Source organism: Felis catus, chromosome D1, assembly GCF_018350175.1.
Source record: "Felis catus isolate Fca126 chromosome D1, F.catus_Fca126_mat1.0, whole genome shotgun sequence".
NCBI lineage: Eukaryota > Metazoa > Chordata > Mammalia > Carnivora > Felidae > Felis > Felis catus.
The window spans coordinates 24514368-24658546 of NC_058377.1; the positions used below are offsets into that span (position 1 = coordinate 24514368).

At 37.6% G+C, this 144179-nt stretch overlaps 1 long non-coding RNA gene across 1 annotated transcript; it reads right to left on the bottom strand.

Annotated features, from left to right (window-relative positions):
* Positions 1 to 30096: 30096 nt before the first annotated feature.
* LOC123380403 lies at positions 30097 to 94284 on the bottom strand. The gene is made up of 2 exons (XR_006586109.1): positions 94081 to 94284; positions 30097 to 30378 (listed from the first exon to the last, which is right to left on the bottom strand). It is a non-coding gene; the product is annotated as an uncharacterized LOC123380403 (long non-coding RNA).
* Between the last annotated feature and the right edge of the window lie 49895 nt (positions 94285 to 144179).

The window sequence follows — 144179 nt, forward strand, 5'->3', positions numbered from 1 at the left end:
ACAACTTCTATTTCAACATAGTACTGGAAGTTCTAGCCAAAGCAGTTTGGCAGGAAAAAGAAATAAAAGGCATCCAAATTTGAAAGGAGGAAGTAAAATTACCTCTGTTTGCAAGTGGTATGACCTTATATGGAGTAAACCAAAATGCCTGGTAGAACTAATAAATAAATTCAGCAAAATAGCAACAAGGTCAACATGTAGAAATAAGTTGTATTTCATGGCAGAAACAATAAACAATCTGAAAAGGAAATTACAAAAACAATTCAGTTTCTACTAACATTGAAAAAGAATAAAATGCTTAGGCATTAACAAAGGAGATAAAAGACCTGTACAGTGAAAATGATAAGACACTGATAAAAGAAATTGAAGAAACAAGTGGAAAAATATTCTATGTTCATGGATGGGAAGAATAAGTTGTTAACATTTCAATACTACCCAAAGCTATCTACAGATTCAATGCAATTCCTATTAAAATTCCAACAACATGCTTTGGAGAAATAGAAAACCCATCTAAAATTCAAGTGGAATTTCAAAGAACCTGAATAATCAAAATAATCTTGAAAAAGAACAAACGTGGAAGGCTCTCACTTTTGGATTTCAAAATTTACTACAAAGCTAGAGTGATAAAAACAGGGTGAAATTGGTGTAAAGATGGGCATGAAAACCAATGGAAAAGAATAGAGAACCCAGATATAAACACCTACATGTGTGATCATGTAGTTTTGACAAGACTTACAAGGCCATTCAATGTGAAAAGGACAGTCTTTCCAACAAATGGTCCTGAGAAAAACTATCCGTATGTGGAAGAATGTTGTTAGATGCTTACCTAACACCTTCTACAAAAACTAACTCACAATGGAGTAAGGGCCAAAATGTAAGACTTAAGACAGCAAAACTCTTAGAAGAAAACATAAGATAAAACCTTATGTCCTTGTTATTTGCCATGATTTCTTGGATATGACACCAATGGCACAGATAAAAAGAAAAACAACAACAAAAAAAGACAAATTGGACTTCATCAAAATAGTTTTTAAATTTTGTGCACCAAAAAACAGTACCAACAAAGTAAAAAGGCAACCCAAAGAATAGGAGAAAAAATTGATAAAACCTATATCTGATACTCAACATTCAGAATATATAGAGAACTCCTAAAATATAACCACAAAAACAACCTGATTCATAAATGGTAAAGGGCTTTTCTAAAGAAGATACACAAATGGCCAATAAACACGTGTACAGATGCTCAGATTCACTAATCATTAGGGAAATTCAAATCAAAACTAGTGAAATGCCACCTCACACCCACTGCGATGGCTACTATGAAAACAAAAACATAAACAAAAATAACAGAAAACAGAAAACAAGTGCTGGGAAGGATGTTGAGAAACTGAAACTCTTGTGCACTACTGATGGGAATGTGAAACGGTACACCTGCTCTAGAAAATGTTTTGGTAAGTCCGCAAAAAATTAGAAGTAGAATCACAGTATAATCCAGAAATTCCACTTCTGGGTATATATCCAAAAGAATTTAAAGCAAGGTCTCCTAGAGATACTAGTAAATCCATGTTTTCGAGCTGAAACATGAAACAAACCAACGGTCTATCAACAGAGAAATGGATAAGCAAAATGTGGTATATACATACAGTGGAATATTACTCAGCCTTAAAAGGAAATTCTGCAGCATGCTACAAATGGATGAAACTTGAGGACATTATGCTAAGTGAATTAAGTCAGTAACAAAAAGACACATACTGTATGATTCCACCTATATGAAGTACTTAGAGTAGTTGAAATCGTAAAGGCAGTATAATGGTGGTTGCCACAGGGGTGGGGGACAGAAGAGGGGGGAATTAATTGTTTAATGGGTATAGAGTTTTAGTTTTACAAGATGAAAAGTGTTATGGTGGTGATAGTTGTACAACAATGTGAATATATTTATGATTGATTCATTTCCATTGTATGAGGGGTGGTCTATGGCCATACCATTCCTTGTGGGTCATAAACTTAAAAATGGTTAAGGTGATAAATTGTGTGTTACATGTATTTATCACACACACACACACACACACACACACACACACACACACAAACTGGCTGCTTAATGTGATAGCAAAAACAATGTATTTGGTGATTATAGCATATGGATAAATGAAATAAATGAAGCAATGTCACAAGAGATGAGCGGAAGAAATTAGGGATACTTTGTGATAAGGAATCTACACCATACATGTGTAGCATAATGTTATTTAAAGGTAAACTTATATTAGTTAAAAATGTATGTTGTAAATTCTAAGGCAACTCCTAGTTTTGTTTAAAAAGTAGTTAATTGATATGCCAACAGAGGATATAGAATCACATACAAATAAGAAACAGTTGTAACAATGGCAGATACTAATCAGACTATATCAATAGTTACTTTAAATGTGAATGGTCTAAATATTCCAATTAAAGGCAGATGTTTCCAGAGTGGATAAAAATACAACATGTAACTGCATGTTTTCTATAAGAAATTCACTTTGAATATAAAAACTCTAATAGGTTAAAAGTGAAAATATAAATATACCATGCTAACATTCATCAAAAGGAAGCTGGAAATTACTCTAGTAATTTCATAGAATTCAGACTTCAGTATAAAGATCATCAGGGATAAAGAGGTGAATCACATAATGATACAGAGGTGATTTCTCCAAGAATACAATGATAATCCTGAACATTAACATACCTAACAACAGAACATAAAAATATATGAGGCAAAATCTGACAGAAATGAAAGGGGATATAGATTTACCGTTGCAGGATTCTTTACTTCAAAACCTGGGATTCGTGGTCTCACCGCTTCGAAGATTGAAGAGGGGGACACAAAATGAGCAGCAGACAAATGTTTGTGAAAGTATAGATTAGAAAGCAAGAATAGTATGAAAGCTGTCTTTACAGAGAGGGGACATTTGCAAGTGACTGCCTGTGGACTGTAGGCAAGGGTCTTTGTTTTATAAGGTGTTGGTCACCCCCCACCCTTCACTTCCCTCTTGTTCCTTCGAAGGTTTTAGCCTTATTGGCTTGATTAACTCTAGGTGCTGGGTTGTCCATTCCTGATTGACTCATTTCCATTGTATGACAGGTAGTCTACGGCCATACCATTTCTTATGGGTCATAAGTTTTATGGTCTAATTATTTTTAGGTCTTTTGTCAAATTCCTGAGGGGAACTTGATGGGGAGGGGGTGGTATCTGTTACATTCTTAAGAAGAATCTTATGCCTGAGGGAGTTTGCTGTGGTTAGACCCTCCCAGCATTGTTCCAAAATATATGTTTTTCCCCATCCAGGAACCTCAGGTCCTAATCTTTCCCTCTCTGCCTATTATATCCTATCTTTTCCCTACCATCACTATTCTATTTGGAGACCTTAATATTCCTCCATCAGGTATTGATCAAGCAGGCAGAGTATCAGTAAGGATAGAGATGATCTAACTAGCATTATAAATCAACTGGACTTAAGTGACATTTATAGAGTATTTCATCCAACAATAACAGAATTAACATTCTTCTTAAGTTCCAATGGAACATTCACCAAAATAGACCATACTCTGGACTGTAATCCATATCTTAACAACTTTAAGTGACTAGATGTCACACACAGTATACTCTAAGATCACAATGGAATTAATCAGAAATCAATAAGGGACAGCTGGAAAATTATCAAATATTTAGAAATTCAACTTTATAAATGTATTCAACTCCATATAAGTGTATGTGTATGTATGTGTGTGTATATGTGTGTGTGTGTGTGTGTGTGTGTATAGAGAGAGAGCGTGAGAGAGAGTGAAAGAAACATATAGATCAAAGAAGTCTCATGGGAGATTTAAAAATACTTGGAACTAAATGAAAATGAAATATAACATCAAAGTTTGTGGGATGCAGTGAAAATGACGGAGGGAAGTTTATGCCATTAAAAGCACATATTTACAAAAAATAAAGAACTAAAATCAATAACCTGAGTTTGTGGGAAACTAGAAAAAAAGTGAAATTTAAATCTAAAGCACAAAATGAAAATTAGAGAAGAGATCAATTAAATTATAATCAAGAAAATAATAGAGAAAATCAATAAAACCAAAGTTCGGTCCTTTGAAAAGATGAATTCAATTTGTAAAACTCTAGCCAGGCTACACAAGGGAAGAAGAGAGAAGACACAGATTCACAACAGTAGAAAAGAAAGAGGGTAATCATTAATGATCTTATGGGTGTGGGTTTGGCTCCTGGCTTTGTCCAGCAAAGCCGAGGAAGGCAGAGGAGATTATTCAAGACTCCATGCAAGTCAAGAGAGGTGAGAGGGAGGCCAAGGGAAGTCTCTCTGAGCTGCTCCCAAGCTCCCATATTTATTAAGCATACATTTAGAGTAACATTATGCAATATGTCAATGGGCTACATGCCAGCAAGAATGAATTGAAAACGTGCGGAAAAAAAAATTAAGACAGGATAAAATATTCCATGCGATAACATGGTCTAAGTAATTTATGAGTACAGGTAAGACCTAACCCCTAGATATACATTAACTAGATAAGCGAAGCATGGCCTGCTATTTTCAGCAAGACCAGAAAGCAGTGTCTACTTTGCAATGTGTTATCTCTTAACCCAGGATATAGCTATTTGATTTCCCCCACATGGGCATTAGAATGAAATAAAGGAATGCTATCAACAATTCTATGCCTATGAATTTGGTAACTTAGCTGAAATGGGTATCTGCGTGGCTCAGTCAGTTGAGTGTCTGACTCTTGATTTCGGCTCAGGTCATGATCTCATGGTCATGGGATGGAGTCCAAGCATGGAGCATGCTTGGGATTCTCTCTCTCCCTCTCTCTCTGCTCCTCTTCCACTCATGCTCTCTCTCAAAAAAAAAGAAACATTAAAAAAAAAGACCAATTCTTTGAACTATAAAAACACTATCACAACTGTCACAAGAAATGGGTAAAGTGAATAGCCCTGCGTTTATAAAAAATTAAAAAATGAATTATTTAGAAATAGCTTTCCAAAATAGTCATCAAATCCAAAGGATTCATGGATAAATTCAAACACTTAAGGAAGAAATTATACCAATTCTCCACAATTTTGTCCTGAGAGAATATTTCCTAACTTTCTGTTAATGTATGAATCCCATCTTTCCCATCTAATGACATTAGAAGAAACAAAAATTTCAGAACATATCACTTATGAACATAGATCTAAAATGCTTCGACAAAATAGTCAACATCGTTCAGGAAGTCCTAGCTAGAACAATAAGAATAGCGAAAGAAATAAAATGTATACAGGTTGAGAATCAAAGAATATATAATTCTTTATTCACAGATAATATCATTGTCTATATAGAATTCTTCCTCCCCAAGCCCCAAAACTAATAAGCTACTATAGAAAAGTCACAGGACACAAGGTTAATACACAAAAGTCAATTGCTTTTATATATATCAAGATGATCAATTGGACTTAGAATTGAAAAATACTATTTACAATAGCATAAAAATGAAATACTTAGGGATCATAAATATGTACAGAGTATTATTCAGCCAACTGCAAAACACTGGTGAAAGAAACCAAAGATCTAAAACATACAGGAAGATGTTTCATGTTCACTAATTCAAAAAAATATTAAGTTGTCAATTCTGCCCGATTTAATGTATGGGTTCACCGAAATTAGTCAAAATTCTTGCAAGCCATTTTGTAGGCATTAGCAGGTTCTAGAATTTACATGCAAAGCTAAAAGACCTAGAATAGGTAACACAAGAAGAGCAAAATTAGAGCCTCACTGCCCGATTTCAAAGCTTACTATAAAATTAAAGTAATCATGACAGTGTCATATTGGTGATAAATTTAGATACACAGATTAGGAAGCCCAGAAATTGACTTGCACACATACCGTCAACTAATTTTTGATAAAAGTACAATGGCAATCCAATGAAGAAAGGATAGTCTTCTCAGCAAATGCTTCTGTAATGATCTAATGTTTATATGCCAAAAAAGAAAAGCACCCAATCATGGACCTTACACCTTGCACAAAAAAATTAAAACAAAATTGATTATAGACCTAAAGGCAAAATGTGCAACTATAGAAGCCCTAAAAAAAAAAAATAGAGAAAATCCATGTAGACTTTGGGTTTGATGATGGGTCTTTTTTTTTTTTTTCTTTTTAAGTCTTTTTTACATTGATTTATTTTTGAGAAACAGAGAGACAAAGCGTGAGCGGGGGAGGGGCAGAGAGAGAAGGAGACACAGAATCTGAATCAGGCTCCAGGCTCTGAGCAAGCGGTCAGCACAGAGCCTGATGCGGGGCTGGAACTCACAAACTGTGAGATCATGACCTGAGCTGAAGTCGGACGCTCAAACGACTGAGCCACCCAGGCGCGCCCCAATGATGGGTCTTTTATATACCACACCAAAAGCAGGAAAAAGAAATTAAGTTGATCTTTATTAAAATTTAAAGCTTTTCCTCTGTGAAAGGCACTGCTAAGGGAATAAAAAGACAAGCCATAGAGTGGGTGAAATGTTTCCAAAGCAGGCTTAACACTCGATAAGAAATCAAACCTAAACAGAAAATGGGCAGAGGATCTGAACAGACACCTCATCAAAGATCTGCAAATGGGGCGCCTGAGTGGCTCAGTCGGTTAAGCGTCCGTCTTTGGCTCAGGTCATGATCTTGCAGTTTGTGGGTTCGAGCCCCACGTCAGGCTCTGTGCTAACAGCTCAGAGCCTGGAGCCTGCTTCGGATTCTGTGTCTCCCTATCTCTCTACCCCTCCCCTGCTCATGCTCTGTCTCTCTCTCTCTCTCTCAAAAATAAAGATTGAAAAAAAAGATCTGCAAATGGCAAATACGTATATAAAAAAATGCTCTATATCATTTGTCATTAGCAAAGTGCAAACTAAAACCACAATGAGATATTACTAAAAATAAAAATAAATAAAAACCTGACAATGCAAATTGCTGCCAAGAATGTCGAGCACAGGAACTTTCATTCTTTTTCTTTTTTTAATGTTTATATACTTTTGACAGAGAGAGAGACAGAATGCAAGTGGGTTAGGGGCAGAGAGAGGGGGAGACACAGATCCGAAGCAGACTCCAGGCTCCGAGCTGAGCTGTCAGCACAGAGCCCAACGCTGGGCTCGAACTCACGAGCTGTGAGATCATGACCTGAGCCGAAGTCAGCCGTTCAACCGACTGAGCCACCCAGGCATCCCAGGAACTTTCATTCTTTGCTGAAGGAAATACAAAATGATATAGAAGTATGGAAAACTGGAAATATTTCATAAAGCTAAATATAATCTTACTATATAATCCATGAATTGATCTAGTTACTTACCCAACTGTTTTGAAAATGTATATACATATGGGGCACCTGGGTGGTTCAGTCGGTTAAGTATCCGACTCTTGATTTCTTCTCAGGTCATAATCTCACAGTTCATGGGTTCCAGCCCCAGGTCAAGCTCAGCGCTGACAGTGTGGAGCCTGTTTGGGATTCTCTCTCTCTCCCTCTCTCTGTCCCTCTTTTGTTTGAACTCTCTGTCTCAAAAATAAATAAATAAATAAGCTTAAAAAATGTTTAAAAAAGAAAAGTATACACATATGAAAACCTGCGGATTCATGTTTATAGCAGCTCTATCCATTATTTCCCCAAATTGGAAGAAGCCAAGATGTTCTTTTTTTTAAAGCGGATTTGGGAGTCCAACCTAAGAAATCTGGTTCCTTTTTTCTTCAAGTTTATTTATTTATTTTTGAGAGAGAGAGAGAGAGAGAGAGAGAGAGAGAGAGAGCACACAAGTGGGAGAGAGACTCATGCACAGAGGGAGACACAGAATCTGAAGCAGGCTCCAGGCTCTGAGCTGTCAGCAAGAGCCCAACACTGGGATCAAACCCATGGACCATGAGATCATGACTTGAGCAGAAGTCAGACACTTAACTGATTGAGCCACCCAGGTGCCCCAACCAAGATGTTCTTGACTAGGTGCATGTATAAACAAATTGTGATACATTTTCCAATGGAATACTATTCAGTGATAAAAAGAAATGGACTAACAAGCCAGGTAAAGTATGTAAAGACACGAATGAATCTTAAATGCAGATTGTGAAGTGAAATGTCAGTTTGAAAAGTCTACATACTGCATGATTCCATTTATATGATAATATGTAACAGGCAAAAATATTGAAATGGTAAAATAGTGGTTGCCACGTATTTAGAGTATGGGTAGGGTTGAGTAGATGAAGCATAGGAGATTTTTTTAGGGTGGTACAACTATTCCGTACAATACTCTAATGGTGGATACATGACTATATGTGTTTGTTCAAGCCTACGGAACCTCATACTACAAGGGGTAAACCTCAATGTGTGCAAATAAAAAGATCACTTAGAAGAATAGAGGATCCCAGGATATGATGCAGACTATGATAAAAGAGTCAAACTATATTACAAATGTATGAAACGACTGTACTGAATGGAGTGGTGGGGAAGGAAACTGACTTAAGTAACTTTGAAAATGAGTGGAGTCTCTAAGACCATCGACCAAAAGGACGATATAGCAATGTCTTCTAGTTAATAAAGTTTTCCCTCCATGAGGGTGCAGCTTACCATTACCGAACAGTATGCTTTAATTGAATACTTAATTAAATGGATCCAGATTGGTGGGATCTAGTTTTCTCACTCTTGGAAGTTACAGATAAATAAAGGGAGAAGTCTGGAATAATCCTTGTGATAACGGATTACAGTTACAGACATCAATGTCAAATAATGTTTAACTTATTAAAGATACAGATGGATACAGGTGAAAATACATATAAAAATATTTATAATTATGTATATATGGAGGGCTTAGTATACATATATACACATATATATACATATATGTATATGTATATATGTATATATATACGTGTATATATGTATATATATGTATATATGTATATATGTATATACATATGTATATGTATATATATATATATGTATATATACGTATATACGTAAATACATATATATATTTCCCTGCTCTGTCAGCAGAGCCTAAAACTATGATGTCCCAGTGTCTAGATCTTGTTTTCTAATACCAGTCTTCAACAACAGGAACAGGGCTTTTGGGTAAATGAGTGATTGTAGACTGGGCAGGAAATATTCAAGATTAGCCTGGAGCATGTGCCAGTGCCAGTAAGCAAGTGTTCCAAACAAATAAGCAAACAACAGTAACAATGAAACACAATGATAAGGAAGGTCACAGGGTCACAGGGGCCAAACAAAAGAGAGCTGCCAATGGCCAGAGCAGGAACAGGTTTAGCAACAAAACAAATAATGTACTATTGGATTATAACCTATATAAAATAATCCCTGTGTCTACACTGATATAAATAAATGACTGAATAAAAATTACATGGGGAGAGACAGTGACATCAGCATCATGGTGGTGTAAGATGTTCCTCCTTTTTTGCCCCCACTCTTTCTAACAAGAAATTAGACATCCATCTAAGAACAGAAGTGACTCTGTGGGGGTTATGGGATCCAATGGCATACATGAAAGGAGCCAGTAGGAGTTTTGCCCATGTATATATCTGATAATAGGCAGACAGACCTAAATATTAGCTGTGGAACCAACAGCAACAACTGGCCTGCCCTAACTACTCTTGCCATGGTCAGAAAAAAAAACCCAGAGAGTGCTGACCTGGGCAGATGTCCAGACAAAAAGTAAATTGCTGAAGTCCAGCCTTCTCCAAGGGAGATTCCAGAACAATGACACTGGAGCAAGAGACAGAGAGAGAGAGAGAGAGAGAGAGAGAGAGAGAGAGAGAGAAAGAGGGAATTTGGGTGCCGTGGGAATAAAAAGAACTTTACCAGTACTATCCTGTCCCCACCACCAAGGCAACATTGTATGGGGCTGAACTATCAGGCTTGGTGACCTCTCCCCCAGGGGAAAAGGAAAGCGATGAGTGAGCATCCAGCTACTTCACTGGCATGGAAAGCAGCTGGAGAAACTCTTCTTCCTCCAGCATCACATGGAGTACTGAGAAGGTACCTCTATGACAGGGAGGAAGGAAGAGATTGGGAAAGAGGCAGGTAAGAATATCAAAGAGCACTGTGTTCAGCTAGAAGTCCATTCATGAGTCTCTGTAAGTACTACACCCTGGGGATCTCCCTACCAGGTCTACAGGCATCCCCAACACCCCAAGAGCTAAACCCACACCTCCCCCATTCTGCAGCCAGCTCCTTGTGCATGTTGCCAAGAACAGAGGTGAGAGCAAGTTCTGGTAGACACGGAGTGTGCTCAGAAAACAAACCTGGGTCTGTGGGCAAAGAAGAAACCACAAACTTGAGCTGTAGCGCCACCTTCTGTAACAAAAGAAAGGTTTCTAATAGCCAGCCTACTGAATTGTAAGCGTGGGAGAAGACGTTAAAGCTTAAGAAATCAGCCACAAGAAGAAACGAGAAAAATGGAACAGGTGTACCCATACAAAGGCAGAGAGAGCCCTAGATAATAACAGCACCAACAAACAGAATATCCAATCTGAAGACAATAAGAAAAGATATAAGGAGATGTCTGCACCTTCAAATGCAAAAGCAGCAATGCAAAACTACAAGGATTGTGGGAAAAAATTGAAATGTAATCACCAAAAGATAATAATAATTATCCAATAACTGAGCTCAAAGGCATGGAATTGTATAATCTAGCTGATAAAGAATTCAAAATATCTTTTATGAAGGAGCTCAACAAACTATAAGAAAACTCAAAAAAGACAATTCAGTAAAATCATGCAAGAAATGTATGTTCAGAGTGAGGCTTTTTCAAAAGAGATAGAAAACATAAAAAAAAAAAGAACTGAACAGAAATTCTGGACCTGAAGAACTCAATAAATAAAACGAAAAATGTAACAGAGCATCAGCATTAGAGTAAAGCAAATGGAAGACCACATAATTTAGAGGATAAAAACTTTGGAATAACCCTGTTTGAGGATAAGTAAGAAAAAGCATGGAAAAGAATGAAGAAAGCACATGTGATATAGGAGATTCCGTCAAAAGGGAAAAAAATATTAGGATTATCTGGATTCCTAGATAGGAGAAAGGGGAGAAAGAGAGAAGGGAGCAGGAAGTTTATTTAAATAAATAATAACTAAAGATTTTTCAAACTTGAGGAGAGATTTGGACATCCAAATTCATGAAGCTAATAAGTCATTGTATTATCTCAATGCAAAAAACAACTTTCCCAAAACACATTATAATGAAGCTGTCAAAAATTAAAGATAAAGAGAGAATCCTGTAACCATCCAAGGCAACGATGATAACCTACAAAGGAACCTTCATTAGTCTATCAGCAGATTTCTCAGCAGAAACCCTATAGGCTAGGCAAGAGTGGAAGGACAGTGAAATTGATGAAAGAAAAAACATTGCCAGCCAGATATTCAGTTTGGCAAAGTTATCCTTCAGATATGAAGGAGAAGTCAAGATTTTCCCGGACAAAGAGAAGCTGAGTGAGTTTGTCACTGCTACACCTGCCTTGCAAGAAATGATGAAAGGAGTCCTTCGAGCTGAAATGAAAAGACACTAATCAGCGACGTGAAATCATACAAAAGTTAACAACACACTGGTAAAGGTAAATATACAGTCAGACTTGGAAAATTCTAATTCTGTAATAGAATGGCATATGAGAGACACTTAACTTTAATATAAAAGTCAAAAGAAAAGAGTATTAAAATATTATAGCTGCTATAATTTCAACTAAAAGGTGAAGCTTTTGTAGGTGGTTGAAGTTAAGCTCCTATCAACTCAAAATAGACTGTTTTAACTTATTCTGGTAATCATTTTGCAATATATACATACTCCAAATCATCATGTTATATACTTAAAACCAGTACAATGTTATGTGTCAATTATATCTTAAGAGATAATAAATAAAATCTGAAATCAATACGAAACTATATGTCTGAAGTACTTGTATTTTTGCAAAGTAAAAAGTAATTATAAGTATATAGAATGAAATGCATCATAATATGAGTAATGATTTTGCATGGTAGGGTAATGGTTGTTTTTCTTAGTCATGTTACTTTTCCTTTCCCCCCAATTTTGTAGTTAAAAATAATTTTTTTATTAAAAAATGTTTATTTTTGATGGGGGGAGGGGCAGAGAGAGAATCCCAAGCAGGCTCCACACTGCAGTGCAGAGCCCAGACATGGGGCTCAAACACACAAATCTTGAGCACATGACCTGAGTTGAAATACAGAGTCAGATACTTAAGTGACTGAGTCACCCAGGTTCCCCTCCCCAAATTTTCTTTAGTGAACGTATTTTATTTCTACAGGCAAAAAGAAAGCAATAAAACAACCTTACACCTCAAGGAGCTAGAAAAAGAAAAAAAATCACAGTCCAAATTTAGCATAAGGAAAGACATAGCAAAGATCAGAGTAGAAATAAGTGAAATGGAGAACAGAAAAACAATAGAAAAAATCAACAAAACTGAGCGGTTTTGTTTTTAAGATAGATGAAATGACAAACCTTTACGTGGACTACTAAGAAAAAAGAGAAGACTCAAATAACATCAGAAATGAAAGCACAGACATTACAGCTGATGCCACAGAAATACAAAGGTTCATAAAAGACTGCTATGAACAATTACATGCCAACAAACTGGATAACCTAGAAGAAATAGATACCTTCCTAGAAACATACAACCTACCAAACATGAATTAGGAAGAAATAGAAATTTTGGACAGACCTATAATAAGTAAAAGATTGAATCAGTAATTTAATAACTCCCAACACAGAAAAGTATGGGACCAGAGGGCTTCACTCTTGAAATCTATCAAACAATTCTTTCTCCCTAAAAGCCGTAATACAAGCCATATCAGAAGATCCTCAGTAACATCCAAATTGAGGGATATTCTGCAAAATACCTGACTAGTACTCAAAACTGTCAAGTTCATTACAATGAAAAACTGAGAAACTGTTACAGCCATACAGAGCCTATACATACCTGATGACTAATAGAAATGTGGTATCCTAGACTGGAAAAAAAATAGGTAGAAACTAAGGAAATCAGAATAAAGTGTGAACATTAATAATAATTTGTTGATATTGGTTCATTAATTATGGCAAATGTACCATACAGGTATGTTAATAACCAAGGAAATTAGTGGTGGGGTACAAGAAAACTCATTTTGTCCTATGAAAACAGTATTCTGTCTTTTCTTCATTACTTTCAAATATAGCCTTTATAATTCTCTAAAACCCCTGTGTATTTGTGTCTGTGTGGATTTTCTGTTCCATTTATCTGTTTGTCTCAGTAATAAACTATTCGCTGTACTTTTATAATAATATTAGTATCTTAAAGTGAGCACCTCGTAAGTATTCTTGTTTTCAAGAAATTCCTTGGTTATTCTCACTTGTTTCTTTCTCTATTTGAATTTTAATTTTAATCAACTTGACTAGTTTTGCAAATATATAACCCATCAGTATTTTTAATGAAATCCATTAAAATTGTGTATTAACCTAGAAAGAAACGAAATCCCCTGAATATTGATTCTTCCTATGCAGTAAGAGGATATATATGTCCATTTATACAAGTCCTGATTTGTAATCTTCAGTAGAGTTTTAAAGTTTTAATCATATAGATTCTGTGTATTTACTGGGTATTTTGCTAAGTGTTTTATCTATTTTGACTGACATTGTCCACAGTATCTAATCTTGCATTTATTTCTGACAGAAGTTTTTTTTGACCTTAAGAAAGCTATTTGTACTTTGTATTATAAAATTGTAGCCAATCACCTTTTGTATCTTGTTAAAATTTCTAACAGTGTTCTGGTTGGCTTTCTTGAGATTTTTGGGTGTATAGATATCATATACAGTAAAACCTTGGTTTGCAAGCGTAATTCATTCCAGAAACATTCTTGTAATCCAAAGCACTTGTATATCAAAGCAAATTTCCCCACAAGAAATAATGGAAACTCAGATGATTTGTTCCACCATCCAAAAATATTCCTATAAAAATGATTACAATACTGTAATATAATACAAAATAATAAAGAAAATACAAAATATAAAGACAAATAAACAAATTAACCTGCACTTACCTTTGAACACCTTCATGGCTAGCGCGAGGGAGATAAGAGAGAGGAGGGTTATTGTCTAGGAAGGCTTTCACTATCAGTAACAGAATAACCGCTATCTATTGGCTCAATGGAATCTTTTTCTTTTCGTACAACTTTAACTAGGAACCTATCCCATGACACTTGCTTTTGCCTCCTTTTGAGGATTGCACAGAAATGTGACATTGCATTGATGATCACCCATAATCCCACAGTGAGAGAGAGAGAGAGAGAGAGAACCATTGGCTCAGTTGTGATCATGTGATGTTTGATGTCACATACTACTCATATTGCAAGACATCACTCATTTATCAAGTTAAAATTTATTAAAAATGTTTGCTCATCTTGCAGAACACTCGCAGAACAAGTTACTCAGAATCCAAGGTTTTACTGTCCCCTGAAAATGGTAAGAAATTTCTCTCCTCTTTTCCATTTGTCCTTCATAATCCAGACTGGTTGCTAGACAACTGTCATTTTAGGATCTCCCTCCCCCCTCACCTTTAGCAGCTCATTTCTTGATCCCTACATGATTTATCCCCTTGTTATGCTTTTTTCTTAATGTTTATGGATTTATCTCGAGGGAGAGAGAGCACGTGCACACATAGGGTGGAGCAGAGAGAGATCGAGAATCCAAGCAGGATTCACACTGTCAGTGCAGAGCCCCACATGAGGCTCGATCCCACAAACTGTGAGATCATGACCTGAGTCGAAATCAGGAGTTAGATGCTTAACCAACTGAGCCACTCTACCCCCTAGTTTTAATCGGACACACAAACTCGAGTAATTTTCTGCTAAGGAACATTTAATTTATAAATGTTAAGGATTTTACATGTCTAACGCTGTCTTCAGTTTCCTTAAACTGATAGTTTGGGTGGAATAGAGTTCCCTTTGAATTTTGAGGGCACTTCTCCATTCTTTCATTTCCATTTTTGCGAATGACAAGTCCAGTACTTAATTCTTTTTCTGTATGTGATAAACTTTTTGTTATCTCTGAAAAGTTCTAATATTTTAATTTTTCTCCCTTTTCTTGATATAGCTGGATGATGTGACTTGGAGCGGCACATTAAAAAAAAAAAATCAGTGCTGAGCTAAATAACTCAGTGGGTCCTTTCAAACCAGAATCATGTCCTTCAGGACTTGCAATTTTCAAAAGTTGCTTTGCTAATTTCCTCCCTGCTCTGTTTTTAAGACTTCTTTAAATTGTACATATGACCCACTTCATTGATTCCGGACTTCCATGTCTTTTCTTACTCGTTTTCCTTTGTCTGTTTGTTTTTTGATAGGGCCTCCCAATTAGCCGGCCCTCCTGTTAAATATTTCCTTCCTGAAACAATTTTTAGAAACTTACTTTCTGTGTTTCTCTTTTCATAGCATTCTCTTCTTCTTTTATAGTTGCCATAAATTACCTGATTGCCCTAATGAGCAGATTTTCTTTGATTTATTTTCTTCGGCTCCAAGATGTGTCTCTGTCTTCAAAGTTTGTTTGTTTGTTTGTTTGTTTGTTTTCCCCTCTGTTATTTTGGTTTCTGTTTTTCCTGTTAGTGGTTTCCTTCAAATGTGCTAAAATACAGGTTACATTTTCTTAAGAGTAAGCCATTAAAAAGTTAATTGGCGAAAGCCTACAAGTCCCGCCGATGGTGGGAGTGAGGATTGTACCTGGCTAGAATTTGTCCAGGGATTAAAGGAAAGGGACAAGCAGTGGCTGGTTTGGAGGGGAGTCTCCTGACTTGTTATATAGATATCTACTTAATCCTTTCCGTTAGGGAGTCTACATCCTGTGCTATGCCTGCTGTCACTGACCCTTCTTGTTTCTCTAGAGACAAAATCTTGTGTCTGCTGCAAGATGGGGATCATTACTGGCAGCTCAGGAAATGAAAGGCATCTAGAAGTCTACCTCTGTCCTCTAAAGATGTAAAACCGACACTTGTTTATTCAGACGTATATTTTATCCTTATTTTTAGAGGTGCATAATGCCTTCAATTTCTGAGACTTTCTGCTGTTGTGCAGGGTGGGTTCAGAATATACCTTGGTGTGCTTCGCTCAAAAGAGAAAAACGTGTAAGAAAAGTGGGCTATTTGTATACAACCTGAGAAGGGATCATTTGAGGAGATAAACCTGAGGAGATACGGAGCCGTGCACACAAGGAACTTGACAAAGGAATTCCAAACCCGGAGCTTGGAAAGCGGGGATTCTTATAACCAAAGAGCGGCTGCTACTTGAACGCACCAGCAGCTCATTACATTAAGTGCTGGGAGGAAAGATTTTAGAAACTTGAAGATCTGTTTCACTGAATTCTATAATCCAATGAGGCCAGAGGAACAGTTGTTTAGGATCTTTTAAAAAGAACGTACCACACATGGAAAGAGAACATTCTCCCTACTTGGGAACAGAGTCCAACATGAAATTGTGGTGTCCTGAGTCTCCAGGGAGCTGTTATGTTTTAGGAATGGGGGTGACTGCAGTACACAGACTAGGAGACTTCAGGGACAGCAGGAGGCGGTGTGGTAGTAAGCTGGTAGCAGCCATGCCTAGTGGGGATTGCGTGACTTGGTGACATAGTGGCAAACACCAATGGACACACTGATTCGGACAGAATAGCCCAGGGAAACTGAGATGCCCCGAAATGTCATCCACAGCAGAAGCAACACCTGCAAAAGTGGTATAGATGCCACAGAGGGAGGTTTTACCTACTAACTTCTAGAAATATTTGCAAGGGACTCAGCCAGTAGCCGAGACCAGAGACAGTTTGTGCTATGTGACAGTGGCGTATTTGGACTGCAGAGTAGCCATGGTCTGTGTCCCGGTAGCCCCACCCATAATCCATGCAGTAATAAGCCTCAGGAAGGTAGTAAGCACAGGATGCTTTTTAAATTTTTTTAATGGTTATTTATTTCTGAGAGAGAGAGAGAGGCAGTGCACGAGCAGGAGAAGGGCAGAGAGAGAGAGAGACAGAGAGAGACAGCATGCAAGCAGGAGAGGGGCAGAGAGAGAGAGGGGTGGGTGTGGGGAGACACAGAATCTGAAAACAGGCTCCAGGCTCTGAGCTGTCAGCACAGAGCCCAACGTGGGGCTCGAACCCACTAACCGGGAGATTATGACCTGAGCCGAAGTCTGACGCTCAACCAACTGGAGCCACCCAGGCACCCCCTTGTGGCTCCTTGACCTGTTGGTAAGCTGCTTACTATAGACAAAGGTCCTACTCATGCTTGTCCCACTTGGTGAACGCGCATGCTTGGCAGAGAGGGAGGGCACACGTTTGCCTTCATAAAAAGTTTGACCGCCATTAACAAGGGAAAGAGAATTTCTTCCTAAAACTGATTTGCAGAAGCCAGGCACGCTCTGCGGGTCACAGTGGGCCCACAGCACCAGCTTCCAAGTCTCATCTCCGTCTGCTTCAGGATCGCAGTCCTGGTAGATACAGGAAGCGAGGGAGTCTCAGCCTACATGGAGAGTTAAATTATGTACCTCTGAAGACATGATGGGGTTTTTAAATAGGAGGCAAATAAGGATCAGAGGGAAATAAATAGAAATAACGACAGTCATTCATACAAACTTTGATGATGAAGCAAGCTATCTGCAATAGATTTGTGGGGAGGAACACATACTCACTTAACATGTGGTGAATGAAATCTGAATCCTGCTATTCAGACTGGAACACTGACCCTTCACCCCGTGAGAGAAAGACCGAACCATTAACCATTTTAGTTACTGTACTGGTGCACCTTCCTCTGCACGTGAATGATACCATCTCCCGCAATGACAATAGATGCTCATAATTTAGCTCATGGGCGTTTCAGATAAAACCTTAGAGGCTAGGGATATTAAGAAGATACACTAGTCACATCCTACCTCTCAGAGCTCTTAAAGGTATGCAGATAAAATGAACTGTCAGAGATTATTTATTAAAATGTCAAGATAGGTTTTCTTAGTGCGTATTATTCTTGTAGAAATATGAGGTGATGCATAGAATTAAAATTTGGCTCACAAAGTTTGAAGGCCCTTACGTTTCAGTGTCCTAAAATAATCTTAAATTACCGCCTACCATTTAAAAATCAGCATCATGTCGGGGCACCTGGTGGCTCAGTCGGTTAAGTGTCCAACTTCGGCTCACGATCTCGCGGTTCCTGGGTTCGAGCCCCATGATGGGCTGTGTGCTGACAGCTCAGAGCCTGGAGCCTCCTTCGGATTCTGTGTCTCCCTCTCTTTCTGCCCCTTCCCCCGCTTGCACTCTGTCTCTCTGTCTCCAAAATAAACATGAAAAAAATTTTAAAAAATCATCATATTTATGAAACATCTAGAATATCTCTAGATAATTGGACTATCTGTCAAAACTGCACTCCTGTTCCAACATGATAATGTATCACTATATATTAGAGATGGAAAGTATTTAGAAATGACACAAATTAATTTATACAATCTACAAACATTGGCAGAAGATGGGTAGGTTGAGATCCAAACACTTAATGATGTTAAAATCTATAATATAAGACTGTTAGCTTTAAGCGCCTTAAGAAAGTTCTGGTTCCTGAAGTGTCAGTACAGACGACTACCCACCTTAGCCCACCCAGATAATTGTTGCCTATGGAGCATCTCTCCGGCATTAGGGTTTCTTAATGTTAGAAAATGGTCTCTGTCTTCCACACTGTGTGGCTGATGCTGTCATTATAATTCAGTATGATTGCCAACACATTTGAAATATTTCATTTTGTCTTTTCAATTCCTATGCTATCATAAGCATACTTGTTAATTGGATACTGTTTTTATCCTCCTCATATTTGGAGATTTTTTTTTTCCGAACGTCAAGAATGGTTCACCTAAAAAGCTTCTTGCACACATAAGTTTTTTTTTCTAAGGTTGTCATTTTGCATACTGGTTGTTTAAGGATCACCCGGGGATTTTGTTCAAAATGCAATTGTAACCATTTCCCAGGCGAGAGTGAACTACTAGAAAATGCCAAATGAAGCTGTTTTAAGGAAGTTTCTCTAGTGATTCTCAAGTGTGCACCTTTTGTTTTACAAGTAGATAATCCAGAGGGGAGAGGTAATTTGTTTAATATTTCATTGCTAGCTTGTGCACAGACCAGGACTCGAACGCAGGTCTTGCCATTCATTGACTAGTGTTCTTTATCCCCCAATACTTGAGCGAAGACAGCTGGTTATTTCTCCTAGAGAAAGTCGCAGAGGTGGTGAGAATACACTGGTTCTTTCTGCCTTTAAGCTCTGCTCCTTCGATCTCAGCCTAGTTGTGCTAGCCTCTTGTTTTGTCTGTTAAGTCGTAACTTCCAGGCCCCCGTGCTGGGTTCTTCTGTTTGACCATTCATCAGGCGTTTTCTGCGGAGAGCCAGTGACTTGGCTCCCTTCTCTGCCCTGCACCCGAGAGCTTCATTTGGGCTGATTACCCTGCATTTCACATAAAAGTCATTAAGAATTCTGTTTCAGTGAATAAAAGAATGTAAATGAGGTAATTATGAGCTTCACTTACCTTACTAACTCCGTGCATTGTGTAATCATTAATGCTTTCACATGATCTGTTCACTGGAAAAATCAGAAAGATGGAAAGTAATCTTGGTGGGAAAGAAAACAGTAGTGAGGTTATTCTGTGGTGGATTTTTTTTTATTTGTGGGGTGGGGAGCGAGGGAGGGTCTTTTAATGTAAGCTGTGAAAAAGACAGCTTGAGAAATGGCTATGTATTGCTGCTTTTAACCCCCACCTACCCTTTGCATAAATTAGCTGTGAATTGCAGAGGTTTTCTTATAACAACATTTCACACTTGGAAAGCAGCATTCATCTGCAAAACTCTTTAAAATACATCCATATGATTGTTTTCACTTACTGGGCAAATGCATCTTCCCACATAACATAAATTTGCTGTTGAATGTGAGCGAGTAGGATGACGGTCGGGTGCTTAAATGATACCATGGATGGGGGATAATGCAGCAGCCCAACCTGGCCTTGACCAAGCTCCCTTCTTTCCTACCTGTACTGAGAACATTGCTTTTTTTTTTTTTTTTTTTTTTTGTCCCAGTGCTTCTGCCTTATGAACCTACTACCAACCTCCGTGTGATATTGATGTGTCTGTCAAGGTGTCCCCACCACCCTTGCTTGCCATATGGTACCCAAAATGACCCAAATGATCTAATCATGTGTATCCTTCCCTTTGATCAACACTAGTTGTCCAGGTGGAGTCACATGACCCCAGCGAATTCAGTAGAATGGAGATTTGGATAGATTTGATATATGGATATGGAAGACAGATGGTCTCTCTTCCTGTTGGATTGCAAATCCTAAAAATGTAGACTTGGGGCTGCCAGAAACCATCTTTCCTGACACAGGGAAAGAACCTGACTGAGAATGATTCCATCATGTGGAGAGGAACAGAGCCAAGAGATAGAGAAAGTTAGCATCCCGGTGATAGCCTTTGCATCCTCCTATCCAACTGTGCCCAAAGTCTGAACAATCCTTAGGCATCTGGTCAAATAGGAGAATAAACTTTGATTTTTGGAAAACCAGTTTTGATAAGCTTTTAAAAACTACAACTAAAGAGTTCTCGTTCATATAGAAATTGGTACTTCCACGTAAGATGTTGCAAATGACAGAGCCTAAAATAGGAACTAGGTTGAGATCAGATGAAGGTCAGTGTGATGTCCCGGATTCTTAGCTGGAAAAGAGACGTTCTTTTTGACGTGGGAGTGGAGCAATTTGTTACATTTCTGACTATTTTATCTTACTTGTACTAAGTGCTACTTGGGCTTGATCACCGAGTTATTTGTTTAAAAAGTATTGCAATGTTAAAACCTGTCATGGCCTTTGGTAGGGTGCAGAAAAAAAAAAGAATTATTGGTTTCAATTGCCTGCTTGAAAAGGAATAGAATGTATCAGAATGGCCTTTTCTCTTTGTAACTAATGAAACATTACTTAGCTGGATCATAATTGGAAAGCACCAAAATTTGTGTCCTACACTGTAGTTGATATAAGCAAAGGTGGGAAGATGGAAAACAAGCCAGGGGATGAGCTTTTGAACCAGAAGATAAATGAGAGATCAATGAAAGCCAAATACACACTACCTTCCTCAAACTTTCTGTGTGCATGAACTCATAGTCTGCAGGATTCCCCTGCAGAGCATTCTCCTCTGTAATCCAATCAGCTGAGACGAGGAAAAATAATCTCTGCTTTAAACACTGAGGTGGTTCCAAGATGGAAACCATTAATGGAAGCCCAAAGACTTCTTGCCAAAAGGTTGGGATTAGACATACTTCCGCAGAACTCTGGTGAAGTATTTACCTGTACAGTTTCCAAGCAGGCATACTGCAAGATTTCTCCCCACGTCTGATAAACAAGGATGTACGACTGCAATCTGAAAACCCACAAATCACCAGCTCATCACCAGGTTTTGTTATGAAGAACAATAAACTCCGGAGAGCCTCTTAAAGCGTAGGACTAAGGTCAGCCAGATTGACTAACTGGCTGACACTCTAGATTGTGTATCAGACATCCAATCCACTCCCCCATCGTCTTCGTAGGAAAATCTTGAGTGTGTTCAAGTATTCCTGCTTTCTTCACATAGTACATACATCAGAAGATACTGAACACCCCTCCAGCTTTAGTGGTCTGAAACAACCATAGTGATTAATATCACTGACTGCGACTTAGTTGGGTATATGCATACAACCAATTATTGGAAACTGAATTTAAGAAATGGGGGAAGAGTAAAAGTTGGGCTGGAAAATTTGGGGGAAAATTTTTATTAAGAGGTGAAATTTTTATTAAAATTTTTATTAAAATTTTTATTAAAATTTTTATTAAGAGGTGAAATTTTTATTAAGACATGAAAAGAGGTGACTCCTCTGGAGTTTCAAACACATAAAATCTCAACATATACCTGAATGTGACACCTGGGATCACAGGAACCATCTTTCTACACACCTGAGGATGAAGACATCGCGCTGAGGAGGGCAATGACAAGACAATGGCTTCTGGATCCCTGAGATACTGCGACAACTTACAGTTCTCTTTATTTTTATTAAAAAATAAATCCCTTATTGTTTCAACTGGTTTCAGTAGGGCTTTCTTTTATTTATTGCTGAATTCTTCCTAGCTGATAGATTGCCAAGGAATCCACTGCACTTCCAAGGGAAAGAATCTTCATTTTCCCTCTCTACTAAGAGGCAATACATTCTACATACTGTTGCCATTTGCCTAGGTGATAGGTTAACCATAATTATTTTCTCTCCATCATTATTTATTGTGAGTTGTGGAACAAGTAATGTTTCCATTTATCCATCCATCCATAGCTAGATGCTAAGGAACTACCTCTAGGCTTCAGAAGTACAGTGCATCACACTCTGGGAGTCTATATATGAACTTGAATAGAATAAAAGAGTATGTCTTTCATTTCTGTTTGGGAATGGAAAGGGAGCAATTTTTTTTTTTTTTTTTTTTTTGTATGGTGGTGGTTGTTTATGCTCTGAAAGATAGTCAGAAGAGGAACTATTTGGAATTGGGTTTTATGCAGATGACATTAAAGTCTGCCAAACTCCAATCCTAGGGCAAACAACCATTCCCCACCCTGCAGGACTGTCTGTCTCAGCCCCACTCCTCTCTCCCACCATCACTAACGACAGGCATGTAGCCTAAGCCAGACCAACCATGGTACCTAGAGGAAGTGTGCAACACATTGTTCTGTGAATAGAGGTGAGGAAATATCCAAAGGAGGTCCAGTCATAGTCCTTATTTGAGAAGATACAGGCATTTGAAGACAGAGGGTCTATTTGTTTCAACTGGCAGGCAATATGGATATAGGCTTGTAGTTTTTAACGGCCATGTTTTCTACCATATGGAGAGAACCAGCCTGAGAATAAATCCAACATTATAGAAAGAAGCACAGCCAAGAGAGAGAAAGAGAAATAAACATCATGACATTGTTTGAGCTTCTGTATCCATCCATGCCTAATGGTCTCTAACTGTATGAGACAACAAGTCCATTGTTGGCCTAAACTATTCTTGGTGGATTTTTCTAACTTAAAAAACAAAAACAGGCTTGACTAATACCACATCTGAATAAAATATGGCGGGAAATGTCAAAATAATGGTAGAATGATAAATGGAAGACCAAATAATATTTTATTGGCTGAAATTTTATCTTTTAAACTCAAGTCAACAACTTTAGTGAACTGGAGTATATTAAATGGAGGATCATGTTTCCTATGATAATTAGGTAAAAAGGGAATTTCTGGCACCTGGGTGGCTTGGTTGGTTAGGTGTCTGACTCTCGATTTTGTCTCAGGTCAAGATCTCACAGTTCATGAGTTTGAACCCTGTATCAGGCTCCGCACTGATAGTGCAGAGCCTTCCTAGGATTCTCTGTCTCTTCCTCTCTCTGTCTCTACCCCACCCCCAAATAAATAAATAAATAAATAAATAAATAAATAAATAAATACTTTTTAGAAAAGGGAGTTTATGTCTCTTACCTTCCGCTGTCAAATATAGGCACCCGATCTTGGCACTCTGATTTCCAGAAAGACCAAATTCAATGAATATCCATCAAACAAAGTTAAATAAACGTGAAGAGAAGGGTTTTCCTCTCTGTAAGCTATTTATAACCCCAAATTCATCCATTAGTAAACTTGAACAATTAATATCTTTAAATATGGCTCTTTGTGGATATGTAAAAGAGGTGGGTCAGAGAAAGCTGCTTTCTCCAGAATCTACTATAGATACGGAAAGCAGATGAGCAATCTGATCTCTCAAAAAAAAAAAAAAACCTTTATAGATCAAAGACTGGATCAAATATCTTCTCAGAAATCACAGAAAATGCTTATAAAGACAATGCATTTGTTATGCCAAGTATTTTCCTGTCTTTGTTATGTATGTCTATGAACTGGAATCTGGATTCATCAAAGAGGAATCTTTCAAAATCCTTGATGCATTATCTGAGTTAGGGAAGAGAATCTCTAAAATCTTGTCTTTCCAACTTTGATGTTAAGCCTTTGAAATCCTCTATGATATATGGGTACATGATTTGGTTGGAAGGCATGGGAATTTTCTCAAGTGTTTCCCCCTTACCTCTAGTCCAGAATGGGTCTCTATGTCCCCAGCTGCTGATCCCTGACACTCCAGAACTCTCTGCAGACCTTGTTGCCAGGGCGCTTGGTGTTGAGGTACAAAAGCAGGATGCTGTGCTGGGATTTATGGCAGTGACTCCTTCAGATGATTAGCAGCATTACCATTTACATAATGCTCCAAACTAGAAAATTCCAGTGCCTTTTCAATGGCACTTTTCTGTTTAATAACCTCTGTTAGCTTCCCACTGCTTACTGCATTCAATTTGTCGTACAAAGTCTGTTAACTATGCCCCAACATATAATTGCAGTCTCATTTCCAGCCACCCACAAACGTTATATCCCTGCCAAACACTTTTTGTTTTTTTGCCACATCAGTCTCTCTCACATTCTATTCTCACTACCTAAAATTCTCTTGGCCTCGTTTCTCTACCAAGAAAATTTCTAGTTATCGTTCAGAAGACAACTTAAATGGCACCTCTCGAGTGAAGTCATCCTTCCCTTTCCAGTTAGTATTAGGTCCTGATTTAGAACACTACTTATATCTTCTGTGGCCCAGTCCACATTACATTGCAAATTATTTATTTACCTATTTACTTAGTTTATTTATTTACATATCTGTCAACCCCTAAGCTGTGATTTCCTCAATGTCTGCAGGATTTTTGGTCTTTGCATCCTACTGTGATATCTGACCCTTAAGAGACGCTTGATAAGGATCTGCTGAATGAATGAATTTAAGAATTTGTAGAGAACATAGCATTTTGGAAAGGAGTCAAGGGGTATGGCGAGCCACACAGAAGCTGAGATGAAACTAAAATAGAGGGAGACAATGGAGGACAAAGAGAACAAAGAACAAGCTTAAATATTCCAGAAACTCCTGTCATCAAACGAATCCAAAACAGTAGTTATTGAGAACCTGCTGTGTGCAAGGCATTTTTATTTTTCCTGAAGTATTCATTCTTTGATCACTTTTAAATTTCATCATGGTGACGTGATTTAAATATAACTATTAAATGGCAGTATAATGGAAAACAGACGGTAATTGTTCAAAATAGATCAGCGAGACTGAGCATAGTCAGAATAAGTTTTCATATAGGAGATAGAACTTGAGTTCTGCATGGTGGGACAAGTGGGATTTACATAAAATCATTAAGCAGATAATATTAAAGTGACAAAGATCTTCAGTGATTCTCTGAAATGTGAGCCCCAGAAACTGTATTGTTTGCTATTTTATTCCCATTTTTAAGAACTGTACCTGGATGTGTGAGGTGCCTAATAAATACTTGCTGAGGGAAAGAATTAATGCAACCGACCTAATGCCCCCATTTCTTTGTGTGTATGCTAATGTTCTAACATAAGGGAGATTATGGGAGATGAGAGCATAATGGTTAATTCATGAACTCTTGACTTCGAATGCCCAAGTTCAAATTGTGAAGTTACCACCATTTAACCTCTTGGAGACTCCGCTTTTCAATCTGCAAAATGAATATAGTAATAGTATCTATTTTGCAAAATAGTACGAGCACTTGTTCAATGCCTAGAATATAATAAACACTCATTAAATGTTATCTGTTGCTCTTACATCACAATGATAATCAGTGTCAGGAATTGAACTAGATTTCAGGTCTTCTCATTCTCATTCCATACACATTTCAAATAGCTTTTAAAAACAGTATTTCTTTATGAGAAGAAAAAAGGTTTTCAGTTGGGTTGAGCGGGTATTTACTGAGATGGATTGAAACAAGTCCTCTCTGATAACCAGGGAATGGGATCATTGATTGAACAGAGATTCTACCGTCTATAGATGCCTGTGGTGACCCTGGATCATTTTAATTTCAATTCACCTCATCTCATTTCTGTCCTTTCTTACTTGCCTCATCAATGACACAGTGTTTCAGACCTGGTGATGCCGAGAGAGCAGTCATCTTGCCAGGGGCCAGGAGAGGAACCCTGGCTGGGGTAAAGAATGAAAAGAAGGCAGGCTGAATGAGGCTAAGTGATGTGATCTAGAAAACGTGAAGGTCATAGGCAACCTTACTCAAATGTCAACTCCATGTTTGAAGGAACCGTGACATTTTGTATTTGATGTGGAAACTATGGAGATATCTGACATGACCCATAAGGGTGAGTTCCATATTTGTCAGGATGCCAGAAGGAGGCTAGATGAAAACCATGAGGGGAAACATAACAGCAAATGCTTTAAAAATTTGAAGGGATAGATTTCATAGGGAAAAAAAAGGCATTGAATATGATTTAAAACCATTACTCTAGGCTTGAACCATGCTTACTTTGCATAATAAATGAGACGGTAAGCACTCTGCGAGTTTCTTTTTTTAAGGAAAACATATTTTAAAAGCTCATTAAAAGGTAACCCAGTCTAGCTGGACATTGGAACACTCCCAGAAGCCAAAATGTTGATGATTTAAGCATAAATGAGTCAGAAATGTGTGGTTGCAATTTTCTTTCAAATGCATAAGAAAAAGTGCTCCTGGCAAAACCCATTTTGCAATTCTACTGGACCAGAACCCTTGAAATACACTCTGAGGCACAAATCACCTGGAGCGATGTTGAAGGAGAAGGCAAGGTGCTGGCAGAGGAGAGAGGGAGGTGGAAGAGATTTACTTGGCTATGTGTCTTTTATTCAATTCTCTGACCGAGAGGCTTATTCAGGAGATAGCGATTCTTTTTTGGCTGGCAGGAATGTGACAAAATAGAATTGTTAGTTATATTGCAATCTTGTGGGAAACATGTTTTGAACAGAGCTATGGAAATTACAAGCTTTTAGTAATGGCATTATTGTAATAAAATATGAGGGGGGCCCAGTCTTCATTTCAGCCTCCTGAAGATCCAGAGAATTAGTAACAGTTCAGTTAATTTCAAATTGGTGTCTTAGACACTTTCGAAATTATTTCTACAGCCAGCATAGGAGACTTACTTAGAGACACTGCAATTTTGTCACTCGTTTTCCAGACGGGAATGGAGTTTGAAATCAATGTTTTTATTTTGTTTCCTAAGTTGATTCGAGTTTTTGCTTGCGAGTGAAAGATATTACCCTCATGAGGTTGTGAAGCTTTATCTAATTGGATTTGAATATGACTCTGATCAAGAAACATATATTTTCCCATTTCAAAGGCAGGACTGCAGAGAATTTGAGGAGATTGAGAGTACACATTGGTGATTTTCAACTCAGACATAGAGATTAGTATTGAGGTTAAACCTATTCTCTATACAGTATTTAAATGACTTATGTGATGAAATCAGATCCCAAAGGGCATCTTAATTTGCTAATAATGGAAAACCACATGGAGGATAAACCCCATCCCATTGACATTGAAAGGATTTAGCAGGATTTGTGCAGATTAGAAATGGTAAGTATCAAGGAACAGATGTCATTACCTTCGAGTCTTATAAAATGGCAAAATTAGTTTCTGATATAAGAAGGTGTGGGAAATGTCATTTCAGCAGTAGAAGGGTAGCAAGAGGGAAGTAGAGGTAAGGGTGGAATTTGAGAAATAGAAAAAATAAATATTGTAGTATGAGCTTTACTTTCTCTTGATTCCTTAAAATATATATGTGTTATTAGGACCATAATCTGATCTGGCGTTTAAAAAGTTTTTTTTAATGTTTATTTATTTTTGAGAGAGAAAGAGAGAGACAGAGCATGAGTGGGGGAGGGGCAGAGAGAAGAAGACACAGAATCCGAAGCCGGCTCCAGGCTTCTGAGCCGTCAGCACAGAGCCCATCAAGGGGCTCAAACTCACGAACCACGAGATCATGACCTGAGCCAAAGTCAGATGCTTAACCGACTGAGCCACTCAGGCGCCCCTGATCTGGCATATTAAATCTTATTTTCCTATGGAAAATTGATATTTTCATAATCTGCCACGTAATTAGCACTCAATAAATCCTTGCTGCTTGAATGAAATTTATAGAATATTTTTACCTTACTTAGTGTTAGAAGACACTACAGAAGATATTCAGAATGAATTTTCTAAGGTAAATGGTGTGATGTATTAGTTAAGGTAATATTTGCTGCTATAGACAGCAAACCTCCAAATTTGAGGTGGTTAAACTCATAAAACTTTTTAAAAAATATTTTAGTTAATAGATCGGCAATATTGGTTTTAGGAGTATATTCAGTGCTTCATCACTTACATAAAACTTTAGTTGGGTCTAAAACAGGTGTTTCTTATTGGTGAGCAGCTTTCTTCATGGTTGTTACTCACGGACCCAGTCTTCTTTGACTATTTAGTTTTGACGTCTTTTATACCTTGGGTTCTCTGCTGAGTCTTTCTCTCCAGGTGACAAATGGGAGAAGAGAGAGTGGAGAAGTCACACCTGCTTGGTCACCTCAACCTGTCATTGGCATCTTTCACTTTTGCTCATGTTTTGTCAGAAAGAACTAGTTTCATGGCCCGATTTATGCAAACAAGGCTGGGAGATATATTCCCTGGGTGGGCAGACACGTCCCAGCAATAAAAAAATATATATACTTTTTAAAAGCATGACTCTTTGGTTGACCGCTCTTTGTCTCTACCACAGTTCATTTCTTTGGCCACCAAGTGTACATGTATACCTTCTCCCCTCACACATAGAATATATAATTCACAGAGGGGACCAACCCAAAATCAAACCCAAATTTCTTCATCCTGTTCAAAGTCCAGCACCGCTCAATCAGGTACATATATGATTTATCTTATCAACCAAAGTACATTATCTGCCCCCTAAATAGCTCCTAATATAAAAACACAGACTAGGACTAATAAAATGAAATAAGATTTTCCTTTTTTAGAGGAAGGAATAGGAGACACAGAGCAGTCACCGAACCATAGCAGTGATGAATTCCTTCAGGGCAGACATTTTAGAAGTAGAGGACTTTTTTAAAAATTTAATATCATACTACTTATAATTTGATGTCAGAGTAAAAAATCTGGGTATTTTGACATTTGAAATGTGACTATAACCAGGAAACCAATAGATTCCCAGACCACAATGAGGAATACTCCATTAGGACAAGTCACTTTTTAAATTTATATTAAACACCACACCCCAGGGGCGCCTGGGTGGCTCAGTCGGTTAGGCGTCCAACTTAGGCTCAGGTTATGATCTCGCGCTCCGTGAGTTCGAACCCCGTGTTGGGCTCTGTGCTGACAGCTTGGTGCCTGGAGCCTGCTTCTGATTCTGTGTCTCCCTCTCTCTCTGACCCTCCCCCGTTCATGCTCTGTCTCTCTCTGTCTCAAGATTAAATAAACGTTAAAAAAAACAAAAACAAAAACACCACACCCACACATATGCAGACATACACAGAAACACCTTGACAACATTGAAAAATCACGATGTAGTGCACCTAACCACGTCAATGGTTATTGGTACAAATTCTAAATCAGTCACTAAAATGATAATAATAATAAGTATGATGGAAAGGAATGGGCAATTTATAATGACACCAGGATTCTAAATATGGTTTAACATGCTAATCTTTGCTCTTTGCCCTGCTAGGTTCTTTCACAGGGGTGACTGGAAACCCTCTTGTTAGTTTTGTAACAGACGTTTCATTCAGAAGGATTTGTACCATAGGTATTTCTCGTTCTGTGACACTGAATTGGATAAGAAACTCTAGAAATGCAAATATATTTTTATATCATTTCCAAGCTTTCCCTGAAATTGGTGCAGATATTTGATTATCTGCCCTAACAGAAGGGAATAGGGATGCAGAGAGATCCCAAAGTCATTTATGTTTGGCTTTCGAGTATAATGATAACTTCTCAATCCTCTCCCCCCGCCTTTTTTATGTGGTTGTATTTAACATAATATTAAAATGAGTTTGTGTTCCCAGGAACACATAACTGATTGGGTGTCAAGAAAAAAAAAGTAGTTCAGTATTAAAATTTTGTGATAGATAACCTACAATGTAGAAAAGGTATCACATGATAATCAAGAATTGATTAAAGCAAAACGGATTTTTATTTGGAGGAAAAATGCTTGTGCTCCTTCTTCAGAAGCTGGGTTCATGATTTGACCCAGTAGATTCATTTGCACAGGGAAATTCAGGGCCATCTCAGCATATACGTATCACACAGTGTGCCCTAAATCTTCCCATTTCTTGTTCGTTTGCTCAGGCAAGTTGAGAATTTTGAATTTGCTTCTTAAAGGAGAAAGCAAAACGGCAGCCGTCCCTCCAAAGTACTTCTAGGTCAGGGCTCTGATCTTCCTGGTTTCGATGGGCTCTGCTTGAATCATGTCAGAAAGTAGAGACAAAGAGGTAAAATCAGAAATACTTGGGGCATTGGCTCACCGAAGAGTGAATTGTATCTATGCAAGCCTACTTGCAAGTTCCACACCACCATTTCCCTTGAAGGGGAGAGCCTGCATTGGGTTTTTCCAAGGTGTCTGATGTTTTGGGATAGAAGTTATGTCCCTTTCTACTGAGAGTTCTCCATCAATGCAAGGAAAATGGGATGGCTGAAGACATTTACCTAAGATATATTTGAATGTCTTGACTATCTACAATTAGGAATGTCTGTTTCTTTCCCTAAGATGGGTGCCCTATAATATGACTTTTTATTCTTGTCTAGGCAAATCATACTGAGTCCCTCCCCCCCCCCCACCCCGTGCCAACCAATATTAGTTCCTAGTGACGAATCCAAATTAGAAGGCAAAGTTGAAGTTGGCCTCGGAGACCAGTTTCTCCTGTTTCCCGTTTGTATTTACATTTCCATTCTTGAAGTTTTTCCTGACACATAGAGAACTGCACATAGCATTGCATACTCTATATAGGTTAAAAAAAAGTAAAAAAAAAAAGTGTGAAAAAAAAGAAGTAAAATGTGAGTAGTCGTGTGTGGCTATTGGTCAACTTAATACTAAGTTAATAAGTCTTGCCAGTGTGTATTTTATCTTCATAGTGGGAGAAATGTCTCTGGCTGAGTTTCTAGTATTGGAAACCTCATTCAGAAGCATGGATTACCTGCCTTTTTTTCTTAGCATATCACCACCCATATTTATTTTCAGCATTAATTCAAAAACAACTAACGCTGAAAATGCTGAAAAGTCAAAACCAGGAAAATGTAACCAAATGGGAAAGTATGCAAATGCAAAAGCAAATGAATTATTCACACACTCTGCAGGTTTCCTTTTTTCTTAAAAAAAATTCTAAGGAATGAAAGTTGTTAAACATTGGAACAGATTATAGAGGTGGCTGTAGAATCTCTTCAGGAGGCCAGTAGGCATTGATGAATTCTCACTGACCTCACAAATTTGCAATGTGATTCAGGTGGGTGTCTAGAATAGAAAGATTTTCAAGTCTCTGAGGCTATTTACTTGTTAAATTTGATAAGGTATTGGCCACTTGACATAAATTTTATTCACTTTGTATACATATATTTATATAAACGTGTGTGTGTGTGTGTGTGTGTGTGTGTGTGCATGTGCCCATGCGCGTGTATGTAAACAGGGTGCTACTATAGAGGCCCAAAGTCTGGGCTTAAATCCAATAAGCTGGAGTTAGAGACAGTGGGATAGTTTGTGCAAGGTGACCAAGAGCAGAAAGAGCCAGAAAAGGAGCTTGGGTGACATCTGTGAGTGAGCACTGGGCCAATGATACATGAGCAGAGCAGGTTAGACATTTTAGAGTCCCCGGGAAAAATGTAGAATTCTTTTTAAGTATCACACTGCAAAACTTTAACTGAACACAAGCCATTCTTTTACAAGTTAGGCTTTCAAAGTTTCTATTCATTGCCCTGCTGGGGAAATGTAGGGGGAAATAAAACACATGTGTCAAAGATCTAGGTGGAATGGTGAGTATTTTTAGCAGTGGATGGGAGACAAGAAATAGGTGAAAATAAGTCCATCAGAGGGAAGGGGACGCATATGAGTCAAGAAAATAGGAGAAAGGACAAATGGGAAGTAAAAAGCATTGTTGGGAGTCCCATAGCTGAAACTACATTGACATGGCCTCCATCAGTAATGAGCCTTAGGGGACAGCTCTAAAGAATATGAATTGCTCCAGAGAAGGAGGGAAGGTAAACCAAAGCTAAAAATGAGCTAACCAGTGAAAGATTAAAAATAACTAATATTTAACATGCTTTAGAGTTTATAAATGCTCTAAAATATGTTCTCTCTTTGGAAATGTTCAATTCTTGTGCCATGTTGGTAAACCAATATCTTTATACCTACTTAAAGGTTTAAGTGATTTTCCCAAGGTCATATAGTCAAAGATGGCAGGTTGAGATTCAAGCTCAAGTCCTCAGGTAATAATTCTTATATTCTTTTCTAACATATGTGTGTAAATGTACATATGATGAATACATTTAAAGTTGAAATTCAGAGTATTTCAACTGGAATATTATCTGCAACCATGCCAACAGATGCTGCTAAATACAAAGAAAGGTCAATATCATTAAGATTTTTTTTTAAGTTGTCCAGGTAAGTTATATAAAGTAAAGAAAGAAAGAAACCCCATGCCCAGATGATAACCACTTTAGCTGATTTATTTAGCCTATAAACAAACACATTGAACCCCAGGCCTCCAAATCTGGGACATCATATCTCTGGAGAAAGCATGACCTTGAAGTAAGATTTAACAAGTTAGAAGGGAAAGGGCAATGCTTTTTTCCTAAATGACCACACATGGAAACAGAAACTCTCTACCTCGGCCATAGCCTGACCCCTTCTGGCAGGCAGGTCCAACCAGGAGAGCGTAAGAGACCATCCCTCAAGTAGACTCTACATATGTAGGATGTCTTATGTGGTGTTAAAAAACAATGCATGGAAGTCTGCTCTGTATGAATGTTAAACTCAGAGTTGAGAAAATGTTACATCTTTTTTTAAAAAATGTATTTATTTTGGGGAGAGTGCAAGGAGGGGAGGGGCAGAGAGAGGGTGACAGAGGATCTGATGTCGGCTCTGGGTTGACAGGCTGACAGCAGTGAGCCCAATGTGGGGCTAGATGTGGGGCTCAAACACAAGAACCACGAGATCATGATCTGAGCCAAAGTCGGACACTCAACCAACTGAGCCACCCAGGTGGCCTGAGAAAATGTTACATCTTAAAGTTTGGATCAATCAATCTTTGGGCTTTCCTGTCTTTAATATAGTGTAACATTTATATTTTACTGGACCCATTGGCTATCAGTTTTAATCCCAAAGATGGGTTTTAACACAGTACATATAGAAATATTTATGTGTATAAATAGATTCTAATATACCAGATATACCATACTCTATTCTAGAAGTTCTTAATCATTTTAATAGACTATTACCACCCTTTATTTATTAACTCATATGTTTCATTATAAACACAATTAAAAATCTTGTTCTTCTCTGATACACCATTTAATGAGTCCAAGTATCTAATTCCTGAAGGGGAAAAAAATAGAGTTTCCATGATTAAACGCAGATTTCAGAGAAATAAGTAGATTCTATCAAACGTTTGTCTCGATCAGACATAGAAGTGCTATAATAATAACAAATTTCATACACAACATTATGTTCAATAAGAGGGCTTACCATTATTCTGTAGAAATGCTGAGGCTAATTTTTAAAAGATTAGGTAAATAAATGACCGAAAGTACAAAGAATTATTAATACTCACATATCACCTGACAGTCTCATCAATTAAAAAGTAATAAATAAGATGGAGGCACCTAGGTGGCTCAGTCTGTTAAGTTTCCAACTTCGGCTCAGCTCACGACGTCTCAGTTCATGAATTCGAGCCCCACCTCGGGCTCTGTCCTGACAGCTTGGAGCCTGGAACCTGCTTCAGATCCTGTGTCTCCCTCTCTTTCTGCACCTCTCCCACCCACACTCTGTCTCTCTGTCTCCCTCAAAAATAAAAATTAAAAAAATGTTTTAAGTAACAAATATGATGGTTTCCAATATGACCGTTGAATATATACTAGTTTATAAACCGGAGTGATCATATGAAACTATGTTCATCTGATCCCTGAAGAAACATTCTGGATTACTGTGAATAAATGTAAAACCGTTCCACTTGTTTCTCAATTGATGGGTCATGACATGTTTGTGATACATGAGCTTTTCATAGGTTAATTACTAAATGAATTCTTATTATTGTTTTTATTGCCTTTACTGTTTATTTTGTATCTAAGTAAACACATGGGCATAATTGTTTTGCTTGTTTGTTTGTTTGTTTTTAAATCAGGGTTATCTGGGTGGCTGAGTCAGCTAAGCATTGGACTCTTGATCTCAGGTCAGGTCTTGATCTTAGTGTCATGAGTTCAAGCCCAAGTTGGGCTCCCAGCCCAGTGTGAATTAAAAGAAAAAAAACCCCAAAAGATGCTAAAAGTTTATCGCAATAATAGCAACAACAGTACCAACAATCCTTTGTCCTTATCACTCCTCACCAATTTCTTGTGTCCTACAGAAAACTAATTTCAACTTAATATTTGTACTTACTATGTTTATACTGCAATCATTTATTCATCAAATTTTGACATTATCAATAAACTGTCTATTGTGCTGGTTCTATTAAATCTTCCTTCCATTTCCCCAATCATGAAAACATAATACTGTTTCAACTTTTGGTTAATTACATATTGATTATATTAGTTTTCATGACCATGGAAATGTTATTTACAATGGAGTGGTGTTGAACATTACTGTTAATATAAATCCCTTTCTCATACAACAACTTCCTCTCCCCCATTCCCCAAAAAGTTAATATTTGTTTTTTTTACCTTCATTTCTCTGTGACTCTCTTGTCAGACTTTTTCTTCCCCACTAAAATCTTTGTAAAATATCAATTGATACAATTTTCCATTTAGCGAAACCCATTAATTCATTTACCATTCTTTATTTCTCTGGAGATACTCCCCTGGAATCCTGCCATCTGCTGCTTCCATCTTGGTTTCTCTGAAGATCTTCAGTAGAGGTTTTTATTTCCAGGGCTTGTCTCTACGATCAACCTTGAGAATTTCTTTCAATATCTTTCTATGTTAGATCCCCTGTTTCACCCTTCTTTCCCCCAGGTTCGGTGGAGCTCAGAGACAGAGTTCAAAGAAGAAAACATGTTGAGGCTGGTGTAACAGAAAATGGTTTTATTCTGTCTTTCAATTAGACTTAGTTTGGCTGGGTATAGAATTCAAGGCTGAGCACACTTTTCCTCAACATTTTGCCGATACTCTTCCATCACCATCTATCCTCCAGTGGGCAAGCGTAATAGTCTTCTTGCTCCTCTCTCATTGTGTATTTTGAATTTTCCCCAAAGGGGTTCTCTTTTCTCCCCTTTCATTTTTATTTTCACTTGTTCTCTTTTGATTTGAAATAATATTCTTCAGTTCAAGGAATTTTTATATTGCCTTGTTTGATAATTTCCTCCCATGATTTTCTTTCTCTCTTTGTTATTGTTGTTGTTTATGAGATGGAGAGTAAGTGGAAACTCCTTTTAAGTTGTATGTAACAACTTCTGAACTAGTCCTGTATTTTTCTTATTTTTATCTTTCATTTTACATTTAAACAATTCTACTTCCTTGGAGATTTTCTGTACTTATCAAATGCTTTTAATGATATTTTTATTTAAATAAACTTTTTATGTTAGAGTGTTTTTAGACTTACAGAAACAAAGCAAACATGGTATAGAAAACTCTCAAATGCCCACATGCAATTTCCTTTACTGTTAACATAGTATATTAATATGGTACATTTATTACAGATGACCAATATTGATATGTTATTATTAAATAAGCCCCATATTTTGTTCATGTTTATGAAACTGATGTGTTGCCTACTGTGCTAGGAAGGGCGCCTGGGTGGCTCAGTCAGTTAAGCATACAACTCTTGATTTTACCTTAGGTCATTATCCCAGTGTTCATGATTTTGAATCCTGCATCAGGCTCTGTGATGACAACCCAGAGCTTAGGAGTCTCTCTCTGCCCCTCCCAGGCTTGCTCACTCTCTCTCTCTCTGAAAATAAAATGAATAAAAACTTTTAAAAAACAAAAGACAAGCACTTATTCATAATTAGTTTCTTCCCTAGCGTGGTTTTTGTATTCCAGAATTTCATCCGGGCTACCATATTATATTTAATGATCAGATACTTTTTAGGCTTTTCTAGGCTGTGAGTTTCTCAGATTTTCTTTGTTTTATATGACCTTGACAGTATTGGTGATGACCTTGATGAGTACCAATCAGGTGTTTTGTAGAATGTCCCTCAATTTGGCTTTGTCTATTGTTTTATCTCACAGTTAAACTGAAGCTATAGATTTTTGACCAGAGGATTATGGAGGTGAAGTACACATTATTTCCTAGTTGTATGTAATTACTATGACTGCTTCCTGATGATCTTAACCCAGATCACCTGGCCAAGGAAGTTTACCAGATTTTCCTGCTATTAAGTTTCCTTTTTTTTCCCTTTTCCATATTGCGCTCTTAGCAAGTAAGTCTCTAGGCAAAATCTACACTCAAAAGGTGGGAATTACGTTTACCTCTTTGAGAAAGTAGTATCTATATACATAGTTTGGAATTCTGCGTGAGAGATTTGTTTCTTCTCCCCCACTTAGTTAAGTGTTCATTTATTTATATTAGTATGGACAGATGGACATTTATTTTATACTTGAGTTGTGATCTAATAGCATGCTATTTATTGTGTCACTCAAATTATTCCAACTTTGGAAAGGGGGATATCTCTCAGTTGGCTTTGTGTCCTTTGAGATACCTATCATTGTGCTTTTTGTTTTTGTGGTTCTTGTTTGTTTATTTTAGCACTTCTTTACTTTCTGGCACTATAGGATACTTCAGGTTCATCTTGGATATTGCTTCCCTTGCCCTAGAATCTTCAGTTTCTCCAAGAAGTCCATATTCTTTTATTGGAGAATAGCATTAGAACACAGGACCTAGGCACTGGGTGTATCCATTGCTATGGGGGATCATGGCTTCTAGATCGTCTTGGTGGGCAGAGCTAGGAACTATATGTCTGTATACTGACTGTCTATATACACATATTTATAATTATTTCTACATTTAGACATCATGTCCATTTTAGGCTAAACATGAAATCATACTGATAACTCTGTCTCTTATTCAGTACCACATGGTTCATTGTAGACTCCTTCTCTCCTCCTTGTCTCTCTGTAAATTCTTCCTCCAGCATTAAGAACCCAGGCTTTCACCATCTGCCATTCGTTTATTTATTGTTCAATTCCTGTATAGATTTACAGCAGTATAAGAACTGTTAATCCACATCTTTGTGAGAAATAACTGTATCAGCTAGAATACAGGGCTAATGTGTAGTTTGTTTGTTTTTTTAACTCATCTCCCTACGCACCTCCCTTCTGGTAGCCATTTGTTTGTTGTCTATAGTTCAGAGTTGGTTTTTTGTATTTATCTCTTTTCTTCTTTGTTCATTTGCTTTGTTTCTTAAATTCCTCATATGAATGAAATCATATGGTATTTGTCTTACTCTGACTTATTTCACTAAGCACCAAACTCTCTAGATCCATCCATGTTGTTGCAAATGGCAACATTCATTCTTTTTTATCGCTGAGTAATATTCCCGTGTGTGTGTGTGTGTGTGTGTGTGTGTGTGTGTGAACCACACCTTCTTTGTCCATTACCTATGGATGGATACAGGTTGCGTCCATAATTTGTCTATTGTAAATAATGCTGCAGTAAACATAGGGGTACATGTATCCCTTTGAATTACTGTTTTTGTGTTTTATGGGTAAATACCCAGTAGTGCAATTAGTGGATCATAAGGCAGTTCTATTTTTAGAACATGGCAACTCCATGCTGTCTTCCACAGTGGCTGTGCCAGTTTGTGTTTCCAGCCACAGTGCAAGAGGGTTCCTATTTTTTCACATTCTCACCAATACTTTGTGTTTCTGGTGTTTTAGATTTTAGCTGCTCTGATAGGTGTGAGGTGGTATCTCATTGTGGTTTTGATTTGTATTTCCCTGATAATGAGTGATGTCTCTGAGCCATCTATCCATCTGTCTTCTTTGGAGAAATGTCTGTTCAGGTCTTCTGCCCATTTATAATTAATTGGATTCCGGTTTTTGTTTTGTTTTTGCTGTTGAGTTGTAGAAGTTGTTCATATATTTTTCAGATATGTCATTTGCAAATATCTTCTCCTATTCAGTAGGCTGTCTTTTAGCTTTGTTAGTTGTTTCCTTTACTGTGAAGAAGATTTTTATTCTGATGTAGTCCCAATAGTTTATTTTTGCTTTTGTTTCCCTTGCCTCAGGAGGCATATCTAGAAAGATATCGTTATGGCCAATGTCAGAGAAATTGCTGGCTATGTTCTCTTCTGGTATTTTTATAGTGCTAGGTCTCACATTTATGTTTTTTTCCATTTCGAGTTTATGTTTGTGTCTGGTGTAAGGAAGTGGTGTAGTTTCATTCTTTTGCATGTTGCTGTCCAGTTTTCCCAGCACCAGTTGTTACAGGGACTGACTCCTACTGTATATTCTTTCCTCATTTGTCAAAGACTAATGGGCCATATAATTGTGGGTTTACTTCTGGGTTTCTATTCTGTTCTATTGATCTCAGTGTCTGTTTTTGTGCCAGTACCATATTGTTTTCATTACAACACCTTTGTAATAAAACTTGACATCTGGAATTGTGTAGTTCTTTTTGTCTTCAGTCTTACAGCTTCCAGTGATTTCCATAGTTACTTAGGTTAGCAGCTCTTTTTGCCCACTCCCTTTGTGGGGTTCTGTCATACATTTGTAATACAATTAGATACTTTTGTCACAGTGTGTATCACACCATGGACCATACATCCTCTTAGATTTTTTTAAATTTTGCATGTGTAGGAGTACCTGAGTGGCTCATTTGGTTAAGCATCTGACTCTTGAGGTAGGCTCAGGTCATGATCCCAAGGTCCTGGGATAGAGCCCTGAATCAGTTTCTGCGCTGACAGTGTGGAACCGGCTTGGAATTCTCTCTCTCTCCTTTTCTCTGTGTCCCTAACCTGCTTGTGTGCGTGCACATTCTCTCTCAAAATAAATAAATAAACCCTTTAAAAGAGTCTCTTTCGGGGCGCCTGGGTGGCTGAGTCTGTTGAGCGTCCGACTTCAGCTCAGGTCATGATCTCACAGTTCATGAGTTGGAGCCCCGCATCGGACTCTGTGCTCAGAGCCTGGAGCCTGCCTCAGATTGTGTCTCCCTCTCTCTCTGCCCCTAACCCACTCGCATTCTGTCTCTGTCTCTCTCAAAAATAATAAACATTAAAAAAAAGTCTCTTTCTTGGTTTGCTTCTCTTCCCCCCCCATAGAATTTTTTTTTTATTTTAACTATTGTATTGAGTGTGTCGTAGATCTCGTTATTTTTACTTATTTTTCAATTTTAACAATGTAACATTTTTTAAACTTTGCCAATGTCTATAATTGAGGATTACATACATAAAATTAAGTGCGCAAATCTTAAGCCACCTGCGAAGGTAACCCTTATTCTGATCCATATCACCATGGATTATTTGGCTTGCTCTGGACCTACATAAATAGAATCATGCAGTTTGAAGTCTTTTATATTTCACGTCTTTCTTTTTTTCTTTTTAACGTTTATTCATTTTGGAGAGACAGAGACAGAGTGTGAGTGGGGTGGGGCAGAGAGAGAGGGAGGTTCCAGGCTCTGAGCTGTCAGCACAGAGCCCAGTGTGGAACTGGAACCCACAAACTGTGAAATCATGACCTGCGCCGAGTCAGACACTTAAGTGACTGAGTCACCCAGGCACCGCTATATCTCACTTCTGTCACTCAGTATTTAATGTTTCTGAGACTTATGTAGTCATTGTCTCTTCAGTAGTTTTTTTGTTTTTTTGGGTTTTTTTGTACTTGGGATAGTATTCTATCTCACAGATATCTATTCTATTATTTATAGGCACTTGGGCTGTTTCCACTTCGGCAGTGCCATCAGTAATTTCACTATGCATGATATGCGTATGGCATTGAATCAACATATGTATGCATTTCTGCTTGGAATAAACCTATAAGCTGAATTGCTGGTTAATAGGATGCATTTATGTTCAGATTCAGTAAATACTATCAAACAATTCCGAAGTCATTGAACTTGTTTACCTTTTCATTAGTTGTCAGAATTTCAGTCGGTGCACATTCTCATCAATTGGTATGGCCAAAATGTGTGTTTGTTCTCAGTATTAGCCATCTGAGGTCCATGAATTTGTATGTGTTTACTTAACTGTGACCTTAATTTGCTTTTGGCCAATATCTAATGAAATCAAACACCTTTTCCAATGTTTACTGGCGGTATGGTTGTTTCTTTTGTGAACGGATGTTCAAGATTTTGCCCAGTTGGTTGGATATTCTATAGTTTTCTTATTGATTCTTAAGCATTCCGTCTCTATATATTCTGCATATAATCCCTTGATGGATACATGAATTCCAAATGCCTCCCATTAATAGCTTATGTTCAGGCTCTTTTTCTGGTGATTTTTGATGAATAAAAGTTCCCAACCATAATCGAGTCTATTATATCTATTATTTCTTAAAGAGCTAATGCTTTTCGAGGTCCTATTTAAGAAATCTGCTTACTCATAATCATGAAGATAATAGCTATTTTTTTTAGAAACTTTGCATTATTATCTTTCCTATTTAGGTCTGTATAGTATCTGAAATTTACTTTTGTGTGATATCAGAGAGGAGCAAGTTTGTACTTCTTTTTATATGGAAATGAAATTAATCCAAAATTTTTCATTAACTAGATTATGTTTTCTCACATTTTTTGGCATTTTGCCATAAATCTGCTTGACATATGTAAGAGTCTATTCTCAATCTTCCTTTCCATTGGATTAGTTGTTTAGACTTGTGCCTATACTATAGCTTTATTAAGAAATAATATCTCGATATCTGTTAATACAAGTATTTCAACTTAGTTCTTTCTCTTTAAGAATTTATATATTAATTCCATATATTGCTGATACAAATTTTGGAAAAATTTACCGCTTTCCTTTTAAAAAAAAGAGAACAAACTGGCTTCTGGGGATTTCAATTGAACATCTTTGGATATATAGATCAATTTGGGAAGAATTGACATCTTTTACAATATTGTTTCTTCCAGTCTATAAGCACTTTATTCCAGCATTCACTTAGGTCATCTTTAATTTCTTTCTGTAATGTTTTTAGTTTTATATATACATTTGTTCAATAACTTTCCTTACATTTATTACTAAGTGTTTGATGTTTCTTTCATGCTTTTATAAGTAGTATAGCTTCTGTTTTATGTTCTAATTGATTTTTGCTGATACGAATAAAGAATACAATTGATACTTTATATTTTGACCTTGTATCTCATTACCTTGTTTAGTTCACATTTTAATTCCAAAGCTATATGTGGATTATTTTTGATTGTCCAGTACATAATCATGTTATCTACCCATAATGAGAGTTATTCCTCTTTTCTAATACACTTTTTATTTATTTTTGTGACGTATGCTGTCTAGAACCATTGCTACAATGAAGAATAGAATTGGGGATTGAATCCTTCTTGTAGTCTCAGAAGAAAGTATATTTTTAATAAATTTTAAGTTTAGTATTTGTTGTAGGGTTTTTAAAGTTCTATCATATTAAGAAATACCTCTCCCTATTTTCTTAAGAATGCAAAAAATGTATTTTTTTCGGTATCACTACTTGATGTTGAATTCTATTAAATATTTTCTTAGCATTTATTAAGATAGCCACGTGGTTTTCTTCAGTGTTTTATTAATGTGGTGAATTACACTGATTTTCTAATATTGAAGCGATTTGGCTTCTCTGGAATAAAGTATGCTTGGAAATGATGTTTTAGGTCTGAATTTGATTTAGTATTCTGTTTAGAATTTTTCAACTATATTCATAAGAGAAATTGCCTCTCAATTTTTCCTTTTAAAAATATTTCTGTCACTTGGCGTCCTTTAAAGTGTTTTGATATCCTTTAAAGTGACTTTTAAAAATTGTGTTGGGAAATGTTTTCAATCTATTCTCCGGAAGACTTTATAAAAGGTGGGTTTTATTTCCTACAATAAAATATGAAAGTGTTTACTAGTGAAGTCATCTGGGCCTGAAATTGTTCTTGTAGGAAAGTGTTTAATTAGGGATCAATTTCAATAATGCATGTAGGAATATTCTAGTTTTCTAATTCTTATGTCAGTTTTGGCAAGTTGTTCTTTATAAGGAATTTACTCATTTCTTTTACATTTTCAAATTTATTGACATAAATATGTTCATATTATCTTTTTACTTTGTGATGTCTGCAGGTCAGTAGTGATCCTGCTATAGGTTTTATTTCTTTTCCTTGATCAATCTCGCTAAGAGTTTTATTATTTTTATTAGTCTTTTCAAAGAATCAACTTTCAACTTTCTTGATGTTTTTTATTCTATATGATTTTTTCATTTAAGAGATTTTTTTGCTCTTTATTATTTCCTTTCTTCCATTTTATTTTGTTCTTTTATTTCCACTTTCTTTACATGATGCCCACCTTATTTTTACAGGTTTTCTATTTTATGACAGATATTTAAGGCTGTAAATTTTTCTTTAAGTACAGCTTTAGTTGAATTCGAAAGTCATGCTATATTTAATTTTCATTATAACTCAGTTCAAACTACATTCTAATTTTTATTATGATATGGAAATGCATTGCTTAATTTTCAGGCATTTGGGGATTTTTTGATGAACTTTTTGCTAATGATTCCTAGCTTCATTCCACTGTGACAAGATGCTTTGTATGATATCAATCCTTTGAAATTTTTTCAGACATGCTTTATGGCTCGATCTATGGTCTACTCTGGGACACATTCTGTATGCGTTTGAAAAATATTGATTCTTCAGTTGATGGTTGCAGTGTTCTATGTATATCAATTAGGGTAATTTTGTTAATCATGAGTGCAAATCTCATTTATGCTTACTGACTTTTTTAATGTTTGTTTTTGAGAGAGAGAGAGAGAGAGAGAGAGAGACAGAGCACGAGTAGGGGAGGGATAGAGAGAGAGGGAGACACAGAATCTGAAGCAGGATCCAGGCTCTGAGCTGTCAGCACAGAGCCCTATGCAGGGCTGGAACTCTTGAGCTGTTAGATCATGACCTGAGCCAAAGTCCGATGCCCAACTGACTGAGCCACTCAGGCGCCCCATATGCTTGCTGATTTTTGTATCTGCTTTTTACTAGGTAGCAAGAGAAAGGAGTTAAAAATCTCCAACTATGATTTTTGATTTGTTTATTTTCTCTTTCTGTTCAGTCTCTCTTGCTTTATACATTTCAGGCTGCATTCTTAGACACACACAAGTTTGGAATTGTTATATTTTAATGTAGAGTGAACCCTTTATGGTTATGAAATGTCTTTCTCTTTAGTAATACTTCTTTCCTTACAGACTAATTTTCAGATATTAGATTATACTTGCGTTTTCTGTTTTTCTGGGAGTTTTTTTGTTCTCATTAGTGATTGCATAGAACATTTTTTCCATCCTTTTATCTACAACCTTTTTGTGTTTTTATCTTTAAAGTGTGTCATTTGTAAAAATAACAGATTGTATTTTGTTATGTTGCTCAATGTGATCATCTTTATATGTTAAAATATTATGGTATTTAGTCCATGACATTTAATTATTCCTAATATATTTGGTTTTATACCTACAGTGGCATTATTTGTTTTGTATTTGTCTAATTTGTTTTCTGGCCTTTTTTCTCTATCATTGCATGATTTTAGAATTTTCAAGTAAGTTGTGTTATTCTGCTCACCTCATTTTATTAACTTTTTTCTGATATTTATTACTCCAAAGATTACAATCTTTATCTTTAACGTATTAAGATCTGTCTAGCATTTATTTTTTACTGCTTGTATTGCAAATAATATGAAACACTTTATTTCCCAGTATCATGTCCCACAATTAATTTTGTTTTAAGTTTGTTTATTTATTTTGAGAGAGACAGAGAGTGTGAGCAGAGAAGGGGCAGAGAAAGAGATGGAGAGAGAGAGAATTCCAAGCACGGGATTCGATTTCACAAACCACGAAATCGTGACCGGAGCTGAAATCAAGAGTTGGGCGCTTAACCAACTGAGCCACCCAGATGCCCCAATTAAGTAATTTTTATTAAAGTGTAGTAGACATACCGTGTTGGGTTAGTTTCTTGTGTACAACATAGTGATTTGGTAATTCTATACATTGCACGATGCTCACCAGGAGTTTTATGCTTTGTTTTTGTGTGTTTTAATTCTTACATATGTTAAACCTCACAGAATATTTTCGATTATGGTTTTAAAGGGTTGATAGCCATTTAGTCTTACCCAGATATCCACCACTTTTTCCTCTTCGTTCATCCTATCCATCCAAGATAATTTTTCTTCTACATGAAAACCCCCCTTGTGGAATTTATTTCTCTGTAGATATGCAAGTGATGAAATCTCTAAGTTTTTAATGTTCTAGAAGGCCATTATTTTGCCTTTATTCCTGAGGTTTGTTTTCACTGGGTACAGAATTCCAAGTTGAGAATTGTATTTTTGGTAATATTTTCGGTATTTACAACATCATGATGTTGTTCCCTGATTTCCATTATATCTATTTAAAAGGAGCTGTCGTTCTTACGCTTTGAAGGTACTTTGTCCTTTTCTTTTGGCTCTTTTAAGTTTCTGTTTTAATTCAAGCTGGCTAGCATGCAGTGTAATGTTAGTTTCAGGGGTCCAGTGTAGTGATTCAACACTTCCATACATCAGCCGGTGCTCATCATGACAGGTGCACTCCTTAATCCCCACCACCTATTTCAGCCATCCCTCCACCCACCTCCCCTCTGGCAACCATCAGTTTGTTCTCTATAATTAAGAGTCTTTTTATTGATTTGTCTCTTTCTTTCCCTTTGCTCGTTTGTTTTGTTTCTTAAATTTCGCCATATGAGTGAAATCATACGGTTATTTGTCTGTCTCTGGTGACTTATTTCACTTAGCATAATAGTATCCAGCTCCATTCCCATCCATATCATGACAAATGGCAAGATTTCTTCTTTTTTATTGCTGAATAGTATTTCAGTGTGTGTGTGTGTGTGCGTGCGTGTGTGTATGTGTGCGTGTATCTACAGTGGCTGCACTAGTTTGCATTCCCACCAACAGTGCAAAAGCGTTCATTTTCCTCCATATCCTCCCAGCACCTGTTGTTTCTTGTGTTGTTGATTTTAGCCAGTCTGACAGGTGTGAGGTGATATCTCCCTGTAGTTTTGATTTGCATTTCCCTGATGGTAAGGGATGATGTGCATCTTTTTATGTGTCTGTTGGCCATCTGTATGTCTTCTTTGGAGAAATGACTGTTCATATCTTCTGCCCATTTTTAGTTGGATTATTTATTTTGGGGGTATTGAATTTTATAAGTTCTTCATATATGTCGGAGGATAACCCTTCATTGGATATGTCATTTGCAAGTATCTTCTCCTGTTCCTTCCGTTGCCTTTTAGTTTTGTGGATTGCTTCCTTCACTGTGCAGAAGACTGCATTTTGATGTAGTCCTAATAGTGTTATTTTGCTTTTGTTTCACTTGCCTCAGGAGACATATCTAGAAAAAAGTTGCTATGGCTGATGTCAAAGAGGTGAATGCCTGTGTTCTCCTCTAGGATTTTTATGGTTTCAGGTCTCACATTTAGGTCTTTAATTCATTTTGAATTTATTTTTGTGTATGGTGTAACATACTGGCTCAGTTTCTTTCTTTTGCGTGATGCTGTCCAGTTTTCCCAGCACCATTTGTTGAAGAGAATGGATTTTTCCTATTGGATATTCTTTTGTGCTTTGTCCAAGATTAATTGACCATATAGTTGTGGGTTTATTTCTGGCTTATCTATTCTTTTCTATTGATATGTGTTTATTTTTGTGCCAGTACCGTACTATTTTGATGGCTGCAACTTTGTAATATAACTTGTAGTTCTAGAACTCTCAGTTCTTCCCCATTGAGGATGGGCCAGTTCTCAGGAGAACTCCTGCGCAGGGCTCATGGCTAGCAGGTTAGGTAGCAAGTGTCCGTACAGCCCCTCTTTCTGCAGGTGGCGCTGTGTTGATGCTGGGGGACAAAGGAGGAAAATGGTGCCTGTCAGTCCCCTGGTTTTCTGAGAAGTCCACCAGCACAGCAACAGGCTCCAAAATCACTGTGAAAATAAGTCTGCCCGGGGCGCCTGGGTGGCTCAGTCGGTTAAGCATCAGATTTCGGCTCAGGTCATGATCTCACGGTCCGTGAGTTCGAGCCCCGCGTCGGGCTCTGTGCTGACAGCTCGGAGCCTGGAGCCCCTTTCAGATTCTGTGTCTCCCTCTCTCTGCCCCTCCCCTGTTCATGCTCTGTCTCTCTCTGTCTCAAAAATAAATAAACGTTAAAAAAATTAAAAAAAAAAAAAAGAAAAGAGAAGAAGTCTTCCCTGTGTGAGCTCCCTGGTGCTCGGGCCTGTTTCTCTGCCCTGTCCCCGCACTCAGCTCCCTCCCTCTGGGGCAGCCTCCCTCTGCCTTTCTGACCTTCCTAACCTTTCAGAGGCAGCTTCTTCTCTATATTTAGCTGTGGGGTTCATTCTGCCAATCTTCAGATTGCTGTCCAGTTTGTTAAGGTGGGTTTGGATGACACCTAGTTGTCAACATGGGACAGGGTGAGCTCTGGGCCCTCCTACTCTGTCATCTTCCCAAGCTTCCCCTCTGGTTTTGTTTGTTTGTTTGTTTGTTTTTAACCAGTTTTTCTTTTTTCTTTGGTTCTCAAAACTTTTACCATAATGTGCCTACATGGGGTGTTCTTTGTACTTCTACCTCTGAGGTTCTGTAGATCTTCTTGAATCTGTTGATTGATATTTTACAAATCAGACTTAAAAAAAAGTTTAGATCAGAATCTATTAAAATATTGCCTCCTCTCCTTTTACTGTCTGCTTTCAATCTGATACTCAGAGTTGCATGTGCTAGACTTTTTCATTGTATCTCATTTGGTTCTTTCGCTGTTTTCTGTACTTTTTATTTTTCACTCTTTTTCTATCCTTTTGTCATTAAAAAATGAAATAATTTATTCTCTTATCTCTGTGAGAATTTTTTTCTTTTTTTTTTCAGTAATTTTCTTCTGTTCCATATCTCATTTTTCCTGCCTTCAAGTTTATTTTTTCTCATTTGTTTTCCATTTGCTTATTTTGCCCTCCTTTTCTTGTTAGAAGTTTTAATCCAATGGGGCGCCTGGGTGGCTCAGTCGGTTAAGCAGCCATCTTCGACTCAGGTCATGATCTCACGGTCCGTGAGTTCAAGCCCCGCGTCGGGCTCTGTGCTGACAGCTCAGAGCCTGGAGCCTGTTTCAGATTCTGTGTCTCCCTCTCTCTGACCCTCCCCTGTTCATGCTCTGTCTCTCCCTGTCTCAAAAATAAATAAAACGTTAAAAAAAATTTAAAAAAAAAAGAAGTTTTAATCCACTAACTAGTGACTTGTGGTGGATGGATGGATGGATGAATGGATAGATGCTTATATGCAAACATACGTAGATATTTAAGAGCGAGACACCCAAATGTAAACTGGAAGCTTAAGACACACAGCATGTCTTGTGGACCCGTGAGCATCATTGCAGAGTGGCATTTGGGTGTCCAACTTTTTTTCTGCTCAAAGGCTTTCACACATCAGTATCTAGAACACATTTCTTAGAGATTTTCAGTTTTCCTGAACATATCCTCTTGTTTCTCTTGCCAAGGTAAAGAGGTTGTACAGACTTCCTGATTAGTATTCTGGAGCAGGTTGAAGGAGAGGATTGGCATTATCTCCATTTAGAATTTAATTTTAATTTAATGACTCTATTTTTTTCCAGGACCTCACACCTGCTTTCGTCCAAGCCTTTGTGGCTTAATTGCTCTATAATAAATACTTCCAAACTCCTACATCATTGATAAAAGGGTAGCTGTCTCTCTTTGCTGCATGTAGATAGTCACCTGGGAGCTTTCAAGCACCTTTTATGGATTTTTAACTGAGTCCCCTTTCCACCTCTACTGTATCTCACCCCCACTTTCCTTGGTTAATAATGCCTGTAATCCTTGATCCCATAATGGGTTCTAAAGGGAAAACGGACTTGCTATTGTTAGTATACATCTTTGTAGGCACTTAAGTTCGATCTTCCTTCACTCTGCTAAGTCATTTATCATGATTCCATCTGTACAGGAGTGTAAGAAATTTCCAGTATTTGGAATCAGGGTCTTTGGAGATTCTGCTTTCCTATAATCAAATTGGATCAAGGCACATTTAAACGGGTAGTACCACACCCATCCAACCCCACAGACACCCAATGCCTTGCCTCTCCCTGTGTCCTCAGCTTTTCCAGTTCTATCTTCTCTCCAGTTCTGCCTACTGAACAAAGACCCCATCTGAGAGAAGGAGGTAGATCTGAGGTTGCTTTTTCACATCAGACAGTTTGAGAACCCTTGAAGGTCAGAGACTCTATAAGCATAAATCTTTTAACATCAAAATTTTAACTATATTATTAATCATGTCTAGTGGGACTTGTATTTGATATTTACTAATTTATGATACCAAATATAATAAAAGGTAAAAATTTTTTAGAGATTCGAACTGCATCTCTTCTACTTAGCCAAATTAGTGAATTTCTTCAGTAACCATATATATATATATATATATATATATATATATATATATCATATTATATATACAATTTGGTTGTATATGCATATATATATATATATATATATATATATATACACACACATACACATATATACTGGGCCCTTTTCATGTGGTGGGCACTGAGTGTACAAGAAAGGGGGGAAAAGCAGGCATGATTGTTGCCATTCTATTGAGTGGCATTGGTGGGGATTTATATTTATATTTATATTTATATTTATATTTATATTTATATTTAATTTATATTTATATTTATATTAAATTTTTATATGCTGGGGCACCTGTGTGGCTTAGTCAGTTAAGCCTTCAACTCTTGATTTCAGCTCAGGTCATGTTCTCATAGTTCATTAGATCGAGCCCCACATTGACCTCTGCACTGCCAATGTGGGGCCTGCTTGGGATTCTCCCTCTCTCTCTCTCTCTCTCTCGCTCTCGCTCTCACTCTTGCTCTCACTGCTCCTCCTCAACTCTCTCTCTCTCAAAATAAATAAATAAACTTAAAAAATATATATGTATATACTGATTTGAAACAATTTTTTTTTTTTCTAAAATTTCCAACAAAACAATGGGAGCTCACTGAACACTTTTCCTAAGGAGATTATAAGATTTGGGGCGCCTGGGTGGCGCAGTCGGTTAAGCGTCCAACTTCAGCCAGGTCACGATCTCGCGGTCCGTGAGTTCGAGCCCTGCGTCAGGCTCTGGGCTGATGGCTCAGAGCCTGGAGCCTGTTTCCGATTCTGTGTCTCCCTCTCTCTCTGCCCCTCCCCCGTTCATGCTCTGTCTCTCTCTGTCCCAAAAATAAATAAATGTTGAAAAAATTAAAAAACAAAACAAAAAAAAGATTGTTCTGTTTATTGACCTATTTCATATTCATTACTCATATAACTTTATTTTCATGCAGTGATTCATAAACTAATACAACATGAGCAATAGCTACTTGAGTTGTCAAAACTTTTAGTTTTCCTTCTCAATTTGCTTTGTTTGTGTTTCACATATTTCTAAGGTTAGGAGTAAGAAAGCATTTTAATTAAAAGTATTTCTGCAATGAAAGAGTAATTACTTTTAATAAATAAACAGAGAAGAGGGAATAGTAAACATAAGAACTCTCACCTTATTAATCCAATAAACTATATAAAAATTTTGTTCCAAAATAAAAGTCTTATCTTAAATTTGACTGTCAACAATTACATCAGCAATTAATATTCAGAAGTTGGCTAATAGATAAATTAATCTGGGCAGCATGGTAAATGCTCGGTTGTAAATTACATTTTAAAATCTGGGAGTTGGGGAGAGGGATTGGAGGAAGGTAAGCAAAAGGTACAACTTTCAGTTATAAAATAAATAACTACTGGGAATGTCATGTCAACATAATGACTGTAGCTATATATAGGACATATAGAAAAGGTGTTAAGAGAATAAATGCTGTATTCTCATCACAAGGAATTTTTTTCTTTTCTCTTATTGTATCTGTATGAGATAATGGATATTAACTAAACCTATTGCGGTAATCATTTCTCTCCATATAAAATAAAAGCATCATGCTATAGACCTTACACTTACACGACGGCATATATCAGTTGTATCTCAATAAAACTAGAAGAAAAATCTAAGTATGGTAAAACCTTGGATTGCAAGTAACTTGTTCTGCGAGTGTTCCACAAGATGGGCAAACATTTCTAATAAATTTTAACTTGATAAACGAGTGATGTGTTGCAATACAAGTTGTACGTGATGCCAAACATCACATAATCACAATGAGCCAATGGTTTTTGAAATTCACTTGGATATACAAGTGCTCTGGATTACAAGCGTGTTCCTGGAATGAATTATGCTCACAAACCAAGGTTTTACTGTACTTAAATGAAGAAACAAATTACCTTTGATAATAAGATTTATCATTTGTGATTGACATAGTAAATCCTGTCCCCACCCTGGGGACAGTGCTGATAGAGTATGGAGGTGAAGATTGGGAGCCCGAGATTAGATTTCTGGTGATATTATTTTTGTCAAACACTGAACAGCACTATTTCATGAATACAAATACAAGTAGTATAAGTTTTACATACATATGTGCACACACATATACTATCTTTAGTGGAATTTCTAAAAGTGTGGTCCACAAATGACCTCCATCAAAATAGGTGAAATGCTTGATAAATACTGATTCTTAGGCTTGACCCCCAACTGACCCAATCAGAATCTCTGAGACTGAGGCCAAGGAATCAATCTGCACTTAGACAACAGCCTGGCTGGTTCTTATGTACAATAACATTTGGAAACCACCTGTGGGATAGGACAGAGGAGGATGGGTGAGCTCATCAATAGAATTGTTCTATTTGCTGAAGTGAAGAAATCCTGAGAATGTGAAAAAAGAAACATGCAAAGCCCTGTAGTGCATCTGGTAGATGAACTGTAATCTCTTCCCTATTCAGGCCTCATTTCCTTTCTCAACAATGCCTTCTGCTGTAATCAGGAACCATTCACCGGACTGTTCCTTCTGTCTTTATTTATTTATTTATTTATTTATTTATGTCTATCAGCTTGATAGATAGAGAAGTAGGCTCAGGAGCACAGACACCCATGACCTACTTTGCCATGCCAGTCTGTCTTGCCTTTGCATTTCCCCATGGGGGAATCTGCAGTGGACCATTGATTTTGACTTGGTTTAGACTAGAGATGGCAGAATTAGTCTCAAGTTAGCCTGTATAATTGTATTCAGTAGCAATCAGGAAGGACTTTGTGAAATACAAATATGTTTGCATTTCCCATTCTCCGGTTACATTAAAGACTTCAAGTTGTCAAGAAACATGAGAAAATATGTTGCTTCCTCCTTACTCTCTACCTCCCATCCCCAACAAACAACATCCTTGAACTTGATTTAATTTTCCTCAAATAACTTTACTTTTCCTCTTCTTATTTTTATCTTTAGCCTTGTGGCCTTTGTTACTGAACTCATGAATTAGAGCCTTCTGAAGCCATGAAAGCTTTAAGGCTTCCCAGAGTCTCTTCATGCTGCTCGTATACACACTGCGCTCACTAAACCCTGTTCCTCAAGTGGCTGGAGCAAGTGATGTCCATTCTCTTCCCAACACTTTCCTGCCTCCCTGAATTTATGTATCACCTGAGTTCATCACATCTTAGCCTTGGGGCCTATTTCCTAATGAAATTTTAAAATGGACAGGCCGTGCTATTGTTAAGGAACCAAAATGACTTTTTACATTTGTGTGAGGAATACCAAAACTCTCCTGCGGTGCGGACAGAAGGAGGGGTGGGGATGGATGACAGGTGAGGCCATTTTCTCTATTGATAGAGGCAGGAATGAGAGGAGTTGGGTGTGAGTCAATTCTAGGCACAGTTCAGAAAAAAAAAACACAGCAGGAAACCAGATTGAACACTCACTGATGACTCAGACTGTACACAGCTAAAAACAAATCATCTTTGTCCTTCTAGTTGAACTTGCTGAAGAGGCAGTGAGGTATCATCACTTAGAGTTTTGGTCATGGTGTCCAATTACTGAGCTTTAAGATTCTGACTTGACCGTTTTCAAATTGTGGCCTTCAGTGTTTTGTTTTATATCTTTGCTCCTCAGTTTTCTCTTTTGTGATGTAAGATAAGCCACCATCTTGGATTTATAAGGTTCTTGGGGGGGATTCACTGAAATAGCGAGTTTCAGTATCCAACACCTAATCGGTGCTCAAAAAAACAATACCAACAGGCATGACTTGGTGTCAGTAACGAAACTTTTATACTTTGTTTTGCTTGATTTGAAATTTGGGTAACAGTTTCTTTTAAATGTAGTTTAGATTGAAATACATAACTTTGCTGTTATCCAGCCATTCTGACTATAAAATACCGTGGTATCATTTGGTTAAGCTTTTAAACATACATATCATACACACACACACGCACACACACACACACACACATATATGTTATATGTATATATGTAAAGTTTTAGTATATTTAATTCTTTCAATAGCATTTCTAGGTAAATATTATTATTTTCATTTTAGAAAGTAAATCTCAGAGAAGTGAAGTGACTTCCCCAGTCACATAAGATAGTAATGAGGAGAGAACCCTGTTTCCAAATTCAGTCCTTAGATTCAAATCCTCCTTTCTTTCTCAGACATAGAGCTTCTTTTTTTTTTCTTAAAATTTGTTTAATGGTTATTCATTTTTGAGAGACAGAGAGAGACAGGGCTCAAGCAGGGGAAGGGCTGAGAGAGAAGGAGACACGGAATCTGAAGCAGGCTCCAGGCTCCGAGATGTCAGCACAGGGCCCGATGCGGAGCTCAAACCCAGGAGCCATGAAATCATGACATGAGATGAAGTTGGATGCTTAACCAACTGAGCTACCCAGGCACCCCACTATAAAGGGCTTCTTAAAGAGTGTGATAAAACTCTTGAAATGAAAGATATATATTACTGCATTTAATTTTGCTGACATAAATATTTTCCCCTTGCCTAGAAGATATGATATTGTTTGTTGGTCAGAGTCATCCAAAGAAACAAAACCAATAGGATCTGTGTTTACATAGAAAGAGATACGGAGTGAGCTCATGTGATCGTGGAGGCTGGGCAAGTCCAAATCTGCACTGTGAGCCAGTAGGCTTGAGACCAGAACACCCAATGATATAGTTCCAGTCTGAAAGCAGGACTCTAGAGATCCAGGAGAGCCAAAGGCAGATGAAGTCTAAAGTCAGTGTACTGGACAATTCCCTCTTGCTCAAAGAAGCCATCTTTTTGACGGAATTCAGGCCTTTGATTGGATGAAGCCCCACCCATATTATGGATGGCAACCTGCTTTCCCCAAATTTCACCAATTTAAATGTTAAACTCATCCCCAAACACCCTCCATGTTAACACATAAAATTAACCACCAAGAGTCCACCCTTTGTCAACTTACCACGTACGCCTCTTTGAACCATATGTATTCTCCATATAAAGATAATAACAAGGCCATGCCTCCACCTAATATGATAAAACTATCCTGCATACAACTGAAAACCACACTATCTCTTTGTCTAGAAGAGGATGCAGAATCCTTGATTGATACTTACTATTTTTCTTGATATCTCATAACTTAAACGCTATGATGTAAAGTTAACAATATTAAATACTATAGTATGTCAATACATCTTACTTTACATGATAAGGGAATAAAGGAGGGAAAATATATTTGATGGGCGCCTGGGTGGCTCAGTAGTTTGAGGGTCCAACTTCAGCTCAGGTCATGATCTCGCAGTTCGTGAGTTGGAGCCCTGCGTCAGGCCCTGTGCTGACAGTGCGGAGCCTGGAGCCTGTTTCAGATTCTGTGTCTCCCTCTCTCTGCCCCTCTGCCGCTCATGCCCTGTCTTTCTCTGTCTCTCAAAAATGAATAAATGTTAAAAAAATTTTTTTTAAATAAAAATATATATTTAAAACACATACACAAATATTCATAACAAAATAGGGATGAGATATTAATGATAATTACAGTTCTCGTTTCTATAACTCTCATGTCGTCATAGCTAGTATTCTCAAATGGAGAGTAGTTATCTACAGAGGAGGGCAGGGACTTGCTCCCAAATCCTAAGGGCCTGCTCTGTGATTTACCTACAGGGGGCTGCCAGAGGCTCCAAACAGCATCCCTGTCCGCCACTGAACCTTCAGGCACCATCGGATCTTGTGGCCCAAGTGGCAGAGAGGTTTCCATGGCAGCTTGGCCTTGTTGCAAAGCCTTCTCTTATTCTGAGTCCCAGTCAAAACAAGCATCGTTTGGGGTCACTCACCAAATGGGCCAGAGTAACATACCCAGATGAAGGCTGTGTTGCTTCTAAAATCCAAAGAGGCCCACTAGGCATTGTGCCTGTTTGGGTTGTAAGAGGGACTAGCTGCAACTTATCTTTCTCCTTAGAAAGGAAAGTCGACATGCCTCATTCCACTAGACCCTTAGAAATGTCACTGAGATAAAAGACCTCTGAATTTGTGTTGAACTTTTGAATAAATGTGTTACCAGTAAGTCCAGAGTAGTTGCTGCCCCCTGCTCACTAGGTCCAATTACCACAGTGTCATTAATGTAACAGACCGGTGTGATATCTTATAGCAGGGAAAGGCGATCAAGACCCCTGCAAACTAAATTATAACACACAATCGGAGAGTTGATGTAGCCCTGAAGTAAGAGAGTACAGATGTATCACTGGGCTTGTCAGCTGAAAGCAAACCTCTTCTGATGGCCCTTATTAACAAGGGTGGGGGAAAAATTGCCAGATGAAAAGCTGCACACTAGGTATCAGAGGATATGTTGATTTCCTCAAGCAATGAAACCACAATTGCATCTGCAACTGGAGCGGTCACCTGACTAAACTTATAATAATCCACTTCTGGGGCACCTGGGTGACTCAGTCTTTAAGGGTCCACCTGTTAATGTTGGCTCATGTTTGTGGGATCGATCCCCACATCAGGCTCCGTGCTGACAGCACGAAGCCTGCTTGGGATTCTTTTTCTCCCTCCCTCTAAAAATAAATAAATATTTCTCAAAATATCATTCAATAATCCACTGCCATTCTCCGTCTGCCTTCAGCACAGGTCATATAGACAAGTTTAATTGGAATGTGGTAGAAATCACCACCCCTGCATCTTTTAATTCTTCATGGTGGCACTAATTTCTGCAATCCCTCCAAGAATGCCACATTGCTTTTGGTTTACTGTTTTTCTGGGTAGAGGTAGTCATAATGGCTTCTACTTGGCCTTTCCCATCATAATATCTCTCCCTCCACAAGTCAGGAACGAGGGTGGGAATTCTGCCATTTCCTGAAGATATCTATTCCGATTCTGCCTTCTGGAACTGGGAAAATAAACACAGGAGTGTCCAGGGACCCACTGGGTTCACTGTGAGACAGACCTGAGCTAAACTCCATTGACCACCTGACTTCCCTAAGCCCTTACTCTGGCTGGTGGACAGCAGTGGCATTTTAGGTCCCCTGGAATTAGTGTAGGTTTGAAGCCAGTGTCCGGTAATTATTGAAGGGTCTCCTTATTTCCTTTACCCCAGTGCATAGTTACCCTGGTAAAGGGCCATGAGTTCCTTTGAAGAAGTCTGGTGGGCAAGATTAACAATAAATATTTTTGAAATCTACAGGGGTCCTTCCTCGACAGGTCCCAGCCTCCCCTGTATTTAAGGGGTTCTGGGTTTATAAACTATTTCAATGAGTCTGGGAATTGGTTGAAGGGCTGCGACTCTCTGCTTTCATGATGCAGGTTATACTTAAAGAGCCGTTCCAGAAATCCCAGAACCAACTCAGAAAATTCATCCTTAAGATTCTGTTCCTCTACAATCACTCAGTACCACAATTCATAGCAAAATACCATAGTCAGGGGGCTTAAAAAACACAAACATATTTTCTCACCTATCAAGGTCCCAGGAATGTTGTTTTCTTGTGAATCCTCTCTCTTTATTTTTCAAATGTCTGTCTTCTGGTTCTATCCTCACATGGCCTTTTCTTTTTCTGTGTGCACTTGTGTTATCTTTTCCTCTTATAAGGACACCACCCTTCAATTAAGGACCCACCCTTATGACCTTGTTTAACCTTAATTACCTCCTTTAAATGTTTTAATGTTTATTTATTATTTTCAGAGACAGATTGTGAGTGGGGGAGGGGCAGAAAGAGAGGGAGACACAGAATCTGAAGCAGGTTCTGGGCTCTGAGCTGTCATCACAGAGCCCGTCGCAGGACCGGAAATCACCAACCATGAGATCATGACCTGAGCTGAAGTTGGCCGCTTAACCGACTGAGCCATCCAGGCACCCCAAACCTCCTGAAAGGCCATATCTCTAAATACAGGCACACTTGGGGTTGGGGCCTTAACTTATGCATGGTGGGGGGGGGGCACATTCAGTCCATAACACGTCTGCATGGGGCAAATGTTCTATAAATGTTCTGTAAGCAAGAGGTGTTACAATCCCTCTTCAAGAAAGCAGAGGGCTGAGAATATTTACATTTCTTTATTTGCAGGTATAACTCAGGAAAAACTGAGTCTCCTCATTTGTTTTGACTCCCTGAGAATTGCAGGTCTAATAGCTGAGTCATGTTAACAATAATAATAATACAGTGATGCTAATAATATAGCCACCTCTTACTGAAGGTTTATTTTTTGCCACACAATATGTTGCATGATTTCCATATAGGAATAGCACTCTTTACAGAAACTTTATATAAAACAACACAGTTTTATGGATGATACAGAATGAAGCCAGCAATGAACAAGTAGAATTTAAAATTAAAATCCCAGTGCCATTTACATTAGCGCTCTAAAAAATTAAATACCTAAGTATAATCAAATAAAATATGTACCAGATCAAGACAGGAAGACTACAAAATTCTGATGAAAGAAATCAAAGAAAACTAAACTAGAGAGAGATTCCATGTTCATGGAAGACTCAGTTTTGTCAAAAATCAGTTATTCCCAACTTGATCTATCAAGTCAATGAAGTCCCACTCAAAAGTCCGGCAAGTTATTTGGTGGATGTTGGTGAACTGATTCTAAAGTTGATGTGGAGAAGCAAAAGAACCAGAAGAGCCAACACAAAATTGAGGGAGAAGAAAAAATGAAGTTGGAAGACTGACACTACGTGACTTTAGGACTTACTATAAAGCCACGGCAATCAAAATAGTATGGTACTTGTGGAAGAATAAACCAATAGATCAAGGAAACAGAATAGAAAGCCCAGACATAGACCCACATAAATGTAATCAACTGATTTGAAGAATGGGATAAAGGCAACCCAAAGGAGAAAAGACAGCCATTCTAACAAATGATACTGGAACAACTGAAGAGCCTGTGTAAGAAAAATCAATCTAAACAGAGACCTTACACCCTTCACAAAATTTAACACAAAATGGATCACATCCCTAAATGCAAAATGTACAAGGATGAAATTCCTAGAAGATACCATGGGAGAAAATCTAGATGACTTTGGGTTTCGCAAGGACTGTTTTGATATGTTAAAAACAGGATTCATGGGGCGCCTGCGTGGCGCAGTTGGTTAAGCGTCTGACTTCAGCCAGGTCACGACCTCGCGGTCCGTGAGTTCGAGCCCCGCGTCAGGCTCTGGGCTGATGGCTGGGAGCCTGGAGCCTGTTTCCGATTCTGTGTCTCCCTCTCTCTCTGCCCCTCCCCCATTCATGCTCTGTTTCTCTCTGTCCCAAAAATAAAAAATAAAAAAAACGTTGAAAAAAAAATTAAAAAAAAAAAAACAGGATTCATGAAAAAAATGTTGAGCTGGACTTTATTAAAATGAAAACATTCTGCTCCACAAAAGACACTGTCGAGAGAATGAAAGGCAGACTGGAAGAACGTATTTGCAGAGGACGTGTTTGATACAAGATTGTTAGCCAAACAAAACAAAACAAAACAAAACAAACCCCCCCACCAAAAAAACAACAACAATAAGAAAACAGAACAAAAAACACTTAAAATTCAACAGTAAGAAAACAAACACCTTGGTTTTAAAAGATGGACAAAGGTTGTACAGACATCTCACCAAAGACATATAGATCACAAATAAACATATGGAAAGATGTTCAATATTATATGTCATCAGGAAAGTGCAAATTAAAACAACAGTGAAATGTTTTTGCCAGAATGCTGATAATACCAACGGTTGGTAAAGGCTTAGAGCAGGAGGAATTCTCATCTATTGATGGTGGGAACGCAAAATGCAACTGCTTTGGAGGATGGTTGGACAGTTTCTTATGAAACTGAGCATACTTAGCATAGAATCCAGCAATCATACTTCTTGGTATTTATCCAAAGGAGTTGCAAATGTATGTCCACATGAAAACCCGCCCAGAGATGTCTATAATGGCTTTATTCATAATTGCCAAAACTTGTCTTTCAGTGGGTGAATGGATAAATCAACAGTGGTATATATCCACACAATGGAAAATTATTTGGTACTAAGAAGAAATGAACTATAATACTGTTTATGGTACTGTAATGATGGTTACGTATCATTATATGTTTGTCCAAACCCATGGAAGGTATTACATTAAGAGTCGACCTTAATGTAAACTATGGACTTTGAATGATAATGCTGTTCATCGCTTGTTAACAAGCGTCCCACTTCGGTGGAGGCGGGGGGTGTTGACAATGGGGGAGGCTCTGCATATGTGGGAGAAGAGGATATGGGAGACATCTCTGTACTTTCCCCTGAGTTTTGCTGTGGAGCTAAAACTGCTCTAAAAAAAATTAAGCCTTTAAAATAAAAGTAAAACAAAACAAAACATGAGGCTCAGCATGGTTAAACAATTTGCCCAAGACCAAATGCCTCGTAAGTATTGACATGTAAAACAAATCCAGATCTGACTGGGGTCAAAGCCCAGGATGTACAACTGGCTACCTGGATCCTTAAGAGACAAAGTACATTTTTTCCCACACATGTCCATTGATTTAAAAATAAATAAAATTCATATCTTATTCCTTTTATATTGTACTTGGAACACAGCGATTTCCCTTTACTTAATCCTGATTGCCTACAAACCTTTTGTGATCATGGACTGCGTCCCAAAAAAATGTTGATACATTTAAACAGGATGAAGCTAAACTTCTGAGATAAAAATGGACCTTACTTGCCTACTAATGGTTGCATTTTTTTCTGTTAATCTTTTTGTTTTTGTACATATTTTAAAAAACACATCTTTCTAAAAAATAATCACTAATAACAATGAATTGGGAGTTCCAAAGGAACCAAGATATTCCATAAAATATTAGGAAATATGACCTATAGTTTGTATTGCAGTCACCTTCCTGCTCTGAGAATCTTTTTTTAGATTCCAGGCATTTTGATTGTACAGCTCTCTAAAACACACACACACACACACACACACACACACACACACACACAGCTTCAAAATGAACTGTTGATTCTGGGGCTCCGGGATGGCTCAGTCGGCTCAGTGTCTGTTGATCTCAACTCAGGTCATGATTTCACAGTGCGTGAGATTGAGTCCCCCATTGGGCCTTGTGCTGACAGCACAGAGCCTGCCTGGGATTCTCTCTCGCTATCTTTCTCTCTCTCTCTCCCTCTCTCTGTCCCTTCCCCACTCACTCACTCTTAGTTTCTCTCTCTCTCTCTCTCTCTCTCTCTCTCTCTCAAAATAAATAAATAAACATTAAAAAAATGAACTTTTGATTCATTTTTTAGTCAAGTCTCTCAGATGGCCTCTCTTTACTCAGGATAAAAACAAATTCCTTACCAGGGCTTATATAACCTGGCTTCTGTCTGCCTCTCTGAACTCTTCTTCTATGGTTTGCCAACTGATTAGTCTGTTCTGGACACATGTTCCCTTACTTTTCCTCAAATGCCCAAGCAGGTCCTGCCTCAAGGCCTATGTGTTCACTGCAGTCTCTGCAGAGGTCTTTGCTTGATTACCTCCTTCACATCATCCTGTCCAGGTCTAAAGGCCTTAAAAAGGCCTTCCCCGACCTCCCTTCCTAACACAGTGCCCTCCCCTTCTGTCAGGCTCTAGCCCTGTTGTGTTTGTATTTTGTATGATGGGTTATCTGTGTGTGTGTGTGTGTGTGTGTGTTTGTTTTGTTTTTGTTTGTTTGTTTTACTTTATATCACTTATCATCTGGTGTATATTTGTATGTTTGCTTATTTTCCGTCTCGTGTAGCCTCCGTGAGAGTAGTTATTTTTGTTCATACAAGTACCCTCAGGGCTAAAATAGTAAAATACTAAAATAGTGAAGTAGTGTTTGACACATAGAAGGAACTTAATATTGTTACGCAAAACAATGAGTAAATGAACGAATGTTTCTTTGTAACAAAATAGAAAACTCATACAAAATAGAAATTCTTTAAAAAGTTTCCATAAAATAAATCAAACGTTTTAATATTTTCTTCCATACCTTCATGTAGTGTTTTTTGCTCACCTCTGGGGTGCTCCGTACAACAAAGACGTCAACATAGAAAAAGAATCACCAGCCATCTGTTTGTCTTCTGCAGTACTGAATGACCATTCTTTTTTTTTCTTTAGTTTTTGTTAATGTTTATTTATTTTTGAGAGAGAGAGAATGGGAGTGGGAGGGGGGGCAGAGAGAGAGGGAGACACAGAATCCGAAACAAGCTCCAGGCTCTGAGCTGTCACCAAAGAGCCCGACGCGGGGCTGGAACTCACGAACCGCGAGATCATGACCTGAGCCAAAGTCAGATGCTTAACCGACTGAGCCACCCAGGTGCCCCTAAAGGATTCTTTTTTTTTTTTTAATAAAACTGTTTAAAGTATAATTGACATTTAACATGATATCTGTTTCAGGTATACAACATAATGGTTCAATATTTGTGTATATTATGAAACAATTATAATTAGTCTGGTTAACATCTGTCACTATACATAGTCACAATTTTCTTTCTTGCAAATTTCATGATCTGTCTTAGCAACTTTCAAATATGCAGTATGGCATTATTAAGTGTAGTCACCATGTTGTACATGACATGTACATTCCCCAGGACTTACTTATTTTATAACTGGGAACGTGTACTTTTTGACCACATTCACCTATTTCACTCACCTCCCATCCCCCCTATCGCGTGGCAATCACCAATCTGTTTTCTGTGCTTCTGAACTCATTTTGCTATTGTTGTTTGTTTTTAGATTCCATGTACAAGTAAGAGCGTACGGTATTTGTCTTTCTCTGTCTGAGTTATTTTATTTAGTATAATGCCTGCAAGGTCCATCCATGTTGCCACAAATGGCAAGATTTCATTTTTTTAATGGATGAATAATATTCTTTTGTGTATATATCCCATATTCTTTTTATCTATTCATCCATTTATGGCCACTTGGGTTGTTTCCACATCTTGGTTACTAGAAATAATGCTGTAGGGTGGCTCAGTCGGTTGAGCATCTGACTTGGGCTCAGGTCATGATCTCACAGTACATGGGTTCAAGCCCCCCCTTGGGTTCTGTGCTGTCAGTTCAGAGCCTACTTCGGATCCTCTGTCTCCCCTCTTGCTGCACCTCCTCTGATTGCTCTCTTTCTCTCAAAACTAAACATTTATTAAAAAAGAAAGAATGCTTCAGTGAACATGGAAGTGCATATATTTTTCCAAGTTAGTGTTTTCATTTTCTTAGGTAAATACCTAGAAGCGGAATCACTAGATCACAGGGTAGTTCTATTTTTTTTTTAATTTTATTTTTTGAGGAACCTCCATGCTGTTTTCCACAGTATGGCTGCACCAATTTACATTCCCACCAACAGTGTGCAAGCGTTCCCTTTTCTTCACATCTTTGCCAACATTTCTTACTTCTTGTCTTTTTGATAATAGCCATTCTGACAGGTGTGAGATGATAGCTAATTATAGTTTTGATTTGCATTCCCCTGATGTGTAGTGATGTTGAGCATCTTTTCATGTGCCTATTGGCTCTTTTGTATGTCTTCCTAGGGAAAATGTGTATTTAGGTCGTCTGCCCATTTTTAATCAGAATGTGTAGTTTTCATTGAGTTTCATGAGTCCTTTGCATATTTTGGATATTGACCCCTTATCAGCTATATGACTTGCAAATGTTTCTCCCATTCAATAGGTTGCCTTTTCATTCTGTTGATGATTTTCATTGCTTTGCAGAAGCTGTTTAGTTTGATACAGTCACACGTGTTTATCTTTACTTTTGTTGCTTGTGCTTTTGGAGTCTGATACAAAAAAAAAAACATCACCAAGACAAATATCAGGGAGCTTACTACTTACGCTTATGGTTTCAGGTATTACACTCAGATCTTTAAGCCATTTTGAGTTAACTTTTGGCGTATGTTGTGAATCGCTGTCCAGTTTCATTATTTGGCATGGGACTGTCAAAGCATTTTTAATCTCAATCTCATAAAAACTTAAAAATGAAAGTAAAGCAATGGGGTTGCTCAAAACCTTGGAGATCATTTGGGTCTGCTCTTACTTCTGACACTCTGAGTCTAGTTGACCCTTTTACATATTCTGGTAGGTCTGATACCTATAAACCAGCTTCAGATAAGAGAATCTGACTTAATGGACCAACTTATTTCAAATTGAAGCACTTTCTGTCTTCCTAATCTTCTGTATCTCTTTTCTTATCCTGACTTTCACCATCTAATTTTGCCCTTTTGAATTCAACTCTGTTCTGGGTTCAACCCTGTAACTCTGAATTTCTCTGAATTCTGAGTTCCCATAGCTCTCAAGAGGGATCTTTTCCATCATCCAGGCTGACCAAATCTCCTGGGGCCAATCACCAGCCCTGTTAATGAGATGAGATTGGAAAAATAGATTTTTTTTTACTCTTGGATTTTATATATTAAAAATTCAAACCAAATGAAAAAAACAAGATTAAAGCAAACTGAGAAAGACACTGGCCACTAGACCCAGTATTATTTTCATTTCACCGTGTCTCAGAAAAACATAAAAATGTATTTTAAAAAGTAATTACTGAGGTGCTAGGTGGCTTCGTCGGTTGGGTATCTGACTTCAGCTCAAGTCATGACCTCATGGCTCGTGAGTTTGAGACCCGCATTGGGCTCTGTGCTGACAGCTCGGAGCCTGGAGCCTGCTTCAGATTCTGTGTGTGTGTCTCTCTTTCTGCCCCTCCCCTACTCGTGCTCTGTCTCTCAAAACTAAATAAACGTTAAACAAAATTCAAAAGCAATTATTAAATGCAGAAAGATCATTAATCATGTTACAAGCCTGTTCTTAATGCAATACTAAAATGTACTTAAAATTCTTAAGAGTCAAATCGTTGGTTTCTATTTCTTGCAATATGATGGACTCATATTCAGAGAAACTTATCTAGAGAAAATATGAAAAATGATTATGATGTGTTTGTGTGCATGTGTGTGCGTGTTTAAAGGAAACCTTTAAAGGAGTCATTATTGTCTTATCAAATGGAAATTCAAAGAAGTAAGCCCCATCTTTACACAGTGTGTGTTCTGAGTGTATCTTGCAATTCCTGATCACTTAGAGCTTTGGATTTAATGGACCACATGCCCAGTGAACAGGAGACAAACCTGCAGAAGTTGACTGACAGGAACTCTTCAGTTTCATTCAGCATACGTGAAAACAAACCTGACCAGTAGAGGGAGATGGTGGGGATGCCTTTCTATGTTGGTCTTGGGTTAGGACAGAAGGCAGCAACTGTGATGAGGGGTGGGGTGGCCCAAGACTTCCTAATCACTAGCTCTTTGGTAAGTCAGTTCCAGAATTCCAAAAATTTCTAACCAAAATTTTAATCTGAAATCATTCTAGATTGTGAATGGTCTCTGTTTCTGGAAGAAATGAAGACAAATTATCTCTAGAGAAACTGTCCTTTAAATACGGACTTCAAATCTCCAAATAAATGAAGTTTCAGGAAAAGGGCTACCATAAAAAATGATGCAATTATAAAATACAAGCGATCACGGAAAAGAGTCTTTGATGACAACAGGACACAAAATCAGATGTGCCAGATTATTTACAAAACAGGTATTTACAAAATGGTTTACAAAGGAGCTATAAAATATGCTACATGTGTTAACAGAAGTTACATTATTTAAATATGTTTTATTAAAAGAACAATTTATTAAAAGGACTATTAAGATGGAATAGTTGATACCCAACTTAACAACTAGAGAGGAAAATATAATTACTGGAATAAAAGTTTATTGACTTGGCTAAACAGTAAACTAGTGAGTTGGTAAACTGGAAAAGGGAGCAAAAGAAATAATTCGAAATACAGCAAAGAGAAAAAAAGCAATGGAACATGTGACAGGTTGAGATGGTGAGGATAGGGCGCTAAAGTATTAGGAAATAACAAAACATGGAAAAAAAGATCTGGAGAGAAGAAAACAGAAAGTTTTCTATAATTGATGAAAAATATAGATCTTCAGATTTGGGTAGACTACTGGATCACACCCAAAAAAGTTGTACAGAAATCCACTGCTAGTGGATTAATGTGAAAATACAGCAAAGAAAAATAAATCATCGAAATCTGAAATACATTTGTAAGAAAAACCAGATTTTCTCCAAAGACATAAGAATATACTGATGGCTGACACTTTCCTGGCAACAGTGGGAGCCAGAAAAGAAAGAATGAGATGTTATCTTCAAAGTCTGGGGAGAAAAATAAGGCAAGTAAAGATATTTTAAGATAAAAACTGAGTTTGTCAAGAGCAGACTTTAAGGACTTTAAAGAATTCACTTCAGAAAAAAAAAATAGGATTATAGAAGGTAGGTATAGAAACAAACAGCATGGTAAGGAAATAGTGAATATATACACTGATATACGAAATAATAATTATATTGTAATCATAGGGGTAAAATAAAACCAATGTACCAGACAGAAAATACATATTTGGTTAAGGTAATTATGTTTGTTAAAATTTCTAGGGTACAGAACTAGACCCACAAACGTATGGCCAACTCATCTTTGACAAAGCAGGAAAGAACATCCAATGGAAAAAAGACAGTCTCTTTAACAAATGGTGCTGGGAGAACTGGACAGCAACATGCAGAAGGTTGAAACTAGACCACTTTCTCACACCATCCACAAAAATAAACTCAAAATGGATAAAGGACCTGAATGTGAGACAGGAAACCATCAAAACCTTAGAGGAGAAAGCAGGAAAAGACCTCTCTGACCTCAGCCGTAGCAATCTCTTACTCGACACATCCCCAAAGGCAAGGGAATTAAAAGCAAAAGTGAATTACTGGGACCTTATGAAGATAAAAAGCTTCTGCACAACAAAGGAAACAACCAACAAAACTAAAAGGCAACCAACGGAATGGGAAAAGATATTTGCAAATGACATATCGGACAAAGGGCTAGTATCCAAAATCTATAAAGAGCTCACCAAACTCCACACCCGAAAAACAAATAACCCAGTGAAGAAATGGGCAGAAAACATGAATAGACACTTCTCTAAAGAAGACATCCGGATGGCCAGCAGGCACATGAAAAGATGTTCAGCGTCGCTCCTTATCAGGGAAATACAAATCAAAACCACACTCAGGTATCACCTCACGCCAGTCAGAGTGGCCAAAATGAACAAATCAGGAGACTATAGATGCTGGAGAGGATGTGGAGAAACGGGAACCCTCTTGCACTGTTGGTGGGAATGCAAATTGGTGCAGCCGCTCTGGAAAGCAGTGTGGAGGTTCCTCAGAAAATTAAAAATAGACCTACCCTATGACCCAGCAATAGCACTGCTAGGAATTTATCCAAGGGATACAGGAGTACTGATACATAGGGCCACTTGTACCCCAATGTTCATAGCGGCACTCTCAACAATAGCCAAATTATGGAAAGAGCCTAAATGTCCATCAACTGATGAATGGATAAAGAAATTGTGGTTTATATACACAATGGAATACTACGTGGCAATGAGAAAAAATGAAATATGGCCTTTTGTAGCAACGTGGATGGAACTGGAGAGTGTGATACTAAGTGAAATAAGCCATACAGAGAAAGACAGATACCATATGGTTTCACTCTTATGTAGATCCTGAGAAACTTAACAGAAACCCATGGGGGAGGGGAAGGAAAAAAAAAAGAGGTTAGAGTGGGAGAGAGCCAAAGCATAAGAGACTGTTAAAAACTGAGAACAAACTGAGGGTTGATGGGGGGTGGGAGGGAGGGGAGGGTGGGTGATGGGTATTGAGGAGGGCACCTTTTGGGATGAGCACTGGGGGTTGTATGGAAACCAATTTGACAATAAATTTCATATATTAAAAAAAAATTTCTAGGGTAACCTCTGAAAGAGTAAAATTCAAGAGTATAATTTCTGAACCAGAAAAAGAAAAAGAAAAAAAGAAAAAACTAAAGCACACACACACACACACACACACACACACACACAATCCATCTAGATGAAAATTGAGGAAGAGAAAAGAACAAAGAAAAGTTAAGTATTAATATAAAGAACAAAAATAGAGGGTAAAAATTGTTCCTAATCTACTTGAAATCATGTTAATGTATATGAACATAACTCTTCTGTTAAAAGACAATGATTATTAGACTTGTTTTTAAAAAAATCCAGTTTTCTGCAATTTAAAGTCACATGTCACAAACTTCCACTCCCATACATGTTGAACCTAAAAAAAATGGAAAAGAGATATACAGGAAAATACTAACGAGAAGAAAGATGCTCCTGCTATATAAATACCAAACAAAAGAGAGTTTGTAGCAAAAAGCTTTGCTTTAGGTAGAGTACTTATATTGATTAAGGTTTAAATTCACCATGTAAATTCTAAACTTCTATACAATAGCATAGTTTTATAACTTCAAAATACCACTTGGCCCAACTGCCAGGAGAAGGTGATAAATTGAGCATTGTTGAAGAGATTTTAACATACCGTTCTCAGTAATCAATAAAATGAGCAAACAAAAAGTAGGAAGTATATAGAATATGTGAGGAAAAAAAAACAATTGTATAGAAAAGTGCATCCAACAACCAGTGAACTGTACTTTCTTTAAAAAAGTGCATCCAACAACCAGTGAACTGTACTTTCTTTTCCAGTATACATGGATCATTTTTTTAACATTTATTATTTTCAGAGAGAGAGAGAGAGAGAGAGCCAGTGGGGAAAGAGCAGAGAGAGAGGGAGACAGGATCTGAAGCAGGCTCCAGGCTCCGAGCTGTCATCACAGAGCCCGACGTGGGACTCAAACCCACAAACTGCAAGATCATGACCTGAGCTGAAGTCGGACACTTACCCGACTGAGCCACCCAGGCGCCTCAGAACAATTTTTTTTTTAAATTAAAGAATCATTATTGGACATAAATGCATTATTTGATCATCTCATACTTTAGATAACTGTGATAAGGAGATAACTTCAAAAATACAGAATTGCATATTCGTAAACATTTAAAAAGTAATGATTCAAAGTTTAAAACATTTGGGAAACTGGAAACATTGAACAAAAAGATTACAAAAATCCTACCTATAAAATGTAAACATTTCTTTAAAATGGTAACTAGAAAAGTGTGTTTGTTTTTTTATTATTATTATCTTTTTATTTTAGAGAGAAAGAGAGAGAGCAAGTGGGGAGAGTGACAGAAGGAGACAGAGAGAATCTCAAGCAGGCTCCATGCTCAGCACGGAGCCCAAAGTGGGGCTCAGTCCCATGACCCTGGGATCATGACTTGAGCCAAAATCAATAGTTGAACAGTCAACTGACCGAGTCTCCCAGGTTCCCCAGAAATGTATACATTTAAATATTTCTATTAGAAATACAGTCTAAAATGTATTGGACAAAGAGATCATCTTAAGAAGATAGAAATATATAACAATATAGGATAACCCAAAGAAATAAGAAAGGTAAAATTAAAGCTAAAAACAGAAATAAATAGAATTTAAAATAAGGATAAAATAGAGGCACCTGGGTGGCTCAGTTCTTTGAGAGTCTGACTCTTGATTTAGTCTCAGGTCATGATTTCATGGTTCGGGAGTTTGAGCCCCACATCGGGTACAGGGCCTGCTTGGGATTTTCTCTCTCCCTCTGTCTCTACCCCTCTCCTGCTCATGTGAGCACAAGCGCTCTCTCTCTCTCTCTCTCTCTCTCTCTAAGTAAAGAATTACACTTAAAAAAAAAAAGATAAAATAAATAAGCTTACAAGGCCCAAACTGGGTCCTTTACAAAATCCAATAAAGTAGACAAATGTCCAGAAGGGTGATCAAAAAAAAAAAAATTGAAATTAAAGAAAGAAAAAAGGTACCATTGACCAGAAGTAGAAATTCTAAAAAGGGTCCTAAGGACAGATATAGCAGAGGTTATACATAAATAATATACAGAGATACGTGCAAAAAATAGAAAGTGTGGGTAAAGTGGGAAAGTTCTTAATGGAAAATTACCAAAATAAGACTAAATAAAACATGTGAATGCAAATAAATTGATCAGTGGTAAAAACAACAACGAAAAATCTTCCTGCAAAAAGAAAAGATAGATGATTCTGATCATTTTCAAGTCCATAAAGAATGGGTAAAAGGAGAACACTTATTTCTAAGATCAATTTCAAAACCATAAAAGACACCATGAAAAAAGAAAAAAAACACCTTACAGACCACTGTCATTCAGTAACACAGATTCAAATATCCTCAGCAAAATATTAGCAAACCTATTCCATCACTATATATTTAAAAAAGGTAAGTTGACTTTATATAAGCAATACAATGATGGCTCAAATTTAGACATTCCATCAGTACAATTCACCATATTCACATAGTCGGGGGAAAAGTGCATGATGATTTCAAAAGATGAAGAAAGAAAAGATAAAATCAACATTAATTCATGACTTAAAAAAATTGCGACTAAGAGCTTTAACTAGGTTAAAGACATTCATTTGAGAATTTTTTAACAAAATTAATTGCATTCGGTGGTGAAACACTGAAAGCATTCTCTCAGGATGCAGAAAAAAAGTTAAGAGTGCCCAATGTTATCACTTCTATTTAACACTGTAAAACTGAGTTACCTGGGTGGCTTAGTTGGTTAAGCGTCCGACTTTGGCTCAGGTCATGATCTCATGGTCATGGGTTCGAACCCTGCGTCAGGCTCTGTGCTGACAGCTCAGAGCCTGGGGCCTGCTTTGAATTCTGTGTCTGTCTCTCTCTGCCCCTCCCCTGCTTGTGCGCTCTCTCACTCTCTCTCAAAAATAAACAAACATTAAAATTTAACACTGTAAAAATGGTGCTAATATATTAAAAAGTCATTTAAAAAGCTAGAAATTAGAAAGAGGAAAAAAAACTGCCATTATTTGCAGATGTTATGATTGTCCTCAAAGGAAACTAAAACAAAACAGAACAAAAACACAGGAAACAAATAATTTGAGTTAATAAAATAAAATTTAGCAATTTTGACATATTTAATAGCAAAATAATGATGCATATATATTTTATACTAGGAAAAAAATTACAAAAGGTAATAAAAAGGTAAGGATCCAAATAAATCTAATAAATATGTTTGAGATTAATGTGATGTAAAAAATTACAAATCTTAGTGAAAGATCTTTAAAGGGGAAAGATACATTGATAAATAGAAAGAACTTATGTCAAAAAATATCATTTTACCCCAAACTGAGCCACAGATTAAATTCAGTTCCACCAGGGGCACCTGGGAGGCTTGGTCAGCTAGGTGTCTGACTTCCACTTAGGTCATGATCTAATGAGTGAGTGAGTTCGAGCCCTGTGTTGGGCTCTCTGCTCTCAGTGCAGAGCCCGCGTCAGATCTTCTGTCTCCCTCACTCTCTGTGCCTCCCCTGCTCACTCTCTCTATCTCTCCAAAATAAAGTAAATGTTAAAAATAAATAAATTCCGTTCCACCCAAAAAACCTACACGGTGATTCTAGAATTTATTTGAAAAATGAAGTGCCAAGACCTAATTCTGAAAAATAGTGGGTTTTTCCCCTACAATTTATCATGAGCTATTAAGAGTCATAGACAAGTTAGCCAATGGAAGAGAATAGAGAAACAGATCCGTATTTACATGAAAACTTAAAATATGACAGAATGACAATGCAGAACTTAAAATTTGATGAGATTACATCCAGAGAGGGAGTATTTAATTATTATTTAAAAATCCAGATGAATCAGTGACTGCAATGTGAAAAGCAAGGCTTATAAAAATTTAGAAGACAAATACAGGATGATATTTTAATGATGGCATATAGACAGGATATTGTCAACAATTCCTCAAAACACTAAACATTTAAAAACTTGATAAATTAACTACAGTAAAGGTAAGCACTCCTTTTCATCAAGAGACACCAGAAAGAGAGTGAAAAGGCAAGTCAAATGCTAGGAGAAACTATTTGCCACACATGTCAGTGACAAATGGTTCATGTCTAGAACTGGTAAATAATTTCTCATGGTAAGTTTTTTAAAAGGAAGCAACCCAACAAAAAAGCGAGCTAAGAATATAAAAGGCTATTCTTAGGAGATGAAACTCATATAGTCGGTATATGTAGCAAAAAATTGCCGAATGGGGTACCCGGGTGGCTCAATCAGTTGTGTCCAGCTTTGGCTCAGGTCATGATGTCACGGTTTGTGGTTTCAAGTCACACATGGCCCTGTCAGTGCAGAGCCTGCTTGGGCTTCTCTCTCTTTCCCTCTTTCTCTGCTCCTTTCCCACTTGCTCACTCTCTCTCTCTCTCTCTCTCTCTCAAAATAAATAAATAAAACATAAAAATTGCCGAACCGCATTAGTAAAATAAGGACATACAGATTAAAATCATAATGAGATATCATTTTGAAATCAAATATTCACCAAAACTCAAGTCTCCCAGTTGTGGTATTGGTGACCTTGCTGCATTGGAATCTGTTGCATTGCTAGCAGAATTGCAAATCGTCACCATTGTTGAAAAGGCAGTTTGAATCAATCATCTTGAAAGATGATTATATATATTCTATAATCTAGCAATTGCACACTCCGATGCATACCTTTGAGAAAACCTTGCATGTGTATAGGAACAATGTGCAAGGATAGCCACAGCAGCATTATCTACAATCAAAAATTAAAAAGATAATAAAATGTTCACTGACGTTAACAATTGACTGTTGGGTATTATTAAGTATTAATTTCAGAGTCTTCACGTGACAGAAATATGCTCCAACACTGAAAAGGAGTACTTATAGTCCCAACATACATGCATTAACACTCGAGCACCCTCAATCTGGTAATGTGAAGATAGTGCAGAATAATACAGAAAGCATTAAAGTAGGGTGAGGTAACACCTTGGATTGCGAGTAACTTGTTTTGCGAGCGTTCCGCAAGACGAGCAAACATTTCTAATAAATTTTAACTTGATAAAGGGGCATGACGTCAAACGTCACATGAGCACAACTGAGCCGATGGTTCTTGAAATTTTCTTTGATATACAAGTGCTCTGGATCACAAGCATGTTTCCAGAACGAATTATACTCGCAAACCAAGGTTTCACTGTATTTGCAAAGTGTGAACTGGACGTGTGTTACACTAAAGCTAGTATTGGATGCGCCAAAATCTCCCTTAGACCCAAAGAACTGAGGGAGAAAAGCATTTGCTACAACCCGTAGAGGGCAACCGTGTGAGGAGGGCCAGCTGGCTGGATCTATGATCTCCAGTTCAGGGAAGCAGCACCCCCAAAGAGACTCCTTCACCTCACTCTCCTTCCTCCAGTGGTGTGCCAGCCAATATATGCTCTTGAAAAACAAAAGCTCCAAATTATACCATTTGCAAGTTGGTGTAAAAATCCCCCTTCACCAGGACTGGTGAGACAGGACCAGATGGCCTGGGTGTTCTTGTGAATGAAGAAGAGATAAAGGATGGGCTCTGAGGGCCTCTAGGCTGGAGGTTGGAGGAGAGGGAGAAGGAGTCTGCCCTGTAGAACAACTAAGACAGAGGACAGCTCCGGAAGCAAAGTGAAGAAGCTCTCTGTGTTGGGCGTCACCAGCTGTGTCAAAGGCTGCTGACTGGTCAGGGAGACATTCATCTAGCTAAGGTCCTTGGTGACTTTAAAGGGGATGTTTCTGTGGAGGGGTGGGGTGAAATGTGGGGGGAATGCGTAGAAGACCGGGGGCGGGGAGCATTTTCTCTGGAGGAGTGTTCTTTTACTGGGTACAGGGGAGCAGTGGCAAAGGCGGATGAAAATGTGGAGAAGAAAAGAAAAGCTCTCTTTTTTGTGTTTTTGTCTGTTTTTAAGAATGAAGATATTACAGCATCTGTATACATGGATGTGAATGATCAAAATGTGTTACATAACATCTTTTGGACTCTTGAAAAAATAGATACTTGGGAATTCTCTTTGTAGCTTGTTTCCAAAGATGAGAAATCATTTTTCTTCCTTTTGAAAACAGTCGGCACTGTATTTTCTTTTACGGACCATATTGTTTGTGTGTTCACATATAAGATTCCTATCCGAAATGGTAGGAAACCACCTTAAAATATTTCTAAAGGAAGAGAACTCTGTTGTACCTTATTTTTCCCACTTAAGATGTAAATACGGTTTTAAAACAGTAAACTGGATATTGCTGCCAAAGGAAAACTCATACAGAATCCTGATTAGTCATCCAAGGAAGGGCTGGCCACAGATAGCTTGTTCAAGTCACATTCATCTTCATTTACTCAATCTTTCTGCATTTTTCTGGTAGGGAAAGAGTCATTAAGCATCTTCTACTCATGGAAAAGTTCCTTATTAAAGCACAGTGAAGAGGGGGGAAAGGGGAGGGAGAGAGAGGGAAAACATGATAAGGAATTGACTCAGAGACAGAGGCAGAGAGAGAGTAAGGAATTGACTCAAGCGCCTGTGGACACCAAGAAGTAACAGACCTACGGGGCTCCTGGGTGTCTCAGTCGGTTGAGCGTCCGACTTCAGCTCAGGTCATGGTCTCATGGTCTGTGAGTTCAAGCCCCACATCGAGCTCTGTGCTGACAGCTCGGAGCCTGGAGCCTGTTTCGGATCCTGTATCTCCCTCTCTCTCTGCCCCTCCCCTGCTCATGCTCTGTCTCTCTCTCTCTGTCAAAAATAAATAAACATAAAAAAAAAAGAAGTAACAGATCTCCCTTCTGGAAATTGATGACCCAGGAAATAAGTGGTGCAGTTCAGCCTGTGTCTGAGGACCTGAGAACCAGAGTGTTGATGGTATGCATCCCAGTCCTAGTGCAGAAGACCTCTATCCTACTTGAAGCAGATAAGCAAACATAGCCTGAGTTCTTCCTCCCTCCACTCTTTGCCTGTTCAGGCCCTCAGTGGATTAGGGTGATGTGACCCCCCCACTGGGGACGGCCACCAGCTTTACTGAGTCCACAGAATCAAATGCTTAACCTCATAGGGAAACCCTCTCCCGGACATACCCACAAATAATGTTTAGCCCAATATCTGGGCACCTAGTGACCTTGTCAAGATGACACATAAAACTAATCATCATGATCTTCAAGTCTTTTGACATCGAATAACCAAGATGAAACATTTACATAAAGATGGTTTCGTTTTTATTCATGAGATTGAAAGTGTAACGTTTCTTAAAAGAAGAAGAAAGGACTTCAGTAGTTTGAGGGAGGGGGTGTTTATCTGAGCTGGGGGACAGCAGGGAAGCCTATGTGGATGAAGTCACATTTGTGCCTTAATGTTTGGTCACACAGAGATGGGGAGCTGGGCAGGAGGCCTCCGGGCAGGGAGAAGGGGATTCATGTCAAGAAGGATAAAGAGAGGAGTGCAATAGGCTGAGGGTTGATACAGGGGAAAAAATTACGTCTGCAGGGGCTTTCATCAGGTAAAGGTCAACTACCGGAAGTATAAGATCTAATGTTAATATTCAGTATTAAAGGTAGTAAGTTCATTTTAAATCTAAGCACTTGCAGAGATAACTGCCTTTACTTTTGAACTTTTAAAAAAATTTTTTTAAATATTTATTTTCTAAGAGAGAGACAGAGTGTGAGTGGGGGAGGAGCAGAGAGAGAGAGAGAGAGAGAGAGAGAGACAGAATCCCAAGAAGGCTCCAGGCTCTGAGCTGTCAGCACAGAGCCTGATGCGGGGCTCGAACTCATAAACTGCAAGATCATGACCTAAGCCGAAGTCAGATGCTCAACCGACTGAGCCACCCAGGTGCCCCACTTTTGAACTTTTAATAGTGATAAAATCTTTATATATGTATATATGTGTGTGTATATATATATGTGTGTTTATGTATATGTGTGTGTATACACACACACACACACACACACACACACACACACACACACACACCTGGGTGGCTCAGTCGGTTAAGTGTCTGACTTTGGTTCAGGTCATGATCTCATAGTTCCTGAGTTTGAGCCACGCATCGGGCTCTGCACTAACAGTGCCCAGCCTGCTTGGGATTCTCTCTCTTCCTCTCTCTTTGCCCCTCCCTAACTTGCATTTTCTCTCTCTCTCTCTCAGTAAATAAATAAACTTTAAATAATAATAATAATAATAATAATAATAATAATAATAATATAATGATAATAATAAGTATACAATGAAAAGAAAATTCTCATGCCCCAATTTCTCCATTGTAGTTTAATACCCCTGGGACCATCACTTTTAATTCCTTCTGTTTTTGGTTCTGAAACTTGTCACCACATCTGAAATAGACTCTTTATTCCTCCATTTTTAATTCATCAGATTTAGAGAATATCTACTGATTCACTGGCATAAAAGATGAGAATATTAGCATGTGTACATTAGTCTCTGCCACTCATCTCTCCTTTCTTTTGCCAATTTTAGTTATTATACTTAATTTTTATGTTAATAACCACCTTAACATTTTCATTAAAATCTTTTCTTTACTGAATAATGAATAAAACCTAAAGAAAATGCATGAAAATGTATGAAATGGACCAAACGTGTATAACTTCTAGGTATCCTTCATGTCCATTACCAACCCTACTCCCTCCCAAATAAGGAGTGAGGTCCCTTCATAAGTACCAACTACTGTGCATTATAAGTTTATCATCCTTTGCTTGGTTTCTAATCCTATCAAATATGTGTACTTCTAAGTAATATAATTTTTGTCATGCTTTGTCTTTACATACTGACTATTTTTCTCTGCAACTTGCTGCTTTATTTTTGTCTCTGAGATCCACCTAGGTGGTTACCTATTGCTATAATTCTTTCGGATTTTTCTATTGTATAGAATCTCTTTTTCTTAGCTTCATTGAGGTATAATTGACAAATAAAACTGGAAGATATATAAAGTGTACATTGGATTACATACCTCTTTTTCTGGTGAGAACATTTAAGTTCTACTCTTTTTGCAAATTAAAATTTGGGATGCCGGGGTGGCTCAGTCAGTTAAGCATCTGACTCTTGATTTCAGCTCGGGTCATGATCTCGCTGTTCACGGGTTCAAGCTCTGAGCTGATAGTGAGGAGCCCGCTTGGGATTCTGCCACCCTCTCTCTCTGCCCCTCCCCTGTTCTTGCTTGCTCTCTCTCAAAATAAATAAATACACTTAAAAAAATAAAAGTATATAATTCAGTGTAATCAACTCTAGCTACCATGTTTTGCATTAGATTCTCGGAACTTACTCATCTTATAGTTGAAATTTCGTATCTTTTATGAACCTCTTTCTATTTCTGCCACACCTCAGCTGCTGGCAACCACTTTTCTATTGCTGTTTTTTTTTTTTTTAATTTTTTTTTCAACGTTTATTTATTTTTGGGACCGAGAGAGACAGGGCATGAACGGGCGAGGGGCAGAGAGAGAGGGAGACACAGAATCGGAAACAGGCTTCAGGCTCTGAGCCATCAGCCCAGAGCCCGACGCGGGGCTCGAACTCACGGACCGCGAGATCGTGACCTGGCTGAAGTCAGACGCTCAACCGACTGCACCACCCAGGCGCCCCTCTATTGCTGTTTCTAAGAGTTTGGCTTTTTTTTTTTTAAGTTTCTGCTGACAAGTGATACCCTGTCTAGCTTTATCGTCTCTCTCTGGCTTATTTTACTTAGCATAATGTCATTAAGGACTATCCATAATGTTGCAAATGTCAAGATTTCCTTCTTTCTCATGGTTGAATAATATTCCACTGTGTGTGTGGAATACACACACACACACACACACATATATACCACAGCTACTTTATCCATTCATTTATTGATGGACAATTAGGTACTTTCCGTATCTTGGCAATTGTGAATAATTCTACAATGAACATGGGAAATTAGACATCTCTTTAATATCCTGTTTTCAATTTCTTTATATGTATACCCAGAAGTAGGATTGCTGGATCATATGGTAGTTCTATTTTAAATACTGTGGGAAAATTCCATAATACCTTTTATGGCGGATGATCAAATTTATTTACATTACTACCAGCAGAGCACAAGGATTCCTTTTTCTCCACATCCTTATCAACCAACATTTGTTATCTCTTGTCTTTTTGTTGATAACCATTCTGTCAGGTATGAGGTGATAGATCATTGTGGTTTTGATTTATATTTGCCTAATGATTACTAATATCAGGCATCTTTGTATGTATTTATCCTCTTTGGAAAAAAATGTATACTCAGTTTCTCCATGTACTTTCAAATCTGATTGTTTGCTTTTTTGTTGTTGAGGTATATGAGTTTCTAATGGATTTTGGATATTAACCCATTGTCAGATAACATTTTGCAAATATTTTCCCCATTCCCTCGGTTGCTTGATCAATTTATTGATGGTTTTCCTTGCTATGAAGAAGATTTATAGTATGATGTGGTTCCACTTATTTTATTTTGGCTTTTGTTGCATTTGCTTTTCGTGTTAGAGCCAAAAAATAATTGCCAAGACCAATGTCAAGTAACCACCTTCTATGTTTCCTTCTAAGATTTTATGGTTTCAAGTCTTATGTTCAAATCTTTAATCCATTTTAAATGGTTTTGTGTATGGCAGAAGATTGTAGTCCTGTTTCATTCTTTTGCATGTGGCTGTCCAATTTTCCAAATGTGTTAATTAAAGAGACTGTCCTTTCCCAACTGTATATTCATGGCTCCTTTGTTGTACATTGATATAAGCATTGAGGGTGCCTGGGTGGCTTAGGAGGTTAAGTGTCAGACTCTTGATTTTGGCTTAGGTGATGATCTCACGGTCATGGGATTGAGCCTCAGCTCAAATTCCATCTACAATGACTGTGGATCCTGCTTGGGATTCTCTGGCTCTGGCTCTGGCTCTGGCTCTGTCTCTGGCTCTTTATATATAAACTACACACACACACACACACACACACACACACACACACATATATATACATAGATAGATAGATAGATAGATAGATAGATAGATAGATAGACACTTAGGTATATATATTCATCCATAGGTTTGTTTCTGGGCTCTCTATTCTGTTCCATTGATTTATGGGTCAATTTTTTATGCCAATATCATGCTGTTTTGATTACTATTGTTTTACAATACAGCTTGAAAGAAGGGAGCAGGATGCTTTCATTTTTGTTCTTTTTTGGATATCTGGGGTTTGTTGTGATTTCATACAAATTTTGGAATTCTGTGTGCTATGAACAATGCCATTGTAATTTTGATACAGATTTCACTGAATCTGCAGGTGACTTTGGGTTGTATGGATATTTTAACAATATTAATTCTTCTAATCCATGGAATATCTTTCCATTTATGTGTCTTCCTCGATTTCTTTCATTGATGTCTTATGGTTTTCAGTGTACAGATCATTCACCTCCTTGCTTAGAATTATTGTTAAATATTCCATTTGTTGATGAGGTTGTAAATGGGAATGTTTACTCAGTTTCTCTTTCTGATAGTTTGCTGTTAGAATATAAAAGTACAACTGATTTTGTATATTGATTTTGTGTATTTGCATATATTTTGTATATTGAATAATTTACTTTAGTAAATTAATTTATTCTACCAATTTTTTGATGAAGTCTAGGGTCTTCCGTATATAATACCATGTCATCTGCAAATAGAAAGAGTTTTACTTCTGTTTCAATTTGAGTGCCTTTGATTTCTTTTTCTTGCCTATTGCTCTGACTGGGTTTCCAGCACTATATTGAATAAAAGTGCTGAGAATGGGCATCCTTGTCCTCTTCCTTATGTTAGAGAAAAAGCTTTCACCTTTTCACCATTGAGTATGATATGAGCTGAGGACTTGTCATATATAGACTTTATTGTGTGTAGATAGGCTTATATATACTGATGTTTAAAGAGTTTTTATCACGAATGGTGTTGAGTATTATCAAATATTTTTCCTGCATCTATTGAGATGATTATATGAGTTTTATCCTTTATTTTATTAATGTAGTATCATATTTTACTTAAGTTTTGAATGTTGAGCCATCCTTGAATCCTTGGAATAAATCCCACTTGAGCATGGCCTATGACACTTTTAATATTTTCATATACTGTTGAATTTGGTTTGCTAATATTTTGTTGAAGATTTTTACATCTATGTTCAACAAAACTATTGACCTGTAATTTCTTTTTTCTTTAGTATCCTTGTCTGGTTTTGGTATGAGGGTAATGCTGGCCTCATAAAATGAGTTTCGAAGTGGGCGCCTGGGTGGCGCAGTCGGTTAAGCATCCGACTTCAGCCAGGTCACAGTCTCGCGGTCCGTGGGTTCGAGCCCCGCGTCAGGCTCTGGGCTGATGGCTCAGAGCCTGGAGCCTGTTTCCGATTCTGTGTCTCCCTCTCTCTCTGCCCCTCGCCCGTTCATGCTCTGTCTCTCTCTGTCCCAAAAATAAATAAAAGTTGAAAAAAAAAATTTAAAAAAAAATGAGTTTCGAAGTGTTTCTTTCTCTTTCATTTATTGGAAGAGTTTGAGAAGGATTAGAATTAATTATTCTTTAAATATTTGGTAGAATTCACCAGTGAAGCCATATGGTCCTTGACTCTTCTCTTTTGGAAGGTTTTTGATTACTGAATCAGTCTTCTCAGTGGTAGTTGCTTTGTTCAGATTTTCTATTTATTCATGATTCAGTCTTGGTAGGTTTTATGTTTACAGGAATTTATCTGTTTCTTCTAGGTTTCCAAATTGTTGGTAATAATTGTTCATAGTAGTCTCTTATGATCCTTCATATTGCTGTGATATCAATTGTAAAGCCTTTGTAATTTTATTTGAGTTCTCTCCTTTTTATTGTAAAGTCTATCTGAAGGTTTTCCTATTGCATTTATCTTTTCCAAAAAAAAAAAAAAAAAAGAAAGAAAAAAGCAAAAACACACCATCTGTCTCGATGCATCTTTTCAGTTGCCTTTCAGACTGTATCTCACTTATTTCCACTATGTATGATCTTTCTTATTCCCTTTTATATACTAACTTGGGGATTTTTTTTTTTCGTTCCTTGAGTTTTAGACCTGGATTATTTATTGGAGCTCTTTTTTTCTTTCCTTAGTGTTAACATTTATCATTGTAAACTTTCTTAGAACTGCTTTTGTTGTGTTAAGTAAGTTATTTGCATTTTCATTTCTTTCAAGATCCACCCCCCCTTTTATTTTTTGTTTGACCCTTTAACTGTTCATGCATGTTGCGCATTTTTCACATATTTGTGAAGTTTCCAGTTTTCTCCATGTAATTGATTTCTACTTTTATACCACTGTGGTCAGAGAAGACACTCGATATGATTTTAATCCTATTAAATTTATTAAAACTGGCTTTATAGCTTAACATATACATCCTAGAGGGTGTTTCATGTACACTTGTGAAGAATATATTCTGCTGTTGTTGGAAGTAACATGCAAATGTCTGGTAAGTCCATCTGGTTTAACATGTAGCTTAAGTCCAATGATTTTTTGTTATTTTTGTTTGTTTATTTGAATGACGTATCCATTGTGAAAAGAGGGGTATCCAAGTCCCCTACTATTATTGTGTTACTTTCCACTTCTCCCTTCAGGACTATTCATATTTACTTTATAAATTTAGGTGTTCCGATGCTGGGGGGGGCATAGGTATTCACAAATGTTATGCCCTCCTGTTGTATTGAAGCTTCTTTTTATTATATAATGAGCTTCTTTGTCTCTTACTGTCTTTGACTTAACATCTGTTTTTGTTTTTGTTTTTTTCCTAGTATAAGTATAGGTACCTCTACTTTCTTTTGATCCTCAGGTGCATGGAATATCTTTTTCCATCCCTTCCCTTTGGGTCTGCATATGTCCTTAAAGTTGAAGTGAGTCTCTTGTAGGCAGCATGTGGTTGGGTCTTGTTTTTATATCCAGTTAGCCACCATGTCTATGGATTAGAGCATTTAGGATATTAACATGTAAAGTAATTAATGATAGGTATGGACTTCCTATTGTTTCATTTTATTTAATTGTTTTCTGGCTGTTTTATAATTCCTTTTCTCCTTTCATCTTGTCTTTGCCTCTTTCTTTGTGATTGGATGATTTTCTGTAGCGGTAGGTGTGTCCTTCTTCTTTACCTCTTGTGTATCTATCATCAGTGTTTGCTTTGTGGTTACCAGTAGGCTTAAATAAAACAGCTTACATTTAAAACAGTCTATTTTAAGCTCATAGCAACTTAAGTTCTAATGCATACTAAAGCTCTATATTTTTAGTCTCCCTGCTGCCCACATTTTATGTTCATGATGTCATAATTTACATCTTTTTACCTGGTATTTCCTTTAACAAATTGTTGTAGCCATAGTTACTTTGACTGTTTTTATCTTTCAATTTCTATACTAGATTTATGGGTGATTTATGTATCACAAGTTAGAATATTCCAATATTCTGAAATTAAGTATGCATGTGTCTTCACCCCTTGGATTTATATTTTTGTGTTTTCTTGTTACTACTTAGTATCGCTTTGTTTCAGCTTGAAGAAGTTTTGTTAAGATTCCTTGTAAGGCCAGTCTAGTGATCAATTCCTGCAGCTTCTGCTTGTCTCAAAAACTCTTTATTTGTACTTTAATTCTAAAGGACAACTTTGTCAGGTAGAGTATTCTTTATCAGGTAAATTATGTATCTCCATTTCATTAAAGTTATTCATTTTTTCCCCCTGAGATTTTATCTTTTTAAAAATATATATATTTATTTATTTTGAGAGAGAGAGAGACAGCTTGAGTGGTGAAAGGGCAGAGAGAGAGAGAGAGAAAGAGAGGAGAGAGAGAGAGAGAGAGAGAGAGAGAGAGAGAATCGCAAGCAGGCTCTGAGCTGTCAGCATGGAGCCAAACATGGGGCTCGATCCCGTGAAGCATAAGATCATGACCTGGGTCAAAACTAAGAGTTGGATGTTTAACCAACTGAGCCACCCAGGCGTCCCTCCCTGAGATTTTATCTTTTTCCATTTGGAACATACTCCTCTGTTTCTTCATTTTTCTTGACTCTGTGTTGGTTTCCACATAGTAGAGGAGGCAACCACCTCTTCCAGTCTTGAAGGAGTGGCCTCATGTAGGAGGTGAACCTTGTTGTCAACCCTGACCTAGGACTTGGCTGTCTCTCAAAACTGCGTGCCTGTTCAAGCAGACGCTTACATTTTTAATAGCTCCCAGTGTTTAAGTTTGTGCCAAGAGCTGGCAGTGTTCCAAAGGGGAAGATCTCAGCATCTAGATTCAGGCTGATTTGCAGCCAGTCCCTCAGATAACAGCTTTTAAAAATACATGAATGTGTCCAGATCTGCAGGACTAGAAGCACCACTGCACTGAGCACCTGGGGCAGGTAATCTGGCGGTGTCCTCAGGGGGCAATTGCAAAAGCTTGGGCCCTAGACAAGTGTGTGAGCTCTTTTCTAGTAGATACCATTGAGCTGGAGCAAGGCAGAGGGAGACAACCAAGATGATGTCCACAGCCTACAGTCCTAGAGAGCAGCTCTGGAGGCCCCTTGATATGTGCCACATTTGAAGCTTGCCTCAGGCTGATGCACCGGGACAAGCAAAGCTTCACAGCAAGAACAGTGTGTGCCTCTGTCTGCTGTCTGTGCAGTGCCGTGGGGATGGTAGCTTGCCAAGAACTGTCTGAATTGCCACAGTGTCAGGGAGCCCCGAAACACAAGCCCTCCTGGCCACCAGAGCCAGGCAAGCAAGAGACATTACCTGGGCTACGGCTGCAGAAAGTACAGCACCAGATATGAAAACAGCGTGCCACGTGTCTGTAAAGCACCCCTCTAGGGAACACTGGCACTCTAGAGGGGGGCAGATGGAGAGCACAAAGATTATACCCACCCTCCGAGACACCCGCAGAGGATTACAGTCAGCCTCTAGATGTTGTGTTCAGTTAGAAGCCTACCCCTCAGCCTGCAGCCATGATAATCAGCGAATGGGCCTCTTTCACAGAAAGGATGAGTTCCTGGGTGTGTTGCCTCTTGCTGTGCTTTGGGCATAGTAGCTCTTTGAAAACTCTTTCTCCATGGATTACTGTACTGTGGGACCCATGGGCAAGCGTAGTCCTCATTGGCCACTTGACCTAGGTGGTGTAGAAGTGTCCCCTGATGACTGCTGCAAAAACTGGGGCCCAAGACAGGGGTATGGATGCCTTCCTGGGTGATTGCGATTGTCAGACTCTCATGGGAGCAGAGACACAAGAGCCAGGTGACCAAGAGGTATCCTTATGGCAGCAGCCACAAAAATTGGGTTACCAGACAGATGTAAAAGCCCCTTTCAGAGATACTACTTCTCCAGAGCACAGCATAGGAAGAGCATAAAAGATGGCACCCACTGGTCTCGATCCCTGGAGAGTGATCCATAAGGCTTTTAGATGTGTGTTAAATTAGATGCCTGCCCCTGGGGCTGAGCTTTTCAATATAAGCAGGTGAGTCTCCTTCACTTTCAGTGGGGATACGATCAGCAGCTGTCTCTGAGCTGGATCCTGCAGCGGGCGAGTCTACACCAAGAACTCTTCAAGAATGGTTTCTCAGATCACTACTGTTTTGTGAGTCTCAGGATGTGGGCCCTGTTGGTTTCCAAAATTAGATGTTTTGAGGGCTTGCGTCTCAGGTGTAGGTCTAAAATGTTCGGGTGACTAACATGGGGTCCAAACCCTTCACTTTCCAAGGAGAAGTTCTGGGTTTTGGGTTCCCTCTTGGCTGTAGGTGCTGTATTGATATGTTGGGGCAATTGGAAAATTTTTATATTGCTCTGGTATTAGATTGCACAAAGAAATTGTTAGTTCTGAGAGGTAATCCATTTTGGACATGCCGAAAAAAGTCTGTTTTTTATAGAACACTGGACTCTATAGTGGTGGTTTGTCATACTGTCTATACCTCATTTTAAAATAATTCAGCATAAAATTAAAGTAATTACAATGATTGAAAATTGGTCTTACTCCAGTCTTGGAAATTATTTTCTACTTTTACACTGATTAATCTCATCCCTCCATTTTATTTACTTTTCACTATTCTCCCTCTCCCTCTCTCTATCGCCCTCTGCTTGCCTCCATCCCTTTCTCTTTTTCTTGAACTCTTATTAGACTTGGAAGATACTACATTGACCCTTCCATGTCTCTTAAATTTTATTTCGTATTTGCCATCTTATTTTTTATTTTTTACATGTTTATTTATTTTTGAGAGCGAGAGATAGAGAGCAAGCAGTGGAGGGGCAGAGAGAGAGTGGGACAGAGGATCTGAAGCAGGCTCTGCACTGAGAGTAGAGAGCCCAATCCAGGGCTTGAACTCACAAACCTTAGGATTATGACCTGAGTGAGCTGATGTCAGATGCTTAACTGACTGAGCCACCCAACCACCCCTAACATTTTTTCACTTTTGGGCCCCCTTTTAGGTCTTCCCCCTGGAGAGTTTACTTCTTAAACTTCCAGCTCTTCTACTGATTTTTGTTTTGTTTTGTTTTTAATTTAAGCAATCATACTTCACATTTTCAACACTTTATTTTCTCCAGTGTTCCTTTTTCATAGTAACCTGTTCTTATATTATAGGTATAATATTCTTTTTAAATAAATTTTTTAATGTTTATTAATTTTTGAGAGACAGAGAGAGACAGCATGAGCAGGGGAGGACAGAGAGAGAGAGAGAGGGAGACCCAGAATATGAAGCAGGCTCCAGGCTCTGAGCTGTCAGCACAGAGCCTGATGTGGGGCTCAAACTCATGAGCTGTGAGATCATGACCTGAGCCGAAGTCAGACACTCAACCGACTGAGCCACCCAGGTGCCCCTTGGGTATAGTATTCTTAAAAATATCTCAAAAATGGTAAGTATGTATTATTAACTTCAGAGACATATATATTTTATATAACTATCTATATGTAAAAACTATTAGTAACTATATAACTATGTAACATAATATAGATGCTGCTATGTGCTCCAGTGCTCCGCGAATGTGGGCAGCTAGGTTTTCTAGCATATTTGAGTATGTGGACAGAGGGAAGGTGGGCTGGTTGTGTTACAGGAGGGTGGGAGACATACTGGTCCTTGTCTCACGGAGTTGAAGAATGAATCTTGTGGGTAACAGAGAGTGAGCAAAGCGATAGAGTTTATTGAGAGAAAGTATAAAGCTCTCAAGAGTGGGAGGTGTCCTGAGTGGGTAACCACTGAGGATTTTTGCCCCTCACTTTTTTATTGGGACCTTGCCAGAAAGTTTGTGAGGCTCCATGCATGGCACCTAGCCCAGGCGGGTCTGGAATACCTTTATCCTTTCTTTCTTTCTTTCTCTCTTTCTTTCTTTCTTTCTTTCTTTCTTTCTTTCTTTCTTTCTTTCTTTCTTTCTTTCTTTCTTTCTTTCTTTCTTTCTTTCTTTTCCTTCCTTCCTTCCTTCCTTCCTTCCTTCCTTCCTTCCTTTCTTCTTTCTTTCTTTCTTTCTTTCTTTCTTTCTTTCTTTCTTTCTTTCTCTCTCTCTTTCTTCTTTCTTTTTCTTTCTCTTTTCCCAAACCCCCCACTGCTTCTTCAGCCTCCCATGTGCAGCTGCAGTCTATCTCTTTGAGCCTCTCTTATCTCTCTCTGCCTAATGCTAACCCTTCCCCCTCAGCTGTGCCCCACCTTTACCTCAAATACCAAGATGAGAAGGTTTTTTTTTTTTTCCTGGACTGCTCACCTTCAGACAGGAATTATTTTTCTTTTGAGTAGTTTATTAATCATATTTTTAAGTAACACCTTTTCTTTTAAAGGAAACATTTGAAAAGTATAAAATCACATAAGGGATAAAGTTCATGCCCTCTTTTTCTCTCTCATTTAACTCCATTCGACAGACGTGATCATTGTTTCACTTGGGCATTTTCTATGCAGATACTCATATGTCATTTTATGTCCCAAGAAATAATTAAAACACATGGTTTCTGTGACTTGGATTTAAACAATTTAACAACACTCCTTGAATGATTTTTGTTTATCTGTTAGAATATACAGAAGTTGGTTCTTTTTTAAAAGTTTATTTATTTAATTTGAGAGAGAGAGAGCGAGTGTGCACGCATATGCGCACACAAGTGGGGGGAGGAGCAGAGAGAGACAGAGGAAGACAGACAGAACCTCAAGCAGGCTCTGCAAGGTCAGTGTGGAGCCCAACGCAGGGCTCCAACTCACAAACTGTGGGATCATGACCTGAGCCGAAACTGGACGTTTAACCAACTGAGCCACCCAGCTGCCCCTGGTTCATTTTTTTTTAAATTTTCAGATTTTTATTTTGAAATTAAAAAGCAATTTCAAACTTTTATTTATAAAAGTTGCAAGAAGGGCACAAACAATGCCTGCGTAATCTACACATACGAATTCATTAGACCACTAGGGCCGCCATCACAAAAACCACAGACTGGGCAGCTTAAATAACCAAAATCCATTTTCTCACAGTTCTGGAGGCTGGAAGTCCCATCTCCAGGGTCAGCAGGTTTGGTTTCTTCTGAGCCTTCTGTCCTAGGCCTGCAGTTGGCGGCTTTCTCTAGGTGTCCTCACATGGGTTTTCCTCTATGCACACGCCCCCCGGTGTATCTATATGCATTCAAATTTCTTCTACTTTTTTTAATTTTTAATTTTTTTTACATTTATTTATTTTTTGAGAGACAGAGACAGAGTGCGAGCAGGGGAGGGGCAGAGAGAGAAGGAGACACAGAATCTGAAGCAGGCTCCAGGGTCTGAGAAAGCTGTCAGCGCAGAGCCCGATGCAGGGCTCGAACCCATGAACCATGAGATCATGACCTGAGCTGAAGTCGCCGGATCAATGGACAGAACCACTTAGGTGCCCCTCAAATTTCCTCTTCTCATAAGGACCCAAGTCACCCTGGATTAGGGCCCATATTGCCTCATACAACGTTATTGATGTCTTTAAAGGGCGATCTCTAAATATAACCACATTCTGAGGTAGTGGAGGTTAGCACACACTTCAGCCCCTGATGCCCAGGCTTACCAGTGTTAACATAGTGCCATCTTTATTTATCTTATTACTGAATTTATTTTTTCATATTGCATTTTTAAAATTCCTGACCATTTGGGCATAAGTTGCAGATGTGGGCCCTCATTCCTTCTTGGTATTGCAGTGCACATTTCCTTAAAATAAAGATAACCTCTTAGAAATCCACAAACTAACTCTCAAAATCAGAAAAGCAGCATGGAGATAATACTACCTTGTAATTCAAAGACCCATTCAAATTTTGCTCTTTGTCCCCAAAATATCCTTTACAGGTTGATGATTCTATCCAAAATCATATTAAGTGGTTAGTTGTCAAATGTCTTTAATAGGCTTCAATTTGGAAAACATGTTCAGTCGTTTATTTTCTATGACCTTGACATTTTTGAATAGGGCAGGATTTTTTTTTTTTTAAAGAATGTCTCTCAATTTAAGTTTGTGTGAAGTTACTCATGATCAGATTCAGATTATGTAAATTTAGTAATGACCAAGAAGACTACCAGGCTGTAAAGCAACCAAAAGAGCTTATTTGCGGTTTTAGGAATTGCAATCCGGGAGACACAGAGTCCACTGACACTGAAAGTGTGCTCCTAATTGAGAGAGTTGAGGAGTGCAGGCTTACTATAAACGCAAAAACCACAAGGTGACATGAGTTATTTTGGAAGAATCTTGATTGTTGCTGGCAGTTAAACTGACTACCTAATGCAGGATTAGCTATTTAGCTAACAGGTGTTACATCATCTCTATTTCAGTCCAAAGTGGAAGGATGTGTTCCAGGAGGTGGTCCGCTTGCAACTCACAAGTTGCAATGGACAAAAGTCAATAATAGTTCAGGATGTTGGGAGAATTGAAACAGGAGAGGAACACAGGCCCTCCTTCCTCAAAATCTTTCCCAACCCTATTTGGAAAGGCTTCCTTAGCAATGCTTATTTCCGTTTAGAATCTCCTTTCACCATAGAAACACCGGGACAGTGAGCTGGTTCCTCTTAGCACGCTCATTGGAAGATGCCAATGCAATCTGTCTCATTACTGTTGATCTTAGGTTTTGTCACATGTTTTAGACGGTGTCTGTAAGGTTTTTTTCTTTAATGTTATTGGTAAGTATTTTATTTAGCAGTTAATATTATTTGATATTTTGACATATGGTAGACCTATTTATTTATTTACTTACATACATTGTGTGGGTTCATGCAGTCCTGCTTTATTCAATATACTATAATGTGTTTCAATAATTATTTATTTTGATTCTCAGGTGGCTCTGTCTATGGCTTTCAAACAGGTTCCCATGTCCTTTTGATACATCTACTTTCTTCTATGGGGGCAAATGGATCGTTGCTTGCCTCACTGTATGGACAGAAATTGAGGGGGAAGGAGAAGATAGGGAATGTGGCCCAGATATTTCGTATAGTGTAATCTTTATAATTAATCTTTTTCTGACCCAGATCCCAGTCATGGTCCCCACACCTGCCAGTGTGGGTCTTGGAGCATCCCTGGAACTCTGCCTGGAAGAATAACTTTCACCTCTGTCGCCATCTGTTTTTCTTTTCCACCGAGATTTCTTTCTTCCACTCTGATTTTGTTCCTCATTGAGAATCCTTTTGCCTCTATCTTCCAGAAAGATTTCAGGTTTTCTCCTACCCTACTTTTTATTGAAAGTAAAAATAACATACTTTTGAAACATGGTTACTATGATGATGGTATACAATATTGCATCATGACTTTATATTTACATAGTATGTTTTACAGATTATGAGGGGAAATCTTCTAATCTGTCTTTATGCTCAGAGGAAGGAGAAGCATTATTATCCTTACGTTGTAAAAAAATGAATATTCTTAAGATTAAATGCATTTATTGTATTTCCAACTTCATAAAATAACCTAAGGATGCAGTCAGGGGCTAAAATCCGTATCTTCTGACTTCGACCTCTCTGGGCTTCATCTTCTTTATTTGTTGGAAGGAGAGATCAGTATGTGGTCTCCTCTTTCAGATGTTACAAGGAAACGAGTTCTTAGCTATTTTCCATCTATGTTAGGAATTCTTAACCTCATTTTTTTATAAAGTCAGGATAATTAAATCTTCTTGGCAAAACATACAAATTATTACCCAGATATTGTGTGCGTGTTTTAGAATGCAGATTCAGTGATTTGAGTGTGAAACTTCAAAATAAAATTTTCTAAGAATAAAATGACGCAAGGTCAACGATCTCTTTTGTCATTTTCTCTATAGAAGTAGAGGTGATAGAAACGTCTGTGTGCCTCCTGAGAATGGCCTTAGCGCACACTAATATTTGTAAAGTGCTTCGAATAAACAAAGGGCTGACTTAATGGTGGGGAAGGTTGGGTACATATGAAAAGTACTCTGTATTGTGATAGCAATATTCTCCTAAATGACAAGTCAGAGAGGGATTCATCAGGCCCTGTATCCCGGCCTGATTATTACCGAACTCAAATAATTGTGCGCAAATGTTTGCAGTCACAACCTGAGACAATGGGAGTTTTAGCCTGAACCAGCTAGGATCAGTTAGTTCAAAATCCTGTGTGCCTATAACGTGAACAGAATGCAATTAGGTCTTCTTTTTTTTTAACATTGAAAACAATTTTATGCAACAGGAAAAAAGCCACGGTGGTGTGCCTGGACATTAGGTATTAAGAATAGTGTCCAAGTTTAAATGACGTCATTTATTATCAACAATCGTTCCACGGTTGCATTTGGGAAGGGGGAGATAAAAGTGGTTTTTATCTCATTAGCATGTCTTTCCTGGTATCTGTTTGTAATATTAGTTCCCTTTGATCATCCTTTTGATTATAGTGTGCAAAGCTGATATAATCTGTTATTATTTCCATTAATAACTAAGTATCTCTTGTGGCTGACAAGGCAATTTGTTATTATCAGGCTGCCTTTGTGCAGAGCAAAGAGGTTTACACCCATTCCCCCACCCAGCCTGTGTAAAACAACAGGCGTTTATCTGCTCTCAACAGCCTCAAGATGCTGCCTCCTTCAAAGGGGGCTCCGTGAGTGCTGCTGGACAAAGACAGGAAGCACCTTGACAGTAAGATGGAGAATCCGGGGTGGAGATTCTAATCTGGACACAATTTCTGCTTTAGGCGCTCCCGCAAATTGGGCAATCTCACCCCAAGCATATTCTGCGGACCCTGAATTGTTTTCCTGAGGTTTAAGTGGGGCAAGGGAAGGCGGGGTGGGGTGGGGTGGGGTGGGAGGCTGGTGGTTAAGGACAGGAGTGGGATAGTGGTAGTGAAGCTGATGTTTCTCTTGCAAGTCACCTGTTTCTCATGGCAGTGTCCTTAGTGTTTCAGGCTTCCAAAATTTGAGGCTTGGCAGTTTATGAAGGTGAAAGATGTGCAACTCAACTTTATTGTCAAGTTTCTATATTTGCCTTGAATTTAATGTGTCTGCCATCCTCGTTCCCAGAGACGTTGAGAAATTTGACAAACTTGTGACACATGCAAGGGTAATATTCCTCCACTTCCAAAATGACTCCACCTCCAAGAATAATACAGTGGTTGACTCATTAAGAGAAAAGACTGTGACTGGAGTTGAGTTCAAGATGTGACAACTTCATGTGATTTAAATAGAATGGTAGGATTTCAAAACACAAACTTTTTCTAACGGATTGAGTTGACACCTTGACTCTATCATCTGCCGGTGGAAGCTACATTTTTTTCTAAATCTGTTGGTTTGCAGGGCAGATTATATCCTAGGAAGCCTCACCTGTCCTATGAATTTAGCTAAACTGCCTCTAACAACAGCACAGAGGAGGCGAGGGAACTATTTAAAGTGGCAAAGCCAGCTGGAGGCAGCTGTTGACAACTACTGGCATTCCCCAAGGCAAGGTTTTGTCGGCGGACGTATGTTCTGCGACATAAATAGACATTGATGATCTTTGCGTGTGGTCATGAAAAGTCATATGACACTATATTTGGATCTCTTCGAAAGAATAGTGAGAAGAGAGTAATTCGTTAAATCAGATGGTCCTGTCACATCCTCTCGGGCCAGTGTTGCCCTGAGATCGCTGAGGTACTTTCAGATGCTTTTTCGATCTAAAAGTTACAGAGGTCATAGTAGAGACCCCTAGTGGTCTCCAGGAAAAATGCAGTTTTAGTAGGTCTTGACCCCACACATCTGGGCTCTTCTGTTGATCCCTCCCTTGTCCATGTGACAGTTGGTATTGGATCTGCTGGGCTAGGTTAGAGCAAGCTGAAATTCCCTTCCTGCTGAGGACTCGCACAGTGAGAGCCCCTTTGAACAGGAATGGCTGGTGGTTCAGATGGTTCATGGCTGTGCTGACAATTACTCACTCACCCCCATCCAGGAAATGGATGCAGCTACCTTGCACTTAATACCTAATTATGGGCTTTCACTGAACTAGAGGCTTTGCACATGTCTTCTGTTTTCAGTTTATGCCGTGATTCTGGATGATTCTTATATTCTTGATATTTTAAACTAAACAATAGGGCAGATGTTTCAGGACTCCACGAATCTGGACAAGTCAAAGTAATTTTCTTGGGATCTTTTTTATCTATACAAAATAGGATTAATATTTATATTTTACCCACACTGATTGCAGCCATGCTTCTTGTGAGATTTGTTCTTTTTCAAACATCCAAGCAGTTCTAGACCACCCACCACTGGGGCATGGGAAGTGCGGACCCAGAGTTTTGTCCCTACCAGCTTGGATGCAAATATAATTGGTGGCCTTGAGGCTCCTTTGTTACTTCTTCACTTTTATCTTAGGGAAGTCAATCAGTAGATACCTTGATTACTAAGTAATAACATTAAGCACTAAGCAGCGACTGTGTATTCCATTTGTTGCAAGGTGCGGAATTTACCTTCTGGGAAAAAAGGACTGGGTTCTTGGTGTGAATATCACCTTAATGCAATAGAAATCAGTCATGATTTGTTAATTTCATTTGTTTCTTTGCAAAAAAAAAAAAAAAAAAAAAAAGGAAAAGTCTTTAGTTGTGTGGTGTTGCCAGAGGTTTTTCAGCCCATAAACTGAAATTTGACCTTTGTTCTTCCAGGATCCTTAGGAAGTAGATAACCAATCAATCTAATTTTAACAAATAAAGGAAACTTTGTTCGGAGACACTGAGTAATTTCCCCAAAGTTAGACCATTTCTAAAAGTGGAAACACTTTGTAAAACCAAAGCTAAGATTCTTCACACTAGTATGGTATTTTATCATCTATTAATTTCTTGAAAGAGGAGGGGAAAAAGCTATAAAATTTGGAGTGAATTAAGTTCAGGGTGATTTTTGGAGTAATGGGTTTTTTGACATGAAATATCTGACTTTTATTGGGCTGAATCATAACCTCTGTAGGAGGTGTCAGAGAGACTGAACAAGAATAGGCTGGCTCTTGGATGTAATTATTTTGTTGAGCCGCTATTATTCTAACTACATGCCAGAGAATATTATTTAAAATCTGTGTCAGTGTATAATTTGCGTAAATTTACTTTATTGTTTATCAATATAAAAACACTCCATTTTAGCTTTAAGACTCGCACTCTTTCATTTTTAGACACCTGAAGAATATCGACTCTTTGAAACTCTCAACTCCTACAACTGTTTCAATTTGAGTTCACCAGCCTTATTTTATCATGTCCTCATCATGGATGGCTTGAAGGAGAAGGGCTGCCTGCCCTTGAAATGTACTGTGAACTGCCTGGGCTGAATGCATTGGGCTTAGAGGCAGATACAAGTTCAAACGCATGACCTTGGGAACTCACATACCCTCTCAAAGTTCCAGTTTTCTCAGAAGCCGAACCTTAAAAAAGGCACTATCAAGATTAAATGGCATATGTATGCGAAAGAGCCTAACAACATTCTCCGTAAATAGTAGGTGGCCAAAAAATGTTAGTTGACTCCGAATTTATTTGCAAAGCAAACTGATTAGCAAAGCTTTTTTGGCTTTCCTTTCCTCGGCAACCAGATTACATTGGTTGGAGTACAACTGCCTTGAGGTTTCAGAAATGCACAAAAGCCGCATGCATTGATGTGACAGCCCAGTTCTGAGAGGACAGATGTGAAATCGTAAAACACTGAAGAATAATGTATTCTGGCTAAGCGAGACCTATATAGCCTTCCAGGAGCTCCTGTTATTAGCCAGGCTTGTCAAGAACTAATCACTAGCTTTCAAGTTTTGTAAAGCTACTGTGAAGGTTTACTTTAACCTTACCATACACAAAAATGTTTGTATTGCTACCCACTGATAAGAAAACTATTAGCATTCATTAAGTAGAGCCATAAATCTCTCCCTCTTGGAAGAGCAATAATGCGGCCTTCCAGCTGCCATAATGAATGCAGTGTTTAATTTCTCCTTGGGAGAGTGTCCTAACTTCAGACCTCTACTCTAGTTAGACACTCTGGGAAGAGCCTGGCATCTGAGAATGAGACCGAGGACAAAGGGGTGTACACTTTTGCGTGGTATGAGATCCAGAAAAGCTCCGAGTTACAAGTAATGCCCAGGCCTTAATTTTAAAAAAGAAATGACGAGTGGCTTGTTCAGGAGGGTGGAGAGTTAACGTTTACTGAGGACCTACTAGGAATGGCAGGCATTCTAAGAAGGAACTTTTTTTTTCTGTATTAGCTCATTTCACCCCATAACCACCGACCAAGTTATTGTCCTACTGGTGTTACCGAGGAAAAAGGAGAGACTCAGAGAGGTAGACTTATCAGCTCAAGATCAGAGACAGAATCTAGCGTAAGCATAGTAGTTTGAATTTAGTGGTCTCTGACTCTTGAGCCCAGAGTATTTCATGCCACTAGATGCTGTCCCTGAGGGCAGTACTTTATTTCTCATTCTTAGAAGTCAGACCCCTCTGGGCAAGGGGTGTATGATCTCCATGTAGAACACGGAGGCTTGGAGCTCTGTTTCTGTTTCAGAGAACATTTACAGCACATAATGTAGAGCCTTCTCTCTCTCTCTCTCTCTCTCTCTCTCTCTCTCTCTCTCTCACTTTGCTGACACGCCGTCTCAGGTTTTCCACTGAAGAAGAGCATCCCTGGGTGGAAATATTCATAAACACATTCCTTGGTGAGTTCTGCCTTCTATTTCCAAGTTCCCCGAGTGGAAAACACCTGGTGTTCCCTGTGATCTGTGGTTGCTGCAGAGCTGAGATTGGGAGCGTCAGAACCAATGGTCCAGAGACACAGAAGGTTTCTGTCTCTCTGGGACAGTAAGAAAGATACCATCTGATGTGCTAAACTCTCAAGGCCTAGGGAATTGAATGGCTCCTTGTCTTACCCTTCCATAAGTTTCTTCTACAGGAATCTAGATTTCCAACATTTTATAACCTCTGTGTTTCTTGAGCAGATGGCAATGAATGATCTTCATTACCAAGGGGATCTGAAAGAAAAGAAAACCCAACTCTTCCAAGTCTGAAAGCATACCCTTCCCCTAGGCACTTCCCACCTGTGGGAGAAGATGAAAGAGGTGATCATACAGGGACTGTTAAGCATCAGAGAGAGCTACTTTGATTACTTCATCCAGAAAAATTGAAAGGCACCTTAACCATATGCTTCAGAGTGTCGAGCAGCATAGTATACAAAAAATGGTGGACATCTGCCTTTTAGTTCAAGAAGGGAAACCAAACAAACAAAAAAACCCATGCAAAATAACATGCTTCAATATTTAAGAAAGCTGAATTGAAATTGGCACCTGATAAACTTACTGACGAGCCACATGAGAAAGAAGCTGGAGATCCTCTCTCTGAGGTGGAAAACCAGTGCCCGGATTGGGGTTGTCTTCCCAGATGAATGATGGTTCCACGCACTGTGAGTGGACTCGACCAGCTCAGTTTTGCTTGACTGGCAGTTTGTGCCATGACTGGCAGTCAATTCATAAATGTCATACTGAAACACCAGCTTTAAGCAAGTTTCCTATGTGATCGTGAGAGTTGGTTTAATGCTTTAAGTTTTACATGTTTCACCTGCATGAATTCACTTGTGCAAGACTTGTGTGAGAGAGAAAGGGAAATGGGGAAATCTGTGTTAAGAGGCATTGCTCTTTTTTTTAAAAAAAATAATGTTTATTTATTTTTGAGAGAGAGAGAGAGAGAGAGAGAGAGGGAGAGAGAGAGAGAGAGAGAGAGAGAGAGAGAGAGAGAGAGAGAGAACAAGTGGGGGAGGGGCAGAGACACACACACACACACACACACACACACACACACACACACACACAGAATCCAAAGCAGGCTTCAGACTCTGAGCTGTCAGCACCGAGAGTCCTTCACAGTGCTTGAACCCACAACAAACTGCAAGATCATGACCTGAGTCAAAGTCAAGACGCCTAACCGACTGAACCACCCAGCGCCCCTAAAAGGAATTGTTCTTATAATTATTTCATTATCTATGCCATTTTTAAGTTTCTAACTTGACTGTGAGTCATATTTGTACTATTTCCCTCCCTTAAGAATGATATAACAGGGATACCCATGCACTGTAAGGAGAAAATGTGTGTGTGTGTGTGTGTGTGTGTGTGTGTGCACATGCATGTATGATGAGGTGGGAGAGGATAAAATCTCTCTTCAAATAAATTAAGAGTCGAATCTGTGTGATACTCTCATGCTTCGTAAACTATGGAAATGGTATTTTTGTCTCAGTAGGAGTTAACCATTTTGCATGTGCTTTCAGTTCCCTTAAGGCACTTCAAAAAATAAATAAATAAAAGAAGATCATTAGTTTCCTCTCTAGGAGAGAGCTGGGTACCTTCCACAGTTGAGGATGAGGAAGCACTGAAAGGTCAGTGATTGGAAAGGGGCCAGAAACAGGTGCAGGTTTCATGTTTCTTTTCAGGTCTAACACCTGCTTCAGGGAGGAACTTTCTGTTCTGTGGCTTGTATTCCTGTTTATTTACTGATAGGAAACTTACAGTAGAAAAAGAAAGGCACTCAGTTCCCTCCTGCGTTCTGAGATGATATGAGCATTCTGTACCTTTGGGAATGGCCATGTCATCATCATAAACCTGGGCAACTCTTTTTCCCCATTAATTTCTGTTATACAAGCAGAGATTTGTGTTGAGGTTTTAAGGGGCTAAGAGAATACAGGAGTGATCATGTTGAGTGGGGGCCAGGGATTTTTCCAATACACTAAGTTTACCCAGGACAAGGAAGAACATGGATTTTAAAAAGGTTTTTTTTTTTTTTTTTTTTTTTTTTTTTAGCGTTTATTCATTTTTGAGGGAGAGAGAGACAGAGAAAGAGAGAAAGAGAAATCAGGAGAGCGGCAGAGGAAGAGGGAGACAGAATCTGAAGCAGGCTCCAGGCTCTGAGCTGTCAGCACAGAACCCAAGAACATGCATTTAGCAGCCAGCCCCGTGGAGTGCTGGGAATTGCTCCTAAGAATTAGGCTGTAAGTGGATATTCATCAGATGGCAACAGCAGCCACCTGACACCTCGTTGTGTTCAGACCTCAAAATGCCTCCAGTTTGTTTTACTTCTTGTTGTATTAATCCAATTAGTTAAAAATTCTCAATATCATTTTATTTGTGTATCTGTACCTAGGGCAAGGGACGTCTGTGTAACCAAACACAATTGGTTTGATTTGGGTTCATTCAAAATGCTGCCTCAATTTATCCACGTGTTGTTCTCCTATCAGCCAGCTAGATTTTCCTTGCTTACATTTGGATAATCTAATATATGGATGATACTGAAGCTGAAGGAGAAACTATATCCCTCGAGTACTTTCTCACATTTGCTGCATAATTAAAAGTGGCAAACAAAATGTGTGAATCAATATGGTAGCTTGATAACAGAAATTTTAAAAGGGTGGGATCAGAAATAAAGTTCCACTTTTCCCAGCCGCCCTTTATGGTGCCCCCAAGTTTTACTGAAAGCTTTTAAAACCGTTATTAATTATTAAAAGAACTATTAAAAATGAGGAGAAATGTGCTATGGGATCTATTCTTTGGTGTCAGAATCATAAAACTGATACTTCATGCTCATGCATCTAAGTGATGTGTAAGGGGCATGTCATTGTGTTTATAATAAACATTTCTCTGTTGACTGTTGACATTGAGCATATTTACACGTGCTTATTTATGAAAGACATACCTTTGGTAAAATGCTCAAATACTTGCCCATTTTTTATTGGGTTGTTTGTTTTCTTATTAAATTTCGAGAAGTCTTTACATAATTTGGACACAAAACCTTTATGGTGTGTGTAATACACAAATATCCTCCCCTGGCTGGTAGTGTTTCTTTTCATTGTCTTAATGTGTTTCGAAGAGGCAAGTTCTTAATTTTTATAAAATCCAACCTCTGTGTATTTATGTATTTCCTTTGTGGATTGTGCTTTTAATGCTTTCTAGAGGAATTCTTGGACTTCCCCAAAGTCATAATGACTTTTTATTTTTTTTATAATAGCTTGAGAGTTTTAGGTTTTACATTTAGATCTATAATCTATTTTGGGTAAAATTTTTAAAAGTGTTTATTTATTTATTTTTGGGAGAGACAGAACATGAGTGGGGTAAGGGCAGAGAGAAAGAGGGAAAGAGAAGCCCAAACAGGCTCCATGGTCATTGTGGAGCCAATGCAGGGCTCATGAGCTCGTGAGATCATGAGCTGAACCAAAATCAAGTCAGTGGCTCAACCGACTGAGCCACCTAGGAGCCCCATGGATTTAATTTTTGTGGTGTGAGTTAAGGATCAAACCTCAGATTTTGGCATATGGACACACAATTATTCCAGCATATTTTTTGAGAAGACTGTCATTTCTTGACTAATAATTTAAATTGCATCTTGTCAAAGATCAGTTGTTCACATATGTGTTGTCTATCTCCAAACTTTTAACGCTGTGTTATTGGTATGCCAATATCATAGTGCCTTTAGGTCAGGTAGTCTAAATCTTACAACTTTGCCCTTTTTCAAAGTTGTTTTGGATATTCTATTTACATAATTATTTTAGAAATTAGCTTCTCAATTTCCAGGAAAGCCTGGTAGCATTTTGATTAAAATGGTATTGAATGTATAGACTCAATCTGGGGACAATTCACATCCTAAAAATATTGAATTTTCTGACCCATGAACATTGTATATCTCTCCATCTATTTGGGTCTACAGTGTACAAGTCTTACTTACCTCCTATCAGATTTATTTCTCAGGATTTATATTTTTGATGATATTATAAATGGTAGTTATTGCTTTAATTAACATTTTTGATTGTTCATTGCCAGTATGCAGAGATATAATTGATATCTTGTATCTTCATTCATTTTAAAACACTTTCTAATTTCCCTTTTGATTTCTTCTTTGATCCATTGGTTATTTAGAATTATATTATTTAGTTTCCAAATATTTGGAGATTTTTCAAAGATCTTTCTGCTTCAGTTTCTAATTTTATTCCATTATGGCCAGAGAAAATATTTTGTATGACTTGAAATATTTTAAACTTAATTATTTTATAGATTAAAATACGGTTCATTTTGGAAAATGTTCAGTGTATACTTGTATAAAAAGATGTATTTTTCTTTCTTGGGTGGGATGTCAGGTTAAATTGGTTCATATTCAAGCGCTCCAATCCTTAATTTGACTTTTTTTCTAAGGAGCAGTTTTAGGTTCACCACAAAGTTGAGCAGAACATCAAAAAGTTCTCATACTCCCTGTATCCCCCCATCATGTGTAGCCTCCCCTATTATCAACAACCCACACAAGAATGGTACATTTGTTAAAAATCTGTGAACTAAATTGGCATGTCATTGTCACCCCAGATCCATAATTTATGAAAGGGTTCGCTCTTGGCATTGTACATTCTGTGGGTTTGGGCAAATGTATGACATGTATCCACCATTGGAGTGTAATACAGAAGAGTTCCAATGTCCTAAAAATACTTTGTGGTTCACCTGTTTATCTCTCCCTCCCCATTCATCCCTGACAACCACCGATCTTTTATGCTGTCTTCATAGTTTTGCCTTCTCCAGAGTGTCATAGAGATAGAATCATATAATTTTTTTTAATTAAGCTTTTTTTTCTAATGTTTATTTATTTTTGAGAGAGAGAGCGACAGAGCATGAGCCGGGTAGGGGCAGAGAGAGAGGGAGACACAGAATCCGAAGCAGGCTCCTGGCTCTGAGCTGTCAGCACAGAGCCCAAAGTGGGGCTTGAAATCACAAACCGTGAGATCATGACCTGAGCCGAAGTCAGACGCTTAGCCGTCTGAACCACCTAGATGCCCTCAGAATCGTATAGTTTTTTAACCTTTACAGATTGGCTTATTCCACTTAGTAATATGACTTTAAAGTTCTTTCATGTCTTATCATGGCTTGATAGCTTATTTCTTTTTAACTCTGAATAATATTTCATTATATGGATGTACCACAGTTTATCCATTCAGTCACTGAATGATATTTTGGTTGCTTCCAAGTTTTTGCAATTATGAATAAAACTGCTATAAACATCTGTGTGCAGGTTTTTATTTGGACACAAATTTTCAATTCCTTTGGATAAATACCAAAGAATGCAAATGCTATATCCTATGGTAACAGTATGTTTCATTTTGGAAGAAACTGAAAAACTGTCTTCCAAAGTGGCCGTACCATTTTCTCATTCACACCAGAATAGAACGAGAATTCCTATTACTAAACCTGCTTGCCAGCATTTGGTGTTATCATTGTTTTGGATTTTCGCCAAAAATCCAATAGATGTGTTAGGGGGTATCTCATTGTTGTTTTAATTTGCAATTCCCTAATGACAAATAACGTGGAGCATCTTTTTATATGTCTGTTTGCCATATCTGTATCTTTTTCAGTGGAGTGTCTGTACAAATCTTTTAATTTTTAATTGGGATGCTTGTTATCTTATTGCTGGGTTTTAAGAGTTGTTTATTTGGATGAGAACCTTATCAGAAATATCCTTGAAAATACTTGATTCTAGTCTGTAGCTTGTCTTCTCCTTCTCTTGGCAGTGTCTTTCACAAAGCAGTTTATTTTTTTAGTTTGAATGCAGTCCAGCTAATCAAATATTTCTTTTCTGGATTGTGACATTTGTATTATATCTAAAAAAGGCATTATCAGACCCAAGGGCATCTAGATTTTTTTCCTATGCTATCCTCTAGGAGGTTTATAGTTTTGCACTTTACATTTAAGGCTTTGATTAATTTTTATTTGATTTTTGTGAAGGGTGTAAGGTAGTGTCTAGATTATTTTTCTTATATGTAGACATCCAGTCATTCCAGCATCGGGTTGAAAAGACTATCTTTCCTCTATTGCATTACATTTACTTTCATGTCAAAGATCAATTGACCACATTTATGTGGGTGTATCTCTAGGCTCTCTTCCATTGATCTGTCTGTTCATATGCTCGCACCATACTGTCTTCATTACTGTGCCTTTTTGGTAAGCCTTGAAATCAGGTAGAATCAGCCTTCCATCTTTGTTCTTTTTCTTCAATTTTGTGTTGGCTATTCTAAGTCTTTTGTAACCTTTATCATCAGGTTGTCTGTATCCACCAAATCGCTTGCTGGGATATTGATTGCATAGGATCTAATCTATGGATCAAGTTTAGAAGAACTGACATTTTGACAATATTGAGTCTTTCTTTCATGAACATAAAGTATATCTTCATTTGTTTTTACTTCTTTCATCAGAATTTTATCGTTTTTCTCATATAGATCTTGTCCATATTTTGTTAGATTTATACCTATGAATTTCATTTTGGTATTGTGTTTTAAATTTCAAATTCCATTTGTTCATTGCTGGTCTATAGGAAAGTAATTGAATTTTGAATTTCGTGTATTAACCTTATGACCTCTTGATGAGTTGACCGTACAGCTTACAACCCTGCTATTGTTGCTTATTCTTAGAAATAATTTTTAATTGAATCTTTGGAATTTTTTACATAGACAATAATGTCATCTGCGAATAAATATATTTTTATTTATTCCTTCCTAATCTCAATACCTATTATTTCCTTTTCTTGTCTTACTGAATTAGCCAGGACTTCCAGTGTGATGTTGAAAAGGATTTGTGAGAGGGGACATCTAGTCCGAATTTTCACATGAAAGCTTCTCATTTCCCACCATTAAATATGATATTAGTTGTAGGGTCTTGAGAGATGTTCTTTACCAAGTTGGGGATGTTCTCTTCTATTTCTAGTTTGCTGAGAGACTCCTGTTAGTTTTTGCTTCATATATTTTGAAACTGTATTATTACATATATAAATGCTTAAATTTTTTATTACCTCTTGATGAATTGACCCTTTCTATTATTAGACTATCTTAATCCCTGCTACGTTTTTTGCTCTGAAATCTACTTAACCTCATATTAATGTAGCCACCCCCACTTTGTTTTGATTTTTAAAGATCCTTTTACTCTAATTAGTTTCTTTATATTTAAAGTGTATTTGTAGATAGCATATAGTTAGATTTTACTTTTTAAAACCAAAATGATAATCCTTGTCTTTTAATTGGGGTAGTCTATTTATATTTAATGTGATTACAATGTGGTTAGGTTTATGACTATTATTTTGCTAATTGTTTACTGTTGCTTCTCTTTTCCTATTTTTCTGCCTTCTTTGGATTAATTGAATATTTTTATGACTCAATTTTATTTCCTTTATTAGCTATAATCACTTTATCATTTTAGTGGTTTCTTTGGAGTTTCTAGCATATATATATATATATACACATATTTCATATATATATGTATATTTCATATACATATGTATACGTATATTTCATATATTTATATATATATTCCAGCATCAACCTGATGCTGGAATAACTGGATGTCTACATGTAAGAAAAATAATCTAGACCTTACACACTTCACAAAAATCAAATAAAAATTAATCAAAGCCTTAAATGTAAAATGCAAAACTATAAATATATATATATACACATAATTTGTTTTGTTTTAGTTTTTTTTTTGCATATATCTTTAACTTATGAAAGTTCACCTTCAAATGGTATTATGCCATGCTACATTAGTATCAGAACTTTACAGCAGTATATTTTCATTTCTCCCCTTTAACCTTTATGTTTATATGTATATATATTACTTATCTATATGCTATACACTCCATATTGTTATTATCATTATTTAAACAGTAAATTGTACTTTTTAAGTATTTTTTAAAGTATTATAAGTACTTAAATAATGTGGGAAAATCATGTATTTACCCATGTGCTTTTTGGAGCTTTTTGTTATTATATTCCTGTCTGGTATTAGATTCTTTCTGCATATAATACTTTCCTTAATGTTTCTTGTAGTGGTACTCTTATGGTGAAGAATTTTTTTAGCTTTTGAATATCTGAAAAAGTCCTTATTTTGCATTTACTTTTGAAGGATATTTTCACTGGGTATAGAACTACAGATTGACATATTTGTTTTTCTATCAGCACTTGAAAGAAATTGCTCCACTGTTTTCTCATTTGCATTATTTCTTAGGAGAAATCTGTTACAATCCATTTATTCTGGTTTTTTTTTCTTTCCTGGCTACTTTTAAGATTTTCTCTTTATGATTTGTGTTTACAGTCTTATTCTTATATGCTTAATGTAGTTTTTTTCAGATTTCTTTTATATGACTTTCACTAAACATTCTGATTCTGTGTATTTCTGCTTATGAAGTTTGGAAATGTTTAGATATTATTTCTTCAGATATCTCCTCCTTTATCTTTAAGGGACTGCAATTGCACATATGATTAGGCTGAATGGATTTGGCCCACCGATCATTGACACTCTTTCATTTCTTCAGATTTTTTCATCTCTGTGTTTTATTTGGATGGTTTTATTTTGGATGGATGTGTCCGTTTTGGATGGACATTACTTCTATGTCAAGTTAATTGATTATTTCTTCTACAATATCTAATCTGTTTTTAATCTTGTGTATATTTCATTTCAGACTTTACATAGTTTTTGCTTTAAAAATTTAAGTTTTACTTAAAAAACTTAACAAAATAAAATTTTGACTTAGTTTTTTATGTCTCCCACATTTCTATTTAACTTCATTAACGTAGAGAATATAGTTATAACTACTGTTTCAAGATCCTTACTACTGATTCTAGCTTCTCTAGCCATCTGGTTCGGTTTTAACTGAATGTTTTTCTCCTCTTTATCGATCATATTCCTTGCTTATTTTGATGCCTAATAATGCTTGATAGGATAAATTGTACCTTATTAGATGCTGGACATTTTTGTAGTCTTATAAATATCTGTGAGATTTGTTTTTGGACACAGTTAAATAACTTGGCAACAGTTTGATCCTTTGGAATGTTTTAAAAGTTTTTTACATGGGATCAGAGTGGGCTAATTATTTCCCACTACTGAGGCGTGATCCTTCTGTGCACTCTACATAATGTCTCATGAGTTATTGGATTTTGCACTCTGCTTAGTGTGAACAGACACTATTTTCAGCCCAGTGTGAGCCCTATAGATTGTTGTACTCATTAAGTCAGGTGATTCTTTCATTAGTCTCTGATAGTTTTCCCCACCCTCCTGCACACATCAGTAGTCAGCTGAATTCCTAAGAGGGATCCTGGGAAAACCTGGATCTGTGCATAACTCTTCCCTTTGAAATTTTGCCCTACATATTCTTGCCTCCTGTATTTCCCAGAACTCTCATTTTTCATCTCCTCAGCTCAGAAAGGCCACCAGGCTCTGTGTGGGTTCCTTCTTACTGTCCTATGGCCTGACAACTCTCTCCAGGCAGCACACTACGGCCAATCCTAATGCTAACATTTTTTTTGTTTAATCTTTCAGGGATCACCATGCTTTGCTGCTGGGCTTCCAATATCCTGTGAGATGTTGGTCCACATATTTTTTACTCGACTATTTTCCCTAAGGAAATGATCCGGTTTGCATTTTATTAATTTGTTTATGCATTTGTTTATTTATGTATTTGTTTGCATGTTTATTATTGAAGTATAGTCGACATGCAGTGTTATATTTATTCAGTTTTTTAATCATTTCCATTGGGAAACAATCCCTAACTTCATCTAGTCTAAAGGCTGAAGTTTATTTCAGTGGAGTTTTGTTGTCATCTTTTTTTCTTAAACATAAGAGTAACATTGGTATAAATACATGTATAAATCATCACTTTTTTTTTTTTACTTGGATGTACTAGAGTGAACCACCCAGGTCAACTTAATATTATAGTCTAAGCAATCGAGAAACATTTATTGTGATCCTTGCCAATCATTACTTCCAATGAAGAGGACCACCATTTTGATTCTCACTACATAAAGTAATTCTAATTTAAAAAGTGTTATTATTATATAATTCATATACTGTATGATCCATCTATTCAAAGTATATAGGTTAATGTATTTTAATATATTCAGAGATATATGCAACCATCAGCACAATTTTAAAACCTTTTCGTCAGCTCAAAAAGAAACTCCATATTTTTTAAAAGCTATCATCTCCCCTATATATAGGGGGATAGGGAATGATAGCCCTAAGCAAGCACTAATGTACTCTTGCACTGACCGTGATGTTTTCAAGATTCATACATGTTGTAGCCTGTATCTATACTTTATTTCTTTTTATATGAATGAATAGTATTTTTATTATTCAGTTATAATATGAATAATAATACAAGATGAATAATATTTTATTGGATGGCTGTATCACTTTTTGTTTAACATTTATCAGTTGATGAACATTTGGGTTGTTTCCACTCTTTGGATATTGTGAATAATGCTGTTGTAAACATTTGTATACAAGTTATTGTATAGACATATGTTTTCATTTCACTTGGGTATAAACAAAGGAGTGAAATTGCTGAGTCATACAGTAACTGTGTGTTTAGTTATTTGAGGAACTGCCAGACATTTTTTGCAAAGTATCTGTAACATTTTACATTCCCACCATCAGTGTACGAGGGTTCCTATTCTTTCGTATCCTTTCTATAACTTATTATTTTCTGTTTTTTTTCCCTCATCATCGTAGTAGGTATAAAATGGTATCTCACTGTGGTTTTGATATCCGTTTCCCTGATGATTAAAGATGTCATGCATGTTTTCATGTACTTACTGGCTAATTGTATATCTTGTTTGGAGAAATATCTATCTATCTGGTTTTCCCATTTTTATTGAATTATTTGTATTTTTATTATTGAGTTGTAAAAGTTCTCCATATATTCCAGAAAAAAAGTTCCTTAACAGATACATGGTTTGCAAATATTTTTCTTCCATTCTATGGTTTATCTTTTCACTATTTCATCGTGCCTTTTGAAGGAAAATGTTTCAATGTCTTTGAAGTCCAATTTATCAGTTTTTCTCTTTTGTTATTTATTCTTTGGTATCATATTTAAGAATCTGTTTGCTGAATTTGAGTTCATACAGGTTTATCTTCATATCTTCTTGTAAGAGTTTTATCATTTTAGCTCTAACCGTTATGTTTTGACCCATTTTGAGTTAATTTTTATCCATAGTATAAAGAAAGATTCAATTTTTATTCTTTTGTATGTGCCCCTTCAGTTGACCGTTTGTTGAAAAGGATATTCTTTCCTGATTGAAGGATACCCTCTTAATACCCTTACTGAAAATCATTTGGCCATAGATGTCTTGTTTTACTTATGGACCCTCAGTTGATCCCATGTATCTATATATTTTCTGCCAGTGAGTTTTTCTTAGCATTAGTTTCTGGTTAGTTTTGAAATTGGGAAATGTGAATCTTCCTTTTTTTTTTTTTAAGACTGTTTTGGATACTCTGGGTCTTTTGTAATCCCATAAAAATTTTGAAATCAGCTAGTCAATTTCTACAAAGCAATCTACTGGGATTCTGACAGACATTGCATTTAATATATAAACCAAAGTGGGGAGCACTGCCATCTTCACAGTATTAACTCTTTTGATTTAGGAACATGGGATTTCTCCCCATTTATTCGATCTTCAGTTTCTTTCAGTGACTTTTTGTATTTTTCGGAATATAAATTTTTACTGCCTTGTTTCATTTATTTTTAAGTATTTTATTAATTTTGATGTTATTATGAATGGAATTGTTTGCTATATTTTGTTTTCATATTGTTTATTGCTAGTGTAGAGCAATCAGATTGACTTTCATATATTACTAATGTGCCCTACAGCTTTGCTGAACCATTTTATTACTTCTAATAGCTTTTGAGAGGACTCCTTAGGGTTGTCTGCATACAAAATCATACCATCTGAGACTAGAGATAGTTTTATGTCTTCCTTTCAGATATGAATGCCTTTTATTTATGTTTCTTGCTTAGTTCCCCTGGCTAATCTTTGGAGAAACACATCCAGTCTTTCACCAGTAAGTTCGATATTAACTGTGAGGGGTTTTTGTAGGTGCTTTTCTCAATTAGAGGAGTTTCTTTCTGTTCTTTGTCACTAAAGGATGTTGTATCTTATCAAATGGTCTTCCTATATCTGTTTAGATGATCATAAGATTTTTATCCTTCTTTATGTTTTTTTAAAAATTTTTATTTAATTTCTTATTTGAGAGAGAGAGAGAACACATGCAAGCAGCAGGGAGGGACAGAGGGAGAGAGAGAGAGACAGAGAGAGAGAGAGAGAGAGAGAGAAAAGAAAAAAGAAAGAAAGAAAGAAAGAAAGAAAGAAAGAAAGAAAGAAAGAAAGAAAGAAAGAAAGAATTTTAAGCATACTCCACACTCAGTGCAGAACCTGATGTGGGGCTTGATCCTATGACCCTAGGATCATAACCTGAGCCAAAATCAAGAGTAAGATGTTCTACCAACTGAACTACCCAGGTGCCCCTTCTTCTTTATGTTAATATTACTTTTATTTTTTATTGTATTAATATGGCATATTACTGGTTTTCAGATGTTAAACCAAGTTTAAGCATATGTGGAATAAGTTCCACTTTCTCATAGTCTGTAATCCTTTGCATATGTTGCTGGATTTCATTTGGGAGTGTTTTGTTAAGACTTTTTGCATATAGGGGTGCCTGGGTGGCTCCGTCGGTTGGGCATCCGACTTCAGCTCAGGTCATGATCTCACAGTTCATGAGTTCGAGCCCTGCATCAGGTTCTGTGCTGACAGCTCAGAGCCTTGAGCCTGCTTCAGATTCTGTCTCCTCTCTCTGCCCCTTCCCCACTCACACTGCCTCTCTGTCTCAAAAATAAATAAACCTTAAGAAAATTCTTTTTAAAAAGACTTTTTGCATATATATTTATAAGAGATTTGGTCTGTAGTTTTATTTTCTTCTGATATTTTTGTCTGGTTTGGCATCAGGGTAATAGAATGAGTTGGGAAGTGAACCATTTTTTCCTAGTTTTTGGAAGAGCTTATGAAGAATTGGTATTAATTCTCCTCTAAATGTTTTATAGAATTCACCAGTAAAACCGTCTGGGCCTGGGCTTTCCTTTGTGGGCGGGTTTCTTATTTAACTTCAATATAGGTCTATTCAGATAGCCTATTTCTTCTTAAATTAGTTTTGGTATATCTTACTGGAAATCTCTCCATTTCATTCAGTTTATCTAATTTACTGGCATACAGTTGTTCACAGTGTTCCTTTATGGCTCTTTTTATTTTTCTAAGGTTGGTAAGAGTGTCCCCTCTTTCACATTTGATTATAGTAATTTGAGTCTTAGTTTTAAAAGTTTGTTTGATATACTGAGGTATAATTAATTTGATACAAAAATGAGGTATGATTGATATGATGCAGAAAGTACACACATTTAATGCATACATCTTGAGTCTTTGTTTTTCTTGATCTAGTTAAAGATTTTTTAATTTTGTTGATTTTATTTATAGAATATTTTGTTCTATTGATTTTCTCTATTGTGTCTATTTTTATTTCATTTACTTCTATTCTAATCTTGATTCTGTTTTTCCTCTGTTTGCTATAAGATTAGTTTGCTTTTTTTCCTATTGTCCCAAGGTGGTAGGTAAAGTTATTGATTGGATTTATTTCTGCTTTTTTAATATAGGCATTTAAAATATAAATTGGTTTAAGTTTTGGCATACTGTATCTTCATTTCCACTCACTTGGAAATATAAAATATTTCATAATTTCCCTTTTGATTTTCTGTTGACTGTTGGTTATTTCATAGTGTTTTGTTTCATTTCCTTCCAAGTGTCCTTGACCATAATATCTTCTGTTGATATATGTATGCTCTTGGGCTTGCGCTTCTCTATATTGTGGTGCAAATTAAGATAGATCCTTTGGGAAGAGATTAGGAGCTATCTGTTTTACATCCTGCTTCCTCTCTCAGGTGATTTTTGTGAGCCAGGGTTCTGGGACTGGGAATGGGGACAATGGTACACTTCTCTCTGAGTGACATTCCAGCTTTAGGATATAATTGTTTGGTGGAGGAGTGGGTTAGTGGCCTCAGGTCTCAACTTGTGGCTCTTGGTGTGAAATCAGTATCTCAGGAGTAGGGGCAGGGGTGATGAGAGTTCCAGTATTATCACTGGCTCTATGCCCAGGGTGGAGCTTCCATCGATTGAGTAAGGCTAGATGTAAGAAGAGAGCTTTCAAGTCTTGGATTCACTCACCTAGAACAGCCAGCTGGGAAGAGGATGAGAAATACTGACGTCCTGCAGGTTCCAGGAAGATAGGCTTCCAAATCAGAGCTTGTGGGAAGGGCTGTGTGTTTTTGTCTGACAACGTATGGGATGACACTTCCATCTTGCTGAGTTGGCAGGGGGAAGGAAGGGAATGGGTTTCAGTTCAAATAACACAGATTATCAGATTATTATTATATTCAATAAGAATATACTGAATTGTAGTAGATTTTCTTGAATAAATGTTTTTTCATGTGTGATATGCCTTTAGAGTCATTTCCAGAGACTGTAAGTGGTTATTATTTTATCTGATTATTATTCTTTTTAATGTTTATTTACTTTTGAGAGAGCTCAAGCTGGGAGGGGCAGAGTAAAGAGAAGGAGACACAGAGTCTGAAGCAAGCTCCAGGCTCTGAGCTGTCAGCGCATAGCCCTACACGGGGCTTGACCTCGAATCATGAGATCATGACCTGAGCCGAAGTCAGATGCTTAACCGACTGGGTCACCCAGGTGCCCCAGGGGTTATTATCTTTAAAATATTCACCAAAGTCATTGGGAACTAGATCCATAGAACTCCTCATTTTGTCATAGTAGACTTGTATTATTTTTGAACTTTATATAAAGGTATCCTTTAAGATCACTGGTATATTTTTCTCTTCTGTATTTGACTTCTTTCTCTCAATATTATATCTGAGATTACTTAGTAATTTTCATTATTGTTCCTATTCAGGTATATGAGTATATTACATTTAAAAATCACTCAAATTGATACATGTTTGTGTTTTTGTTTGTTTGCTTTTGGTTGTTTATTTAGTTCTTTTAGTTCATATAGTATTTTGGAAGGATATATATAAATGGTATGTACCAGAGAAATCTCAAAATAGTGATACCAATTTGTACCATAAGTAACAGTGTATAAGAATTCTGGCTGTCTCACACATTCCCTGAAACATAATATTTTTTGTTTGTCATTTTAGCCATTCTGGTGAGATATAACGGTTGCAATGTGGGAATTTACATTTCTTTGATAATTTATAAAGTAGATTATCTTTTCATATATTAATTAGCAATTAAATTTACTCTTTCATGAATGATCAGTTAACATCTTTGCTCATTTTTCTATGAGGTTATCTTTTTATTTCTTTTAAAAATTTTTTTTCATTACATTTATTTATTTTTGAGAGACAGAGTGAGACAGAGCACGAGCGGGGAGGGGCAGAGAGAGAAGGAGACACAGAATCCAAAGCAGGATCCAGGCTCTGAGCAAGAGTTCAGCACAGAGCCCGACACGGGGCTTGAACCCACGAACCGTGAGATCACGACCTCAGCCGAAGTCAGACACTTAACCTACTGAACCACCTAGGCGTCCCTTTTTATTTCTTTTATTGATTTTTTGTATATAAACTCTGAATGTGAATCCTTTGTCAGACTTGTTTTGCAAATGCCTTCTTCCACATTTTGGCTTTCACGACACTCTGTTAACAGCTATTTTGATGATCAGACGACCTGATTTTCTTTCAGTATAGTATAATTTGATAATCTTGTGATTTATTGTTAGTACACGTTGGGTCCTGTTGATGAACTCTTTTGCCACCAATTGTAAATTCATGAACTTCATGAATTCTTATGAGTTTCGTTGGTTTTTATTTCGTATTTTGGTTATCACTTAGTATTTGCTATGTAATTTATTTTATTTTGGAATAAAGAAGGTTTATTGTTTTGTAGTTTATATATTTTTTTGCTTTATAATTCATGTGGACTAGCTTTTCCCCAAATAGATGTCTAGTTGATCTAGCATCACTTATCAAAAATATCATCCCTTCCAAATTGTTCGACAATGGCAACTTTGCTGTAATCCACATTATTATGTATGTTATGAGGATGTGCATATGTGTGCATGTATGTATGTATGTTTCTGGACTTTATATTCTTATCTGTTAGCATATATTTCTGTAATTGGGAAATACTGCATTGTCAATTCTTAGGTCTGTAGAATGTCTTGACAGTAGGTATTGCACGTTCTACAGTCCTCCATTATTTTAGTCTTCAGTGTTTTGTAAATTGTATACATTGTTTGATTTTTCATTTGTTTTTTTTCTATGTATAGAAACATAAATGCTTTTATATATTGACTTTATAGCCAGCCCTTGATAATTTTACTTATTGATTGCATTGATTGTAGCCTGTTGATTTCTATACTATTTTTGCAATTTATTACATCCACAACTATGACATCTATGAAGAACACTCCTCTAAATATTTTTAGTTACAGTCTTTTTTCTTTTCATACTTTATGTGTTCAGTAAAAATTACCTTACAGTGATGATTAAAAGTGGGGTTAATGGACAGGCTTCCCTTGATCCATTTTCAAAAGGAAAATTTTCAGTATCTACATACAGAAACAGTTTTACTTCTTTCCAGGTGTTTATGCCTTTATTTGTTTTTCTTGCTTTGTTGCATTATCTAAAACCTCCACCACTTAACAGAAGTATTGAAGCAGACATTCATGCTTCTTTTTCTCTTTGATTTTAGCTAGAAATTATTCAGTCATTCATTACTATGTATGTCAGTTGAAAGTTTATCAGTGTAATTCTTTGTCATTTGAGAAAATTCCATTTTATTTTTAGTTTACTGAGAGTTCAAGTGTGTGTTAAATTTTGTCATGACTTTTTTGCATCTATTGATGTGATTATTTGATATTCCTCTTTATAACTGTGGGGAATTAGATTTATTTTTGATTCTTTTCTTGGATAAACTCCTCTCCATCTAGCTCCCTAGTTTTTAGTGAGCCAATGCAAATATTCCAAACTCTTCAACTCCCTCGAGTTCAGATTCGTGCTTCCTCGACTCTTAAGAGGCACGGTGTTTCATTCCAGCTCACTTTGCTATAGTTGGAAAATGGGATCTCAAGTAAAGAGACATTGCAATCATGGAGCTCAACCCATAAATTTCCTTTTTTTCAAGGTTTAAGTTCATATGCCTGGTGTTGTCAAAGAATTTCTAGCAGCCCTCATATATTTTGTTCAATTTATAGCAGTTGACAACAGGAGAACCAGTCTTTTATGCCAGTTTTTCCACCGTATCAAGTAGCAGAAACTTATCTTTAAGTATTGAAGGGTATTCTTGCTTGGTATACACTTGTAGATCAGACATTATATTTTTAGCACTTTAAGAATACAATTATGACTTATGTCTGGCCGAGTGATAGATGTTGGTCTTATTGAGGGTGATCTCTGTCTTTTACTCTGTTTTAAATATATTTTATTTGCCTTTGATATTCATCATTTTAACAACAAAATGCCCAGGTGTGGTTTTATTTGTAATTTTTATGCATGGAATGCATAATGCTCCTTAAATATGTGTCTTTATTGGGCACCTGGGTGGCTCAGTCGGTTAAGCGTCTAACTTCGGCTCAGGTCATGATCTCACAGTTCGTGGGTTTGAGCCCCACATCAGGCTCTGTGCTGACAGCTCAAAGCCTGGAGCCTGCTTCGGATTCTGTGTGTGTGTGTCTCTCTCTCTGCCCCTCCCCACTCGTGCTCTGTCTCTCTCTCTCAAAAATAAATAAACATTTAAAAAATTTTTTAAAAATATGTGTCTTTATTTCCCTCATCAGTTTTGGAAAATTCTCAGCCACAGTTTCTTAAATATTGTGCTTTTTCTCCTTTCAGTGTCCCAATTGCAGTATGCTAAATTTTTGATGTGTCTTGTAAGGTTCTGCTACTCTGTGTGCTTTTGTTGATATTTTTGACTTACCTGTCTCCCGCTTAAACAGCCTTCTCTCTAATCTACTGATACGAGTATCTATTGATGTCTTATTTAATAATTATATCTTTATTTTTATTTTTTTCTTTCACTATGTTATTTACAAATTTTAGTTAGCTCTCTTGAGGAATTCTGTATCTTTTCATTGATTTGTTGAACATTTAAAATGTAGTTTTTTTAATGTTTATTTATTTTTGAGAGAGAGAGAGAGAGACAAAGTGCGAGTGGGGGAGGGGCAGAGAGAGAGAAGGGGACACAGAATCTGAAGTAGCCTCCAGGCTCTGAGCCATCAGCACAGAGCCCTATGCGGGGCTAGAACTCACAAACTGTGAGATCATGACCTGAGCCAAAATTGATGCTTAACCAGCTGAGCCACCCAGGTGCCCCTTAAAGGTAGTTATTTTAAATTCTGTGTCAAATAACTCCTGTATTTAGGAATGCTTATGATTTTCTTCAAGTAACTTTTTTTTCCTTTCTATTCATTCTTAGTCACTTGTTCCTGCATCCTGGTATTCCTGATAATTTTTATCTGGATGCAAAAATCATGCATAGGAAATTGTGTAGGCTTCAGATGATATTTCTTCCTCCAGAGTGGATTTAATTTCCTTCTGATTAGCACCTTGAGAGAGAGCACATCACACTTATGTACTGAGGGACAGATGATAATGCTGAATTTCAGACTTTTGATTGGACTTCTTTCTAGTTTTATTTTAAAACTTGACACTTCACACTTCTAAAATGCAAGTTGGGGATATTTCCAGGGACCTCTATCCATGAAGGACATTTTTCCTTTTGTCTAAATTCCCGTACCCTATTACACTACCTAAAGCTTCTTGGAAACTGCTTTCTTTTTGTTTTCTGTTATTCTTATGTTTCATAGGATACAATACAGTTTTGAGAACAAAAGTTGCACAGATTGTTTACATCACATCTTTGTGGTGACCTTTTCTCCATGTTCTTGGCCATGCACGTCCTGAGTAACTAATTAGTCATGATGCTTAACAGTTTGTTTTCTCGATCTCATGCTATTTCCAAAAGGTTTTGTGTGCTATGTTGTGTTTCCCTTCTATGCCTTATGCTATGCACTGGAAAATCCCTGAATGAAAGGATCAGTGAAGAACTTTTTTCCTAGACTTAATCTGTTCCCCTCTCTTCAGGGTCCTTCTAATCTAGCTTTTATAAAGTCATTCTCAGCTGAAGGATTTACCTTATACAGATGACTCCCCTGTACGCAAGAGCACAAATCTGTTACCCTTTCTTTTTTATTTTTGTATTTATTATTTTTTAATGTTTATTTATTTTTGACAGAGAGAGAGAGAGACAGAGCATGAGCCGGGGAGGGGCAGAGAGAGAGGGAGACACAGAATCTGAGACAGGCTCCAGGCTCTGTGCTGTCATCACAGAGCCCGATGCAGGGCTTGAACTCATGGACCACAAGATCATGACCTGAGCCGAAGTCAGACGCTCAACCGACTGAGCCACCCAGGTGCCCCTGTTACCCTTTCTTTTATACAATTTGCTCTTAGTTTTCCTGAAACAACCCATATATTGTTCTTTTTTTAATTGGATTGGTATATTGAGTTAGGCCAGAACCTTGAATCTCTGAGTCTTTATCCAGCTGCCTACAGTTTGGGGACCTGGAAGATGATGCATTCAGAAAAAGCGATTTCCAAAACTCTAAAAACTCCAGCCTCCAGAAGATTCAAAGCATGCCCAAACAGTCTTGTATATAATCCTCTTTTTTCCTATTCCTTATCCTGACTATCCCTTGGCTTTCTCGGCAGAGAAAGATCCACCCAAGATAAAGGCACATTAGCTTTTAAAAACAGCTGCAAGGAATCTAGATGGACTATTCATAGAAATAAGTGTTCTAATAAAGGGAAAATAATTAGAGCACACATGATTTATTTTAGAACTTTAAACCCATTACGCTTCTCATGTGTAAGACCTCCATTGGATAAAACTCAAGGGTGTCTTGAATCATGTGCCTGTCAAAACTCCTCTTCTCCTTTCTCTCTTAACCTTTTCTTTCTTCCTTATATTATCATTGAATAATTTTTATTAAGAGTCCAAGTACATGGGGCTGTTTAAATATAATTCAGGATAACATTCCTGCTTTGTGGTAGCATGTGGTCTGAAAGCAAAAATGAGATTGTAGATGAGAACCCATCCACATTCGTAGGAAATGGAACAATTACAGAGAAGATTCGACAGCATGATCCAAGCCTGTGATTAAATGAAATAATTCATTGTACTGCTAATAAATTCAGTGTTCTGGCTTCATGCTGAGAAACGGAGTAGAGCCTAGATGGGGAAGTAAATTTTCTCACTGGGGAAGGCTTCCTACTTCTCAAGGCATAGGCATGAGTCAGCCTTGAAAATATTTCTCGAGATTCATACAGCGTCTTCATATTTTTTAGTGCTCAGTTCCCTCTCCTCACAGCCCATCTTTGAATCTCTCCATTTTCTCCAACTTCAAAGCGCATACTCTGATATGCCCCAGCTGTATAATTATGTTATTAAACACATAGAACTGTTTAATATTAGAGCTGGAAGGGAGCTTCTATGTCACATTGTCCAGGGATGCAGGCTCGGCTTTATCTCACACACGAACTGCAGTCAATCAAAAGAGATTATGAGGCAAAGCTGGGTGGAGAAGGTTGTAATTCTGTGTGCCAAGTCGGTGGAAATGAGTGTGTAATGATTCATAACAAGAATATAGACTAAAGGATTAGCATCGTGTTTGCCACGCATTTACTATCAGTGGGAGTTAACCCAACCCTTTCAACTTTCAAATGAGGAAAATGGAGTCCCATGGGTAAATGATTTCTCCACATCATAGTCATGGTCGTAACTGGTAAAATTTGCATCCGTGTCCTCAGTTTCTCAGTACGATGCTAATTCTCTTCTGATCCATCATGTTTTAAAATACTAACGTAAGAGCAGGAGTAGACTGGCTTTAAAATCCAGTCTTTCCTGTTATGTGTGGTCAGTTGTGCTTAAAAACAATGGAAACACGATGGCTCAAGCTGGAACCCCAGTTCTGATACTTTCTTACCTAATACTGCCACAGTTTCTTTAGCTGCAAGTTGAATTTATTGTAGGAGTAAAATTCAAAGCACAGGGATGGGAACTTGCCTTGTAGTAAGTGTTCAATAAATTTTTAATCACAATGTATTTTTTTTAATTTTATGGTCCTGATACTACATTCATCAAGATGAAACTTTTTTAAGTGAACGGAGTCTAAAATCGGTTATGGTGCCATTGTTCTTCTCTTATTGAGGTCTTTTAATCTGTACACCTTCAGACCCAAAATAAACCCAATGGGCTCACTCAACTTGTAATGGAAAAATTATAACAGTCATACAGGGAAGCAAGAGAAGTATTTAATTCTCACTAATATTTGTATCTGTTCAAATGTTTTACCTGCTCTGAGTGCATGTCATATATACATGTATTTTATATTTCAAAGATATATATTTGACTTTCAGAGAAAAGAATTCTCATTAGCTAGAAATCTTTAGCTCTATTAATCTTTCATAACTTGTTCTTATGCAATTCAGAGGAACTATGCCCTGTTTTGTCAGTGAGAAAGAGAAAAAAAAAGATTTTTATATCTTTTGTTAAAGCAAATTTGGGAAATTCTATAAAAAATAAATTCTGTAAATTCCATATCATACACACACACACACACACACACACACATATATATATATGTAATCATATATATGTATATATATAAATAAATATATTTGTATATAAATAAAATAAGAGCCCATTCACCAGGTATCTAAAGCTGCAGATCAGGAGTGGTGACTGATAAATTCACTTTTAAATACTAACAGTGTCAGAATCCCCTCCTTTACTGCCAGAAACATTGAAGCTTCTGGAAAGTTCTGCATGTCACTGGCCGATCTCCAGAGCATGCAGATCTATGGAAGGTGTTGACATGGGCCTTTTGTGAATCCCCATCTCTCTTACTGAGAATACTTGTGTGCTCTAGGGAGCACATCTTGTGTAGAGAGGCCTGGAGTAGCAGATCTGAGGAAACACAGAGACCTACCTGGAGAAGGCTTTGCTTCACTGGTGTCTCCGTGGCAGAGACTCTGAGTACCTTGGTGACCATCATAACTGGAACATTGCCTGTGTCCTTCAGGAAGAGAAAAATCCCATCTCAGGACAGACAAACCATTGGTATTTACCAGAACTTTGAGACCAGAGGAATCCCAGACATTTAACAGTGTGGCAACAGATTTAACATCGGAAAAAAAAAAAAAGTTTAACAGGGGAAAAAAAAAGTTAACTCTCATTGATGATGATATAAAGTCATTATACTTAACTTCTTCCATACTGCTTTTAAGTTAACTTACAGTGGGTACCTTGGATGACTCAGTTGGTTGAGTGTCCAACTTCGGCTCAGGTCATGATCTCATGATCTCGCAGTCTGTGGGTTCGAGCCCCATGTCAGGCTCTGTGCTGACAGCTCAGAGCCTGGAGCCTGCTTCGGATTCTGTGTCTCCTTCTCTTTCTACCCCTCCCCCACTCGCCCTCTGTCTCTCTCTCTCAAAAATAAATAAACACTAAAAAAAGGTTATTGATATTGTAATATCTGTAGTAATTATAGGGTAGTGATTCTCAAAACTGTCTGCCAAGACCCATTTTAAGGAAAATTATTTCACACAGACCTCACGAATGCAGTCATGGATCTCAGTCTGAGAAGCATTGACTTAAGAAAACAAGGTCTTCTTGTATTTTGGAAATGCCTTTTGATAGGAGACTATCATTGTAAAATAGTTTCATGGAGTAAAAACAAATCCTGTCAATTCTATAAAACGTAAATTTTGTAAGATGATCACTGAAATAAATTCCAAAAAAAAACAAAACCAAAAACAAACAAACTTAGAGCGACTCCTCAAGTTCATATTCATGAACCTCAGTGTGAGTAATCTTACTGTAGTGCTTTAAGATTTCCCAAGTACATTCACATATCTGTCCTCCAATTCTTGCTTCAGTCCTGTGTTATATGAAGTGTTATCTTTCCAGAATGCCTGTGTGATCACTGGTATTATTGGCATTTCAGCTCTGATCTTATAACTTCAAGTTTCACTAATAATACCATACTGTTTTTCTTAGAATAAGCAATACTTTTATGTTGCATACAAATTTATAAATCTCTTATATAATCCATCACATGTGGTCTTCATAATAATCAGCAAAATAATAGTCCGGAGATCATCTCTATGAGCAACATGATGGTAAGGTTCATGTTGCTGTGATGTTCTTTTCTGTGCGCAGTGCCTTATTTCATTAGGGAGAATCTTTTTCACATTGTCATTTATTTTTCAGCTACTTGATTACTGTTTTTTTTTTTTTTTTAACAAGATGCAACACCATTCTAAATAAGTAGGTGTTTATAAGTACTGTTGTATGTTTAATTCTGAATAATACTCAAATGGTATAAAGTAGTATTTCCCAGAATAATGTTCCAAAGAAGATTAGTCATCCAACCCTTGCAGAAAGAGAGTTTGGGGGTGGGGGGAGACAGAGAGAGAGAGAGAGAGAGAGCAAGAGTGAGAGCGAGTGAGAGAAAGGGAGGGAGGGAGAAGATCTGGTTTAAAACAAAAGCTAATTGCCTGTTAAAGTTTTGAAGATTCATAGTAGTATAAAAGAGAAGCTTTGGAGTATAAATCTATTTATTTCATCCAGTATTTCATTTTTGTTTTTGTTTTTGTTTTTGTTTTTCATGGCTATGATTTATTATAATAAAGAATACAGGACAAAAACAGAAAAGGGAAAAGGCAAGCTCGTTAGAGTCTCTGTGCCCAGGAGTGTGTTTGTTTGTTTGTTTGTTTGTTTTGTTTTGTTTTTAATGGACTTTATTTTTTTTAATGCTTATATTTATTTTCTTCCATTTATGATTCATTACTTCTTAAACTTACTTTCTTGGTTGGGTGTACGTGTCAGCCTAGACATGTATGTCACCTCTATAGGGGCTCATGAATCATTTATAATAACTGAAGAATACACTACTTGAAAGTTGGTGCCATACTGTATTTCAGATTATTTTCCTGAACCCTTCCATGGCCCATGTACTTCCATTACCCAAGATGCGTCTCCTCCCCATTTTAGTGTCTCTTCACTAAAATTCACCAAAGCTGAGAGAGTGAAATAGTTTCTAACAGTGATCTTTCTTCTGGCGAGGGCAGCCCAAGCCAGAATTCGCATTCTCCTTTTTAAAACGTGTTCCACATTTTAAATAAAACATCATGTGTTTTTACCTCATTAAAGTGTTAACTCTGTGACACTAAATAGGCAATGTAACAGCCACGTATTTGAGTAAACCAATGAGCCGTCGAATATTGTACAACATTGCAGAACAAACTTCTGCACAGTGTGTTAAATAGATATTATTATTATTATTATGTACAAACTATTATAATTATAAAAATGTTAACCTAATTTTATGCAATGCAGGCATTTTGAACTTTGAGTATATATTTCCATAAAGTATGTTTGAAGACCATGGCACAATTGGACCCTTAAGGAAACTATGGCTAAAATTTCGCAGAAGTGAAATCGATTATTGCTTGCAATATAATTATAACTCCCACACCAATCAAATGTATGTTTCTATTACTGTGAGTATTCTGAAAGTAAAGGTATAACAGAATTGTAATGGGGCGTCTGTGTGTGGTTTATAATGTTCAAAATAGGAAATGAGTCAATGGTTAAGGGATTCTAAAGTGACAGGATTTTGTAGAGAATATGAGCAGTCATTATGGCCATAAAAGAAATATGAATACATTTTAAAATGGTTTCCCTTCAGGATCTCCAGAAATTCCATAGTGTATTTTACTGTTGAGATGTGTATTCAGGACAATATTTCCAGTATTCTATGCTTTGGATAGCCATACTCTGGGTTTTCCAAGGTTCTGTATGTGCATGTTATACACTGAATTCATTTTCATCCTGGAAATGCATTGTCTCCATAACTGAACACCTGCCACAAGATACAACATCAGACTCAGAACATACATTCAAATATCCCAGAGTCAATATATTAGAAGTTATCAAAACATATTGCTCAAAAACAGAAAAAAATTAATCAAAACGTCCTATTTTAGCTTTGCTAGCAACAGCAGGGCACAACAGACTGCAGGACTGATTAGTTACATATTAAATGAAAACAGCAGTGACAGAGTTTTAAAATATCAAATTAGCCTAACAGAGCTCCCAGCAAAATGGAAAAACCTAAGCACAAGTCGGGCTACAGACGCAGCAGGAGACCATCTATGACAGGTGGAAATAACAAAGGTTCCAGTGAACATCAATTGCGTCTGCAAGACATTTTATACTCTTGGGCTTAAACGGTTGCTCTGGCTTTGTTCTGCTTTCTGTGATCGTCTCTCTTGGGCAGATTTGCCCGTTAGATCTGAGATAGAACCAGGGAAATCAAGAACCCTGAGGACCTTACACCTGGTCCAGAAGATGCTCCTGACATAGTCTTGGCTGTTGGGAATCTTGGCTGCCGGTAAAGCCATTTGAAAGCATCACCAGATGACATTACTAGCCTATTTATACCAGAGAAGTGAAGGAAAGTTTTAGGTAGAAGCAATCACATACCCTGCTGTCTTACATATAATACTAGTCACCATTAATGGTTGGCAACTGGCTGGTGGCGTTGGATCAGTAGTTTCCAGGAATTGGAGAGTAGGAGCTAATTGATCTGCATAGCTGCCTTCTCCTGTGAGATAAGAATTCATATACGTGGGATGCTGCCTGTGGATTATGAATGGTGGTATTCCATTTTAAATTGAATTAAATTAAAAGAGGTAGTATGCACAGCCTCCTCTAGAGCATCATCCCAGTCTTGGTACTAAATAATATCATGAATGTTTAATGCCTCTCATTTTATCATCCATGGTTTCCTTTTCGAGCCTTGTGAAGAATCACTATCGATCTATCGGCATGAAGGTGAGACCGGCAAAGAAAGTCTAAAGAAGAAAGGCCAGCAGCAAAGAAGTTAAAGACAGGGTGTCACGTCCATAATTCCCTTGTGTGCTGATGATTCTTCCAGATGTGTGGAAATTCTTTTTATGAATTCATTTTGTGAAGAATTCATCCCCAGGTTCCCACATGCCTGGGAGAGGTTGGATGTCTTTCCAAAGCCTTTCAACCATGTAAGGTGTTCATTATGGGTCTAGGTTTGGGAAAAGAAGGCTGTTTGTATCCCAAATTACCTTCTAGTCAAGCTCTTCTCCACAACTAATTGACGTGACCTTGGGTGTATCTGCTCTTGAATATCCTTGACATCCATCTGCTAGGAAGATGAATTAGTTATTTAGGTAGCAATCAGCCTTCCTGGTTTAGCCAAAGTGCATCCATTCCGCTTTAAGTCTATTAAGCTGGGAATGAACTTTCGAGCTAATGCACAATGCAATCACTACCACTCTGGAGATGCCAGACACCTAAATATTTTGTATTCACTAATGAAAAACTTCTTTCTAAAATAAAAGGGATAGAAAGAAGGAGGAAGGAGGGAGGAGGGGGGAAAAGTCAATAAAGACCTAGAGATTCAATTAGGAGTTTAGGTATCTGCCAGCTTTTATTAGCTCCAACTTTGACTTATAGGGCTGAGGTCAGCAAGTGGTCAGTGTGGAGGCATGTAGGGAGGGTAAAGGAATTGCATCAGGGTCTTGGATACAGGGAGCGCCACGTCTGCTAAAGGAGACAATTGGCGGTAATCACAGGAAAAATCACCAGGGAGAGGATAAATTTCTCTGCAACCCTCTAGCCAGCATGAGGGAATCTCCCACTGCTACCTCATGGCATGTCAGGTTTGCCATTAAAATCCTCACGACTGACTACTCTATTTCCCCTTCTGCACACATACCAAACCCTTAAAAGGAAGAAAAGGTTTGTTGTTCATGCCTGACGTAAAATATGGCATAATCTGAGGTTTGGAATTTATACTTAGTAACATAGTGTGGAATAGTATCGGGTTATGTGTTGAATGTCATGTTCATGCACTAGAAGTAGAAAAAATATATATTATTTTAAGAAAGTACGAGGCACCAGAATTTGGCCACGTGCACTGACATACATTATGCCAGAATGTCCGCAGAGCCAACATCCTTGGGCAAATATCATAGTAGATGTTTTAGAGCTAAAGAAGTGGAAGCTCGGTGGGGGATGGCTACCTTACTGGAAGTAATCCAGTGATTGTCCGTTCACGTCCAAGTATTCTCATTTTACAACGCACTTCTGTCTGTACACACCATGCATGAAACAGATATTCATTGATGACCTATTATAGGGCGTTCAGTGTTCTTGATAGAGAGGATATGACAGTGGATAGGACAAACATCCCTGATTTTAGGGCTCTACCATTCTACAAAATTCCTCATGCTGTTTATCTTTCTTCCTAACACCTGAGAACAGTAGGTCAGGGGTGCTTTTTAGTTTGCTTGCTTGCTTGCTTCCTGTGTCAAGATTTCTTGGGGACTCTATCACATTATGCTTAAGAGAATCAGGTTGATTTGGTTTCATCCAAGTATTTATTTTTCAATACCTATTATGTGTTAGTGACTAGACCGGGCACTGTTGATTCATAAATAAAACAACGACGGTGGGAGCTCAAAAGAGGGCACCTTATGAGAGTTTCAGGAAACAATAGGGATTCTAATTTAACCTGGTGGATTAAACAAGTGTTTACCACGCTTTCCTTTTAAACATCGCTATTTTGAAACAAAAGGGCTATAAAAAGCATAAGGTCACAAGGACAAAGTTAGTAAGATAGAAAAAAAATAAGAGAAAAAGGATGGCATTACTTGTATGCAGACAGAAAATGGCTAGATGGGTGATAGCTACACATCTTACATGGGGGAGCCGAAAGCCCAGTGCCTCAGTAGCTGGGTGAAGGCAGTGAGCAGGGCAATCTGGGTTTCAGAACCCCGGGAAGATTTGAGTTGAAGGCTGAAACAGGTCAGAAGACAGGGTGTGTGGGGTGTGATAGTGACACGAGGGTTGGTTGAAATTCTGTATCAGATCCGTTTTACTCCCGGATCCCATCTTCCACCCCACACTACAGGTGACACCACCTTCCTGTACTCTGGAGAACACCGTAACTCTCAGGAAGAGCTGAATTAGATTTTTGTTAGAGGGACACTGAATATAGCTACAAGTGAAGGGTAATATTGAAATCATGTGAACTAATTAACAGTCTCCCTTAGATCCCTTTTCTGCATGGCCCATTCCCTTATTAGACTGCAACTGCAGAGGGCAGCTTCTGACATGGCACTCAATGTTCCTCCCTTCCTTGTATCCAAGTCTTTGTCTCCCTCCCTCCCTAGTGTGTGGGCTGGGCCTGAGGACTTGCTTCTGACAGAATATGGCAAACTGATAGGATGTCATCTCCACGATTAAGTGACAAAAACTTTGATCTCTGTCTTGTTAGCCCTCTTGCTGGCACTTTCTTGACTTCTTGCTTGCTCAGTCTGATAAAGCAAGATCTATGAAGAGGTCCACTTAGAAAGAAACTAAGGGAGGGCTCCATGCAACAGCCCAAGAGCGGAATATTCCTGACAATTGTGTGATTGAGCTAGAAACAGAGCCTTCCCAGTGGAGCACAAAGATGACCGCAAGCTTGTGGGTTGACCAGATGCCCTTATTTTCTCAGGCCTCAGGAGTTTCTTGGGGAACAACATTTTGATGGCTAAGGCTAGAAAGGTCCTGGACAAATTGGGATATTGTTCACCCTATTTATAAGACAGAGCCAAAACTACCAGGTAAACTGCACCCAGAAACCATGAGATAATAAACATTATTTTAAGCCATTAATTTGGGGACTAATTTGTTATGCAGCAAGATAACTAAAATAGACTCTCAGAATGCTGACAGCTCATTACACCAGCAAGGCAGGATATCTGATGACTTTTCTCTGGCAAAATGATGACCATGAAACAAATAAACAAAAAAGGATTTATCATTTTTTACAGTCAGTGGGTTTCCTGAGAAAATTCTAAGATCCCTACCCAAGCATTCCACGATGAAGTCTACTTCTTGTCTAGACCTGCCTGTACATACAGAGCTTCCTAAACACATTTAAAAGAATTGAAACCCAAGATTAAACTGAAATTTTAAAGAAAGCTTCTAATATAAAGGTCAAAAAGCAAAAGGAAATGTACAGAAAAAAAGAAATTAGATGAAAGAGTATAGAAAGCAAAAGAAAACTCCACTAGAATCACTAATGCACTCATGAATGCACTCAAAAATGTAAAAGAAGAGAGTGCAGTCATAAAATCAGAACAAATGCTATAAAAAGGAGCATTAATAGGATAAATAATCTTAAAAATGAAGAATATGAAAGATATTAAATCTTCACAGAGAATTACAAGATAAAGGCAGCTTTCTGAGAGCACTGAATAAGAAAGCAGGGTTGAAGTTATAAAAGAGGAAAAAGAATTAAATTAAAGCATCAATCTAAGATTAATAGGAATTGCAGAAAACCAGAGAATTGAGGAAGCAGAAGAAAATCATCCAATAATTTTTAAAAAATCCAACTTGGAAGGGCCCACCAAGTACCCAGAACAATAAATTCAAAAAAAAAAACCCAAAAACTCACATCATGAAAAACGAAAAGCTATAAAAGAAAAGCCTATATCACAAAATATTAGGACACTAGGTACAAAGATAATAACCCTTCAGAAAATTGGAGAGAAAAAAATGATATACAACAGATTGAGAATCAGCATAGCATTCGATTTCTCCATAGCATCATTAGATTCTAGAACACAGTGAAGCAATGCTTTAGTCACTCCCAGGGAATTTATGGCCCACTAGATTTCTCTTTCCAGAAAAAACTAGACAGTACTTTGTTGAGCAGGAAATGCAGGTGGTAAAATGCAGACCGCTGATGAAGGTGGTTTGAGTGTGCAGTGTGGGAGACACCTGTGCAGGGTTGAGAAAGGGGTGTGTGTTTGTGGAAGGCGAGTTGTGTTCAACAATATTTTGAGAACCCCTCTCAATCCGTTTGCACTTTCTGATCCCCCTGCCTCTGAATTCAGACCATGGCCAGGTGATTTCTTTGGCCATAAAATCACAAAAGAAGTGACATGTGACTCCTAGTAGAACTCTGTCCGCGACTTTAAACCCTGAATCCTTGAGTTAAAATGGGGGAGCCTCTGTCACCCTCAGTCTCTGAAGGACTAGGAGGGGTAGAGCTCTTGGGCCATTAACAATGGACCTGTGGAGTGGGGAGGAGGTAAGTCTTGTTTAAGCCATTAAAGTTTTTGAACTACTTTCAAAGCTTTTTTTTTAATGCTTTTATGCGTAATTTAACCATCCTGATGAATGTGGTGCATTGTCTGTGTGCTTGTGTTTAGTATGGGTGATATTTTATGTTCATATGATATTAAAAAAAAAAAGCAACTTAAAAGGCAGAGGTAGAACATTCCAGGCAGAAAAACAAACAATGTAGATAGAGAAGAGAGAAAGAGTAATTGAATGATTACTAATAATAGAAGAATTAGCTTTCAACAGGGGGAGAAATACCTCGTCCTTGGAAATAGAAGAGAACGAGCTACAACGAAATACAAACACACATATAATCAGTACAAGGCCAGGAATTTTTCCATGTAGCCTTTTTTTTTTTTCTGGTAAATGGGAAATGAGATGACTCATTGTGCATTGTTGAAATTGGTGGGTGGGGAAGGAATGGTGGAATGATAATGTATCAGCTTCAGTCAGGAAAACAAAAGTCTTTTTTAAAAAATGGAGAATTTTTCTTCAGGGAATTAGTGGTTTACACAAATATTGGAAATGCTGACAGAATGAAGGTCAGGTAACCAACATAAAATTCTGTTGCAAATTTTCTGTTACAAAGCATATTTCTTTTTTTTAATTTTATTATTATTATTATTTTGAAATTTACATCCAAATTAGTTAGCATATAGTGCAGCAATGATTTCAGGAGTAGATTCCCTAATGCCCTTTACCCATCTAGCCCATCCCCCCTCCCACAACCCCTCCAGTAACCTTCTGTTTGTTCTCCATATTTATGAGTCTCTTCTGTCTTGTCCCCCTCCCTGTTTTTATATTGTTTTTGTTTCCCTTCCCTTATGTTCATCTGTTTTGTCTCTTAAAGTCCTCATATGAGTGAAGTCATATGATTTTTGTCTTTCTCTGACTGACTAATTTCGCTTAGCATAATACCCTCCAGTCAAAGCATATTTCTAAGAGCTATCATGGAAACTGCTAGAATTCTCAGAAGCATTTAGAAAGATATGACCAAATTTCTTGGTCTGCATGAGGAAAGTGAGTGGTTCTGAAATTGCTGCATATCCTGAATATAACTGCACACTTTGCTGCATCTGCCTTCAGGGGATAAAGCTTTCTTCTTCCCCGCAACTCGCCCTGTGGGAGTGCCTCCCACTGGCGGATACTGAGTGGCCAGAACTACAGAGGGTTTGGAGTTCTGGGAAATGCAGTTTCCTGTTGCAATTCAGTGTACATCTACGAACAGGGGAGTGATGATAACATATTGACTTCGGGACAATCCAGAGTGGCAAGTATTTTGATCACGTGTCATTTTGGGCAGCCTCTTACATTTTGAAGGCTCTTTCCACATTCGATGGTCTCTTACGGAGTAAATACTGTTTTAGCAGTACATCCTCCCTCCCTGCCCAGCCTTAAAACTATATCTCCCAGCCCCCTTGCTGTTAGGGATTAGACACATATTTAGGTTCTTAAGTCAGATACACTATGAAAGACTGATTTAGGAACAGAGTTATATGGGGAAAGAGGCAGGCCATGGGCATCCAGTTTTCTACCCAGATTTCAGCAGAAGCAGTTTGGAGCTCGGCTGAGGTTCTAGATTTCTGATTTGAAAACTCCCTGACCTTCAAGGGGGTAGGAGCACCTTTGATGGGCTGGGTCCATAAGGTGCCTCTGTGAGTTATTCCTGGAACTGTAGCCTAGAATCTGCTCTTCAGCCTTCGCAGATAATCCCATGAACTATTTCTAGATTTGGCAACATTGTATTTACTTAGGCAGTGTTTTCTGTGGTCTTCAATGAAGAACGCTGGCCGATTCTGTGTGATTAGAGATTTTGACAATGGCTTAGAAGAGTTGCTTCTGGAATGGAAGAGAGGATTAGGAAGATCTAGAAAGAGGGCCAGTATATCGGCTAATGTTGTGTTGACTTGTTCTGTTGGCAATGACCCCAGTTGTGTTATGTTTCTCTAGCAGCTCTTGGTAGCCCCGGTTGTAAAGTTGAAAAGGTAGATATTTGGATTAACCCAGAGTTTTCCTGATTTTACTTAAGAAAGAGTTGGAAAAGTGAATAGTTTATCCACAGTCCCAAGCAAAGTAGTAGAAAGGGGAATTGGATCCATGGTCATTAAGGTCCACACACAGTAAAAGTCTCTGGAGAGGACATTTTCTCTCTTTCAAACCTCCCTCCTTTGCCTGAGAACCAAAACCCACTCCACAGACTACAACTCTTTATCTCAATGATAACTTAATTTTTCTAGACAAAGGTAGTCCATTGCATGCATAAGTATTAAGCATATTTAATATGGTGCAAGTTCACCTATTCCTTAAATGTCTAATGTTTTGTAATCTGTGTTGACAGAGTTTCAGGAATATATCAGAAATCCCTGATTATACCGCCCAGGCCACATCAGTGAAAGTTTGTATCATTGTTTAGAAAGTTGCTAACATAAAATCCAATCGGACTGCTAAGGCAAGAAACCCAGGAACCAACGTCCACAAAGGAGGTCAAACAACAAAAAACAAATCAGGTATCACTCCCTTACTGTATTTGAACTTGAATGCATTCAGGAAGAGCTTTTAAAATCTGTGGAAATTAAAGAATTCTCGCTAAAATATTATTTTTCACATTCAGTCCCATGTGCCCATCCCTACTTCCTCTGGATCTCCAGTATTTATGCATTCATAAATACTCCTTTTAGACTTTTCTAGGTGGTGAGGAAGTGATGGCAAACAGAGCAGTAAAGGTCCCTGCCCCAACGAAGCTGGCAGTTTTCTGAGAGAAACTGACATTTAACAAACGAACAAATACATGAAGCATCATAGGTTTCCATAAAGAGAAGAGTGCTGACGGAAAATAAAAGTTAGTACAAGACGCGTTATGCTTCAGATTTGAGAGTTAAGACAAGTCTTTCTGAAAATTTATAGATTTGCTAAAAACGGAATAATGTGTAGGAATTAGCCATTTAAGGAAGGAGTGTCACTTCATTCTAGATAGAAAAAAAAACTATATGTGCAAAGGTCCTGAAGCAATAAATAACAATAGTTCCTGCAAGCAGGCGGTAATTTGAGAAAACAATTGCGAAACATGTAATCAGTTTTGACATGCTTAGAAGCCAACTTCCTATAATTGCTGTGCTAGATATACGTAAAGGCACACACACATGCATATGCTCTCGTGTTTGCCTTGTTATGGCTTCTAAAAGCTCCCTTTTGCTGGTGCGTTTGGAAAGCCAGATTTGTAAATCTATATGTCAGACCCAAGCCTAGATATTTTTTGAAAACCTAACCCATTAAAGATAGGCTATGCCAAGCTCTGGATCCAAGTCAACTGGATTTGCTGACAATTCGTTTTGAGTTGTGCTATTTTCTTGTCTGGCCACCTGGTGGTTAAGCCTTCCTGTTTCTGTTCCCTTGGTGTGAATGGTCTGTATGCTTATTTTGCTTCATTTCAAATCTTCCTGGCCTAGGATTAACCTTCTGTCTGGGGCCCCCGGTTTTCTAAACACGCAACGTTCCCTGAAATGACTGAAAAGGATTTCAGAGCTTTCTAAGCCTTGCTTAAGAAACTATATTCTGAAGACACTTCAAATCTGCAGCCATGAATTTATTTGTCAGAGAAAGTACATTGGGCTTTCAGTGCATCAACAGGAGAAATAAAACATCCGAATATGACACGGAAGAAAAGGTGAAACCTGGAGGACCCATCATCAGATTATTGGCGCCTGTTGAAACAAACAAGGAGGCCTGTGGGTGGCACCTGCTGGCGAATTATAATTGACGACAAAGGAAAATAAAAATATCATCAAGTACTATTTCCAAAGCAGGGCTGGCGTGCGAGGAGTTGGTGGCATAGCGAAGAAAAGAGCAAAAAAATTAAACGGCTCAACTTAGAGAAGAGGGTAGAGGTGAACTGTCCTTTTTATTTAGGTCTCTGAAGAACGGTGGTAGAAATGCTAATTTTGCCATTTTTAGATTTACTTAAAGCTGAAATCAGTGGAGCAAAAGCAAAAACCCACAAGGCCAGCCCAGCCTTATGGTTTGGATAATGTCCATTGTGTGCTTCATTAACTGTGTGTCTCACTTGTCATCTGTCCCTGTCCCCTGAGAGTTTCCCAGGAGCGGCGCTGGAGGCTTCCCGTGATGCGTGCTGAGGAATTGGAACATACTGTTCTGGGAGATCGGGCTAGCACAGGGGGTTTCAAACCTGTAACATGCAACACGTCTTTCTCATTACCGATTAGAAGTCCCCTTAGGATCATGAAGACTGCGTTGATTCATATGCACATGTGAGTGCTCCGTCTTCCAGCACAGACGGAGAGGAAGGATCCTCCAGAAAGAGGCAGTGGTCAGGGAAAGTCATCAATACCTGAAAGCCTTGGAAATAACAGGAAACAGAAATAAAGGGAAATCCAGATACCATGTACTGACTATAACAGAAAGTCACAGAATACAACTATAACAAAACAAAAAACATTATGATATGTGAGTGCGCAGGTATCATGGCATAGTGTCCTGAAATGAGACGCCTGCTTCTGTACATTGAAACAGTCTACAAGCAATAGCTCCAAGTGGGAAAGAACAGAGGGATGTTGCTGGCAGTTCAGTTACTGAAGCCGCATTGCTGTCAGCAATATAAAGTTCCAAAATGGAGAATAATTCTTCTGCAAATTCTGGACAAAACTATGGGCACTATTTCTTTGATTTACATAATAGTTGGATTCCAGGAGAATTCAGTATATACATAAACTGTGCACAGAATATTTGTTTCTATACAGAAGTGAATTAGAGTCTACTTTCGGATAATTATGAGTAGTTTTCTGCCCTACACACCATAATGATAAACCTCTGTGATGGAAACATGAATATGTAGGTCCCCGTGTATTTCTATGTTGACTGGGACCTGTGCCTTGATCTCTCAGTACTCATATGTCCAAATTCCTACTCAAATATGCTTCCTTGGAGGTCTAAAAGGGATCTCAGACTTAGCATGTAAAATTCCCCTTCCTCCTTCACTTTTGTTTGTCTCTGTAAATGTCACCTCTTATAGTTCAGGGGACTTAGGCAAAAACGTTGGATCCCTTGATTCCTTTTGTTATTTATGCCCTACATCCAAATCCACCAGAAAATATTGTTAGGCTCTACTTTCTTAACCACCCAGGATCCAACACATTCTCTTTCACAGGACCACCCTGGTCCGAGATGCCAACAGTGTTCACCCCATTATTACAACACTCTTAACTTAGCCCCTCCTTTACCCCTTTCCCTGTAGAGTATCACAACATAGCAGCGAGGGATTGGTCCTTTCAAACTGGAGTCTGAGCCCATCTTTGTGTATTCAAGGCTCCTCAACATCCTCATTGGCTCTCATCTCACCCAGAGTCCAAGAGTAAGTTCCTACCATTCCTTTTTCCTGCCTCTTTCCTCACCTGTCTCACCCAACCTTCCAGTGTCCTGGTGGCCGGGCTCCAGCCACCACAGTCTCCTGGAAAGCACCTTCTCCCCACTGGACTCTGCCGACCTGTCTGCACTCTGTCTAGATGGCTCTTTCCCCAGGAATCTACCTGCAGGCCTCATCCCCCCCTCCCACACCCCGCAATCAATTTTCCATTCCATTGATACTTCTCATTGTGTCCTGCAGGGTTGAGGAGGAAGGGCACGTCAAGTAAGTAAAATGGCACCGGAAGTAAAATGGTAGAGAAATAATGGGGAACATAGTTTGGCTGTGGTTCAAGGGACGGATAAATAATTTGGGAGATGTAACGGTGAGCAAGATTTTGAAAGATCTCCAATATCCTGGCTAAGGAGGAGTTTTAGACTTTCAACCTGTAGTTACAGAAGATTTTGAGTGGGGAACGAAATCATTCCAACCGGTTCATCTGGATAAATAGAGTGGGATAGATCACTGGGAAGAGATATAGAGGTTGAACAGCTAGGCCACAGTGCTATTGCAGTTGTACAAGTACAAAATAATAAGGCTCTAAATTCAGAGAATTTATCACTGAATTGGAGATGTTATCCACAGAAAGATTAACCATAAAATATGTCAACTGGATTGATTTGGAAAGTAAGTGATATTTGCTCAGATAACACCTTCTCAGTGAGCTTTTCTCCTGAACACTACATTTATTCATTCAGCATGTATTCTGTTACATTGTTATATTATGTGATGTTGTATTACATTGTATATTAGCAATTCCCTTACATCCTGTCCCCTTCCTCTGGTTTATTTTACTCCATTGCATTTGCTGCACGCTGCAATGCTGTATCCCAAGGGTCCACAAACCATTCTGGAAAGGGCTAGGTAGTAAATATTTGAGGTAGGCAGGCCAGATAGTCTCTGTTGCAACCACTCAGCTCTGCCATTGCAACATGAGAAGAGCCATAAACAGTATTTAAATGGTTGTGGCTGTGCATCAATAAAACTTTATTTTCAAAAGCAAGTAATAGGCCAGATTTGTTGTAGGTGGCCGACCTCTGCTCTGTATAATACTTCGCTTTATTCTTTCCTTGTTTATATTTCATCTGTAGTACCTTCTACGATGTAAGGACCATGAAGATAGACATTTTTGTTTTGTTCATTACTGCATCACCAGCCTTTAACTCCTGTGGGAACATAGTGGGCAGAAGGTGTACTTATTGTACGATTCCAACCGTGATATTAGATGAGACTGGAAGGAGATGAATGTTCCCCACCCGTTTTCTATTGATAATTTAACATTTCTAAATATTTACTAAAATACATATGCAAAACTCTTACTTAAAAAAAATAAACATTGGCTCGCCATTGCTGACAGATTAAAATTAAATTTCTTAGAATGGCACATAAATGTTGTTTTGAGGAAGATACCCATGGGCTGGTATAGAGTAACCCAGGGAAGGGTCTCATCTTCATGTTTTTTTAAGGACTAGAAGTGCAATTAGAAGTATACCACAATATGACTGAGTCAAGTTAACTACACTCAAAAGAAACCAGTGAAAAGACTAGAAATGCTAACGTTAATTTACATGAGGAATATATCAGATGGATTGTTTTTTGCACAGATGCATCCCAGAGCCTAAAAACAGACCTTGACTGTTTCCTGCTCAGTGCATTGCCTCCCTATGATCAAATCTATATGAAAGGAAAATTCATAATCAGAAAGTTTCACAGTGAACTTCGAGTCAAAAACAAAGAATTGTAGTTTGCTGCAAAATTAATTACATCATTATTATTATAGGCATTAAAGGAAGCAGAGCTCCTTGGGATCTAGGTCCTCTAAGCCTGTCTTATCTAAACAGCTCTACTTTCTTCTGTGGTTGTAGATCGGATTTTTGCATGCAATTTTAGTGGGGAAAAAATAGGACTTTTCTATAAAAACACAACTCACCTTCTTAGTCTGAGGATAGTACCAACAGTCTCATCATATTCTGATATTCTTTTTTTTATTAAAACAATTTTTTTTACATTTATTTATTTTTGAGAAACAGAGTGAGACAAAGTGTGAGAGTGGGGAGGGGCAGAGAGAGAAGGAGACAGAATCTGAAGCAGGCTCCAGGCTCTGAGTAAATGGTCAGAACAGAGCCTGATGTGGGGCTCGAACCCACAAACTGTGAGGTCATGACCCAAGCTGAAGTCGGATGCTCAACCGACTGAGCCACCCAGGCGCCCCTATATTCTGATATTCTGATGAACATTCTGGAGACACACATACTGTCTCCACTGGATTCTGTTCAATGTAGAATGCAGCTGCTTTGTGCCTGTTTCCTCTTCCTGTGTAAATCTGTTGTGGAAACAGTATTTGGATTGACTTTTAAAAATAGAGGTTAGTGTCTTTAATCAGGTTGCGGTCAAGTCTTAACCTTGGAAAGACTCAGTCTATTTAAAATGGTTTTGTATCTCAACTATGACCCATTCCTTTCATATTTTAACATTCAGAGGTTAATGTTACCTGCCTATTTCAAAATCTTCATTGTTCCCCTAGTTATTGTCCACCAGACTTTCATCTCGCCTCCAGCCTATCTCTTCATATAATTTATATTTGAGCTGCAGGGAAATCCTCATTCTTGCTCAACACAAAGGCTTTACATATCGGCATCTTTGCATTTTGTTTCTCCTTTCTTGGTATGCATCATGTCCCTCACAGCTTTTCAATACTCTTTCTAGAATTTGAATTCTGAAGTCTGGCTGACTGAATGTACAGCCCAGGTTGGCTGCTTTCTAGCTGAATGATTGTAGGTAATTTACTTAGCCTGTCTGTGCCTCAGGTTTTCATCTATAAAAGGAGGACAGTAATAATGCTAATAAAGGGGATTAAATGAGATAAACCATTTCTTGGCATATAGTAAGTACTTAATAAAATATATAACTTGGCATTTTTACTTGTGCTTGAAGTCCCCCATCAAATGTCACCCTGTGTGTGAAGTCTTTTCCAGGCATAGAAAAGGTTGTGTTTTGATCATCACATACTAATAATTATGTCACTATTGTGATGTAGAGCAAATGAGAAGATAATGGGAAATGCAAGGCTACTACTGAGAAGCGCTGATGTAGCATTGAAGGAAAACAAGGTTAATTTGGGATTAATCATGATCTTCTGAGACTTCTCTAAGCAGTAGGACACTCCTAGGTTTCTTTCATTCCTATAAACAGCCTTTGCCATGTGAAATTTAAGGGTCATAATAAAGATAGGTTGTTTTATTCAAGTTTTATTTTAATAAGTTGGTTAAAGAAGGATGGTGTTCTCCGAGGAAAAAGGCCTGTGTTAGATCCATGGAAGAAAAAGAATATCACATGGTACAGGAATTCATACAAAATGCACTACAGGCACACCTTTTAGAATTTGAGAAAATAAATAATTTTAAGAAGGGAAATGTATTCCGCTAGACATTCTGCAATCTAGCTGAAGCTACCTCTCCACTGTGTCAGGACTTCTGAAGATGCCAGCATCAGTCAGGACTTTGCATCTGCACTCAGATGTGTCTCTCAGGGTTTACAGATGGAAAACAAAGCTGTCGAGGGGCTAAGAAAGAGTAAACTGACTTAGTGTTATTGCAAGTGTCCCTAATCCTCTGATCCTTTTCCAGCCTGGAGTCTGTCAGTATTTCCAAAGATAATCAAGTATATATTAATTAAATATTCCCCGCCAGGGTATGCAAATTTTAATTTTATAGGAAGCCTAAGGTAAATTGAAAAAGAAGTATGTTATGAGGGGGTAATAGCTCTCTGAGCTACCTCTTATAAAATAGCAAAGAACTCAGTGAGTCAGTGATGCAGTATAGATTATACTGCAGAGAAATCATCTCTCTGCACTTCTGCAACTAAGATAGAGATTTTAAAGGAAATAGGAAATTTATTCTTACAAACAAACCACACGAGTTGGCATGTATCCTCCACTTGTTCCTTCTAATTCCCAAACTGTATCTTTGCTCACATTTCCAAGCACCTGGTATTTCTTCTCCTTTTCCCTTTGTTAGCCGCAGATGAAATCTAAACGCCTCTATGAAGATTTCCTATTTACATAAATCTAAGATGACACTCTAACCGTTGGATTCTTATAATGCTAGCAGGTTATCCCAATTAAGATGGCCACAACAATGCAACAAGGACAACATTACTAGTCCTTGAGAAATTATTTTCATTTTTTGCTTGAATATTTTTTAAATTTGGAATGAACACTTTATCCTCTATACTTCTACAGTTGTTTTTTTATTTGAATCTGTATTACCAGTTTGTGACTATTAAAGTAGTATAGATTTTCATTAAATGTTTGGAAAATGTAAAAATGGTACAGAGATAATAATTTTAAAAGTATTTTTCATAACCTCATAATATGAATGGAGATAGATGCCTTCTATCTCCTAAAACATAAATGAATTCAAGTGAAAGGATGGACAAAGGTAGTTCATACAAATAGTAACCCAAAGAGACATGGCATGGATATTCTAATATTGGACAGCATAGACTTTAAGTAAAAAAATATATTACAAGAGACAAATAAGAATGTAACATATTGATAAAAAGACCCATTCATCAACAGGATATAACTATTACAAACATATATGCACCAAACAACAGAGCCAGAGATGTATGAAGCAAACATTGACAGAATTAAAGGGAGAAATATGCTAGAAATAGGAAATATGGATAGATTTACAAAAAGTAAGGAAATTAAATCATTAATAAAAATCTTCCCAGCAATAAAAGCCCAAGACCAGATGATTTCACTCTTGAATTCTACCAGACATTTGAAGTAGGATTAATACCAATCCTTCTCATACTCTTCAAAAAAATATAAAAGAAGAAAAACACATCCCCACTCATTCTGTGAAGTTAGCATTATCCTGAGATGAGCGCCAGATAAAGACATCACCAATAAAGACAATTACAAAAAATGTCCTTTCTGAATATAGATGCAAAAATCCTCCACAAAATGTTATCAAACAAATATAACATCATGTTAATAATATTATGCACCATGACCAAATGGGATTTATCCCAGGAATACAAGGGTTATGCTGCATTAAAAATAATCACTACTTGTAATACACCACTTTCATAGAATGAAGAAAAAATGCATCATCATCTCTATTGCCAAAGTGTACTTGAAAAATCTAATACTTTTTCATGATAAAAACACTCAGAAAAGTAGGAATAAAATGGAACTTTCCCAACACGATGAAGAGTACTTATGAGAAACTCCTTGCTATCATTACATTCAGTGGTGAAAGACCAAAAGATTTTCTTTCTTAAGATCAGGAACAGAAATGCTAACTTTTGTTAGTTCTCTTCAACACTGTACTGAAAGTTCTAGCCAGGGCAATTAGGCAAGAAAAAGAATAAAAGTCATTCAAATTAGGAAGAAGTAAAATCATTTCTATTTGCAGATGGCATAATTTTTTTAATTTTTATTTTTTTAATTTTACTTTTTAAATTTACATCCAAATTAGCTAGCATATATTACAATGATTTCAGGAGTAGATTCCCTAATTCCCCCTACCCATTTACCCCATCCCCCCTCCTACCACCACTTTTAGTAACCCTCTGTTTATTCTCCATGTTTACGAGTCTCTTATGTTTTCTCCCCTCCTTGTTTTTATATTATTTTTGCTTCCCTTCCCTTATGTTCATCTGTTCTGTCTTAAAGTCCTCATATGGGTGAAGTCAGATGATATTTGTCTTTTTCTGACTAATTTCCCTTATCATAATACCCTCTAGTTCCATCCACGTTGTTGCAAAGATTTCATTCTTTTTGATTGCTAATACTCCATTATATATATGTACCACATCTTCTTTATACATTCATCCATCAATGGACATTTGGGCTCTTTCGATATTTTCGCTATTGTTGATAGTGCTGCTATTAACATTGGTGTGCACATGTCCCTTTGAAACAGCATACCTGTGTCCCTTGGATAAATACCTAGTAGTGCAATTGCTGGGTAGGTTCATTCTATTTTTAATTTTTTGAGGAACCTCCATACTGTTTTCTGGAGGGGCTGCACCAGCTTGCATTCCCACCAACAATGCAAAAGAGATCCTCCTTCTCCGCATCCTCACCAACATCTGCTGTTGCCTGAGTTGTTAATGTTAGCCATTCTGACAGGTGTGAGGTGGTATCTCATTGTGGTTTTGATTTGTATTTCCCTGATGATGAGTGACGTTGAGCATTTTTTCATGTGCCAGTTTGCCATCTGGATGTCTTCTTTGGAGAAATGTCTATTCATGGCTTTTGCCTATTTCTTCACTGGATTATTTGTTTTTTGGGTGTTGAGTTTGATAAGTTCTTTATAGATTTTGGATACTAACCCTTTACCTGATATGTCATTTGCAAATACCTTCTCCCATTCTGTCGGTTGCCTTTTAGTTTTGCTTATTGTTTCCTTTGCTGTGCAGAAGATTTTTATTTTGATGAGGTCCCAATAGTTCGTTTTTGCTTTTGTTTCCCTTTCCTCTGGAGACGTGTTGAGTAAGAAGTTGCTGCAGCCAAGATCAAAGAGGTTCTTGCCTGCTTTCTCCTCGAGGATTTTGATGGCTTCCTGTCTTACATTTAGGTCTTTCATCCATTTTGAGTTTCTTTTTGTGTATGGTGTAAGAAAGTGGTCCAGGTTCATTCTTCTGCATGTCGCTGTCCAGTTTTCCCAGCACCACTTTCTGAAGAGACTGTCTTTATTCCATTGGATATTCTTTCCTACTTTGTCAAAGATTAGTTGGCCATATGTTTATGGTCCATTTCTGGGTTCTCTATTCTGTTCCATTAATCTGAGTGTCTGTTCTTGTGCCAGTACCATACTGTCTTGATGATTACAGCTTTGTAGTATAGCTTGAAGTCCAGGATTTTGATGCGTCCTGCTTTGGTTTTCTTTTTCAAGATTGCTTTGGCTATTCGGGGTCTTTTCTGGTTCCATACAAATTTTAGGATTGTTTGTTCTAGCTCCGTGAAGGATGCTGGTGTTATTTTGATAGGGATTGCATTGAATATGTAGATTGCTTTGGGTAGCATCAACATTTTAACAATATTTATTCTTCCTATTCAGGAACATGGAATCTTTTTCCATTTTTTTTTTGTGTCTTCAATTTCTTTCATAAACTTTCTATAGTTTCAGTGTATAGATTTTTCACCTCTTTGGTTAGATTTATTCCTAGGTATTTTATGGTTTTGGGTGCAATTGTAAATGGGATCAATTCCTTGATTTCTCTTTCTGTTGCTTCATTGTTGGTGTATAGGAATGCAACCGCTTTCTGTGCATTGATTTTATATCCTGCAACTTTGCCGAATTCATGAATCAGTTCTAGCAGTTTTTTGGTGGAATATTTTGGGTTTTCCATATAGAGTGTCATGTCATCTGCAAAGAGTGAAAGTTTGACCTCCTCCTGGTTGATTTGGATGCCTTTTATTTCTTTGTGTTGTCTGATTGCAGAAGCTAAGATTTCCAATACTATGTTGAATAACAATAGCAAGAATGGACATCCCTGTCTTGTTCCTGCTCTTAGGGGGAAAGCTCTCAGTTTTTCCCCGTGGAGGATGATATTAGCATTGGGTCATTCATATATGGCTTTTATGATCTCGAGGTATGATCCTTCTATCCCTACTTTCTTGAGGGTTTTTATGAAGAAAGGATGCTGTATTTTGTCAAATGCTTTCTCTGCATCTATTGAGAGGATCCTATGGTTCTTGTCCTTTCTTTTACCAATGTGATGAATCACAATGATTGTTTTGTGGATATTAAACCAGCCCTGCATCCCAGGTATAAATCCCACTTGGTCGTGGTGAATAATCTTTTAATGTATTGTTGGATCCAGTTAGCTAATATCTTGTTGAGGATTTTTGCATCCATGTTCATCAGGGAAATTTGTCTATAGTTCTCCTTTTTAGTGGGGTCTCTGTCTGGTTTTCGAATCAAGATAATGCTGGCTTCATAGAAAGACTTTGGAAGTTTTCCTTTCATTTCTATTTTTTGGAACACCTTCAAGAGAATAGGTGTTAACTCTTCCTTAAGTGTTTGGTAGAATTCCCCTGGAAACCCATCTGGCCCTGGACTCTTGTTTTGTGGGAGACTGTTGATTACTAACTCTATTTCCTTACTGGTTATGGGTCTGTTCAGATTTTCTATTTCTTCCTGTTTCAGTTTTGGTAGTGTATATGTGTCTAGGAATTTGTCCGTTTCTTCCAGATTGCCCATTTTATTGGCAGATAATTGCTCATAATATTCTCTTATTATTGTTTGTATTTCTATTGTGTTGGTTGTGATCTCTCCTCTTTCATTCTTGATTTTATTTATTTGGGTCCTTTCCTTTTTCTTTTTCATCAAACTGGCTAGTGGTTTATTAATTTTGTTAATTCTTTCAAAGAACCAGCTTCTGGTTTATTGATCTGTTCTACTGTTTTTGTTTGTTTGTTTGTTTGTTTCAATAGCATTAATTTCTGCTCTAATATTTATTATTTCCTGTCTTCTGCTGGTTTTGGGTTTTATTTGCTGTTCTTTTTTAGCTCTTTGAGATATAAGGTTAGGCTGTGTATCAGAGATCATTTTTCCTTCTTTAGGAAGGCCTGGATTGCTATATACTTCCCTCTTATGACTGCCTTTGCTGTGCCCCAGAGGTTTTGGGTTATGGTGTTATCATTTTCATTGGCTTCCATAAACTTTAATTTCTTCTTTAACTTCTTGGTTAGCCCATTCATTCTTTAGTAGGATGTTCTTTAGTCTCCAAGTATTTCGAGTTTCATAGTGCTGTGGTCTAAAAATATGCACGGTATGATCTCGATCTTTTTGTACTTGTTGAGGGCTGATTTGTGTCCCAGTGTGTGGTCTATTCTGGAGAACATTCCATGTGCACTGAACAAGACTGTATTTTCTGCTGCCTTAGGGTGAAATGTTCTGAATATATCTGTTAAGTCCATCTGGTCCAGTGTGTCATTCAAAGCCAATGTTTCCTTGTTGATGTTTTGATTAGATGATCTGTCCATTGGTGTGAGTGGGGTGTTGAAGTCCCCCACTATTATGGTAATACTATCAATGAGTTTCTTTATGTTTGTGATTGATTTATATATTTGGGTGCTTCCACATTTGGCACATAGATGTTCACAATTTAGGTCTTGGTGGATAGACCCCTTAATTATGATATAATGCCCTTCTTCATCTCCTGATACAGTCTTTATTTCAAAGTCTAGATTGATATAAGTATGGCTACTCTGGCTTTCTTTTGTCGACTGTTAGCATGATAGATGGTTCTCCATCCCCTTACTTTCAATCTGAAGGTGTCTGTAGGTCTAAAGTGGGTCTCTTGTAAACAGCATATAAATCGATCTTGTTTCCTCATCTATTCTGTTACCCTATGACTTTTAATTGGAACATTTAGTCCATTGACATTTAGAGTGAGTACTGAAAGATAGGAATTTATTGCCATTATGATGCTTGTAGAGCTGGAGTTTCTGGGGTTGTTCTTTGGTCCTTTCTAGTCTTTGTTGCTTTTGGTATTTATTTATTTATTTATTTATTTATTTAATCTATTCTTCCCTCAGAGAGTCCCCCTTAAAATTTGCAGGGCTGGTTTAGTGGTCACAAACTCCTTTAATTTTGTTTGTTCGGGAAACTTTTTATCTCTCCTTCTATTTTGAATGACAGCCTTGCTAGATAAAGAATTCTTGGCTGCATATTTTTCTGATTCAGCACATTGAATATATCCTGCCACTCCTTTCTGGCCTGCCAATTTTCTGTGGATAGGTCTGCTGCAAACCTGATCTGTCTTCCCTTATAGGTTAAGGATTTTTTTTCTCTTGTTGCTTTCATGATTCTCTCCTTGCCTGAGTGTTTTGTGAGTTTGACTATGATATGCCTTGTTGATGGTCGGTTTTTGTTGAATCTAAAGGGAGTCCTCTGTGCTTCCTGGATTTTGATGTCTGTCTTTCCCCAGGTTAGGAAAGTTTTCCACTATGATTTGCTCACAGAACCCTCTACCCCTATTTCTCTCTCTTCCTCTTCTGGGACCCCTATGATTCTGATGTTCTCCTTTTTAATGAGTCACTGATTTCTCTAATTCTTAAATTGTGCTTTTTTGCCTTAATCTGCCTCTTTTCTTATGCTTCATTATTCTCGATGAGTTTGTCCTCTATATCACTTATTCTCTGTTCTGTCTCATCCATCCTTGCCTCTGTGGCATTCATTCGAGATTGCAGTTCAGTTATAGTATTTTTTTATTTCATCCTGACTAGCTTTTACTTCTTTTATCTCTTTTAGAAAGGGATTCTAATCTATTTCCAACTCCAGCTAGTATTCTTATTATCATGATTATAAATTCTGGTTAAGATATCTTGCTTGTCCCTGGCTGTCATTTCTTCCTGCTCTTTCTTTTGGGGTGAATTCCTTTGTTTCATCATTTTGAAAGGAGAAAAGGAATTAATGAGGTAAAAAAATTAAAATTAAAAAAATTAAAATAACAAAATATTAAAAATTTAAAAATTAAAAACACACACACACACAAAAATCAAATAAATGATTATAGATCCTGGGTGTGTTTTGGTCTGGGTGTTGAAAGGGGCTTGATAGATTAGAGAAAAAAGGGGAAAGAAAGAAAAAACAAAGGAAATCATTTGAAAATTTGAAAAAAATGAATACATGGAAGTAGACTAAAATGAAATGCTGGAAGTAAAATATAATTTGAAAAAATTTACACAAAAGTAAAAAATTTACTAGAAAAAATTAAAGAAAAATATTTTTAATATAAGTTGAAAATGAAAGTGAAGTTTTTCTCTTTCTGTATTCAAGAAAAAGAACAAAGACGAAAAAGAAAAAAAAAAAAAGAAAGAAAGTTGATTCGATGGACCGGTTAACAGATTTAAATATGACTAAAATTACTTCATTTTCCCCTAGAAATCAAACTGTGAAGTGCTTTATAGTCCATAAACTAAGTAGTTGGTGAGACTTGTGTTCTTGAAGAGCGAGGTTGGCCCAGTTGGGCGGGGATAAGTGTATCGGCTCTGTTCTCCACTAGATGGCGCTGCTAGCCTACTGGGGTGGATTGTTATGGTGCTTGTAGGTATGTATACACATGCGCAGGAGCGGTGAAAATGGCGTCACCCAGCTACCCAGTCTCTAGTATGGGAACTCCGCTCTCCCCATCAGCAATCGTGCACCTGTCCTTTGTCTCCGGCTTCTGTCCACTCTCCGCTTTTGCACAGTCCATGACTAAGCCCCCAGGCAATATCTCCCTCCTGAGTTTTGTCTCAGATGCGGCTCTTTTTCCTGACCCCTTACTTCTGAGGGACTGCGACTTTGACCTGTTCCACCCCTCTACAGGAGGGTGTCACTGAGCAATGGCTGGGTGCCGGCACACCCAGGAACGTTCGCAGGACCATGCTGCTGCTGATGTCCAGAGACTGCAGCCGGATGCCAGCCCACCCCAGAAAAAGTTTGTGAGATAGTGTAGCAGCAGTGTTTCAGGGATTATGGAAAATCACAACACACATCTGGCACCAGGCTTCACCCTTAATGACCTTGTTCCAGCACCAGTGAATGTGGTTGTTCTCCTGGGCCCACTGGGGCCTTGCCTTTGGGGGAACCACACAGCCTCTACCAGGTGTCCACCCAGCAGGGGAAGTGGCTCTCCCTGTGTGGCCCTAAGACCTCTGGACTCCACTCTACTCCTGGGGATTCGCCCTTCCCACCAGAGCACTGCCAGGTATAGAGCTGTGGAGTTTCAGACTCTGTGCTCCCCCTGTTTATAGAGTCGTAATGGAATTTAAACCCTCTCCTTTCTCTTTTCTCCTTTCTCCCTTTTTAGTTCAGTCCCTGCAGCTGTTTCCACTTTTCCACTTTCTCTCCAGCTGCTTTTGGGGGTGAGGTGCTTTTCCCTTTCTCTCCCCCCATCTCCATCCTCTTTCCACGCACAAAAGCAGCTCCCTGCCCTCCGTGGCTTCTCTCTCCCCCAGTTCACCTCTCTGCACCACGTACCTGCTGAATTCTGTGGTTCAGGTTGTGCAGATTGTTGTATTAATCCTCAGATCAGTTTTCTAGGTGTGCAGGATGGTTTAGTGTTGGTCTGCCTATATTTCATGGACGCGAGACACACAAAATACTTCCATGCTGTTCTGCCATCTTGGCTCCTCTGGTATAATTTTTTATGTAGAAAATCCTTTAAAGATCATAAGAAACTACTATAGCTAATAAATTAAGCAAAATTCCAGGTTACAAGATCAACACACAAGTATTGGCTGTGTTTCTACATGCAAACAATGAACAATCCAATAAGGAAACTAAAACAGCCGCATTTGCAATAGCATCATAAAGTATACAATACCTAGAATTAAATTTATTGAAAGAAGCGAAATCCTTATACAGTGGAAACTACAAATATTGTAGAAATCAAAGAAGACATAAATAATTGGAAAGAAATCCCATATTCATGGAATGGAAAGATAAAAAATCTTAATACGCCAGTGCTAGCCAAGGTGATAAACAGAATCAATGATAATTGCAACAGCCTTGGTTTTCTTTTTAAGGAAATAGAAACACTTATCCTCAAATTCATATGAAATTGAAAGTAACCCCAAATAGCCAAAATAATCTTTTAAAAATGAACAAAATTTAGGATTTACATTTCCTATTTTCTTTTTTTTTTAATGTTTATTTTTGAAAGAGAGAGAGAGATAGTGCACACAAGTGGGGGGGGGGCAGAGAGAGAGAGGGAAACACAGACTATGAAGCAGGCTTCGGGCTCTGAGCTGTCAGCACAGAGCTTAATGCAGGACTTGAGAGACCATGACCTGAGCCAAAGTTGGACACTTAACCAACTGAGCCACCCAGGTGTCCCTACATTTCCCATTTTCAAAACATACTAGAATTTCAGTTATCAAAACAGTGTGGCATTGCATAAGGCTAGACATATAATCCAATAGTACAGAATTAGAGTCCAGAATGAAACTCACGTATCAATGGCCAACTGATTTTCAATGAGGGGACTGATGCTATTTTATAGGGAAAGAATAGTGCCTTTATCAAACAATGCTGGGACGACTGGATGGTTCTACATGTTAAAGAATGAACACACACAAACCTAAATACACAAACATAAATGTATATACATACATATATGTATACACACATATCTTCTATATGCATACACTACGTATATACATTTATAAGGCATGTGTGTTTATATAACATACATAAAAATAATTTAAAATGGGTCAACAAGTTACATATAAGAACCAATACCATAAAACTCTTAGAAGAAAAATAGGAGTAAATTTTCATGACCTTGAGTTTGACTTTAGATTTTTTTTAGATATGATACCAACAGCATTATTATTAGAAGAAAAACTTTTATCTATTAAAGGATATTATCAATAAAATGGAAAGACAGCCTACAGGATGGGAGAAATTATTTTCAAACATATATCTGATAGGGTTTAATATTTGGACTTTTTAAAGAATTCCTCTAATTCAAAAAGAAAAGACATTTTAAATTAAAAAGCAGGCAAAGGACATAAACAGATATTTCTCCAAAGAAGATATGCAAATAGACAATAAACACATGAAAAGATTCTAAACATCACTAATCATTAAGGAAAAGTGATTCAAAATTGTAATGAGATACCATTTCATATCCATTACAATGGTGTTATGGGTTGAATTGTGTCCTCTTAAAACTTGTGTTGAAGCCCTAAATCCTTGCACCTTAAAATATGACTATATGTGAAGGTATGACCTTTAAAAAGGTAATTAATTTAAAATAAGGCTATTAGGGTAGCTCCTTATCCAATCTGACTGGTGTTTTTATAAAAAAGAGGAAATTTGAACACATAGAGAGTATCAAAAGATCAAAATTGCCAAAGGAAAACCTGTTAATCACTAAAGCAGCAGTTCATAAAAATCTATTATGCACACACCAAAATGACAGTTTATAAACCAGGAACACTCAAACCAGGACACGGAATAAGGCTTAAGGTATATTGTTGTAAAGTAGCTTATAGAGTGAGAAAGCGGTGACTGTTTATGCTTCAAAGTGATTGGTTACACTATTACAATTTTCATGATTACCTCTCATCAACCATGGGGAAAAGTTCAAATTTTGCTTATCATTTCCAGAGGCACAAGCAAGAAATGATCTAGGTCAAGTTAGCTTTGCAAAATAAGCTAAGTTATGCTTTATTTGTATGAAGAAATTGGTTTTGTCTGTTAGGGGGGTTTTGCAGGTCAGTTTCAAGTTGTTTCTGATTTTAACAGTTACCCACCCACACCCCCCTAATTATCAACTGTTAACGATGTTAGTCTCTGTTACCACCATTGATGTAGTCAAGCCAAAGAATTGCACATCTTCTATTTCCATTAGCTGAATCCTTATGCCAGAGGGCCATAGGGTCTCCGTTTTTATCATTCATGTGGTTATTGTTGATTTCATCCAGTTGTCTGATCCAGCTTTATACCACTGAGCATGTGATTAGCTGCTGACAGGCATTGAAAACCATTGAGAGTATACAATACGTTAGAGAAGTCAATATAAAAACTGTACGGAGAATAATAGTCAAAGTATTGAAAAATTCCCCAGAGCAGAGATTCCAAGGATCCAAGATTTAATCAAGTAAATAAATGAAATGGGTTATAATCAGATTCAGGTTTACCTTTGTAAGTCAAGTTACAGATTATTTTAGTTATTTACATAGACACAGCATGATGTGCAACCATACCTTGGAGATATTGTGAGTTCAGTCCCACACCACCACAATAAAGCAAATATTGCAATAAAGTGAGTCAAGTGAATTTTTTTGGTTTCCCAGTGCATAGAAATGTTATGTTTAAACTATGCTGTAGTCTATTAAAGGTGCAATAG